This window comes from Misgurnus anguillicaudatus, chromosome 2 (genome assembly GCF_027580225.2).
Source record: "Misgurnus anguillicaudatus chromosome 2, ASM2758022v2, whole genome shotgun sequence".
Taxonomy (NCBI): domain Eukaryota; kingdom Metazoa; phylum Chordata; class Actinopteri; order Cypriniformes; family Cobitidae; genus Misgurnus; species Misgurnus anguillicaudatus.
Window position 1 is genome coordinate 9,011,452 of NC_073338.2, and position 121,605 is coordinate 9,133,056.

At 37.7% G+C, this 121,605-nt stretch overlaps 2 protein-coding genes across 4 annotated transcripts; both read right to left on the reverse strand.

Annotated features, from left to right (window-relative positions):
• Positions 1-4,231: 4,231 nt before the first annotated feature.
• On the reverse strand, positions 4,232-35,033 carry LOC129441627 (uncharacterized). Of its 3 annotated transcripts, none has more exons than XM_073872369.1 (27): positions 34,878-35,033; positions 33,042-33,178; positions 32,870-32,899; positions 27,632-29,321; positions 27,313-27,396; positions 26,941-27,108; positions 26,753-26,836; positions 26,435-26,611; positions 26,154-26,315; positions 25,353-25,433; positions 25,197-25,271; positions 24,961-25,113; positions 21,906-22,064; positions 21,691-21,753; positions 21,010-21,192; positions 20,767-20,925; positions 20,621-20,692; positions 16,811-16,861; positions 15,768-15,851; positions 15,548-15,658; positions 12,673-12,822; positions 12,408-12,566; positions 5,776-5,859; positions 5,536-5,682; positions 5,173-5,328; positions 4,899-4,997; positions 4,232-4,811 (listed from the first exon to the last, which is right to left on the reverse strand). In XM_073872369.1, exons 2-27 carry the CDS (start codon positions 33,163-33,165, stop codon positions 4,688-4,690), a joined length of 4,629 nt encoding a protein of 1,542 aa, XP_073728470.1. In that variant the 5' UTR covers positions 33,166-33,178; positions 34,878-35,033; the 3' UTR covers positions 4,232-4,687. The 3 variants fall into 3 exon arrangements, with proteins under 3 accessions (XP_073728470.1, XP_055057251.2, XP_073728468.1); XM_055201276.2 differs by having other exon boundaries at positions 5,173-5,331; XM_073872367.1 differs by having other exon boundaries at positions 5,173-5,331; positions 33,042-33,175; positions 34,878-34,988.
• A 14,631-nt stretch (positions 35,034-49,664) lies between these two features.
• On the reverse strand, positions 49,665-106,551 carry svilb (supervillin b). Its single transcript, XM_073872383.1, has 41 exons — positions 106,288-106,551; positions 102,676-102,739; positions 96,690-96,769; positions 96,524-96,593; positions 96,277-96,440; positions 95,259-95,988; positions 93,888-93,971; positions 91,154-93,319; positions 89,146-89,316; positions 88,796-88,830; positions 88,626-88,690; positions 88,201-88,337; positions 87,870-87,965; positions 86,534-86,786; positions 86,126-86,212; positions 82,555-83,164; positions 79,283-79,856; positions 76,933-77,068; positions 75,823-75,870; positions 74,880-74,960; positions 71,358-71,505; positions 69,511-69,605; positions 69,333-69,405; positions 68,328-68,508; positions 67,936-68,108; positions 67,696-67,851; positions 65,490-65,626; positions 63,912-64,059; positions 63,677-63,822; positions 63,420-63,595; positions 63,173-63,320; positions 60,635-60,932; positions 60,188-60,349; positions 60,003-60,107; positions 59,536-59,737; positions 59,205-59,338; positions 58,809-58,964; positions 58,592-58,735; positions 54,296-54,417; positions 53,720-53,875; positions 49,665-50,603 (listed from the first exon to the last, which is right to left on the reverse strand). The coding sequence occupies exons 1-41, from the start codon at positions 106,343-106,345 to the stop codon at positions 50,517-50,519; spliced, it is 8,856 nt and encodes a 2,951-aa protein (XP_073728484.1). The 5' UTR covers positions 106,346-106,551; the 3' UTR covers positions 49,665-50,516.
• Between the last annotated feature and the right edge of the window lie 15,054 nt (positions 106,552-121,605).

Below are 121,605 nucleotides of genomic sequence, written 5' to 3' on the forward strand. Positions count from 1 at the left end.
GGTGGCATCTGAGTCTTGGATCCACATGGTGTGCCTGAGGGCTTGGTCCGTGTAGGTCGGGCAAGCTTGACGAGGTTCTTGGGGGAAACAACAGAGGGCAGAGTTAGAGGGTTGAGGGGAAACAGGAAATGGGAAAGGTTAGGTTGAGTCTGAAACAGAGGGTGGTCCAAGGCTCTTTGGGACAGGAGAAGAGCAGCTGGATGGCATTGAGATAGTGACGGAGGACCAGGAGGAAGGGCAAGGTGATGAGGGTGTGGCAGACGGTGAAGACAAAACAAGAACCAAAAACAGGGGGCGCTGTTGCTGGCTTATCATTAACATTTTGAACATTTGTGCAGTTCTATCAAGCCCCTAGTCCACCTAGATTGCTGGCAGTGATCTTGAGGTAGGCAAAAAGAAGAACACTAGGGTACCGTCAGAGGTGAGGGAGATTTCCATAAATGTTTATACTCTGGTGTCTGAGGTGTGCATTGCCTCCTTGCTTGTGTGCTAGAGCAATGGATTTTCAACCATGTTGTAATATACTTTCTTGGCTCAAAAAGTCTTACAGGGGGTCCGTTAATGCTAATCATCATCAAATTACTTACATTAGACAACAACAGTGTAGTTCTTTTGTTTGTACATATAATATTCATTAGACTGAAGCCCCTTTCACACTTAGCTGTGCTGCAAGGGATGGTCTGGATGCATCGCATGAGTGGTTTTATGCTTTCGGGCTCACTGTCTCACTGGGTGCTCAAGGAAATCTCTCATACCATTAACTGCTTGCTTTTCACAAAGTTTAAACAGTCTGCACAGTCGTTTCACTTGTGCTTCACCATGCCTTCTCCAGGTGTTGATGGCCAGTTGCCTGTATCTAGAATGCTGAGATCATGAAGCATTTCACCTTCAAATGCTTTCCATTTGATTCCAGGGGAACTGATCGAAAATGTCCCAAAGATTGTGCTGTCAGTGCCTCCTCTAATTTCTCTGATGGCATGTCTTTGAATGATGTCAGCACTCTAATTGTGCATTTTCGAAGCTGGTCTGCCTTTAACAGTGTGACTGAATGTGCCTGGAGTTGCTCAGACAGGTTTGAAAGTTCAGACAGTGCATCATACATGAGTCCAAGGTCACACAGGAGTTCCTTGCTTTGCATACAACATGCCAGGCCTCTGTAGGTTTGTCTTTCTTAGCTGTTTCTTGTTTGGTATCCTGCAGCATTTTCAAAGTGTCTGTTAAGTGCTTCATATGATCTCCACACAGCCTTTACAGAACAGAAACTGCTGGCCACCCATCGTGTACTTAAAACTCTGCCAATTTTCATTTCTTGTGAGCCAACTTCTTGCGCTGCTTCCAGAAGCTCACAATACATTTTTATTGGACTTACTGTAGAGATTGTGGATCTTCTCCATGAATGCTTTGAAGTGGTTGACTGCATGAACCTCATCCACAGCATTAGATACTGCCAGTTCCAAATGGTGGCTCAAGCAGTGCCATGTAAAGGGGTACCTTGCAGTCAGCCTGGTCAACATAACACTGGCTCCATCAGAAACAAATGAGACCCAGTTTATCTGAAGCCACTCTTCACTGAAGCCTGGAGTGTCCAAACAGTTAAGTAGAGCTTGTTCTATATCCTCTGCCCTTTGGCTCTCCAGCTCAACCAGCTCCAGAAAAACAAATTCAGGTGTAGCTCCATCGAATGAGGCCTTAATGTTGACAATCATGGCAGATTTGTGGCTGAGAGATGTAGCCTCATAAATGAGAACAGACGCACAATACTGTCAACAATTTTTTTCTGCATCTTTTTTGCTATGTGTTCCACAATTTTTGTGGAATGGTACCTAGAGTGCAGACTAGTGCCCATGTTGACACCATTTTTTTTCCTGAAGCTCAGTCAAATTGTCATGGTCAGTGAAAGCTCGGTTCATATTTGCAAGACAGTATGCTGTTCTAAATACAGCATGTGTCTCAGCCAAAACAGTCTCTGACACAGTTCTCATCAAATTTCCAAATAAATCCTGTTCACCCTTTTTAGTGAGCTCTTCGGCTATTTCATGCGCCCTGGGCGTCTCATGTCATCTTATCTTGTTCCTTAAAGAGGCCAGAGATGTTGATCTGCTGGTGTTTGAGGACTGTATCTTAAAGTTTACCCACTCATTAGACATAGACACTCTTTTTTCTGTGAGGCTGCCAGTTGATTTTTTGCACTGCAAACAGCACAACCTGGAAGTAAACAAAACCATGACTAATTAGCATCATCATAAGTTTGTATCTACACTCACCTGAAGGATTATTAGGAACACCATACTAATACTGTGAATGACCCCCTTTCGCCTTCAGAACTGCATTAATTCTATGTGGCATTGATTCAACAAGGTGCTGAAAGCATTCTTTAGAAATGTTGGTCCATATTGATAGGATAGCATCTTGCAGTTGATTGAGATATGTGGGATGCACATCCAGGGCACGAAGCTCCCGTTCCCCCGGGGGCCATTTTAGTACAGTGAACTCATTGTCATGTTCAAGAAACCAATTTGAAATGATTCAAGCTTTGCGACATGTGGTCAAGGTGGTCATAAAGGGATGGACATGGTCAGAAACAATGCTCACGTAGGCCGTGGCATTTAAACAATGCCCAATTGGCACTAAGGGGCCTAAAGTGTGCCAAGAAAACATCCCCCACACCATTACACCAGCAGCCTGCACAGTGGTAACAAGGCATGATGGATCCATGTTCTCATTTTGTTTACGCCAAATTCTGACTCTACCATCTCAATGTCTCAACAGAAATCGAGACTCATCAGACCAGGCAACATTTTTCCAGTCTTCAACTGTCCACAATTTTGGTGAGCTCGTCCAAATTGTAGCCTCTTTTTCCTATTTGTAGTGGAGATGAGTGGTACCCGGTGGGGTCTTCTGCTGTTGTAGCCCATCCGCCTCAAGGTTGTGCGTGTTGTGGCTTCACAAATGCTTTGTTGCATACCTCGGTTGTAACATGTGGTTATTTCAGTCAAAGTTACTCTTCTATCAGCTTGACCACAAATATTTTATAAAGAGTGTCTGAATTTTAAATTATGCAAATCTATGAGTTTGACATCCTATATCCATTTGTTGCACATGTCATTATGCACAATTGATTAATCTTTTTGGGTAGCCTATCTTATAGAATTATTCAAGGAGGTTGATTCCTTTTACTTCATTTAAAGTTTGAATTAACAAGAAAAGGTACAACACACAGTACTGTATCATTAACATGTCTAATAAATTAGCAATAGAGATTCCCTATGCTGGTCAGCAGCTAAAACAATCGTAAGGTTTGATTTGTGTAATCAAAATACATAAATGTATTAAACTATACAATGAGTTATATCCAGTGTTGTCCAGTAAACATACTGTAATTAGATGAGTGACATACATACTTTAGTCCTTAACACGTTTCTAGTCTTCTATTAAGTTTCCTCGACGTGGGCACCATTATTACCTATCTCTCTCTCTCTCACGCTCTCTCTCGTCTCTACAATGTCAAATGATCCTGTGTGAAAGCGCGTTCTTGAAGTTCCTGAGTTTTTTTCGCTCGAGTTGCATTACTTGCGCGAAGACGCGTTTAAAAGGAAAAGCGCTTGTTTCCGCGGCAATTGCGCCGCCAAATTCGCGTCATTTGCATCGCCCCGTGCGAGGACGCGTCTGATTGCGTCTTTGCATTGACCTTGTATGTAATCTACTCGCGCAAATCGTTGAACTTGCTTTGGTGAGTCTGCCCCATAATGAATGGAAACACATAATTTCCTTCGCGTCAGTACACACGCACAAGCGCAGTGGGTCCCCTGGCACGAGCAGAGGAGACCTTCAGCCGATGTGCCGGAGCTTAGCCCCGGACGGCCCCGGCCCAATTTAAACCCTGGTTGTGCGTAAAAATCCCAGTAACTGAGCAGATTGTGAAATACTCAGACCGGCCCTTCTGGCACCAACAACCATGCCACGCTAAAAATTGCTTAAATCACCTTTCTTTCCAATCTGACATTCAGTTTGGAGTTCAGGAGATTGTCTTGATGAGGACCACACCCCTAAATGCACTGAAGCAATTGTCATGTGATTGGTTGATATATGTCATGTGATAAGATAATTGCATTGAGAAATTTAACAGGTGTTTCTAATAATCCTTTAGGTGAGTGTACATGACAGGGGGAATCTTCTCAACCACCACCAATGTGCAGCATCCAACCGGATGATAATAAAATGTAACTGGACATCAACTGTAGATTTTCTTTATTTCATTATCAAACAGAAATCAATTTGATCCACATTTTCATCATGATTTTTGCATTTCACGTCATAATTTTATCAGTAGGTTCAGGACTGGCCCTTGAAACGATAATCACATTTAATCACATGTACGTATCACTTTTTATCAATCTTTGTGTTGATGTAATTCTTTATTTGTAACACACACTCAGTAAAAACACATGACTCTGTATATATATAATACAAGAACTGTATCAGCTTAAGCTATCAATACTGAATCACTGAATCTGGGTGCATGTGCAGTTTTTTAGTGTTATGTAACTCATGGAACTGAGCTTTCTGCTGCCACCCAGTGGTGTCATCACATTAACAATTCCTGTGCTTATTTAAACCAAGTATTTGTTTCAATTTGAGATTTTTCTTCTTCCAAAATCATCCCAAATCTTTAAAATCAGTCTGTTTCTTACTCAAGGTCAAATTCATCACATTCAATGTCTCCATCAAATTCACTTTCATCTTTCAGCACATTTGTTGAGAGAGAGTTCTTACAGAAGGTGAGTTCCACTTTCTCACTGCAGGATGATTTTCTGGAGAGAAAAACAAACCAAAACTATATAACTATTGAATGACAGTATGTTAATTCTTATGTTTAAATAAGGTTTATATATACAGACCCTGTAATCATTATCATGCAGTCTGAATCCATCTGAGAGTTCTGCAGAAGTGCCACATGCTCTTCCAACACCAAACCAGCATCTTCTATACAATTACATCTGAAACAAAATTAATATACACTGTATATATACACACATATCATAGAGAAATACATAAAGTGCAATCAATTGTGCCTTGTAAAATATGTTTTACAGCCCAGCTGACGTTATTTTATTAAAGAGAATACTTCATAAACTGTGCTCTATAGCAATCAAACATCTGATCTCTGATCACCTGATCTCCTGAAGACCTGGACAACCTTCAGCAAATGACAAAATCCTTTTCACCCACATCTCTGTTAGATTGCCAATGTACACAGCCACCTTCTGGAGATCAGGAACAGAGAACAAGATGGCCATCAAATCATCCACATACTCTTCATGCTCTTCACTGCTGGATTACATGCAAAAAAAGGGACATCATTAGAGTTGTATGGTTATTTTAAATGAACACTGACAGCCAAAGCTGTTGCACATTATATTACATATGCATATTAAATACATGCAGTATTTGAACCGCATAGAGAAGAAAGCAAGCAATTGAAGAGCAAAACTTTATGTGTAGGTGTTTAATGATGAGTTATTATTCAAGCCTCACTTCGCCTTTAAACCTTTAAGTAAGTCCAGGGTTTGAAGGAGTTCATGTCCATCCAGTTTGAGAATTGTTGAACATGGTGATGTAAATGAAATGAATGATGGTATTGTTCTGATCTTTTTGTGTGCTGCCGAAATGTCAATAGTGACCCTTAAAAAGATTCACAAAGTCACAGTTTAAATAGTTTATAAGATGTGTTTTATACTGCTGTTGAAACACTGATGAGAGTCAGAACAAACTTACATGGAGTCTGTGATGTTTTTGGTGATGTTGATAGAGGAACAAACATTAAGGTCGCTCTCTCTCCTGTTATACTCAACCTGCAAACTGAAAAGAGAGACATACTAGACATACTGTACATAATATTTTGTCCAAAGCGACTTACAAATGAGGTAACAATAGAAGCAATTATAGCAACACAAGAACAGCCATATATAAATGTGCAGTATGTCTAATGTGCCGATAATATTATCATAAATTAGGGGCCAAGCCCGCAGGGCGGCAGGCCACTATTGCGTTTGATGGTTTTCTTATTATTATTATTATTATTATTATTATTATATTTCTTCTTCCCCAATGGGAGTCTATGGCAGCCCTATGAACCGTACATAGGAAAATGAAACAAATTTGGCACACTTGTAGTGGTGGTCCTAAATAGTCATGTGACCAACTATGGGGTCTCTAGCATTAACTCTATAGCGCCACCAACACTTCAAAAATTCAATATTCAAATGGTTATAACTGTAGAATCATTTGGTCAACAAAAACTCTACCTACTACATCTGAATCCTCTCCTCACGCTCATTACAATGACCACCTTACATTAAGACTCCACCCATTACAGTAGCGGCCATTTTGAAAAGTACAGTATTTCGTTTTTTCGCTACTACTTTTGCAGCGTTCATTGCATTGTTACGCAATTTGGCACAGAGAATCTTTGGACCGAGCCGCAGAGAAATGACCGAACAGAATTTTGATTTTTATCTTTGTTCAAAAGTAATAATTGCGTACATTTATTGATGTCGACCCAAAATTCGTTCTGAGTCATTATCTCGGTCATTCTTTGATCAATTGAAATGAAACTTGGTACCCTTCATTAGGACCATGAACGGTGGTACCATGCCAAATTTGAGGACAGCGCCACCTATGGGTCATGAGATATGAAAAATGGATAATTTTGCCCATAACTATTGAAATGTTTGATAGAAAATTATGATCTTAGTGTCTATGGATTCCTTGGCTCATGACCAATCTGTCGATATATATTTTGCCGGAAATGACCAAACCGCCTGTCCACTATTTTGAATTTTGCTTTAAATTGGGATAACTATTATTCTATATAATGTATCGGCACAAAAATCGGTAGGAAGCATCGGTATGATGTCCTGAAGGTACTTGGGAAATCTGAAGACAGCGCCACCTAGGGTTCATAAACTATATAAAACAGCCCATAACTTCTGAAAACTTTGTCTGATATTCATTTTCTTTGTGAATTTATATTCACTGGTTTAAGTCGATTGCAACGATGTCTCATTTGTCAGTTTTCAACATTCTGTTCATATCTTATTTCATAGCATATGTGAAGTAGTTTTTTCGCTACTACTTTTGCAAATTAAGTCTATTTTATGCCAGGCTCTGCTCACATAAACTTTGGAGCAATCCGCACAGAAATGACCAAACACATTTTTTATATTCTCTGCCATTCCCGAGAAATACCTGTCCAAAGTTGACTGTCCCTGTGACATTGTCTCTTCGTCATATTAAATTATTATGACTGCATTATAACATGTTGTGCATTCCTATACAACATGTTTTTCTTGACTTAAACTTTAACTCTTCTCACTTAAACTATCTGATTCTCATATAAATTGTAATTTTGTTATTTCTGCTCTGCAATGTCATGTCTGCACCTTCCTTCCTCCATTTGAATGCTTGCAGCTCTGAAAACCTTGGCTAGCTACACTGCCTGTGTAGCTCAGTCTATTAAATCGCATGCATCAAAACTCAGAGGTTAAGGGTTCGAATCCCGTCTGATGCATGTGTTATGTTTTTCTATTAATATTTGTTGTTTTGAGTTTATTCTCACCTATTATTCTCAACCAGTCTGTTTTCCATGTTCTGCACGGCTTGCAATTTGGTGGCCAAGCATCATCACCAGTTCAAAAATGCAGTAGCGGCCATTTTGAAAAGTACAGTAATCAGTTTTTTTAGGGGCCAAGCCCGCAGGGCGGCAGGCCACTATTGCGTTTGATGGTTTTCTTATTATTATTATTATTATTATTATTATTATATTTCTTCTTCCCCAATGGGAGTCTATGGCAGCCCTATGAACCGTACATAGGAAAATGAAACAAATTTGGCACACTTGTAGTGGTGGTCCTAAATAGTCATGTGACCAACTATGGGGTCTCTAGCATTAACTCTATAGCGCCACCAACACTTCAAAAATTCAATATTCAAATGGTTATAACTGTAGAATCATTTGATCAACAAAAACTCTACCTATTACATCTGATTCCTCTCCTCACGCTCTTTACAATGACCACCTTACATTAAGACTCCACCCATTACAGTAGCGGCCATTTTGAAAAGTACAGTATTTTGCTTTTTCGCTACTACTTTTGCAGCGTTCATTGCATTGTTACGCAATTTGGCACAGAGAATCTTTGGACCGAGCCGCAGAGAAATGACCGAACAGAATTTTGATTTTTATCTTTGTTCAAAAGTAATAACTGCATACATTTATCGATGTCGACCCAAAATTCGTTCTGAGTCATTATCTCGGTCATTCTTTGATCAATTGAAATGAAACTTGGTACCCTTCATAAGGACCATGAACTGGGGTACCATGCCAAATTTGAGGACAGCGCCACCTATGGGTCATGAGATATGAAAAATGGCTATTTTTGCCCATAACTCTTGAAATGTTTGATAGAAAATTATGATCTTAGTGTCTATGGATTCCTTGGCTCATGACTAATCTGTCGATATATATTATGCCGGAAATGACCAAACCGCCTGTCCACTATTTTGAATTTGGTTTTAAATTGGGATAACTATTATTCTATATAATGTATCGGCACAAAAATCGGTAGGAAGCATCGGTATGATGTCCTGAAGGTACCTGGAAAATCTGAAGACAGCGCCACCTAGGGTTCATAAACTATATAAAACAGCCCATAACTTCTGAAAACTTTGTCTGATATTCATTTTCTTTGTGAATTTTTATTCACTGGTTTATGTCGATTGCAACGATATCTCATTTGTCAGTTTTCAACATTCTGTTCATATCTTATTTCATAGCATATGTGCAGTCGTTTTTTCGCTACTACTTTTGCAAATTAAGTCTTTTTTATGCCAGGCTCTGCTCACATAAACTTTGAAGCAATCCACACAGAAATGACCAAACACATTTTTGATATTCTCTGCCATTCCCGAGAAATACCTGTCCAAAGTTGACTGTCCCTGTGACATTGTCTCTTCGTCATATTAAATTATTATGACTGTATTGTAACATGTTGTGCATTCCTATACAAACATGTTTTTCTTGAATTAAACTTTAACTCTTCTCACTTAAACTATCTGATTCTCATATAAATTGTAATTTTGTTATTTCTGCTCTGCAATGTCATGTCTGCACCTTCTTTCCTCCATTTGAATGCTTGCAGCTCTGAAAACCTTGGCTAGCTACACTGCCTGTGTAGCTCAGTCTATTAAATCGCATGCATCAAAACTCAGAGGTTAAGGGTTTGAATCCCATCTGATGCATGTGTTATGTTTTTCTATTAATATTTGTTTTGAGTTTATTCTCACCTATTATTCTCAACCAGTCTGTTTTCCATGTTCTGCACGGCCTGCAATTTGGTGGCCAAGCATCATCACCAGTTCAAAAATGCAGTAGCGGCCATTTTGAAAAGTAGAGTATTCAGTTTTTTTGCTACTACTTTTGCAGTGTTTGTTTAATTGTTACACAATTTGGCTCAGATTATCTTTGGACCGAGCCACATAGAAATGACCAAACAGAATTTTGATATTTATCTTTGTTCAAAAGTAATTCATTTGTCAACAGGAATAACTTTTAAACCATTTAATCAACTAAACTTCTATGGAGAATATTTGATGGGGTATTCTATGCCTTCCCAGTAGCTCAACCAAATGCGTGATGGGCATGAAATCCAGAGGTTGCGGGTTCAAATCCAGCGTAGGGCAACAATTAAAATGGTTGACAAATTTCTGTCATGTAGAGTCAAATGTTCGAACAGGTTTGACTACCTACAGGGGATTTAAAAAAATATTCTGTTCTTTGATAAAAATCTCTCCAAACTTGAACATACACATTGTCACTACAGCAATCTAGCTTAAGCAGCTAGCTGTATGTATGTGGTCTCCCCTGTAGCTCAACCAGATGAATGACACGTGTGAAACCTGGAGATCATGGGTTCAAATCCTGGCTAGGGCAGCAATTGAAGTCTCTTACTTTAGAGTCAAAAGCTTTAATTCATGATTTGTATTTTACTTTATTAGTTTTACAGGTTTTATTTCATTTGTGCTCTTTTGGTTTAAGTCTCAGGTGTAACATGTATGATGCTTTGGTGGTTCAATTGTTTTCTAGGTCAGCATTGGACTAATTTTTATTTTTTCATTATGTTCATTCTCATCTGAGTCCTGTGTGCTGATAGTTCCCATACATATCTGCTACATTGCATTCTTCAATTGCATGTCCTTTCAGCTTCGTTGCGTGTTGCAGGACCATTGTTGCTTGGCCCCGTATCGCTGTCTACAGCTATATTTCACTTTGTTTTCAGAGTGTTTTTTTTATTTAGTCCCTGAGTGTGGTATCAACCTAAACTTTAACATTCACACAAGTTAACCTTACACAGTTAATTCCTAAATGAAATGTAACTTTTTATCTCAATGTCTGGACTTTTTAGCTGAAGCATTGAAGGAGTTTATCTTACCAGATGCAGTGTTTCCTCTAGGATTTTTTTCAGCTATGGCGGCAGGGGGCGCCCATGATGATTATAAATGTACATTATTATTTTTTTTATGTAGAATATAGGCTACAGTAAAGTAACATGTTTTTTTTTATAATTTTCATGCTGTCATTTACTTTTCCTTATATTTATAGCATATTGCTTTTCTTTGTTTTGATCTAAACTGTATTTTCTTAAAAAAAACATAGTTACGTACGTATAGTTCGGATATTTCATTGTAGTTTTAATGTAGTGTGCATCGTAAATTCGTTCGTCGTCGTGTTTAGCATTACAGAGCTGTTGCAAAGTCATGCAGTCCTGTTTGATAATCCGCACCGCTGTGATTGACAGAACAACCGACCAGTTATCCGACATCAGCAGCAATTTAATTTCACACCCGTACCATTTGACATAAAGACTGTGACCGACAACGCAAATTGCGCAGTTAAATATAAACCTTTAACGGTCTTCAGACATATCTTAAACACAAATAAGCACGGGGCCATTTAAAAACGAGTCGAATTTTGGTCTTGGATGTTGGGGATGTTAGACCCGCATTTTACTCTTGTCTATTGAGTCCCGACCTGCATCTACAACGCAAATGACACCCGAATAGTCTATTATTACACCCGTTAGATCAAATATTATGGGGTTCACCCGCGGGTACCTCGACCCTGCTGTTTCGTCTGAAAACAGATAAAACAGTCTCACCGTCTGCCTCAAGTTTCTATTACCAACGTTCTTCTCTTCCACGGGAATAATAAGTTTCCTTACAAACAGATTCGACTATTAATGTCTTGCAGTCGCATATAAGTAGTATTCAGTATTTAGCCTTTTGTGTTTGGACAAATATCATATCATTCAATGTGAAACTTTGTGAGGGTCGATCTAAAGCACAGAAGATTGACTGACAGCTGAGCGGTCAGCAGCGCGCTACTGCGCTTATAGCCTATATTCTGAATAACTAATGACCAGATAAGTTGATAATATGAGTACAGTGATTCCAAATGAATGTCCAAAAAACTCGTAATCTGTTAAATCAAACGTTTAATAATGTCTTTCTTTTCTCGCAGCCCTGCGCTGTGTTGGTGTAGATATGCGCCGGTGAACATCATATGCCTGATGACCTTGCAGCTTAAATTACCCTAAATTTATAGTCATAAAGATAAAAGTAAAACAACATTCGAAACTTCAAATGATGTATTTTTATTTGTGTAAACTCACAATAAGGAGAAAACCTTGTGCTTATTTAAAATCATTAAAAACATGACGTGCTTTCTTCTGCTTTGGTTTTAGAGCGCGTCACAAAAAAAGAACAGAAACTTTTTTATTCGTTTTGTCAATTTAATAATTGAATAATTATTTAAGTGCAACATATTTCGTATAGGCTTATTTATTTTATTATTATTTCTCAAAACAGAGACGTAGCTTAATCATCCTCTGTTGATTTAAATCTATTTGTGCATGAAACTAAACCCATGGGGGAAATGATGATATTTTAGGAGATTTATTTATAAATGAGTGAACAACGCGAATCCAGAAAGGAATTTATTTCTAGACAGCCAGTCTGGCAGAGCGGACATTTCGGTAGCTTTTTGCGAGCTGCCGCTGTGGGTTTTGTCTAGAAGGTATACAGCAAATGCCGAAAAGTTAAGGATTAGATTTGGAGGTAGGATTATTAGGATGAAAACAGCAGTTCTGGCTAAATTAGATACAAATACATCCTACAATCGTGTGAAATGTTGTGTTTTAAGTTGGGTTTGGTTGAAGGATTAGGATAAAACAGTGCTCATCCAACGAGATTTCGTTTGCTGTATCCCTTCTATACACAACCGCAGGCGTGGCGGGGATGTTTTAGGAGTGGCGGGCCGCCACGGTTGAATGTATATAGCGGAAACACTGCAGATGTTTTGAAGATTTAAGTACGTGTAACACATGGAGATGATCTTTGGAGCCCAGTTTTCAGTCAGAGTGTCAGTGGATAAATTCAACTCAATCAAACCCGAAACTGAATACAGGGAGAGCAGCAGTTCATCTACACGCTCATTGAACAGTGAGCTCCTGTCAATGCATAAAAACTGATTAATATTTTCCCATCTCATTCATGTTTATTTAATATCAGTCAAATATATGACAGATATCTATTAAAAATGCTATAATGTATTACATTGTAGATATCCCTTTGCATTGGTTATACGCCCATAGGAAGTCTCTCCAGTCCGTGTTGGGTTTTCCTGAGGTTTCAAAAAGGGTGAGGGTTATGCATGTGAGAGGCGACTGTGTATCTGAACTGGAAGCAGTGCATTTCAAAATGATCCTGAAAATCAGTAAAAAAAAAATACAAATAAGTATCAACTTCTGCTGAACAGTATGCAACTGTACTAAAATAACACATTGTGTATAGTGACATATTTCAGAGATTTTTTTATACTTTTATTTTGAAAATGAGTTTAAGAAGTTTGAGTTTAAGAAGTCCAAATGTTTCCTAACAAATATAATAATTAATATAGCTGCACGCAGCAATACGGGGCCAAGCACCTTCAGCGCAATGAGCACACAAAGCAAAGCAAGCACAGCAAGCACCATACAGCGCATCAAACATGCAAGACGCAGGAATCACAGAGCAAAACCACCACAATGCAGAGCAACAACAGCAAACATGACCAAAATAGAACATATGTGAACAACAGACAGGTTGAGAAGAATTGATGAGGAAGAACAAAACTTTAATAGAAGAACTTAAAACATGCCTCATGCGGGATTCCAACTCAAGAACTCAGAATCTCAATGCATTTGATTTACCAGATGCACCACTCAGTTGACGTGGCAGCAGAAAAGAGCCTACAGAGCTGCAAGCCTTGATATGTGCCAATCACCAAAGATGTAGAAATGACACCGCAGAGCAGAAATAACAGACATTCTATTTATATGAGAATCAAAAAAGAGATTAAAGACCAGAAGATCATTCTGTATAGATATGCTGTACAATGTAATATACAGTCACATTAATTTACTATGACAAATAAACAACGTCACAGGCACGGTCAACTTTGGAGCGGTATTTCTAAGAAAGAGAGCAGAATATCAAAAATCTGTTCTGTCATTTCTGTGCGGATTGCTCCAAAAATTATACGAGCAGAACCTGCCATAAAATAAACAAAATTTGTAAAAGGAGTGGCGAAAAAATCATTTACCATATGCTGTACAATAACACATGAACAGAATGTTGGAAAATTACAAATGAAGTATCGTTGCTATCGGCATAAACCAGTGAATCCAATTTCACAAATAACCCCCAACTTCAAAATGTAAGAATATGGTCGTACGAATTAGCCACCTCGCAAAATACATACCAATTGCCATGAAATAGCGTAGTAGATGTATATCAAAGATATTTTAGATATTTTTACTGGAAAACAAGACAAAAATACTAAAGGTACATTCACATTATAAGCGACTTTGTCGTTGTGTGTTGCTCGTCTCTTTCAAAAGAAGCGTTTCTATATCTGGTTGTCAAACAAATGAGTAACGTCCACCCCAGTAACTGACGAGAGGCGGGGGGCGTAAACTCGTTTCCGAAAGTAGCTCATAATTTACATAAAGTTAAACATTTCTCAACTTTGTCGTGTGACTGGACACGCCCCATCCAGTCGCAACGGTGACTGCCGCTCGTGTCGCTGGAAGTCGCCAAGCTTCCATTGAAATCAATGAGATTGCGTCGATCTGCTACTGCTAGTCGCTGCTTATGTGAATGCAGCTTAAGACAGACATTCATTCTTTGCTGTGCATACAGTATCTCATATACATCTTGACGTAATGCAGTACATATGCATGTTAGATGCAGAATATCAAATGTACTCAAAGTGCATCAAGGTAAAATATTAAAGGGATAGTTCGGCCAAAAACGATATTAAACCCATGATTTACTCACCCCCAAGCTGTCCGAGTTGCATATGTCCATCGTTTTTCAGACAAACACATTTTCGGATATTTTAGAAAATATTTTAGATCTTTCTGTTCATTAAATGTAATGTTACGGGGTCCAGCAATAGTCCACGACCTTCAAGTCCAAAAAAGTGCGTCCATCCTTCACAAATTAAATCCAAACGGCTCCAGGATGATAAACAAAGGTCTTCTGTGGGTAATCCGTGCGGTGTTGTTGTAGAAATATCCATATTTAAAATGTTATTAACGTTATAAACTACCTTCCGGTAGCACCGCCATCTTAGACTCAGGAGAGAGTATTAGCGTAGTGTACGAACTTTTCTTAGTGACGTATGACAAATTCGGAGGGCGGGGGCACAGAGCAGCAGCAGAGAAACTCTGTACGCTGCGTAAGCTCTCATCCTGAATGCGCATCACTCCAAAATGGCGGCGCTACCGGAAGGTAGTTTATAACGTTAATAACATTTTAAATATGGATATTTCTACAACAACACCACACGGATTACCCACAGAAGACCTTAGAAAAAATATTTTCTAAAATATCCGAAAATGTGTTTGTCTGAAAAACGATGGACATATGCAACTCGGACAACTTGGGGGTGAGTAAATCATGGGTTTAATATCGTTTTTGGCCGAACTATCCCTTTAAAGAGACACAAGGCAGCATTTTTATGTTAATAAATCATCTTCGTAAGTCTGTATATGGTTAAATGACTCATTACATGACGAATGAAGACTTTCTCGCCCGCCCCTACCGTCTGTAGGAAGAATACCCAACTTGCAAGTTCGCTGTATCCGACCCGGTGTCCTTCAGTCTCGTAAAGTCTCAGATATAGAAAGCATTTACTCCCAGACACTAGGGGGAGCTAGTAGAGAAATAATACTCAGACTTGCCTTGTGTCCCTTTAACTGTTATCAATGTATAACAATTGATAAGTTCCTGGCAACTGCTACTATACTAGCAACTGTTTAAAATAAACTCACTACAACAAAACCTAAAATTATTTAACTACATTTATCAAGGCAACATTTGGGAAATGAACAACATGTCATATACAGTATAACCATAACAATAACAAATTAAATTTGTTTCCAACCTCCATTTACTTGCACTGTCACTTCCACTGCTCATTTTGTGCACCCGGATCTTTGTGCAGAGGATCTCAGATGAACAGAAATGCTTTGCATCGTCCAATTCATCACAATCGCTTCAAAGACAAATGCCATGTGTAAGTTTCATTTGCATGCGGCATTAATCCCAGTCTGGTGTTTATGGGTGTAAAGATGCTATCAGATAAATAACCAACACTGTTTCACCTGCTTTCATTGCTGCTGTCACTGAGAGATGAAGACAAGCTCACTTCATCATCACTATCCTCCAACTGTCCTGCAGTTCGAAACCTGGAGACACAAAACATTTCATAAAGAGCAGTATCATTAAATAAGCATAATCTAGTCACAAACAAAAAACATTTTTTGAAGGTATAGTTAATCCCATTTCCAAAAAAATATATATTTTATTTACACATGTTTGAACCCATATGACATTGTTTGTTTCAGTTTGTTTGTATTTTTTCTATATAATAAAAGTGAATGGGGGTTGATGCTTTCAATCAATAACATTTGTGCCTAACATCTCCAGCTTGTCTTACAAGAAAAAAAGACAACATAAGGTTCTAAGGTGAACTATGCCATAAAAGGATCTCTTGAAAGAAATGCAATATAATCTACCGTATTTTTCGGTCTATAAGCTGCGTTTTTTTTAACTTGACTGCTGCTGCGTCTTATAGTCAGGTGCGCCTTGTAAGTCAGTATGAATTAATTTTGACATTTATAAGGCAAGAGACATCATTACCGTCTACAGCCATGAGAGTCTGCTATATGCTGCTCCTGTATTTATGTAATTAAATGGATTAAGTAATGTGGAATGACAAGTGTGCGAACTTCACGCTAGTTGGCTTGTTCGGTTAATTTAGCCTATTAAATTCCGGTTTATAGCCCGGAAAGTACGGTACATAACTATATCATCAGGGGTGTATAAAGACCTTACATAATGAACTGTATTGTTTTTATTATCTTAGATTGAGCTGCTTTTATCTACATAGACCACAGGTGCCCTTACGTGAAAGTCGTCATCATGTTTCTAGCCCTAAATGTACAAATTGCTCTACAGAGCGCATTTCATCACTCTGCTGTCTCAGATGATGACGTGTTTGTCCTGTGGCGGGTACCTTAGTTTCTCTATGCGTTTTAAAAGAGAGGGGTGAATTGTGGACTGAGCCGTTGGTTGCAATTCACAATCTCACCGCTTGATGTCACTAAAATCTACCCAGTGGACCTTTAAGATCATGCCGTCTTACCCAAAACCATTGAATCTGTCCTCATCACTGTCATCTTCACTCTTACTTCTCCTATAAGAAAACGGCAAAACATTACAGAGATACAAGTAATGTGCTGCACTTTACAAACATCAAAATCACAAGTTTAATTATTAGCGTGAGGAGAGCATTTGCCGCGTGTAGCCATTGTGCTTTATAAAAATAAAAATCTCAAGTTCACATTACTTTATTTTACATGCATTTATGAGCAAAACCTCTTCAAGACACTTTTTGACGGTCAGTGTAATTTATATAACTGTGATTTGTTTAATCCACATGTTTTTGTGCTGTTCTAGTCCGCGTAATGACAGATATAGATGCAAAACACAATTATAGACATAAAAGCCTGTGGCACATTACTAAATCTATTTCTCTTAAGTTTTATGATAAAATAAATCAGTTATCTGTGCATCTACTTCTCTGAAGATTATTAACTTCTAGATAGACGAGGATTCATTTAGTGCTGGGCAGAGAGTGAATAAAAGCGCAGTCTTCTGGCAACAGTGTGTTTTTAGTGCCCATATTATGAAAAACTCACTTTTTCTGGGTTTTGGGTTGTTATTTTGTGTCTCTGGTGCTTCCACAAGCATACAAACTTGGAAAAAAAATCCATCCATGCTGTTTTGAGTGAGATACAGGTTTCTGAATGTCCTCTGCCTTGAGTCTCAGATTGCGCGAGTTCAAACTCAGCTCCGTTGTGACGTAACTAGTGACGTATGACGTAATTATACGCATTTGTGGACAAAAATGGTCATTGGATGTATTTTATTGGACTTTCATGGATTATTCACACATCTGAAACAGACTGGATTCGATTCGCGATCATTATATCAACACAAAAGGTAAGGCGGCATGTTTATATTCTGCATGTTGTCATCTGGACCTCTGTCACAAAATACTACATTTATGATGCTAGAGCATCTGTATCTCAAAACAGAGACCATACATTGATACTAAACCTGTAAGTTATACCTTTTAAATGATGTATAGTGATGTTAATACAGTTGTGTTCAAAATTATTCAACCCCCAATGCTGTTAAGGGTTTTAGGGAATTTAGTGTACATTTGTAATTGTATTCAGAATGAAATCCTACAATGACTTCTTAAAGAACCATATGCAACTAAAATGACATCAATTGGTTTTGTAATATAGTAGTAAATGTTTCTTTTGTGAATTCTTCATTGACACAATTATTCAACCCCTTAAAGAACTACCACTCTGAAGAACAGAGGTTCATTGAAGTGTTTTCAATCAGGTATTGAAAACACCTATGGATGTCAGGGAACAGCAATAAAGCCTAATAAGCACCATGTTTGTGGTTACAAACATGGTGAAGTCAAAAGAATGGTCCAGGAAGACAAGAGAAGAGGTGATTAATCTTCACAGGAAGGGCAATGGCTATAAGAAGATTGCAAAGATGTTAAACATACCAAGAGACACCATAGGAAGCATCATTCGCAAATTCAAGGCAAAGGGCACTGTTGAAACGCTTCCTGGTCGTGGCAGAAAAAAGATGCTAACTGCAACTGCTGTGCGCTATCTGAAGCGTAGAGTGGAAAAAAGTCCCCGTGTGACTGCTGAGGAACTGAGAAAAGATTTGTCAGATGTGGGTACTGAAGTTTCTGCTCAGACAATACGGCGCACCCTGCGTACTGAAGGCCTCCGTGCCAGAACTCCCAGGCGCACCCCCTTGCTGTCTCCAAAGAATAAGAAGAGTCGACTGCAGTATGCCAAAAGTCATGTGGACAAACCACAGAAGTTTTGGGATAGTGTTCTGTGGAAAATTAGAACTGTTTGGGCCCATGGATCAACGCTATGTTTGGAGGAGGAAAAACAAGGCCTATGAAGAAAAGAACACCTTGCCTACTGTGAAGCATGGTGGGGGGTCAATCATGCTTTGGGGCTGTTTTGCTTCTGCAGGTACAGGGAAACTTCAACGTGTGCAAGGTACCATGAATTCTCTTCAGTACCAGGAGATATTGGATGACAATGTGTTGCAGTCCGTCACAAACCTGAGCCTTGGGAGACGTTGGACCTTTCAACAGGACAATGATCCCAAGCATACCTCCAAATCCACTAGAGCATGGTTGCAGAAAAAAGGCTGGAACATTTTGAAGTGGCCATCGCAGTCACCAGACTTAAATCCGATTGAGAACCGCTGGTGGGACTTAAAGAAAGCAGTTGCAGTGCGCAAGCCTAAGAATGTGACTGAACTGGAGGCTTTTGCCCATGATGAATGGGCGAAGATACCCGTAGATCGCTGCAAGACACTTGTGTCAAGCTATGCTTCACGTTTAAAAGCTGTTTTAACTGTAAAAGGATGTTGTACTAAGTACTAAGATTGAATGTCACTTGGGGGTTGAATAAAACTGAAAATGATGTGAGCACAGAAAAGACATTTGTGGTTATTTCATTATAAATGTTATGTTATATTTGTCTGACCTACACATGCCTCTTTGATGTAATTGTAAGCAGGATGACTGAATGATCAAAATCAATGTCAAACCGGCCAAAACAATCAATTTCAGTTGGGGTTGAATAATTTTGAACACAACTGTACATTATTAATGTTTGTAGACAGTAGGCTATATAGATATTGTTAGCACCTTAAATCATCCCGCCAATGAATTGGTGCACGTCGAGTGGGTGAATTTGTGTGTGTATTTTAGCAGTCATTTGCCATTGAGAACGACGAGGTGGCTAACCGCTATGCTAGTTAGTTTGCAGAGTGGTTTCTCCTGCAAAGCCAGTGACCAGCTACCGTACTTTTCGAAGTTATAAGAAATATTTAACTGCTTTGTTTTACAATTCTACATGAACTTACTAAGTAATAGTGTTTTGCCAAACTAACCAAGACCGGGCCTTACTGACGCGGCTTTTCCGACAAAGCTAACGTACCCCCAAGTCTCTTATCACTTTCTCAAGATACGGCAGACCTCCCACTAGCTTCAAGCAATTAGCATGCTGTCCATAAGCAGTATACATCCCCCGCTGGGTCTTAATTTCTGTAATTTGCGAAAATAATCCCATTGTCCAGGGAAAACGAGTGTATTGTTGAGACTGCTACATCACAATTTACTCTGGAATCTTTATGTGTCATGAGTTTCTTCTCCTGGAATGTATTTATTAGTGATACTTTTTTGCTTGATTTGTCTGTTGGCAATACATAAACCGTTAATAATAATATATAATATATAAAATAATAATACAGTCTGCACTGCTCGCGATAACATTGCGCATGCGCACATGATGTTAGTAGTGGGGCGTGATCAAAGGAGCAGCAGCTCATAAATATGTAATGAACACCTCAACACGGCACAATCTGAAATGCACTATAACAGAGGCTACTAGAGATGAGTAACAATCTTTTCCTACAAGCTATTTCGAGCAAACAACTTTTGAAACATGTTTTATGGACCTCTACACCTATTTAACTTGTGGAAAAGCAGTCATAAGATGGGCACTTTAACTTTATTTTAGAATGAGACGTTTTTATCTACATACACCACGGCTCTCCTAACATGGAAGTTACGGTCATGTTTCTACAGTAGCCCAAAACGGACAAACCGCTCTACAGAATACGTTTTTATCACTACTTTGTCTCAGATGATGACCTGTTGTAGCTACCGTAGTTTCTCTATGCGTTTCCAAAGTGAGGGGTGAGCTGTGGACTGAGCTGTTGGATGCAATTCACAACCTCACGGCTATATGCCGCTAAAATCTACACAGTGGACCTTTAGGAAATATAAAATATGTCTTTTCTAGATTATTCATGATAATTCATCTCTCACCTGAAGATTGAATTACCGCATTTCTCACTGAAGTCTGTCTCAGGTGTTTCTGGAAGCCTAATAGCCAAAAAACTAGACAACAGAAAATTATGCAAGTGTAATATTTCATATATATTAATATAATATTAATTTGGCTTTATTCTCACTTTATTATGTCCACACTGGGGTTAGTGTGAATGAGATCCAGGACTCGAGATGCTCCATCTACAGTCATGAATTTAACTACAAGATCCAGAAACTTCAGACCAGACACAGAGTGCAGGGCAGAGAGGAGGTCATTAACACGTTCATCATACTCTGGACAACTATAGGAAAAAAACAACAGAAAAATAAAACCTCTCTCACAAGCATACGAATGCATACTTACCAGTGTCCAAATATTTACTTACTTTTCAGTCAAGACTTTTAGCTGGTTGTAGGCATGAAAGAATTTTTTCCAGTCTGCGTTTCTGCTCTCAGATTTATCTGGTATCATTAAGGCGATGCAGGGAAGCATTTTGTGTACTGGAGGTTCAATGAAACTGATGTCATAGTCATCTATATAATTCAAATGATTACATCCCACAGACAACCTGCAAAAAAGACACTTAATATTCAGGCAACATTGCAGGTGTTTTCCCATAGCTCAATTGGTAGAGCAATGCATTATAAAAGCAACACAAAGGTCATTGGTTCAATACCCAGAGAACACACGCAAAAGTCACTTTGTCAAATGCATAAATGTACATGCAATTGTGTCTATCATAAAGCAGAATGTGCTGTCACCTGCTTAAAGTGATATTTCATCAAAAAATTAAATTCTGTCATCATTACTCACTCTCATGGTGTTACAGACCTGTATACATTTCTTTGTTTTGATGAACACAAATTTTGAGGAATGTTTGTAACAATATTGATCATGAGCCCCATTCACTTCCATAGTAGGAATAAAGAATACAATGAAAGTGAATCGGGCTAATGAACGGTTTGATTGTGTTAAAAAATGAGAATTAAAAGATTTCTAAAACTGAGATCAGTTCCTGGTGTGGAAAAGGGGCACATGTTTAAAAACTGAAAAGTGAATGTCTTACTTTATTCCATCGTGTCTTATCATTCCCAGACTCTCCACACCAATAGTCAAACTGGTTTTCAACCTGCGGGTACAAACACAACTTTCATTGTAAACATGTACCCGGCTGTACTACTGGATTCAGATGGTACAGTATTTATATACTGAACTACTTCCACATTATTATTTTATTTTATACAGTACAGTATATATGTGTACAATAACTGATGCTCTTACTCTAAGTGAAGTAAACTGGAGCGAGACACAAAGAGGGAGAAGAGACCAGCGGCCCAGATCTCATTCATGTAGTTTAGCCACAGTTGTATTTTCTTAAGACCAGGAACCGAATCCAGAAACACCAACAGAGAATCCACACGCTCCTCCAGATCTGGGGGTCTAATAAAATATCAATATGTAATGCCAGTTAGAACATAATTAATATAAAGAAACATCTTCAACATTTATCAGTGATTATATACAACCCCAAAACAGAAAAAGTTGGGACATTGTAATAATTGTGAGTAAAAAAGTAATGGAATAATTTACAAATCTAATAAACTTATATTTTATTCACAGTAGAATATAGATAACATATCAAATGTTGAAAGTAAGATATTTTGTAATGTCATGCCAAATATTGGCTCATTTTGCATTTCATGAGAGCTACACATTCCAAAAAAAGTTGGGACAGGTAGCAATAAGAGGCCAGAACATTTTTATGTACACATAAGGAAAAGCTTAAGGACCAATTTGCAACTTATTAGGTCAGTTGGCAACATGATTGGGTATAAAAAGAGCCTCTTAGAGTGGCAGTGTCTCTCAGAAGTCAAGATGGGCAGAGAATCACCAATTCCCCCAATGCTGCGGCAAAAAATAGTTTTCTGAGTTTCTCAGAGAAAAATTGCAAAGAGTTTGAAGTTATCATCATCTACAGTTCATAATATCATACAAAGATTCAGAGAATCTGGAACAATCTCTGTGCGTAAAGGTCAAGACCGACAAACCATACTGGATGCCCGTGATCTTCGGGCTCTTAGACAGCACTGCATCACATACAGGAATGATACTGTAATGGAAATCATAACATGGGCTCTGGAATACTTCCAGAAAACATTGTCAGTGAACACAATCCACCGTGTCCTTCGCTGTTGCCAGCTAAAACTATGTAGGTCAAAAAAGAAGCCATATCTAAATATGATCCAGAAGCACAGGCGTTTTCTCTGGGCACGGCTTATTTAAAATGGACTTTGGTAAAGTGGAAAACTGTTCTGTGGTCAAACGAATCAAAATTTAAAGTTCTTTTTGGAAAACTGGGACGCCATTTCATCCGGACTAAAGAGGACAATGACAACCCAAGTTGTTATTAGCGCTCAGTTCAGAAGTCTGCATGTCTGATGGTATGGGGTTGCATGAGTACGTGTGACATGGGCAGCTTACACATCTGGAAAGGCACCATCAATGCTGAAAGGTTTATCCAAGTTCTAGACACATTTGATTCCATTTAGACGTCGTCTCTTTCAGGGAAGACCTTGCATTTTCCAACATGACAATGCCAGACCACATACTGCATCAATTACAAAGTCAAGACTGCGTAGAAGAAGGATCTGAGTACTGAAATGGCCAGCCTGCAGTCCAGATCTTTCACCCATAAAAAAGATTTGGTGCATCATAAAGAGGAAGATGCGACAAAGAAGATCTAAGACAGATAAGCAACTAGAAGTCTGTATTAGACAAGAATGGGACAACATTCCTATTCCTAAACATTGGTCCTTCTCCAGCCGTTCCCTGTATGTACCTTCCACTTTCCTGGCCTCTTATTGCTACCTGTCACAACTTTTTTTGGAATGTGTAGCTCTCATGAAATCCAAAATGAGCCAATATTTGGCATGACATTTCAAAATGTCTCACTTAAAACATTTGATATGTTATCTATATTCTATTGTGAATAAAATATACATTTATGAGATTTGTAACTTATTACATTCCCTTTTTACTCACAATTTTTACAGTGTCCCAACTTTTTCTGTGTTGGGGTTGTATTTACTTTACCTATAGTCTTACAAATAAACCTTTAAAAGGCTTATTGTCAAAAAACTTCTGTTGTAGTGCAAATCAGAAAGTGCTTCCTTTATGAACATGTGACCAAAAATGGTGCTTTATTGGCAGGGGTTTTCAAACGTTTTTGTCAGCTGAACACCCTTGACATAAATAGAAGTACCCTTAAGATTTAGTAATTTTAATAATTTAAAAGCACATTTGCATGTTTACCTTAAAAAACATTTATTGTACATTAGTTTTAAAGTTTTTATCAATAATATGTTACATAGGTATTGTTATTATTACCTGTTTTGGACCTTCATCTAGTAATTTTCTTTGTAATGATACATTGAACGTATTTGTCCATTTTGCATGAGTTCTCAGATTTCTGATACTATTGTAGTACTGTGTAATGTGTGCAATGTACAATGACCACCGGCAGAATCCGGTTAATCTCCTTATCCGTTTCAATGTATATATATCTCCCAAGGGTTTTTCCCTCCTAGGACTTTTTTTACTTCCCTGGCTAAAATCTGGGTTTTTTTCTCCTAGGGGGTTTTTCAACCCGGGGAGGCAGGCTTCTTGGGCTTAACTTCTATACGTTACATTAGTAATACGTTCGCTTATGTTGATTTATAGCCGCAGCCAATTTAGCTGCTTGTGCTATCGTGTATTATGTTATGCTATCTGTCGATTTTCTGTGCTTTTCACTGCATCTATTATGTAAAGCTGCTTTGGTACAATTACCAAATTGTAAAAAGCGCTATATAAATAAAATTGAATTGAATTAATGGTCACATGACATTCAGATTATACAAATAAAATGTACATTTTTAAAAATATATATTTTTAATAGTATGTGTTTTTATTTAATTTTTTAAAATGTTTAATACATTTATTTACATTTTATGGATTTATTGTTACTAATTAATTGTTTTTCATCAACTCTAAAACCCTCTGCGATTCCCTAGCCAACCACTAGAGGTTTGCACACCCCAGTTTGGGAAAACCTGATTTCCATTAAATATTTGCGCAAAAGACAAAAAACATTGCAAAATGTCGGCATTTCCATTAACTATATTATGTGACTAAAGTGTAATTTTGTTATTTCGTTATACATCAATCAAAAAACTTCATACATTGCAGATCTTTTGAACAGCGAAATGTTTATTTTATTTTTTTTGACGACCTAGTTAAGGCCCTACCGCCTTAACTAGGTCGTCAAAAAAAAAAAAAAAACTGAACACAAACTCACTTTTCTATCAATTGAATAAGTTGGTAGGTCTCCTGGAAAAGTTTCTCCCAAGTGAAACGAGATCCTTCCAGAGGAGGAACACTGAGGTTGAGTTTCACAAGAGCTGGTGTGTCATGAGGGTGCGACTGAACTGGCTTTCCACTGCTACAGCGTCTACAGAAATATATTCATTTTCATTAATATTCAGTAACATTGGCAACTTAGATGCAAGGAGATTTCGGTAATAAATTTCTTACACAGCATCATAAGCCCATCTGTCCAATGAGAGGATCAATGATGGATTATCTTTCTCACTGTCATGCATCTTATACCTGCAAAAGGTACAAAACAATGTTACTGTATCAGAGTTACAGGCTTAACCAAATGAGTCAGATCAAAAGAAGACGGCTTACCGCACAAATGGCTTTCTAGAGACGCAAAACGTTGAACAGACTCTTTCAACATCACTCATCAAGACAATTTTCACATTAAACCTGCAAAAGAGAAAAAAGGGAATGAATGTGATCAAATACAATATCTATTCTAGTGGTCAACAGAAATTGGTTTTTGAATGGCCAATACTGATACCGATTTTGAGAAACCAGTGTGGCAGATATGATAATTATAGTAAATGAGAGACAAAGCCATGAAAGACACAAAAACACGAACAAAATGAGAAAAAAATGGAAACTAAATAGACATTTGTTATGCATTATACTTATAAACCCCTCATATTTCAGCAAATATTTTAATATATCTTCTTACACCTTTCATCCAATCACAGACCCCCTCAAGCACAATCTGTATAAATTTAAGAGGATAAAATAATACAATTTAATGTTTCTTTTTGTGCATGTATAAGATCTGCATTATTACAAAGTTCAGTCTCAAATCTGAAGAGATCGTTGATCCAGAGACCTGCCTATTGTAAAACATTTTAATCTAAAATCCCGACGCATGTGCTGCAGGCACATATTTTGACATGACGCATGATGCACATAAGTTAACATGACGCACATATTTTGACATGACGAGCAACACACATGACATGCTTAATACATATTTTGAATTCACACCCTTCAAAAGAGTCACCGGCCGCCAGTTTTCTAGTTTTTTTTTCTGTTTGCATCTTCAGTAAAAACTAAGGAATGAAAAAGTAATGGATGATCATCAATTCATTAAAGTGAGATTTAACAAACAAATGTTTTTCTTACATTACGCAAGAAATCTTGGGATTGACATGAAGGTAAGAAAGAATCCTTGAGGTCCAAATCTCTGTCAGGTATGTGGCATGTATATCTACCTCAGTTAAACCAGGAACTGAATTCAGGAATGATAAAAGTAAATCCAGGTTTTCACCAAACTCTACATCTTTACTGGAAACAAAAATAAAAATACAATATAAAATACAATAATAACTAAAATACATTAATCCATGGATAAATGAGGTTGTTAGCAAGAGTAAGGTTTTCCACAGGAACATATGAGTACTCACACATTTGAGAAGCATCTGAGGTTATTGGATATCTTGAGGAAATCTCTCCAATCAACTGTAGATATTTCGGATGTAGTAGAGATCGCAAAGGATATTTTTGAAAAAGCCTGATAATAACCAACACCAGGTTGTTTTAAGATTTCAACCTCATCCTCTTCCGAGTGCCCGACAGTCAGCCTAAAATTTCAGAGGAAAACCTTTTAATATTTTTATTTTAACAAATGGTAAAGAGAAGATAAAAAGATGACATATGGAGTACAAGAATTGGAAGAGGAGGAAAGCTAGTTTTGCATATACAGAAGAAATTAGCTGCATTACCAGCAAGAATTTTTTTGGGTCTTAACTGTGAACTCAGAGCACAGACTCTCTTCTCTCGTCTCTGCTTGACTGGCAATGCAAATGCTGTAAAGACCAAATGTGAAAAACAAAATGAGCTCTACATAAACTTATATTGTTGCATGCATGTATTTGTTCACCTCCGTCTTTGTGTTCAATTGACAGTTCACCTGAACTCTTTTCCCATCATCTCTTTAATGAGAAAGTTCATGATTAGATTTGCATTGTCATAGCTGATGGTCCTCACGGAAAGGCGAATGTCACCTACTGACTGCTGACCAAGGATGGACTTCAAGATCTTCTGCACACTTTCATCTGATAGATCTCCATCCTGCATCCTGCAACAAACACATCACTTTACATATGATGTAATGATGTAATGATGTACAGGAAGCGTTGGTGAATGTTTACAGCTAGTCAGTGGTTATCTTAGTAATGTAGTTCCTGGATTTCACTTATGATATTATGGTGTTTTGTTACATTTACTGCATGCTTACAGGCAAGACAACATATATTACATATCTCAACATTAAGAACCTTACTTCAGATAGCCAACTTCCTTCTTCGTCCCCAGACCTGAAATCAGGACATCAACATCAGTGTCTGACATGGATTCAAATTCCAACCTTAAAAAAAAGAAAAGAACTATAAAGAACTATAACTATAATGATACTATATTAGCATCCACATCACCGAACAACAACGATTTATGCTAATTTATGAAAATAACTTCATGCTAATTCGCACATTTTAAAATTAAAACAAAGTAAACCTTACTATAGATAAATGATCAGGACGTAAACTACTACTTTTAAAATATTATTAACAGTGTAAAAAATCATGTCATTTACCAGCACTTACCACAGTGTGTAACACCTGCTGATGGCAGAATGAAGCGCTTTAAGATGTTCTGCATTGCACCTTAGCTCCAATCTGCTAATCTGTTTACTGTACTGGAGACAAAACATGATGACCTGACAGTCAATTCTCTTCAGAGTCCAGTGTATGTGAATGCCTGACTTTTCCCAGAGCCTCATAACATTCTTTAAAATGTCCTTATCGTGAAGTTCATAAAGACAATGAAGAATGAAATCACTCATATAAAAGGTGTTCATGATGTTCTTCACTAAAACTCTGCCTATCCATTTCTCCAGCTGCGCACGGATGACAGAAGATGCAGACCGCTGCTGTTCCCCCACGAACAGACGACTAACCTTTTTGTTAGAGAGACCGAAAAGGAAGCGGATTACAGGTAAGAGATGATCGTTGTGCCTCCCATTGCCTGCCAGTTCAAGCAGCTCCTTGACTTTAATTTTCACCTCCGACTTGTTCGTTAATAAATACGAGAGAGCGGTAAAGAATTCCTGGAAGCTGAGGTGCATAAAACCAACCATCTCTTTTAGAAACGTTCTCTCCTGTTGACGAAACGTGCAGAGAAAGGGAACGTTGGGAATACCTGAGATTTCCTTCGGAAGACTGCTCTTGCGAAACAGTATTTGGCGTTTTGGCGTCCCGCTCTCCGCCAGCTGGCCCAGACTCTTTAGTAGGTTGAACTGTTCCTCATGACTTAAACTACTGTGATGCTTCAACATCGTTACCGTGAAGTCAACAAAAATGGAGGTGGTGGTGGTCAGCTCACTGGCAGCAATGGCAGCTTTTCCTTTTTTCTTGAAAATTGTGCAGATGATCCAGCAGAAGACTGGAACGAAGCAAACAGTGTAGAGCATCTCGTGCACCCTGACCTGCTCGTATACTTGTTTAGAGAACTCTTCGTCCTCAAAGAACTTCTGGAAGTACTCCATCACTCCTTTCTCTGAGAAACCTAAGATCTCCATGAAGCTTTGTGGCTTTTTAAGAACGCCTTCCAGTTTATCTACAGCTGCTGACCTTGTGGTGACCAGCAGGAAGGAATCTCTCATCATTCGTCCTTTCAGAAGAGAACAGAGAATGGTTGTTGGATGGGCTTTGATGTTTGGTTTTGGTGGCAAGGACTTATTGGTTGAGGACAAAACGAGTTCATCAAAGCCATCGACAATGAACAAGGTTTTCTGTGATTTGTCCTTTAGGATCTGAGTAATCTCATTTTGAGTCAAGCTGCAGTCCAAGACTTCCACCAGACTCATCTCACCCGAAAGACCACTGAGCTCCTGACACCTCAGATAAAACACAACATCAAAGAGTTCAGCGTAAAGCTCTCCAGAAGCCCAATCCAGAAGGATCTTAAGTGCGGTGATGGATTTCCCACTTCCAGAGTCTCCTTGGAGTATTACAGCTCTCGGCACACCTTTCTTAGCCTCGCTCTCCGGACTAAAAAGTTGATTGAGGCTGATGCTTTTGTTTCTCTGGTTAGTTCTGGAGATGAAGAACTTATCTCCTCTTGAAAGCATCTCCTGCTCTTTCTCCTCCCTTTCTCTGTGTTTGTGAACAATCATCGGGTCACTGTAACGGTCATTAAGGAGCACCTGTTCACCTGCACGAGAGGTGTGTTCCGTCAAATAAGCATACTCCAACAGTATCGACGACTTGTATTCAGCGATCAATGAGACTGTATCTGCAAAAATGGAGGACATAATCAGTTTATTTGTTTGCTGACTAAACTGTACAGGTATGGTAATGATAATTAAATGGACATTTCCCTTTTTTTAAATGCTAATTTTCCAGCTCCCCTAGAATTAAACATTTGATTTTTACTGTTTTGGAATTTATTTAGCTGATCTCCGGGTATGGCGCTAGCACTTTTAGCATAGCTTAGAACAAATCATTGAATCTGATTAAACCATTAGCTTCGTGCTAAAAAATAACCAAAGAGTTTCTATATTTTTCCTATTTAAAACTTGACTCTTCTGTTGTTACATCGTGTACTAAGACAGACAGAAAATAAAAGGTTGCGATTTTCTAGGCAGATATGGTTAGGAACTATACTATAGTGGCGAATGAGAGTAACATGGCTGCAGCAGGCGTAGTGATGTTACGCACTGCCCGAAAATAGTCCCCTGCCATTGAAAATACCAAGGGGACTATTTTCAGCCAGTGCATAATATCACTACGTCTGCTGCAGCCATGTTACATCAGCAAAGTTCTTGATTATTACGCCAGTTTAAGAGTATAGTCTTCAGCCACATCAGCCAAGAAAATCACAGCTTTTAATTTTCTGTCAGTCTTAAGGGCGATTTATAGTCATGCGTAGGTTCTACGCGCACCTCACAAAAAATTTAACAGCGCGTCAGATCTACGCGGACCGCAAGCGCCGTGATTGGTCCACCAGAACCCCTCCCGTCAGGTAAAAAAAACTGCGTCATAGGTATTTCCGTTTGTGACGGTGAAAACAAAGATGAGCCAAGTTGAGGAGTGATTTAACTTAAACTGGATCAAAAGTCACTGTTTATTTACTTCCATCATTGCTGGTCTTCTCAAATTATACACAACAAGTTGCTGTTTCTTCTTTGTTTGTGGGTTAACTTGCTTAGCTTCTTCTTCTTTCACGTTTGTGCTGCTACTGTGGTTACATGCGTGGATACTGCCTACAAGCGGTCGCGCGTGTGTTTGCACGTCGACGCGGACGATGACGCAAAAGTATAAATGAAAACCGATGCGGAACCTACGCCGTCGCTGCTACGCCGTAGGACCAACGCACGACTATAACGAGCCCTTTAGTACACGATATAACTACTCAAGTTTTAAATAGGAAGAATATTAAAACTTTTTGGTTATTCTTAGCGCAATGCTAATGGTCTATTCAGATTCAATGGATTGTGCTAAGTTATGCTAAAAGTGCTAGCACCAGAGATCAGCTGACTAGATTCCAAAACGGTAAGAATCAAATGTTTAACTCTAGGGGAGCTGGAAAATAAGCATATTTTCAAAAAAAGTGAAGTGTCCCTTTAATCTTTAACTTTGATTTGAGTTAGATTTGGTTGTGTTTGAGATGCATTGAGAAATTAGCTATGATAGGATTTTTGTCAATTTATCACTAGATTGACATATTTATATATAAGGACACATAATTAATTGTTAAATAAATAAATAAATAAATAAGTAAATAGAAACTCCAAATATGAGCAAAGATTACTAGGGTTAATTTCAGGCCCGGCGCTAGAACATACAGTACAGGCCAAGGGGGCATTCATATTCTAAGTGGTATAAATATATCTGTGCAGTTAAATAACATAAAATACACTAAATATAAAGATCAAATAAGAACTTAAAAAATAATTAATTAATACAGACACATGCAGTTCGTTGTTGGAAGTTGTTGGAATAGCGCAGGTATTGTAAAGACGGTTTCATCGGACTGACAAATGTTGTGCGTAGGGCTGTCACAATGATTAAATGATTGTCTCATCGTTATTTCAGATCACCGCAATGATTGCACATCTCTTTAAAAACACAAGGGGGAGCTGTATCAGATGGTCCAGTACTAATATGATCTTAATATGATTGGCTACTATTTAAGGCCTGTTCTGGTATGGTCAGATTATTTTGATTGCATTTTTATTTTCAGTTATTTAAATGCTTTGTTGTGTTTATTTCTCAGTTAATTTTCAGTTTTTTAAAGAATTATTCATTAAATAATTGCTTATTATGTGTTATGTGTATTAATATTTACAGCCAAGTAAACATTGCAAAAGTATTTATTTAAATAGTCACAACAATGTGTAAAAATTATTTCATGAACAAAAAAAACCAAAACAGGCAAATAATCTCCATAATCGTCACGATTTATTAAGGAATTAACCGTCAGACAAATTTCATAACCGTGACAGCCCTAGTTGTGCGCCTGAACCGAACTTTCGTGGCCGGTTGCATAAAACTTTAAGACTAGTCTTAAAAGTTAGTCATGAATTTTTTTTTCAAGACTGATCATAACTGTTTTAAGTATGTTACATAGAAAGGTAGATTGGTCTAATTTAAATCCAAATAATAAGACTGATTAGGCCTAACTAATTGCTAGTTAGTCAGAATCATTCTTAAGACGCAGTCTTAACGTCACGGCTATGTTTATGCAACCGGCCACTGTGGTCTGTATTTATTTATCAGTCTGGCTAGTGGCTAAAGTGATGAAATAAATACATTGCTGAAAATAAAATGTTTTGGTTTGCTAGTCAAGGGGAGACGACGAGCATGGATCAACTGTGAGGAGAGGTTTTGCCAGGTAATAATTGAAAGACCTGAAGCTAACATTGTATGCATTCATTATATTGATTGATATGCTTTAAATATGATATATGAAGGAAGGTAATTTACTTGTTATTTGTTTCCCTTGATATAAAAAATAAACTAATGTAACAGGACTCTGTTGTTATTGATTCTATGTGGAAGTCTACCTAGTCCACAAAAGACATTTGTTTATGTTGTTGCTGCTGAAACCGTGTGTTTGTCCTCGTTGCATTACGCTGGTCCATTATACAGACAGAATATAAACAATATGGTATTATGTCCTAAACATTATACTGTTTGCGTCAGGAGATGTGTATGACGCTGTCCGGGCACTGGATCCCTGCCCCAGAGCCAACGGTGAGTCCGGGTCAGAAAACATTATCTTGTTGCTAATGGTTAGCTTATTAGGGCAAACTATCTGCTGCTGGCAAACCATTAAATGCAGTATTAAAAACGCCAGGCTGTCTTCTGAAAACGGCGACTGTCGGCGCTTGCTTGGCAGCGTTTAGCTGGGCTGAGGCGTTTTTCCTTGGAGGACATAATGCTACAGGTATGATACGGATGTCCAGTGAACTAATCTGATGATTTCGCGAATAAATAGTTATATTTCGCGGAAAAAAATAATCATATTATGTTAGTAATCTCCTGGTAGAGAAATAAACACTCGTAGAGAGAAAGAGAAAACTTTACAGACATGTTTGTACAAGTAGAATGTGGTGATTGGTTGGTGTTGTGTTTGTCCCGCCCTCCACCGTGAATGGACGAAGAGAAAGTGTCGAGTTATTCCGCTTTTTTCCCACGGTCAAACATTTCACAACTCTTTATAGGCTAACTCTCTCACAAATAACAACTACATTCTATATTCTTTATGGTAAAGATTTTGTATGTATAGGTGGGCACAGCTCTCCACCTCTAGCACGTCTGGTTAAAGAGAATACATACCTGTAGTTTCAGCTCCAGATTCAACATTATCTAGATTTTGAAACAAAATATTACAAAAACGTATGTCAGTAAATGTGAAGAATTTTTCCTGTAGGTTACGTTATTATATTTGTAAATCAATGCCACCTATTAATATGTTTTACTGTGACACTTTAACATACAAAAGACATACCTGTAAAATAGTTTGTAATGTTTATGTTTCCTTTAACCTCTAAGTTTGATAAGACTGGTGCTGAAATATTGCTGCCATCCTTTGCTGAGATACTGATGTTTGAAACATCAGCACAGTGAGCCATTTCTCCTTATCTTCTGAAAAGAAGCGAATTTGTAAATGAAGTAAATGATGAAGGGTTACATTCTGCAGTCATTGATTCTGTACCCCTAGTGACAGTGTTACACCTGCAGGACAATCGTCAAATTACAGCTTAACTTTACTTCTGTGCAATGACGATACTGGTTTAATATAAAATTAAAGAAATTAAAATAAAAATTCAATAAACCATGTGCACATTTTTCAATCAATAAATGTGTAAAAGATTATTTCATGGCACAATTATTAAAACATTTCATTGGTCACTGAAGAATATCAAACAATATTATTAACAATTTTATTACATGCACATTAGGTGAAGATCATTAGGCTAAACATTAAAAAAGGCGTCTGCTACCATTACGAATCATTCTACAGGTGACATTTCAGCAATGACAGCACAAACGTATAGCGACTCGTTGTGTATAAGACAGCCTGTGTGCGATACTTTGTGGCTATTGCCACATAGCTATATAGCCAATGTTAAGATATGTACTGTATAGAGGGTATGCACGTGACGTCACCGTCGGCGAGAGGGACTGCGGTTACGCCCACTGAGTGGCAAAAGACAGAGCGGCTTGAGGACATCGTCAAAAACACGGTGAAAACGCGTCGAAATGAGAAACATCTGTTATGCGATAGACTGTACTAACAGATTAACAAGATTTCGGAGCTATCGTTTTACAGACTGCCAAAAAAAAACACCGAAAGGAGAAATAAATAGATTGTTCATGCCAACAACGTCCACAGACCCTTGTTGCTGGGGTCAATCAAGCAGAGGTTTTACTTTCTACTTAAAATATTTTTTTCAAGTAGCCTATTTGATTTTTATCCGTGTTTTTCTTTGATAAACATACATTCCAAAGCATAATTTTGACTCTATTACATTTTATAAATAATACGTTTTTGTGTTATAAGTACATTAACGTATTTTACTCAAGTAAAATTACACAATTGAAATGTAATTAGGTATTAAATAAATTTTAATATGCAATATTAAAAATACACAGTATGATTCTATGCTTTATGTAATGAAGTACATTTTTCCCAATAAACATCCTAAACTAAGCACAGATGCTTGGAAAATGTAACTAAGTATTGTGCACTATCAAGTCCAACTAAATTTATTTTAAGCTGATAATAGTCGGTTTTACTGGCATTTTCGCCGCAGCAGCTAAACCAGCCTTTTTATTTAACGTTTGCCACTTAAAAGGGCGCGCTGGTGCGTGTTCACGTGGAAAAGTTACCTCGCATACCTAGATCTTAATCGCAAGATATGTACCGTTATAGCCTATTCTGTCAGTAGGACGGTAATTTAATTGTATCTCAACGGGACGTAAATAGGCTGTTTTTGACATTTACAGGGCAGAATGTCGGGGTTTTTCTCCGACCACCCACCCACACATCTTCGAGTTTATATATGCAAAAGTCATTCTGCTCATCAATTTAGCCAAATATAAAGCACCGCGTGGTCATGCGCTTCATATTATCTTAATAATAGCATTGACACCTTGATCATTACTGAAATTATTACAGGACAAACTTTCATCATCGCTCCACTACAGCGAGTGAGAGCTGTATAAATAAAGAGAAAATCTTTCGAAAACATTTCAAATCTATTAGTAACAACACGTAAATTTAAACTGTATTCAATACATATACATATAAATCAAGTATGCGGGTTAAAGGCATATTTACCTGAAGCTTCTACATCAGTTTATTACAGAATACGGTTCTGGTCTGAAAAACTTTCACTTTTGTTTTAGAGAAAAGCTTCACCTCTGACATCAGAAACCAAAGGTCGCACTGTGCACACAAAGCCTTTCATGTAATGTTTACCTATGAGCTGTAATGTTGAAACTGAATGTGACGTATAGGGAAAACCGTGGACTTTACAGCTGTATTTTGAACTCATTAAGGCAGTGAGTTTGCAGCACAGTAAATGCATGGTTTGTTTATATGAACAAGAAGAGTGTAATGTGTGAAAAAGGGTTACAAATAACTAGGGGGTTAGATGTTATGATATTCACCAGGGTGACATGAATATACATAACATTATGAAACTTATGGTAAAAGTTTGTGGACAAACTTTATGTTGGCATAAGACAGCCTAGTCTGAAGTTCACAACATATAAGTTATCTTAACTTGTGTGTGAACATGATAAAGATGTGAGTAATAATGCATGAGGAACATGAATACATATTTACTGTAAATGTATTTTACTCTTCTCTTTAATATTAAACAGAAGCGATAATACCAAGGATATTGGGACTTCTCTAACACTACACAATATAAATGTAGTTGAATATAAAATATAAATATAATAGTAATAAGTGCAAATTACTTGTTAAAGTTTAGAAAATATAATACAGGGTGTGTATTATACCTGATACATGCCTTATTCCGTTTATATTATGTGCTTGTCTCTACATAATGATTCATGTTGTGTGGTGAATGGTCCTTTAAGATTACTTAAGCAAAGCCTTTATCACGTTAAATAATTGTAAGAATGTGCCGTTGATAACCCTGCAAAACAACCCACTTTACCAATAAAAATAAGCCTTACAAACTTTTAATTCATTAAAATCAAGATCAGATGTAAAGTAAACTTTACTTACTGGTTTTGTGTGATCTTAAATGTCCACACAGAGGCAGCATTCCAATGTGGGCATCGGCACGTCCGAATCCAATGTTTGCTTAACTTCCTGTTTTCTAAATATATCCAGCTGCAGCCCCGCAGCACCACACATTTCAGGCCACATAATCCAGGCCACCCTTTTTGTAGCGTTCTAATTTAAATACATTTTGATGTGATTATATATGTTTAATACTTTAAAACAATTTCTGAAAATACAAAAAAATTATATATCTGTTGGTTTATTAACATTTATTTTAATAGTTAACTAATGCAACATCATTGCATGCACTCTAAAAATGACTGGGTTATTTTTGACCCATAATGGGTAAATATTTGACAGAACACTGTAACAAGTGACCCCATGCTGGGTTAAAAATGACCCAATGTTTGGTTGTTGTTGTTATTATGCAACCCTACGGTAATAATAACCCAGCAGTTGGGTTAAAACAACCCAGCACTGGGTCAATTTTAATCCAGCGGTGTGTTCTGTCCAATATTTACCCATTATGGGTCAAAATTAACCCAGCCATTTTTAGAGTGTTTCCCATTTGGCCATTTACTTTATGTTCATCATCAGTAATGTTTATTAGGTAACAAATACTTAAAGACACAGGGTATAAATGTGTAATGTAAACATTTTGGTTTTAGAATTCAGATAAGCATTTAAAAAGTAATATTTGTACTACCTCATATAAACAAACATTTCAACACAACAAATGGAACAAAATATTATTTCAGTGTATCTGTTATTACTCTAAGTCCCATTTTAGTACTCATTTTTAGAAAAAGATTTAGTTTTTTCCTGAAAAGAAAAACAAAATGTAAAGGGCTCCCGAGAACTTTCCAGCTGTTCAATGAGGTTGTTAAAGCAACACTATGTAGTTTCCATGTAAAAATGACTTACAGCTCCCCCATGTGGTTGAAAAGTGCAACAATGCCTGGTATCAGACACTCTTCTGCAGGCAGGGGGAGGGGCGGGGCTGTGTGCTCTACCCATAGATATGTATATAAAGGCTAGATGGCTCGTCCGCGCTGCTGGCCAATTGAGTGCAACGTCCGCATTTTGGCGGCCATCTTACGACAGGGCGCTCGCTCACTGGTAGCATTGAGTTTTGGTGGTGCATGTACTTTTAGATGACCATAACTTGCTTAAATTTTTACTAATTTTCAAACGGTTTGGTTTGTTATAAACGTCAAAGATGTACCTATGACACTGCATACTTGCACAAAAAAAAAAAAATTCATGAAACATGTTAAAGCATCCAGAATTGTAGCCACGTTAATAACGTTTGTAAAAACCCAAACCGTTTGAAAATCGGTAGAAAATTGAGCAAGTTATGGTCATTTAAAAGTACCTGCACCATTAAACTCAATGCTACGAGTGAGCGAGCGCCCTGTCGTAAGATGGCCGCCAGGTGATGCCGTTAGGGACTCCGCCTTGAGCCATCTAGCCTTTATATACATATCTATGGCTCTACCCTCCACCGCCACTTTCAGAGTGTGCTTGTAGCAGCTAGGAGGCTGCTCAGGTTGCAGCAACAGTACAATTTGTCCAGTTAAAAGTTGTTCTATCACTGAAATAATTTTAGAGACATTATTTAAAGGTTAAAAAAACTACATAGTGTTGCTTTAAGGCTCCTTTACTTGTCCCCTTCTTCCCATTTTAAGGTAAAGAGTCTCTTCCACGGCCCCTAAACATATTTACATTTAGCAGACGCTTTTATCCAAAGCAAGTTAAGGACGACAGCAAAGTGATTCGTCATCCGAGGGCAGCAGTAATATCACAGGCAAAATACAAATCTTTCATCTTAAATGTTTTTTGACAGTTTTAAAAGTTGTGATTTTTGGGAGCTCCTTAGACAAAGTTGTAAAACTCGGTGTTGTTTGTATTGTTAGGTGCTCTAGAATAATGTATAAAACAATAAATATTTGAAATTAGGGTTATAATGGTATGATTTTTCACGGTATGATGATCATTTTGGAAAATATCACGGTTTCACTGTATAGACGGTATAATGGATGCACATGCATTGTCTTGGTTGCGCGTCTGGATGTAACTTAAATTCCGGTCTCTGTTTGTTTAATGGTCTGGCTAGTGGCTAAACTGAACTCTGGAACAAATACCTTGTCGAAAATAACAAATGTTTTGGTTTCCTTGAGATGAGGGGAGACAGAAACTGTCCTTCCTCTTAAACAGCACAAATGGGAGAGCAAAATGTGCAGGGCCATTTTCGGATACCCAAAGTATTCCCATAATGCAGAAATAATTTTTTTTTGTCAGAGGATAGAGATAAGAATTTGTAGTTTTCAAATATTGGATTAGTTATTACAGAATCACTCTCTGTTTATATTTTAAACACAATTCCAATATGGTGCTCATGAAGGCTGTCCATACATAAATGTAACAACATTAATAAATGTGTGATGATAATTAATTCAACAACATGATATAGGCTATACATATTTGCGAAAACATTTTAAATGCTTTTAGATGTATATTTGTGTGAGCATTTGGGGAAATGTTTGTGTTTTGTGTGTTTATCATCTGTATTTTAAATGTAAGAATTTGATTTTATGAATGTGAATTGTGCTGTGCATTTATGAATTGTTTTGTACATATATTTTGTTTGAGATCAATCTGGCCTCATAATGGAAATCCCCATTTTGTATAGAAACCTGTCATGTATTTCTGTCATGTGAGAGAAAGAAAGAAAGGAGGGAGAGGCCCACGGAATGAACGTGTGCGAGTTTAGAATTGGAATTTGAAAAACAAACATTCAGCCTAAACATTAACCACGAAAACTAATTGGTTGAGTTAGGAGATCAATAAGAAAACACTCACTTTCACTTTCGTCTTGTCTTGCGACAGGCACAATTATTTGAACCTGCCCATATGGCAAAAATACATTTCTTTGGCCAAAAATATGTTTTAATATGCAATAAATACATTTTGTAGAAAGTAAAGATTGATTAAATATATTTTTGAATTTGAAAATATGTTTAGTTTTAACATTCATATATTAAAGGATTACTCTACAAAAATCCCAACAACCTACTCACCCCCCCTCATGTCACCCAAGACACACCGCAAAAATTACTTTCTTACACTCTAAAAATGGCAGGGTTATTTTTTAACCCAAAATGCTGGGTTGAGTCTGTTGGGTTGTTTTGCTGGGTTATTTTTTTACATTTTAAACACTTTTTGGGTAGTTTCAGTTTTCTAGGTGTTGGGTTAAAACTGCTGGGTTATTATGTTGGGTTGTTTGAAGAGGCTCATGTGCTTCACGCCCAGTGCTGGGCAAGCTACTTGAAAAATGTAGTGAGCTAAGCTACCAGTTACTTCACATTAAATGAAGCTTCACTACACTGAAGCTACCCCCCTGAGAAATGTAGCAAGCTAAGGTACATCAATAGCTTGCTACATCCAAGCTACTTATTTATTTTTAACCAGTTTTATTATGTAATTATTTATTCAGTTTCAATTTATCATTTTGGTAATTATAGGCAATACAAGCATAATGTAGGCCTAGGTACATCACATTTTGGGGCTGTTTGCTGGACTTATCCTACTCCCAGAATAAAATGCATGTTTGAGCTGTCTTTATTCAAAAACACCTTGCCCTGAAGGGTCTCCAACGTGGGCCCGCAGGCAGCAGGTAGCCTGCACAGAGTCTGTGAGGTGCCCGCCGAAGCACATTCTATTAATAGTTTCAATTGTAATATTTATTACATGTTTTTATATTGGCTTGGCTTGGTGACATAACCCAGTCAGAGGTAGAGCACGAGTCTTCACAGAATGTGAGTGGTAATGTTTTGTATGAATGAAGGCTGCACAACTCGAAAATACGGAACAAACGACGTCCTGTGTCGATTGAAATGACGCGCTTATTCTCAAATTCAGGACGACTTCAGAAATGTTTGGAAAATTGTAGCTTGTGTGGAAGCTACCTCACTACTTGGTCAAAAAAAGAGCTTAGCTACTGAAAAGCTATTTGATTTAGAAAGCAGCTAAGCTACAGCCAAGCTACTGAAAAATGTAGTTAAACTACTAGCTTCGCTACTTGTAGTGAAGCTACTGCCCGGCACTGTTCGCGCCCTTGATGTTTGAATGTGTCGTCGTGAAAGGACAGAGTCACTGGAAGTGGTTGTTTCAAGGTAAGTTTATATGTTTTTGTGAACATTTCATGAATATAAACAAGATTATAACATTTTGCGAGATAGCAACGTGTTAATTTATAGAGACTAAGACGACGGGTGTAATTTGGAGGAATGACGACTGTTACCTCAGATCGCCATTTACACAAATTGACTCGAATAATCGTTCTAAGATGTTTGATATGGCATATTAATAAAATTAATAAAATAGATGTTACAAAATCCCCATCACACGGTTGATTACGTTAACTCATGACAATTTCTGTAAGCCTTTAACAAAGCGAGTCAAAACCGGTACCGAGTCGACCTCCGCAACCCCCACTTCGGCTTCTTGTGTCACAAACGCGGCGCGCAGTTTTCCCTTTCCCACCTTAACAAGCGATAGCGACGCTGTTAAATTAAATTTAGCGACAAACGAGTTGCTTTCTTGTCATTCGATATGTAAAGACAGACCGCCGCGAGGCGCGAGCACATGTTAAAGGGCGATTTATAGTCGTGCGTAGGTCCTACGGCGTAGCTACGGCGTAGGCTATCCGTAGCCTGTGCGTAGCTCTGCGTAGCCTGACGCGCACCTCACAAAATTTCTAACAGCGCGTCGGCTCTACGCGGACCGTAAGCGCTGTGATTGGTCCACCAGAACCCCTCCCGTCAGGTAAAAAAACTGCGTTTGAGACGGTGAAAACAAAGATGAGCCAAGTTGAGGAGTGATTTAACTCAAACTGAAACATAAGTCGCTGTTTATTTACTTCCATCATTGCTGGTCTTCTCAAATTATACACAACAAGTTGCTATTTCTTCTTCGTTTGTGGGTTTACTTGCTTAGCTTCTTCTTCTGTGACGACTTCTGCTGCTACTGTGGTTACACGCGTGATTACTGCCAACCAGCGGTTTCGCGTGTGTTTGCACGTCGACGCGGACGGCGACGCACAAGTATAAATGAAAACCGACGCGGAACCTACGCCGTCGCTGCTACGCCGTAGGACCTACGCACGAGCCAGTGTTGTGTCGAAGTCTGTTCCCCCTATGTTCCCCCTATTTTTCCCTTCAGTGTAGTGTTTTTATGGTGTTTTTATCACGTTATAGGTTTTATTATTTATATATTTAAAGTTTTAATGGCTACTGAGATGTATATGTGTGCATTTCTGTAATGTATCTGTATTGTTCTTAATGGTAAGTCAATTATTTTTACAGTATGAATCATATTATATGTATAATATTTATTTAATTATGTATGCAAACATTACATTTTTAAAACAACCAGTAAAGGAAAAAAAAAGAAAAAGACAGGCTATATTTTAAAAGAAATACCCTAATAGAAAACTGTCAAATGTATGAAATATTTAATAAATTGTATTATAAAATACATGATATTATGCTTTTTTAGTATAACAAATTCAAATCTTTAATCTTTCTAAATGTAACGTGATGAAAACGCTATAAAAGCACTACACTAAAGGGAAACATAGGGGGAACTGAGTTCGACACAACACCGGCGTCTCTGTCACTGAGGCAGGGACATGCAGCACATTCACTTCACAGTCGGTACGGCAGGTAACGCGTCGATAAATGAAAACGAAACAGCGTTTCCAAGAACCGGTGTCTTATATGTATGCTTGTTCCTCTCTTTTAAAATGAAACAATAATTTAAGTGTTTGTACATGAACTTGAAAACATAAACGTATTTGTCACCAAGATGGAGGCTGTGTGGAAGTGACTATCGGTTAACAAACATGTATATGTGTTATATGAATTTAGATGTGTTATTGAGTCGTATTTAGTTACTATTTTATGTTCATTTCATAATAATTTTGGGTTGTCTCCTGTGTTTTCAAATTTAAATTGACCAACCCTGTAATGGCTTCCTTTTGTGTCTAGCCATTTCTGGTGGGAAAGTAAAATTGACACTACTCCATAGCTGAAATGAGGATGATTTATTTAAAAGAGTTCAAATACAAGTGATAACAAACATCCAACCCCATATTGTGTATGTAGGTCAAAAAACTGTCTCCCTTCCCACTTACCCTTGCCACCTCACTTCCTGTCTAATATGGCTACCTACAGGAAATGCCAAGGCAGGTACAACTCTTACCATTCACCACAGGGGGAGCACAAAACACCATAAAACAAGTGAACATGAACATTGAGATATTAAACACTATATTTACAATATTTAAATGTATAGTTAACTTTATGGCTCCTACATCCCGGCCCCTTAATTGGCAATCATTTATATTAAGGCAATTATAAAATACATATAAAGGAGCCAAAGAAAATGGCTTAACCCAATGTCCATTAAATTCGTCAAATATATAGTCCATGCATGAATCAGAATAAAGTCCGTCCGATAGAAAATCTTCGAAGTCATGTACAAGACAGTTCCAAATATTACATCATTCTGTCCATTAGGATGATAGTACTGGAGATGATATGAAGTTACTCCTGAAGAAGACACAACTTGGTAATAGGTCGTTCCAGGGTACTGGATTTTGTTTTAACAAGTACACGACGAACATATCCTTTTGCATCAGGAAACGTTTTTGTAATTCTTCCTATAGGCCAAGAGTTCCTGGGTGACGTTTCATCTACGATAAGAACAATGTCTCCTGGTTTCAGGTTTTTTCTCACTTCATTCCATTTTTGTCTCTCCTGCAATAATGGCAAGTACTCTTTTGTCCATCTCTTCCAAAAGATGTCACAAATATACTGGACTTGTCTCCATCTCCGTCTTGAATACGAGTCATTCTTGTTGAAGAGTCCAGGTGGAAGAGTTGGTTTTCCTTTTAACAGTAAGAGATGGTTTGGTGTGAGGGGCTCAGGATCATTCACGTCATCAGATATGGAAGAAATAGGACGATCATTTAATATGGCCTCTACCTCACACAAAGCTGTCTGTAGTCCCTCTTCATCCAAAGCTTGTTGCTTTAGAACAGAATACAGAGTTTTCTTAATTGAACGGACAAGCCTTTCCCATGCTCCTCCGTGATGGGCTCCTGAGGGAGGATTAAAACTCCATTTAATTCCTACATTCAGCATTGCATGTTTAATCTTACTGTGATTTAGTTGGGTCAGAGATTCCCTTAATTCCCGTTCTGTTCCTACGTAGTTAGTTCCGTTATCAGATACAATTTCCTGAACTTGGCCTCTCCTACATATGAACCTTCTCAAGGCCAGAATACAGGAATCCGTATCCAGTGAATAGGCCATCTCGAGATGAATTGCTCTGCTCACCAGACAAGTAAACAGTACACCATATCTCTTTACCAAACTCCGGCCCCTCTTCACCTCAATCGGACCAAAATAATCAGTACCTACACATGTAAATGGAGGTGAATCACAGGACAGACGACTTAAGGGTAGGTCGGCCATTTTTTGATTCATCATTGGGGCATTCCAACATCTACAGAGCAAGCAGTTCCTTACTAGTTTCCGGGCAGCAGAATTAGCATGAACTATCCAGTATCTCTGACGAAGCTTTGAGAGGATTTGATTTTTTCCACAGTGACCTGCTGTTTGATGAATATGATTCAAGAGTAGTGTAGAAAAGTGACTATTCTTGGGTAGGATTACTTGGTGTTTCAAATCCTCAGGCATTGATATTTTCTGTAACCTTCCACCAACTCTCAAAACATCATCCATTAAAAAAGGATCAAGTTTGTAGATATTGCTAGTTTTCCTAACAGTTTGTCCTTTCTTCAGAGACATAATTTCAGAATTGAAAGACTGTTGCTGGACAAAACATACTAGGGCCTTTTCTGCATGCTTAAGATCCTCTAGGGATAAATCTTCACTTCCATGCAGAGTCTTAACCTTGATTTTTCTGTCTTCAGAATTACCTATCTCTTGAGGATTAGGGTCTGATGAATGAAGGCTTGAATGAACATCCCTTTTTCTTTGACACAACAACCGAAGTACATTTTTTAACTTCAGGATCCATGCAGTTGCCCTTTTCAGGCTATTCCATGAAGAAAAATGTTCAATGAATGTCCGAATTGAATCGAAACCTTCTGACAAGACTGTAGTAAAGGACATAACTTCTTTCCTTATCTCCAAGTCATCACATGCTATACTCATTTGGTCCTCAGGAAAGCAGGGCCATTTGGATTCAGGTGATGAAAGATATTCTGGACCATTAAACCATCTATTTGAAGCAAGAAAGAAGTCGATTGAAAGGCCCCGTGATGCATCATCTGCAGGATTAAGTGAGCCGTTCACATAGTGCCACTGTGATTTCTCAGACAAGTCACGTATCCTGCGGACCCTATTTGCAACATAGGTTTTGAATCGCGTAGTGTCATTACAGATGTATTTTAAAACAGATGTACTGTCAGTCCAGAAAACAGAATCTGAAAGTGGAATCTCAAGTTCTTTCTTGAGCAGTCTATCAATACGTGCTGCAAGGACTGCAGCTGCCAACTCAAGCCTGGGAATGGTTACAGGTTTTAATGGAGCAACTCTGGACTTGCCCATTACAAAGGCAATGTGAACAGCACCATTGATATTAGTAAATCTCAGGTAACTAGCAACACCATTACCCGTTTCGCTAGCATCACTAAAATGATGCAGTTGGGCCTCTTGTACCTTGCCATAATCTAGTGGTTTGAAACATCTAGAGATGTTCAGATCGTTCAGTTTGTTCAAGCCTTTAGACCATTCCTCCCAAGATTGCATCAACCTGTCTGGGATCTTATCATCCCATCCACAGTTAACTCTGCAGAGTTCCTGATGAATTCTCCTTGCAGGAAGAATTAATGGGGCAAGAAATCCGATGGGATCATAAATGGAGCTAACAGTAGATAGTATGGTCCTTCTAGTAGGTTCTTCGTCCTTCAAGCTTATCTTGAAAGAAAAGGAGTCTACTTCAGTACTCCACTGAATACCGAGAGCTCTTTCGACAGGGAGCTTATCTCTATCAAGATCTAACTCCTTAACATCTTTGGCTCTCTCCTCTTCTGGAACTGAAGCTAGAACGGACCGACTATTACTAGTCCACTTTGTCAGTCTAAATCCACCTGTAGCACAGATCATTCTTAATTCTCGAATCCTGGCAATGGCTACATCCTCATTGGGTAAGGAAACCAGGCAGTCATCAACGTAAAAGTTGTTTCGAATGGTGCTGAGAACTTCTTCACAAACTTTGCCTTCATTATCCTCTGCTATCTTCTTGAGTGCATAGTTTGCACAGCTGGGCGAAGAGACAGCACCAAACAGATGGACCAACATGTGATACTCTGCCAATGGCTGACTAGTGTAACCACTAGGCCACCACAAGAACCGCAGAAAGTCAACATCATCAGGTGGAACTTTAACCTGATGAAACATTACTTCGATATCCGCCATGATTGCTACAGGTTCTTGACTGAATCTAAGGAGAACTCCAATAAGGCTGATTGAGAGATCAGGACCCTGAAGAAGCTCTTGGTTTAGAGATGTACCTTGGAACGTGGATGCACAATCAAACACAACCCTAATCTTCTTTTTTCTCTTATGGTACACACCATGATGAGGTATGTACCACACTCTACCAGGGATTCCAGGTACATTATCTTGTGGCACCTTTTCAGCATGCCCTTTATCCAAAAGATCACTCATGAATTTCTTGTAGTCAGCAAAGAACACATGATCCCTTTGAAATTTCTTCATAAGATTAATTGCTCTCTGTTCTGCAATCCTTCGATTATTAGGCAAATAGATGTTATCTTGACGAAATGGAAGGCGCAATTGATAGTGACCATCTTGTTTGATTACAGAATCTGCTGCAATTTTGAGGAACATCTTATCCTCAACTGAATCTTCAGATTTCTCGTCACATGCCTTTTCGGGAAAATCATAATTAAACTGACTCACAAGAAGCTCTTCTAAATTAGTGAGTGAAATCCTATTACAGAACACCTTTCGTCTGTCATTTCTAGTAACAGGAAGGCCTTTGCCTAATGGGCCATTAATAAGCCATCCTAGTTGAGTTAAGACTGCATAAGGTCCATCTCCTTGGCTATTAATGACTCGCCATGGTTCCATAAGCTTTGTAGCATTAACTCCAATTAACAGGTTAATTTCTGCATCAATGGTATTCAAACAAACATCATTAAGGTACGACCAACATTTGATGTCATCCTCGGTAGGAATGTTTTCTTTACCAACGGGTATAGAAGCTTGAGTGAAAACCTCTGGCAGTGGCATGAATTTGTTACTATTGAGGCTGCTTACTTCCAACCCATCCAATTTGAATGTAGAAATTGGCCTCTCTTGTCCCATAGTCCTAAGAAGAACTTCTGTTCTTCTTCCTCTTACCTGAAGATCTTCCATTAGTTTTTCCGTACAGAAAGTAGCAGAACTTCCCGGGTAGAGAAAAGCATAGGTCTCAATGATTTTACTGCCATTACAGGCTTTGATTTTCACAGGCAAAATGGCCAGTTTATAGTCAATGGAACCAGCCTGTTCTGTTGACACCACAGCAATAGTAACAGGAATACCTTCATCATTTGTAGTTGCCTCACTGCTGCCTTTGTCTTTGTAAGCTTGATGCTCTCTAGGGTTCATGTTCTCAGCATGTAGGATTGTTGGATGTCTTTTATGACAAGTCTTACATTCTAAACGTTTTCTACACATTTTACTCATGTGCCCCTTCAAAAGACAGGCAAAACATAATCCTTTTCCTTTCAGAAAATCAACCTTCTCTTCATGAGCCTTTAAAGTTATCTGATGACATGATTCCAGAGCATGATTACCAGAGCAAAACATACAAGGGGTCTGTAGTGCTGCACATCCTTAATGTCTCTTGTACTTGAAGTCAATGGTGATATAGCAGTTGCAAAACTTTTCTTGCTCCCAAACTTTGTGGGACGAAACTCAGTCCTAGCTTTGGGTCCCTTTGTCATGGTTGTGAGGTCTTGAATATTGCCAAAAAGAGGATCTTGAAGGATCTTGGCTTGTTTTTCAATAAAGGCAACAACATCCTTAAATTTGGCTCTATTGTGTGTTCGTTCAAAAAGATCACAGGCTGTGTTCCTCCACTTTTCCCTTAATTTATATGGAAGTTTTGAAATAATCTGTCTAAGATTGGATGGCAAATCAAGGTCAAACATATTAGGAAGATCTTCTGCAGCATTACAACAGCCTCTTAGGTAAAGTGCATAAGCATTAAGAGCATTTCCATCATCACCCTTGATATTGCACCAACTTAGGGCCTTCTCTATATAAGCACTGGTAATTTTCACTTCATCACCAAAATTAAGTTTCAAGAGCCTTTTAGCTTCTGCATAACCCCTTCTGGCATCCATATGTAAACAACTTTGGACCAATTCCTTTGATTGGCCAGAAGTAAATTGTTCCAGATAGTAAAGTCTATCCCTGCAATTATCCGTCTTGTCTTCTATGCCATATTCAAAGGCTTGCATGAAGGAATAAAAATTTAGCGGGTCTCCATCAAACACCGGAATCTCTCTGGAGGGGAGTAAAGTGTGCTTTTGCTGAAGGATCAAAAGTTCTGCTATATTATCCTGCCTCTGGATCACATTTGAAAGATTCATATTGGTAAGTCCCACATCATTATTACAGCCTGATTGATTTGGCACATTCATTATAGAGTCATCAGATGTTGTTGCCTTATTATCATAATTTCTTTGTGAAACCATAGGTTTTGGGGCTTGAAGAATTCTTTGCAATGGAGTTTTTGGAATAGCTCCAAGTTGGACAAATTCAGAGGACGGTGATGTTCCAGGTGACATTTGATCCTGAGTTAGTAGCTGCTTAGAATGATCGATACAGTGCTTTCCAAAATACTCATTCATTCCATCCTTTGGTTCAGATGATTGTGATTTAACATCAGATCTGATTTGTTGACTTGGACTTGCAGAAATGTCAAAGTTCTCCAGAACCTTTAGTTTAGCATCATTTGCAGCTAGATCGCATTCCAAGTTCATTGTCTCCAGTTTCATATTCAAAGCAGCCTTTTCCATTTCAAGAGCATGCTTCTGCTCCAATACAGCTTTACGGGCAAGAAGGGCTGCTTTATCAGCAGCTACCTTAATCCTCAATGAAGACACTGATGATGGCACATTTGAACAATGGGATCTATGAGATTTATGTGACCTTTTGGACACATTCGAAGCACTGTCATCGGGCCCTATGGATGCTTGTGAATCCTTTTGAACATCTTCACACTTCCACGTCTCCAATTCCTTCGTAAAAATCTCGAACGTAGCCATTTTGGGCTCAAACCAATCAATGCGTTCATTCTCTCTAATGTCATCAGGCAGGTTCTCTTGCACAAGCCTATGAGCATTCTTAAAGTCTTCAAGTGCACTATAAAATGCTTCCACAGTGCTTCTCATCAATTCAGCATCGTAACAATGAACAAACAATGCTTTCAGTTCATTCATCCTTCGAGTACAAACACTAAGCCTCCCTCTTCGCATAGCACTAAGAGATGCAACATTTTGGATAGGAACCTCGCCTTGAGACCCTTCATGATCCATACTTGACACAGACAATTCAATCAAACATGACATCCATTGAAACAGCAGGCCACCATTCACATAAGCATCAGCTTCTTATATCATATGCATTTCCTTGATCAAAGCCAACATTCTCAACAGTGACCGCATTCTGATAGAGAAAAATATCCCAGTGGTTACTCACAAACTTGATGAATTCCTTGTCCAGGAACTTTCACAGATGGCTTAGTCATTTCGAATCCAGGCCTTGGTTGGGCCTACCTCATGCATGCTTGCATGTCCTTCTTGGGAGTTTTTTGACTAATGTAATGGCTTCCTTTTGTGTCTAGCCATTTCTGGTGGGAAAGTAAAATTGACACTACTCCATAGCTGAAATGAGGATGATTTATTTAAAAGAGTTCAAATACAAGTGATAACAAACATCCAACCCCATATTGTGTATGTAGGTCAAAAAACTGTCTCCCTTCCCACTTACCCTTGCCACATCACTTCCTGTCTAATATGGCTACCTACAGGAAGTGCCAAGGCAGGTACAACTCTTACCATTCACCACAGGGGGAGCACAAAACACCATAAAACAAGTGAACATGAACATTGAGATATTAAACACTATATTTACAATATTTAAATGTATAGTTAACTTTATGGCTCCTACAAACCCTCTGATCTGTGGCTGATACTGTAACAGACATGTTATGTTTTTAGCAGAGATCAGATGTGATGTTGTTTCCCAATTCTTTTTTTAGAGTGTGCAGAGTTTTAACGTCCATCCATTGATGAGGCTAGCAAGACCTTCATACAACTTCATCCAGTAAGTATAACATTTAATAATTCCTATTTAAAATATATTGGGAATGTTTTAATTATCTGCTACATTTTAGTTTCAGCACATATTTTATGCAATTTTTTAAAATATATTTAAAATTATATTTGAAAATATATTTTTGCTGTATGGGTGATTTCTCTAACACGTCCTATGATTTCTGGGATATTTTATATCACTTTCGGGTATCAAGGAGCTGCTATCAATATGCGAGAGATACCCAAAATGTCCGGGAGAGGTGGGATGTCTGCAGATGTCAAGTAAATGAGGTAATTTGTTTTCTGACTGGAAATGTACTGTATTTTTGACGGGAGCCATGTTACAACCATCCCTGTACTCCCCAAACCTGCTATTGATTGATATGGTTTTCCATCATACAAAGAAGAGTTTTTAATACAAAGCAATTAGACCAAAGGATTTTTCATGATGCTTTATTCGCTATTTCTTTTATCACAAAGAAAGTCTTTGAAATGCAGACTAGTGTGTGTTTGGTATAGAAACTGTACACAAAAGCAAGGCACTATACTGTACATTTAAATTAATTCATTTTCTTCCTTCGCTCATACAAAACGTCATCCTGTCTGAATGCAAACAAACAAACATGACGCTCCCCACAGCTCATAAAGAGATCAGCAGCCATTCACACAAAAACACTGAAAAAAAAACACACACACACAGACGTACAGTGGCATGTAAACTCCTCTTAAATCAAATCAACAAGACTCTAAGACATCAGACGACATTAAGAGAAACCACGCAGGATTTTCTGCCATTTCTTGATTTCCTACATAATTCTTTATACAATTTTCAAATGATTAAGCAGATTTTTCAAACATAAATAAAAGTTACAACAAAACCCCATCGCAGTTCGAACCAAAGCATGCCCAGACGGGCGCCGGCTTTGAACATGAATGAGAAAGTGTTTGATTTCCATATTTCAAAAGACGAACCAAAACGGATAAACAAAAGACTTGTTTTGGATGTCGTACTGCACACACTGACTGCACGTGACCGTCAAATCGTAGCACACGGACACGTCGAGGAGTCGGACACATACACATCACCTCCACAGACAGATAATACATCAAAAGCGGACGCCACAGCGGGTGCATCTGTAGATCCTAAAGTGACCTTTGACCTGACCGTTTACCCTGTTCTCAATACGCGCAATCACCTCCGTTGACCGAACGAGGTCAAATAACCGAAGTGACGGCAGAACCGGTGGTCATAGAGGAAATAAACAGTGATGATTTCTTATATCAGGTTTCTAAAAGAGTCCTTTGGCTTTTTTTAGGTTCACTTGCTTCCATCCTGGCAGAGCATCAAACTCTTCTCTCTTCATCTCCAACACGCTCTGAGAAAACAGACAAAACGCAATGACAGAAAAGCGATATACCAACTTATACACAAAGTAAAACAAAACTTGATATGTGCACAAACAGATTGAAGAAAGTGAGGGAGGAGAGGCTTACAGAGACTTGCAACCTAACTAGGCGGGATGCACTGCTAGCTTCCAAAGATATTTGTCTTCATACTTAACTTGACATGCAACAAAAGGTTATAAAATATGTCTTGCTATTATATATATATAAAGCATTTTATTATGCAGTAATATACATGATATTAATAGGATGCACAATATTGAAGAAATTTTGAAGAATATTTGAATATTAAAAAAATCTTGCTGAATGATGCGATAATCAATATTTGATAATACTTTAAGTTCGTAAAATCAATTTGAACTTGTTAAAATATTTCAACCGTTTAAAAACTCTATATTATATCAAACGTAGACGTTTTACATTCTTTCTGATCATTGGTCATATTTCACACGTCACAACATACGCAAGCACTCTTGAGCCAGTCTCTTTGCTAAAACTCTTATACATAATCTTTGAAAGCATTAAAATCATTCAGTTACATTGCAAAAAATCACTTTCTTACTTAGTATTGTTATTGTATTATTATATAGCTTATGGCTGGACAATATATCGAAATACCGCAGTTGCGCATATGGCACTAGTCTGCAATGCACTGGAAAAAATTGTTTTTAAAAATAAAAATATAATTTAAGTGAATTTGTGCTTAAAACAAATCTGCCAGTGGGGTAAAATTTTTCTTGAATTTTTTTTTGATAAAGTGTTTAAGAAAAAAGGTTAAGCTTTTTTCTTAGCCCCTTGCCAGATTTTTTTAAAACATATAATCAAGTAAATGTTATGTTTTTTGTTTTTATTTTTGTCTTGTTTTCAGTAAATATCTAAAAAGTCTTAAATCAAGATGTTTGTTCTTGATGAGCAAAATTACACTGCAAAAAATGATTTTCAAGAAAAAAATTCTTAGTACTTTTGTCTTGTTTTCAGTAAAAATATCTAAAAATTCTTAAATTAAATTAAGATGCTTTTTCTTGATGAGCAAAACGACCCCAGAAAACAAGTCTAGTTTTTAGACCAAAAATATCACATTTAAGTGATTTTGTGCATAAAACAAGCAAAAAAAAATCTGCCAATGGGGTAAGCAAAAAAATCTTGAACGTTTTTCTTAAACACTAAATTCAAGAAAAATTTGCTTACCCCATTGGGAGATTTTTTTGCTTGTTTTACAATCGCACTGTGTATGGTAAGTTAAAGTGGCTAAATTCGCTTGTTTTATCACTTAAATTTGATATTTTTGGGGTCGTTTTGCTCATCAAGAAAAAGTATAATAATTTAAGAATTTTTAGATATTTCTACTGAAAACAAGACAAAAATACTAAACATTTTTTCTTGAAAATCTGTTTTTGCAGTGTTCCTAAAAAAAAGAAAGTCATTTTTTTTTACAGTGCATTGCAAACAATTGCCACATGCACATCTGCGGTATTTCGATATATTGTGCCACCCTAAGCTGTACATTGTGGGACTTTCCACCAAACAGATTTAGTTTATGAGCGGGCATATGTAACACAGTGTGATAAAAATACAACTTTACTAAAGAGAAAAATACACCCTTCCTGTCTACACTGCAAAAAATTATTTTCAAGAAAAAATTCTTAGTATTTTGTCTTGTTTTCAGTAAAAATATCTAAAAATTCTTAAATTAAGACACTTTTTCTTGATGAGCAAAACGTCCCAAGAAAATAAGTCTAGTTTTTAGACCAAAAATATCAAATTTAAGTGATTTTGTGCATAAAACAAGCAAAAAAAAATATCTGCCAATGGGGTAAGCAAATTTTTTTTTTCTTAAACACTAAATTCAAGAAAAATTTGCTTACCCCATTGGGAGATTTTTTTGCTTGTTTTACAATCGCAGTGTGTATGGTATGTTAAAGTGGCCATTTTCTTTGCAAAGCCAATGCAAGTCACTTTAAATAAATGTATTTAAAATAAAAGACGTCCAGTCTATTTTTTATTCTAGACGGCTATAGGTGCGCTTTTTGTTTGATTTTGATTCCTAACGTGTGCGAATGCGTCATGTGCAAAATATTTTCTGCATTCGAAAGTTATGTGAACTGTAAATTGCAAATGCACAGCCGGTAGAAATTCGGTACGTCACGGCTTTCTCTACAGGAAAAGCCAAGACGAAAGAAGCGCTCCCCACCCATATTCACAGAAGCATCTGAAAATTATTTGCATGTTCAAGTTTAGTGAGACCACACCTTGTTAAAGTCACGATAAAACGGAAGTAGCGATTGTCTTATTTTCCCCTTGGTGACGTATGTCCAAGTGAAACGGCTTATGAAATAAACTAATGTAGGATCGTTTGAACTTGGGTCATGTTGCTAATCGCCGCAATCTTTTCCCGGACTCCGCCAACCTGCCATACCATATGACCGGAAGTAAAGAGAGATCGTTTCGAAGAGGGGAGGAGATTTTGGTTTTTAGATTAAAATTATGAGGACACATGACTTATCTGTGAGCTTCATTATTTCCTTAAAATTCTTTTGTAAAAAATTCCACAATATTCCAAAACAAATTACAGTTTTTCAAATTCATTGCAACTTTAAATGCGAATGCACCTTCACTGGAAAGAGATTTAAAGCTTTAGCACGACCCGCCTGGTTAAGATACATGTGAAAAATCTCAGAAGTATTGCTTGAAAAGAAAAAAAATGCTTTAAGAATCAGATCAATGCGATGATTCACCAGCGTGCATTTCTGTGTGTAAGCATTGTGTTTGTGGTTGTGTTCTGATGTGAATTTCAAAGAGCTTGAAGTTTTTTGGAGTGAGCTGGATGCAGGAAGATAAAGCATAAGTAAGACTTTAGTGGAAAGTGCAGGAGAGGTTGCCATAGAAACAATCTAACCCTGTGACATCAATGTCAAACACTTACCTACCCAGAATTCACTACAACCCAGCCTAGAGTCAGAAAAGTACATCATCAAATTCTTAGCATCTAGTGGTCTGACATGAAGAAATGGTTTTCAAATATTTAGGGTGTGTGTGTTTCTGCATTCTACACAATTCATCCACAACAGTGTGTTTTTTCTATGCTCACTTCAAAGTCCTCATCTGTCAGGTACATCTCGATTCGCAGAGGGTCGACGCCGTGGGGAAGGGGACGGGTTTGCAGCGTCGCGAGCGGATAGATGCTCTGACAGAGTCTGGCCAAAACATCCTCGACGAGAATAATCTGATTACACACTTCTGCCTCCTATACACAACACAAACACACATGAGAAACAGACATGTATAAGTGACTGATTTGAAAATGTATATATGATCTAAAAATGTCATTCAGTTGGAGCAGCAATGTTCACTAAAATAGAAAGTGTGCAAGCGATGCCTAAAAATGCTGACTATGTAGGAAGCAGATGTATTCATTTAGCAGATGCATCCCACCGTGCATTCAAGCTATACATATTCATGTGTTTGCACTCCCTGGACACGAACCATTAAACTTGGCATTGCTGGCGCTCTGCCAGTTAAGCTCAGAGAACACAGCATAAATGTCTTGCATTTACATTACATTAACACCCATAAGAGGCAGACACTCTTATCCAAAGCAACTTACGGTGCATTACAAGATGCACATACTGTACTGATAAAAATGTTTGTGAAGGAGATGTCTAACCTTCTCTGTGATCTCAGCAATATCTTCTCTGTGCTCCCAGCTGGGAAACATGTTTGTGAAGGTCAGTGGCTCCAGTCCAGCATGGATCAGGTAAGACTTCTGAGGCTTCTTCTCATTCTTCTCTGTTAGACCAAGAAAACAAATCAGTAGGAAGCTCATCTAAGTTTCTGAGATACATTTACATTCATTTAGCGGACGCTTTTATCCAAAGCGACTTACAATTGCTATATATGTCAGAGGTTGCACGCCTCTGGAGCAACTAGGGGTTAAGTGTCTTGCTCAGGGACACAATGGTTTGTCACAGTGGATTCGAACCCGTGTCTCTCACACCAAAGGCGTGCGTCTTATCCAATTTAAAAACCCATATAGGTCAGAAACACTGTGGCTTATTAAATGTATTTTCACCTTACAATAATGTGATTCATCTTAAAGGGATAGTTCAGCCAAATATAAAAATTAGTCCATGATTTATTCACCCTTAAGCCATCCTTGATATAAATGATTATCTTTTTCAGATGAACACAATCTGAGTTATATTAGAAAATGTCATGGCTGTTCAGAGCTTTATACAGTAATGGTAATGGATGGTGCTTCTGATTTGAGGCCCGGGGGAGTCCGTCCATCCTTCACAGACATAATCCGCATGGCTCCAAGGGGTTAATAAAGGCCTTCTGAGGCCAATCGATGTGGTGTTGTTTTCGTCAACAATGACGATAACGAAATGATTTTGTTGACGCACCTTTTTTTATGATGCTAACGTGACGATGACTAGCTAAAAATGGCTCTATGGTGACGCAAACATGACGAGACGCTTTCGAGTTTTCGTTGACGACACGAGATGTAACAAAAATGATTATAAGTCTGACATTCACAATGCATGTAATTTCTGCCTATTTTGCGTGAAATCTGTCTGTTTTTACCTAAAAAGTACTAGCAATGCTTCTGCTTCCCATCCTTGTTTTGGGTACACACACCACCCAGCTGCCGCCATGCCGCGCACGCTTACCAGATTTCACACAACAACAACAACAACACACCTCCGGTTGTGGCGATTTCGAAGGACCAAGCTTGACTTGTTAGTTTTAAAGGTAACTAACAAGTCAAGCTGTTAACATATCATATTCAATTTTACTCGACAAATGGCTTGTGACACATTTCATGGTAAGCTTAAAGTTTTACATGTATCTACTTGTCAAACCTAAGCCAATTTCGAGTACTTTTTGTGGTGTATTTAAATAATAAAGCGGGGCACGTGTTTCTCAACTTTATAAGCGAAGTCTCAGCTTAACGCACAAACTCAACATGAGGGTTTATCAGGCTCAACTTTTTTATGACGACATGTGCAGAAGGCATGACGACTAAAACAACGGCAAGCCCTCCGGGACAACCTTAATGCACATTTTAATAGTATTAAATATACCACACTACCTTTTTTACTAAAATTGACTTAAACTTGATTAAAACCTTTTTGCGTTTTCATCGACTAAAACTTGACTAAAACCTTTTTGCGTTTTCATCGACTAAAACTTGACTAAAACCTTTTTGGGTTTTCATTGACTAAAACTTGACTAAAACCTTTTTGCGTTTTCATCGACTAAAACTTGACTAAACCTTTTTGCGTTTCAATCGACTAAAACTTGACTAAAACCTTTTTGGGTTTTCATTGACTAAAACTTGACTAAAACCTTTTTGCGTTTTCATCGACTAAAACTTGACTAAAACCTTTTTGCGTTTTCATCGACTAAAACTTGACTAAAACTATCAAGTTTATAAGTGACTAAAACTAAAAAGCATTTTCCTCCAAAATACTAAGAATAAAACTAAAAGGGCTGCCAAAATCAACACGTTTGTAAGAAAAATATCCATATTAAAAACTTTATAAACTAAAGTAACTAGCTTTCGGTAACAACCGACGCGCAATCACAAGAGAGTGCTTTTCCAGCATATGACATAGGACGTAGTGTGCGAGAAGTAGTGGTTTAGTAGTCCAAAAAAAGAAAATCTAAAACGGGGGTTTAAAAGAAAATCTCTGAAGATTTTGATTAGGGCCGTGTAAAAAAAAAAATCGCCTGCGATTCTCATGCGCGTGTGTTCAGTTAAGCCGGTTCCGTGATTACAAGTGGGTCGCCATCAGCTGATTTCAGATGGAGCGTCATTTGCTTCACAGAGCTGTAGTTCACCGAGAAGCTAGGCAAAATTGCATAGATTATTGGAGTCGATTTTCCTTGATTTAGGGATGGGCATTTTCCAGTAATTTACTATTCGAATATTTAAGCTCATAAAGAACGAATATTCGAATATTCGTTTATTTAAATTATGTTAATTAAGACATGCGTCTTTTGTATTTTTCATTTTGTCATAATTTCACAGAAGGCTTATAATTAGGAAATATCCACAACAAGCTAAACTTATATTATGTATGTATATTTATGTACGTATTTTTAAGTTGAAAACATTGTAAATTGTATATATATATTTTAAATTCTTCTTAAAAAATATCCTACAGAAAAAAAGGCGTTAAAACCCCATGCGGAGTGAAGTCTGAGTCAGTCAAACCCTTAGTTTCAAGTCGGTCGTTAGTATGAATTCATTACTGTTGGATCTTACATACATTATATTATACCAAATATTATACAATAACCCCAAATCTAAGCGAAGATTGAGGACTTGCGAAGTTTAAAGTTTGAGGACTTGACAAAGTAGGCTATCATCATTTAAACCCTTAAACAGACTCCAAATAAGAGCCCGGAGCAAACGAAAAAACGCATCTACATAACCGACTGCTCAGTCAACATATAAATATCTTCTCAGTTTAGTTTGACATGTATTTGTGAATAAAGAAACCATCTTTACCCTACCTGCTTCGGTGAAAGCCCGTTCTTCTGACTAGATACAATGCCGGTGCTGCGGAGAAAACTCTTCCTCGTGTTGCACGTGATGATGGTTATCGGATAAAAACAACAGACGGACTGAACAAGATTGAATATCTGTATAAGTTACTAACGTTAGCTTAATTTAACAAGATTTCACAAAGACGGAGCTTTGCTTTGCTTTTAAACAGCCATGTGCAGTTATCCGATTCATTTTTGAAAGAGCACCGCCGCATATTATAAATGTTCTCCGTTTCATTTCGTTCTCCGTGTCTGTCTTGTTATTAACAAAATAAGGTAGACTTTATAACAGAAAGCTTACAAATCTCTCATGATGTGTTGATGCGGGCGGCGGTGAAGCACGTTTAATAACACGTGAGCCCTCACTTGCCAAATATGGCGCGGCGCGGCCAAACCCGGAGATAAAAGAAAAAAAACTTAAATTCGTCTGCAATCTGCATTGTCAAACAATCAGAAATATATACGAATTAATGTTCATGTATATCTTACATTTAAGTCTGTAAAAGAGTATAGATGAAGTGAAAAAGCATTAAATAAGGTGGCACATTAAAAACAAACAAACATTCGAAGAGCATTTTTTAAATTCGAATTATTATTGCCGATCGAATATTCGAATATTCGAATATCCGTGCCCATCCCTACCTTGATTATGAACACGATTTTGCCTAGCTTTTCTGTGAACTACGGCTCTGTGTAGTAAATGCCGCTCCATCTGAAAGCAGCTGATTGCGATTTATTATTAATCACGGAACCAGCTTTACTGATGAAACACGCATGACAATCGCAGACGATTTTAGACAATTAGACAAGAGGATTTTACATTTTTTCCCAGTCCTATCTGTTTAAACCAGAGTTCACCGCTAGGTCAAATGCTGGAAACACATGCTCTCGTGAACGTGCGTCGGCCATTACCTGAAGCTAGTTATTTTAGTTGGTAAAGTTTTAAATATTAATATTTTTCTTACAAAATCACATCAATTGCCCTCAGAAGGCTAGCAGAAGCCATGTGGATTATTTCTTTGAAGGATGAACGCACTTTTTTGAGCTTCAAATCAAAAGCACAATTTACTGGCATTATAAAGCTTGAAACAGCCAGTACATTTTCTAAAGATAACTTCGATGTGTTCGTCTGAAAAAAATTATTAATTATATACAGCACATGGAGGATGGCTTGGGGGGGGTTAATCATTGGGTAATTTTCATTTTTGGGTGAACTTTCCCTTTAAGGAGGCAATAGAGAATGTTTGTAACATGTATAAGCAAAGTAATGTATTATAGTTGTAATCTTTGAATAAACTCATGTTTGATTCAACTTGGTTTCTGCTGAACAACACAGGCAGGGCACAGATAAGCTTTCCGGTTTTGCTGTTGAATCCAACACGAAAGATAAATAGCTGTCAATCACCTCTGCAGTACTGCAGCACTGTTTCCATGGCACACTTCCTATCCGAGTCCCAGCGGATTCGGGCAGAGCCGGGGCTCTCCGTGTCCTGTGGCCACCAGCCCTGCCACAGGTAAACTTCATGATAGTTATCCACTAGGAAAAGAGCTAAAGAGAAAGAAAGACATGGTCAGCATGTATCATCATGGTTTCTACTGTCTAATAGTTTAAGCCTGTTTACCTGGTTGTGGGGTGGAGTACAGGTCCTCCTGCAGGAACGGCAAGGAGCAAACCAGGTCTGCAGCTCTGGATGGGTTAAAAAACTCCTGCGCTACAAACTCGCCCGAAGAACTGCTGAGCTGGAAGAGTCGTGGTGTGAAGTTAAACTTGCCGGGGTCTACAAAAGAGACAAACATGTTTATTTCCTACATTTACATAAGAAGCAAAATTGCATAAGGTTATATATCTACACTATATACAGTATATTTTATTTTTTAAAATATATATAAATTAAATACACCGTAATTTGCTTTTATAAGTGTTTGCTAAATGTATAAATGTAAACTCAATTATGAACAGGTCCATTAAGATGTTTAGTGCCCATGTTTACGTTAAAAATAAGGTCTCAATGTTATACCTTGCAGCATGCAGTCATAAGCCTTGCGGTCTTTTCTTCCCAAAGCTTCCCAAAATTCCATCGGCTCACAACCTTCCTCACATTCGTGAATGGTCACATTGCTGCTGCTGTGAAGTCCCGCCTCCAGTGGTCGCCTTGGCAACACAATGATTGAATGAATTATATTTGAATGAATTTATATTTGAAAAACAATTTTGCTTAATGGCACTATAAAATCAGTCTTTAGTTTACAATCTGACAACTTTTTATTAGTACTGCTAATACAGTATAAAAAACAAAAAAGTATACACAGGCTTATTTATAGCACTATCAATATAACAGCTGGACTCACAGCTCTTTAATCTTGTCGGCAGCGGTTCGAGCCACGTGTCGAGTGTGGGTTTGAGTCTTGCAGCCGTGCCACAGGTAGATGAGGGCATTGTTGATGTTCAGCAGGATCATTGATGTGCGTGATCTCAGACTGCTGCAGTGACACGCAACCTCCAACAGATGGCCCTCTACTGGCACTTCACCCCGTACACAGTACAGACGCCACTCATCTAAAACACACAGACAGTAAAAGACACTCAAACCAGAATAATAAAGATAGATCAGAAACTGAAATCAAATCAAATCATATATATGACTTATATTTACATAAATATATTTTTCTACATAGTGTGCTGTTGTAGTGTACTACACATTTTAGTTAACGTAGTTGGTCATTACAGATTTTGTATGCATTCTCTAATAGTATTATTTATATTACATTTTAAACACTCAAAGGAACAGATAGAAATGGAGTAAGAAAAGTGAGCGACTCATTCTGAATGTTATCTTCCTCCTCCCCTCTCTTCCCAGAATGCACGATCATCCCTCCATTAAAACACTGCACAAAACAGGGCGGCTCCTTCCCCTGCTGGACTTGCATCTGAACATAGAAAGAGAATGAGTCAAATGAGCAGAAGCGCAAGCATTGACCACCAGGCTTAATCCTGCATCTCCTTGCATCTGAGCTCCCCTCTCCTCATCCAGTTCAACCGTCATGAGCGCAGACGTTCCCTTCTCACTGACCGTACAGTTTCTGCCCTGCCAGAAGAAATAACAGCACTTCTCTCTGCCTGGACCGGCACTGCGTACCTGATCCGGTTTCTGTCTGCTGCCCACTACACACACACACACATACACATACAAACAGAGATGACTTATAGCAGCATACACATTTAAAGAGGCTATTATCCCATATATTTGGGACATGAACATTTTCAACCCTTTCTTTGATCTTTAAAAATAAATTGACCATTGTTTCATGAGATATCTACCATCATTAACAGTTTTTCTTTTCATTGTTTTAAGATAAAAATGTTATACTCTATAAACCAAGATAATTCAATACAATTGGTTATTCAATCTATCAAAGTCACACAATGAAAACGTCCGGCATTACTGACCTGCCGCGCTCACCATGTACTTCCATTTCACCACATAGGCGTCTCCCTCGTGAAACTGACCGATGCTCTGCTTGGGCAGCCGGCTGTAGTCAAACTCAAGAATGTGCCAAACGTCAACAGCTACCGTACTGATCTCCAGAGACCGCAGGTTATCCTCAGAGGCGCTCTCAACTGGACCGTGCCCTCGACCCACATCCTGACCGTCAAGAATGGTGCTGATGGGTGACTGCAGAACCGGTAACATCAGAGAGGCGCTGTACGCCCGACACTCAGAGCGAGAGTCTGACACCGGAGACTCCTGAGAGAGAAAGTTATTGTTCGAAGTTAACAATATTATTCATATTTTATCCAATTGTGATATTGTATATTTTTATGTTACTGCTTGTTTAATGTATAATGCTAAGGCAATATTGTAACAGCCATACAAAGAAAATACTTTACATTTAAACAAACAGAAAGAAGAAAAAAGAAAGAAGGGAGAAATGAAAAAAGAAAGAAACAGAAAGAAAAAAGAAAGACAGAATAAAAAAAGAAAGAAAGAGAATAAATGAGGGAAGGAATAAAGGAAAGAAGAAAAAGAAAGAATGAAAAACAGACAGAAGCAGGAAAGAAAGGAAAGAAAGTAGGAAAGAAAAAAGAAAAACAAAGTAGAAATGAACAAAGAAAAGAAAAAGGGGGAAGGCGCAAGCCAACAAGGAAAAAAGAAGATGGAGGAATGAAAAAACAGACAGAAGCAAGAAAGAAAGGAAAGAAAGTAGGAATGAAAAAGCAAAGAAAGAAAAATGGTGAAGGAGGAAGGTAAGAAAGAAGGAAGGAAGGAACGAATGAAAAAAGAAAAAGGAGGAATGAAAAAGAGACCGTAGCAAGAAAGAAAGAAAGAAGTGAGGAAGGAATAAAAAGAATAAAAAAGGAAGGAATGAAAAAAGAACAAAGGAATTAAAAAAGAAAAAATAAATTAAAAAAGAAATAAACAAAAAAGGAGGAAGGAAAGAAAGTAGTAAGAAAGGAAGGAACAAACGAAAAAAGAAAAAGGAGGAATAAAAAGAGACAGTAGCAAGAAAGAAAGAAGGAAAGAAAGAAGCGTGGAAGGAATGAAAAATAATAAAAAAGTGCGAACAAATGAAAAAAGAAAAAATACGAAAGAATTAAAAAAGAAAGAAAGGAAATATGAAGAATGAGGGAATGAATGAAAAATGAAAAAGAAAGAAAAAAGGAAGGAACGAAAAAAGAAAAAGGAGGAATGAAAAGGAGACAGTAGCAAGAAAGAAAGAAAGAAAGAAAGAAGTGAGGAAGGAATGAAAAAGAATAAAAAAGGAAGGAATGAAAAAAGAAAAAGAACGAAGGAATTAAAAAAGAAAGAAAGGAAAAAAGAAGACAGAGAAAAGGAATGAAAAAGGAAAAAGAAAGAAGGAATGAATGAAGGAATGAATGAATGAATGAATGAAAGAAAGAATGAAGGAAGGAAGAAAATAGAGACAGAAGCAAGAAATAAAAAGAAAGAAAGAATTAAAAAAATAGAAAAAAGAAGAAAGAGTGAAGGAATAAAAAACAGAAAAAGAAAGAAGGAAGAAAGGAATGAAAGAAAGAAAGAAAGAAAGAAAGAAAGAAAGAAAGAAAGAAAGAAAGAAGTGAGGAAGTAATGAAAAATAATAAAAAAGGAAGGAATGAAAAAAGAAAAAGAACGAAGGAATTAAAAAAGAAGAAAGAGGAAAGGAATGAAAAAGGAAAAAGAAAGAAAGAAGGAAAGAAGGAATGAAGGAAGGAAGAAAGAAAGAAAATAGAGACAGAAGCAAGAAAGGAAAAAGAAAGAAAGAAAAAGAAAGCAAGAATTAAAAAAGAAAGAAAGGAAAAAAAGAAGACAGAGTGAAGGAATAAAAAACTGAAAAAGAAAGAAAGAAAGAAGGAAGGAAGGAATGAAAGAAGAAAGAAAGAAAGAAAGAAAGATGTGAGGAAGTAATGAAAAAGAATAAAAAAGAAGGAATGAAAGAAAGAAAGAAAGAAAGAAATAAAGAAAGATTGAAAGAAAGAAAGAAAGAAAAAGAAGGAATAAAAAGAGACAAAAGGAAGGAAAGACAAAAGGGAGGAAAGAAGAAAGGAAAAAAGAAGGAAGGAAAGAAATTAAGTGTTAATTTGTCACAAACCTTCACAGTTATATAAATTTACAATTACAAATTTGGGCAACTCTATATGTGCAAACTCTGAGATAAAACATAAATATAAGATAAAGATAAAGTATAAAATCTACAACTAAATATAGAACCAAAATATCATTTAAACTACAGAAAATATGTACAACTCTAGAAATAAACATGTAGAATGTGTGAGGAAATGAAAAATGTCAGAAGGGAGTAACAGTAAAGTTCTGTGTGTTATGTGTTACAGTACATATGTAGTGTTGTGTTTTAAAGAAAAATGACAATATGAACAGGAGAATATCCAACAAAGAAAAAACTAAAAGAGAAAGAAATAAAAAGAAAGAATCTAATGTGAATAGCAAACGTTTGTTTGAAAACAACACACAGACGTTTATCTGCTCACCTTCTGCTGGACGGGCTGCTCCTGAACTGTTTTAGGTGAGAGTCGAGAGACATCTTTCCAGTCCAGAAACTTCTCTTTAAACAGACACGTTTCATTATGTTCAGTCAGTCTACCAAATATAGCCCAGTCTGGACGTCCTTGACCTTTCCTACAAAACACACACACACACAAACTAATGTAGTTACTCAACACAAACAATAAATATTTTTTACTATGATCATATACAACTAATGTGTGTATGACGCACCTCGGTATCAAAGTGTTATGTCCTCCAGGGTCTAAAGGATTGATGTCACAGTTTGTGTAATCAAAGGTGCCGTTCCAAAGATGTTTGGCGAGCTGAAACGCCACCTTCCTCTGTGTCAGTGTGACCTCTTTACCGTGCCAGACGTAAACTTCACTACCAAAGTCAAACACAATCACCTACACAGAAAATCAGGGTCAGGAAAAACTAATACAAACATGAACATGATAAATATACTGAACACAACATCTCATATGCACCTCTTTAGAGCCCAGCAGGGAATTTCGAGGCACTTTTCCCCAGAAATCATCATCGGGAAGCAGTTTATCATCCACCAGGCGAAAGATGCAGTTTGTCTCCACGACTGCACTTTCGAACATCTCGTCCTCCTCTGGAGACCCAGCCGCTGTAGAAGTAAAACATTCAGAAGTCAACTTTAACGTTAACACGATAAATCTGGGTGTCATATCCACGTGTGGATTTGGATGTACTCACACTGATAGCTGGCTGGTCCTCCCAGAATCTTCCAGAACTCTGCAGCTGTGGGACTTTGGGAGTTCACCCCTTCCTCAATGGTATCCACATGTGTTGCTCGACACCCAAGATCGTGGTTTAGTTGGATAAAGGTGGCCAGTTCTGATGCCTGGAGGTTAATAATTATGCAAATCTATATGTAGTGGTCAACCTATATGTTGTTTTAATGGTTGATACAGATATTAAGAGAGCAATGTACACGATTGGCTGATATAACACATATACAATTACGTAAATGAGCAACAAGCAAAAAATTGGTGAAACTGCATAATATTTATGAATATGACCATTTAATTACTTCAAAAATATTAACAAGACATATGTACTGCAGATCTGACACCTCACGGCCATATCCTAGTATGCTTGTGTGTTCTTTTGTATAACAACTCGCGTAAAAAAGTGAATAACGATTGGTCATTTTATGGTCTGTCAAATGTTGGCTTTACATTGAGGTGTTTTTTCATTTGGAACAACTAATTTAAGGAACAGAACGATTTTGTTGGCCGATGCAATAATAAAATTGAAAAAGATAAATAAATCAGCCAATATTACGGACACTGCAATATATTGGTCCATCTATAGGTCTGATCTACATGCGTAGGTGGAGTTTGGGGAGCCAGGGTGGGTACTGCCCCCCTCAAACCAGAAACAATTATGATTTTGTCTATGCTATTAATAAAACAGAAATATAAAAATAATATTTTATTTGTCTAATCTTAATATTTTAATGGGTAGACTGAGTAACTTAAAGGAACAGTATATAGGATTGTGGCCAAAACTGGTATTGCAATAACAAAGCTTGTGGCTAAAACTGGTACTGCAATTACACAACTGGTGGCCAATACACTACATGACAACATAAACATCAGTTGAGGGCTGCAACTCGTAGTGACATATCAGGGCCATTTTGTGATTCATTGATATACATTTCTTACATACTGTTCCTTTAAAGGCACACAAGGCAAGTCTGAGTATTATTTCTCTACTAGCTCCCCCTAGTGTCTGGGAGTAAATGCTTTCTATATCTGAGACTTTATGAGACTAAAAGACACCGGTTCAGATACAGCGAACTTGCAAGTGGGGTATTCTTCCTACAGACGGTAGGGGCGGGCGAGAGAGTCTTCATTCGTCATGTAATGAGCCATTTAACCATATACAGACTTACGAAGATGATTTATTAACATAAAAATGCTGCCCTGTGTCTCTTTAAGGCTAAAATAGTTTTAATTCATTTAAACCATATTTAAAAACAACGAAGCCATACTCTCTCACTAATCTCAAAGTATTGGAGTACCCTTGTTTGCTCGTAGCTGCCCCCAAGCACAAAGGCGAAACCCTGCTTATGTCTACATCAGGGATGGGCAACTTCGGTCCTGGAGGGCCGGTGTCCTGCAGAGTTTAGCTCCAATCATAATTCAACACACCTGAAGCAGCCAGTTAAGGTCTTTTAGGCCCTCAAGGACCGAAGTTGCCTATCCTTGGTCCACTTGATCAATAGTTGAAAGTTTTACTATCCTTGTCATGAATAACAAACAGTACCTTGGCTCTTTCTATGACATTTGCAAACTCCCCGATCCAAACGAAACAATATTCAGGTGTCACAAGTAGAAAACAGTCGCCACTGTTAAGAGAGGAGACTCTGGGCTCCACTAGTCTGGTCTGCACATGCCGTCGACCTGGGGAACATTCATACAAATACATATATAACACACAAAACAAACAAAATGGCTACACTAAACACAAAATATAACTGAAGAGTTTCGTTGCAAAACGAGATAAATCCATTTTTTTACATTTTTGTCAAAACATGTTTATTATTATGTTATCATGTTATTATTTAGTTTTATGATGCTACTTAGCTGTATTTTTTAAGTTATGAAGGTTTAAATTAAAACAAACCAACTGCAAATGCATTGAAATTAACTGGAATACACAACCAAAAAACAAGATTTCTGAACAATTAAAAAAACGGTGGTTATCTCGTTTTGCAACGAAACTCTGTTCATTGAAACGAATCAATAGTTTACGTTCTGAGCAGGCACAACACAAGTTTTCATGTTTTAATGATGTAACAAAAATCATAGCCAATCAGAACATCCAGTAATGTTAACACCAAAATTTACCCTTGTAAATATAAGCAAAATATATATTTCTTTTTCATGTTAATTTTGTTTAAAGTGGTCATATGATGCAAAATTATGTTTTTCTTTCTCTTTGGAGTGTTAAAAACTGTTGATGTATATAGAAGATCTGTAAACTCGCAAAGATGAAATCTCAAACCTAAAGAGATATTCTTTCAAAAGTCAAGGCTCATCCACACCTTCCTAAAACGGATCATTCAAACACGCCCCTACATATCTTTGTTACTGTGTAGGAATATTTGCATAACACCACCCAAATGTATATGCAAAGGAAACATTTATTCTCGCTGTAGTATTGTTGCCGCCGCTGCCATGCTTTGGGAATTAATATTCCAGTGTAGTAGCTTCCTTGTGAGTTTAGCCATTTCTGATGGGAAAGTAAAACTGACACTACTCCATAGCTGAAATGAGGATGATTTATTTAAAAGAGTTCAATTCCAAGTGAAAAGATACATCCAACTCCATATTGTGTATGTAGGTCAAGAAACTGTCTGGCTACCTACAGGAATTGCCAAGGCAGGTGCAACTCTTCCCATTCACCACAGGAGGAGCACAAAACACCATAAAACAAGTGAACATGAACATTGAGATAGAAAACATTATATTTACAATATTAAACTTTATGGCTCCTACATATGGTAAGAGCGTAACATTTCCTTGAGGTATGCAACCAATCACAACGCACTGGATAGCACAATTCAGAATGATGAGCTTTGTAAAAATCAATGCGTTTTAGAAAGGTGGGGCATAGAGGAGCACAAATTATGTATGGTGTTTGTGAAATAATGTTTTTTTAACCTTAAAATGGGTAAAGACATTGCATTGCACCAAATACACAAAATAACGTTCTTTTTGTCAACGCCTTATGACCCCTTTATGTTTTAGTAACTTTGACATGAGGTCTTGCCACTTATAAGATGTTTTTATTTTTCACACTAATATTGCCATTTAGGTAAAAAAAAATTTTTTTTTTTCTAAATATAATTTGCGAAGTTCTTCAACTAATATTTTGGCCTATATTTAATTGCAATTAACAGATATATTTGTAATAGTTTTACTTAAAAGGGGACAAATCATGAAATCTGACTTTTTTCATGTTTAAATGCTAAATTTGGGTCCCCAGTGCTATTATCAACCAAGAAAATGTTAAACTAATCAACACAGTAACTTAGTTTTGGTAAACCATTCTCTGCAAGAATGTGAAAAAGAAGGCCATTGAAATTTGGCTCCCCTGGTCATGTCAGAAGGGGACAATACCGCCCCTTAATCTGCACTATCCAACCACGGCACTGTCATTTAGTGCAGAGATCATCACATTTGCATTTCAAAGGACACACTCAAAATGGCACATTTTTGCTCACACCTACAAAGTGGCATCTATAATAAAATATCTATAGGATATTTTGAGCCAAAACTTTACATACGTACTCTGGGACACCAAAGACTTATTTGACATGTTAAAAAAGTCTTGTGAAATGTCCCCATTAATAACTCAGCAATGTGGTGTGGAATTTTAGGCCAATGAGATTCCACTAAGGGTGGAGGTTGTGTTACAAAGTGATAAAAAGCAAGAAATCTTTTTGAAGTGATCGTTCAAGACTGACCTTTGACCTGCATGAGCATGAGTTTTTTGTAAGGAGTTGCGCTGTTATTGGTCATCTGCTCGGAGATGCTCACACTGCGCAGACTCACGCTGCTGTAGTTCTCTTTACTGGCCAAACCAGCCAAAGCTGCATCCGACAAACTGGGGCTCCTACTCACTGCAACACAAACCATCAGCACATTATACATCCATAAACACTGCTGAAGCCCATCTACTCACTGCCTATAACTCATCTACTTACTCTTCTCCTGTTTGATTCTCTTGCTCTCCAGCTGACCAACGTTCAGTCTCTGCTCTGTGTATTCGTGACGGATGTCGTCTCGGGCCGCCAGGATTTTTAAGGGGTTCTTTGAGGCCTGGACGTTACGAGAGGGACGAACTGCCAGCTTGTGCTGCACCACCGCTGATGTCAACCTGGGGTCCCCAAAGAGAGTTCAAAACTCATGAAATTCATCCTGCTGGTTCTTGGTTAATACAGCACTGTTTGTAACATGATGTGTTATATCAAAACCGAATCAAACTAATTTGACAGGATGTGTTTTTATGTCTGTTGCCGTGTGCTTTCTGAGATGTCGGTTTAAACTTCTAGTAATTTAGAAATGTAAAATTTTTAAAAAACAACTAAATGCTTACATTGGTGTTTGTTTTCCAAAGATGGCATCAAAGTCTTCCTCCAAATGCATTCGGCTGCTCAGACTACGAGGAATATCAGTCACGCGGCGGTAAAATTTTGAGAAGATCTCATCATCCAATCGCATGACTTCCTTCACTGCCTTTTCAGTCACAGTCAGAGTTGTCTCCTGCAAATCTGATACTGAGAAAAAAATAATACAATATTATGAAACAAAACTCACTAATAATAGCATTAAGAACTAGTTTAATATTTTTAATACCACAACCAAATAGTTGAATAATTTTTTGGTCAATTCAATGAGTGGAAAACATGATTTTGTAAAATTCAAACATTGTTGAAGACATTAGTTATAATGCAAGTACACTAGCACAGTGTTATATATTTTGATGTAAAAATTGAGCATATGGTGCATTTAAAGGAAGACACAAAAATGCGAATTTTTCAGCTCCCCTAGAGTTAAACATTTGATTTTTATCGTTTAAAAATCCATTTAGCGCATCTCCGGTTCTGGTTGTACCACTTTTAGCATAGCTTAGCATAATCCGTTGAATCTGATTAGACCATTAGCATCAAGCTAAACTAACCAAATAGTTTCAATATGTTGCCTATTTAAAACTTGACTCTTCTGTAGTTACATCGTGTACTAAGACCGACAGAAAATTAAAAGTTGTGATTTTCTAGACAGAAATATATCGTGTAGTGTAATATCACTATGCCTGCTATAGCCATGTTACAGCAGCAAAGTCACTGATTTTTTTATGATTAGCGCGATGCTAATGGTCTAATCAGATTCAATGGATTGTGCTAAGCTATGCTAAAAGTGGTACCACCAGACCCGGAGATCAGCTGAATGGCTTTCAAAACGGTAAGAATCGCATGTTTAACTCTAGGGGAGCTGGAAAATGAGACTATTTTCAAAAAAGTGTACTGTCCCTTTAAATCCCTAATGATTTTTATTTATACTCTCGCTGCTATAATTGCAGATCCTGAATCAATCAACTCACCTTTACTGTTCAAACGGCCCAAAAATGTTTCAAGCTTTTCCAGCTTCTTATCAGACTCCATTTCTCCTCTGGCCTCAATTTCTGCAACACATCAGTTTTTGCCCCAGTTATAATGCTTTAAATCCAACTTTAAAACTTTTTGGCATTCTAAGCAGTAATATTCATCTCCACTGTGAGTCTCAATTTCTTCTTGTGGTTTGGAGACGCTGCTCTTTACTTTAGTAGATACTGGAGAAATAATCGGACTGATAACTGCAGACGAAGCAGTCAGACCTGACACACAGAGACACACAGATAGGTGGAGAAACAGAGAGACAGACAAGTAAATAGAGAGGTATTAATACAGACAAGTTTCATTCAACAATGACAATTAAGTTCATATACCAATTAGGGGTGACCCCGAATAGTCGAAGATTCGATGCATCGATAGGAGAAGCCTGATTCGACTACCAATCTCACAGTCGAATCGTCGCAGATGTGTTATGAAATGAGGATCATTCAATTTTGGCCGTATATGGGTGCACACATTATCTGATTTCACATATAATAGCTTTCTCACAATATATTAATATACAGCATATCATTATAATTCTGCAAATAATATGTGAAGTAACAGCTTTCAATAAATATTTTTAAAATGCGTTAATAAATACAACATCCCCTGTGACCGGGCTACACGGAGGTTTCTTTGTTAATAAACCATTGACTCTTTGTTTCTACATTTAAAAAATACAAAGCTGGCAATTATATTATGGCTATACTTTTCTATTCTTTTAATAATTTATTTTATTTTATTTATAAATCACTCTGGGTTATCTGATTTAACTATTTGGCTTGTGTTTTGTTTCTGTGCATATTTGTTCTGCACTTTGTTACTTCTGACCTTATTTTATTTAAAAAATGTATCTATTATAAACGTAAATTCTGATCTAATTTAAGTCTGTAAATTTTGGATAGCTTTTCGTTGTATTAATGTTGCGCTATTGCGTGCTGGCCATGCTTGCGCATGTAATTTAGCCGAACGGCTAGGTGCTCTGCGTCTCATATTTAGGAGTTCATCAAACTAAACATTAAAAAACGGATGTTTTTCGACGGGTATAAGTTTTTAAAATGTATTTATCATACATTTTGATTATCTTGTCAAAAGTTAAACTACAAAACAGGTAAGCCGTTTTTTAAAATTTCGGTGAAGAAACGGAAACTATCTGCACCGAACCTATTTCTGCCTGACACGAATGTCTTTCTTGTGATTTAATATTATGGTTGGTGTTCACTTTTAAATGATAGCAAAGAGATTCCTGAAATAAATAATATCATCAGTTGTTTCTGTATCTAAAGTGAATGGAGATGATCAAAGTGAAAGCATGCATGCAGGTATTTCTGTGCTAAAATAACGCGTAGTGTCTATAAAATCATTAATGTCAGTGTATTTCAAGTTATAAATTAACGTCTAATGAATTGTCAAGAAAGATTAGTTTTTATCATTTACAGTCACAATCACCAATTATTTGTCATTTTCTCATTTGTCGGGGGGTTTTTTTTGGTCATGACTGCTTTGACGCGCTATATCTCCAAATTAAATAAAAACACTGAATTAGACGAGGTTTCCAAGGCAGAATCACCTTTGTTATTTTTTTAGGTTTAGTTATAAAAATGTATTTTTGTGTGATGTTCTGTAGATCGTGGCTTTAAAATGTTATGAGGAATAAATAAACGAATGTTGCCTTATATATTTTACCTTAAAAAAATAAATATATAAATGCATCGTCAGTTTTGTCTTCGTTCATCACTTGAAAGACAGTTTTGGTCACTTTAACAGAAAGTTGTTTATGTGTGCTGCTTGTGAAAGAAAATAAAAGTTACCAATTTGTACCTGGTCTGGCCCCCTCCCAACCCATGCACATAAACATAGATATGATTCGACCATCGGTCGACTATGGAAATTTTCGACAATTCTGATTCGAATATGTAAATCCTTAGTCGAGGACACCCCTAATACCAATATGTCACACAACACTTCCCAACCTTTTTTCACCATCTTGGCAGCCACAGTGTACTGGGCCGAGTCATTGGCCGTGCCCTTTCCTGTGCTTTGCCACGCCTCCTCTCGAACGGAGATCATCTGTTTCCTCTCTTCAATTGACATCTGCCCCTCCCTCTCTTCTCCAAGCTTCTGATTGAAAAAAACAACAAGAATAAAAATAACAATTACAACGCATGAATTTTAACCATTTCTCAATACATTTTTTAAGTCTCATCATCTAACTTTAAGATTAGGACCATCAACGTTTGATTTCACATTGATTGTAATTTGAGACTGATTGTAATAGTTATGACCTTAATCAATAATAAAGATATCAATGTTCCTGGGTTAATCTAACCCAACGATAACCTAGTATTTTTAAGAGTGTAGGTATTGTTTATGATACACAGTAAACTGAAACCTATAGACGGTTTTATCGGACACAAGCATGTTGTCGCGGTTACCGCCTGAAATTTACTTGCGATCTGTCCTATTATTTGTTGCTGTGTCCCAAATTTAAGGCTGTGTCCTCCGATGGCTGCATTCTAAAACCGTTGCATCATAGCAACGCGACTGAAGGTCAGTAAAAGGCCGTCCCAATTCGAAGCCTGCTTAAAATGTGACCTCAAAATGTGTCCTCCTTTCTTTTAAGGATAGACCAAATGGATCCTTCACAGCTGAGGCTATCCCGAGATTCATTGCGTGTCTGTATCGGCTGAACATATCGGATAAAGCTTGAAATTTTAAAATAAACATTTAAAACTTTGTTAAATAAAAGTGTGTATTTAGCAGAAAAGTGTCTAGTCACTGTTTTGGTATTATAAGTTGTATTTTGTATTAATCAGGGTTCCCACACCTTAGTTAACTTCAAATTCAAGGACCTTTCAATAACTTTCCAGGTGCAATACTCTCAAATTCAATGACTAAATGTGGGAACACATTTCAAGTAAGAGCAAGGTTACATTGTGTTACCTTTTAAGATACATTGTTACAGTTCCCTTTTGGGGAAACTCGCGCTGCGTCACTGCGGTGACACTTTGGGAACGCCTCCAGGGGTAAGTGCATCTGAATGTGTATATCGAATTCAACCAATGGTGAAGCTAACGACAAAGACAGGGTGACGTAGGAGCCAGGAAGTATATCGCTATCTGAAATATTGCCAAAGACGGCGTTACAGGGACGAAGGAAGTATGTTGGGGAGAAGCAGCGTCTCGTTCCCTTCTCAGGGAACAACAGTTACATACGTAATCCGAGACGTTGTGTCAAACACAACTATGCAAAAAAGCATTTTGGAATGAAGTCTAGAATTTTTATGATATTATCCTACACTAAACAGGGAATAATATGGATTTTTTTCCAGAAAACTTCTTGCATAAAAAATATTCAAGCACTTTCAATGACCTGTATCCATGTATGTTTATTTTCAAAAACTTCCCAGGGCCTTGAATTTTTTTCCTCAGATTCACAAACTGTTAAGGTTTTTAAGGACCCGTGAGAACCCTGATTAATATTATTCGGTTTATGTTGTATTCCTAAGATTGATTAATTTGATATACCGTTGGTTAGTTTAATCTACACCAAAGTGTCATTTGGGTGCGTACAGCAGGTGACGCAAATAATGGATTCTCCAAAGGTCAGACCGTCTCATTTTTGTTCTCCTCGTGGACTTCTGAGGCTGCGACCTTCAAAGACCAGGTGCTTGCCTTCTGTGATCGCGTCAAATTGGGACACAGCTTGTATCTCCTCTGGTGGGACTCTGTTGTTATTGATTCTTTGTGGAAGGCTACCGGATGTTACGTTTGGGCCATACAGGCAGTTTGTTTATGCTGCTGCCACTATAACTATAGATATGTATAAAGGCTAGATGTCTTACGGCGGAGTCTCTAACGTCCTCACCTGGCGGCCATCTTAACACAGACAGTTCGCTCACTCTAAGCATCGAGTTTAATGATGCAGGTACTTTTAAATGACCATAACTTGCTAAATTTTCTACCAATTTTCAAACGGTTTGGTTTCTTACAAACGTTATTAACGTGGCTATAATTCTGGATGCTTTAACATTTTTCATGAATTTTTTTCTATTCTTTTAGTATAAGCATGCAGTGTCATAGGTACATTTTTGACGTTTATAACAAACCAAACCGTTTGAAAATCGGTAAAAAATGAAGCAAGTTATGGTCATTTAAAAGTACCTTTACCATTAAAACTCAATGCCACGAGTGAGCGAGCGTCATGTGGTAAGATGGCCGCCAAAATGTGGATGTTCCACTCAATTGGCCAGCAGCGCGGGCGAGACATCTAGCCTTTATACATATCTATGGCTATAACGGTCTATTAAGCACAGAAAAGACAACATATTTATTTTTTTCTACTACATAAATGCAACACTCTCAGTGCTAGTGTGATTGACCTGGTTTACTTTACATAGCCTATAAATAACCATACATTGACACAAGATTTATTATTTTATTTGCTGTGAAATCACAACGAAGTTAGCATATAAAATAACTGTAAAAATTCCTCTAAGAGTTTATTGTTTTAGATCAAAGACACACAGAAACAACTAAATCTATTGAAAGAACAGATTGATGGACACACTGACAATCCTTATTTATCATTTTAAAAACAACTAGGGATGCACTGAATGTTCAGCAACCGAAACTTCGGTCAAAAATAGGACACTTTAAAATGCTACCACACTGCTGATAAACCTGCTTCTTTTGTGCACCTCTTACTGTGCTTTCACATCGCCACCGGCGAGAGCGTAAATAAAAGCTCTGGCTGCCCTGCCAACGACATTATAGATGGTTTCAGGAGTAACAACATAAACAAACGGCTTTCGTGGTCCACACGTAACTTCCGGTAAACTCCCCTAAGAATAAATACCAACAAACTACTTTAAACGTAGTTTATTTATATAACAAGAAAAATAACTGACACAAGGAAACCAAAACATTTGTTATCTTCGATGAGGCATTTGTTCAAGAGTTCAGTTTAGCAACTACTCAGACCATTAAAAAACTGAAACCGGAAGTAAAGTTTCCGTATTTTTAACGAAACCATATCGCGTCACTGCACTTGCGTCCAATGAATCCGTCTATAGAAAAGGTTTAGTGGATGCTCTGTCGCTCGAATGCATTCTCTGAACTCCTCTCAAGTGGATGTTTCCGCCTTCCGATTGGTTCCCGCCGAACGTTATCGCTTTCATTACCACAAACTTGAACTGATTTCCACTCTCATCGAAGCTCACACTGTACATGGCCCGTCGCTGCTCGCCACCGACTCCCATTGAAAATGAATGACTTACGGCCACTTTGACGCTCTCGCCGGTGGCGGTGTAAAAGCAGTTACTCTATGCTAGTTGCTATTTGATGGTATAATAAAAAGCGTTATTAAAAGTGTATATGTTGTACCGCTGAATGGTTTTGCTTGCTGGACATTTGGTGCAAAACCACCCCCCGTGAAAAAACATTTGGACAATTATGAGAACAGAAATGCTCCAAAATGCCCATGGTCTTTCTTACCTGCCCCTGATGATCTACATATTGGCATTTTGGGGAAGATGGAAGAGGTGGAGGAGAGTAGGTAGAAGAAAAGACAGGGCCCTACACACGGAGATGAACGATGACACATGAAGTAGAAAACAAGAGTAAATGAAGAAGTGTGAGATAAAAGTCATAGGAGTAAAGTGAGATGAAGAATGCAGAAGAAAAAATTTACAAGTTCTAAACATGAAGGTGTTTTATCCAAAACATGAAGAAAATTACTAAATATATTGTTTAATCAGGTGACATCTTATTAATCCTCAGACACACAAGAAAAGCAAAGTGTCCTTCAAAATTAAATAATAACTTTAAAAGCAAATTTAAAGCAAAAATGTTCATCCAATAAATATGCAGAGGCAAATGAGGCACCTATTACTATCTAAAAAATCTAAAAGCATTTAAAATGAGCTAAATTCAGAGTTAAAATTGTAAAGGTTACTTCAAAGATACAGTAAAGGGAAAGCAGAAGTCAAAGCACCAGCAGCTTGAGAAACGGGTCAGCCAGTCATCTAACAGCTAAACACCAAAGCATTAACGATACATTCACACAAGGCGTAAGCGTTAACGCTTCCCATTGACTTGGTGATGTCATGCGTTGCCAAACTGAATTGTGGATCCGTCGGCGCCGAGTCGCTGCCGTTGCTCGGGGCAGAAGTTGAACATTTCTCAACTTTTAAAGCGGCAACGTGTGCGTCAGCCAGTCAGATCGCCTTATGCAAATAACCTAGGCAGAGCAAGCCAATTACGTTTATGGAAGACCGGGGCATGTGTGGCGGCCACTGTGATTGGCTGTTGACCACGCTTCACACAAGCCTGCCATCAAGCGTCAACGCTTAAGCCCCGTGTGAATGTACCGTAAGCCAATTGAAAACCAGTGCTCAGTAGAAAGCAGGACACAGCCACTGAGATGTTTATATCTTACCCAGAGCTGTTCAGATGATGTGAACTCACTCATAACAGTCTGCTCTTCCTAAAACACACAGGTGATGTACAGTATGTGTGCGTGAGAAATGGGCTGAAAGTAAAAAACGGTACTTGAAAGCTAATCTGTCCTTTTTTCCCTTAATTTTCGAATGCAATTGAAAACACTTTACTCTTTATATTTGAATTAAGAGAAGGAGATTTTAGAATCATGACAATACAGTACTCCATGCATGTTACAATTTGCTCTTTTAACAGCACAGATTTCTCAGAATATTCAATAAAGTGGTGAAGCCTTCATTTCTTTATATAACACTTGATGCACTACACACTAAAAAATATTTTATTTTCAATGCAGCACTGGGCCAAAAAATAATAAACCTAACCCAAAGGGTTGTACATTTGTTCTCATCTTCATGTTGTTTTAAACCTGCATGAATTTCATTTTACTTAAGATATTTTGATAAATGATGGTAAGCACACAGCAGCTGTAACCATTGACTTCCATCAGCATATGCTTACCATCATTTATCAAAATATCTTCTTTTGTGTTCATCAGAAAAAAGAAATGAATAGAGACTTATGACAACATGAGGATGAGAAAATATTGACAGAATTTTCATATTGGGTGAACCTTTAACCTATGCTGGGTTGTTTTAATCCATTGTTGGTTCAAATATAAAGATTTTCTGGGTTAATTTAACCCAATGGCTGGGTTTGTCCCTTTTTTTGACCCAACACTGGGTTGAAAATAACCCAGCATTTTTTACAGTGTCGTCTTTAACTTTTGTAAAAGTGTGTCATGATATTATAAGGATTGAAGTCTAGGCTGACAATTCACAGCTTTGACTACAAGAGTGAATGTATGATGTTTTACTACTGGCAAATAAAGTCACACTTCATTGAAGAAAAAGATAATAAAAAACCTAAAACAAAAAACACCTAACACTGTCTTTATCACTTCATTTAGTTGCACTAATTTTAAACCTTTGAGACTTTATGGGAAGATTTTTAAAATATATTATTGCCATTACATGATTTGCAACAAGACAAGCTGCAAAATAACAAATAAGTGGAAATTTTGATATTTCTAGATTTGACAGATTCTTACCTTTTTCTTAAAGCCTTGCTCCTCCAATATTTGTCCCGTCTTGTCGCTTGCTGACGCCACTTCTTGTACAACTTCTTGTTTCTTGTTGATTCTGTTTTTCCAATCTTCCTCTCCACTCTTCTTCAACAGAGCCAACCTGAGAAACATTAATAAAATGCCTCACTTGATCTTCAACAAAAACCTTTCACAGCGTTAAAGTAGTCTGTTTAAAAAAATGTTAAATTACGTGTGCCTTTTTGGAATAAAACATTCAGAACAAAATGGAGATGATTGACATAATAACCCTCTTTCTCATCACTACCCAGCTTTCAGCTTTGACTCTTTTGTCAATCTCTCCCTCTCTCTCTCTCTCTCTCTCATTTCTTTGTGCCCTGCAGAGGAACACTTGGAGTTTTAAAATAGTGTCGTCCGTGTTTGGAGTGTTCGCTGAGTGCAGTAATGACCCACATTCATTTATCAGAGCAGACAGAAGGAGAACAGCTTCAGTCATCCTGCAACATCTCCAGCCATCAGCCTGCTGTTTCTTACGATGCAGTACACCCATATGCCTTAAATATGCCATTCCTATGTTATGAAATTCAATGCACAGTAAATTACTGTATAGTAGACAACATTTTAGTTTACATTTACATCCTTGTTTACAAAGTGCCTAAATAAATCAATTTGAATGGGTCAAATTAGGAGGAAAGCCATTACCAATGGTTTAAAACGATCATAATTCATGTGTTTCAGCGGTCTAGGTTACAAAAGTATTCACATAGTCCCAATTCTTTATTACGCTTACACCGCGGTTACCACAAACATTGCTTTGGTGGTTATTTTAAAATGGTTAATTTAACAGGTCATGTGTGCATTTATTGAAAAATAATGCATACCCATCAAACATTTCTCAACCAATCAGAATAAAGCATTCAGCAGGCCCGTGGTATAAGCTAAAAATAAAAATAAAATTACAAATACATAATTTCAGAAAATATTTATTAACCCACTGGAGTCATTTGTACTGTACTGCTTTAATGATGAATGTAATTAGAGCTCCAAATAAGATAACAAAATCATTTCAATATAAAATTATTCATTTGTGTTTACCTGAAAAAGGAAATGATATACATCTGAGATGTAAATTATGAACTATTACCTGAATATTGTTTATACACTTTTACACAATACACTATATAAATCAATGTTTTTTTCGTGCTGAAAACCGGTGCTCGGCTATTTTTCCACGCTCTGCGCTGAGCGTCAAGAGTTGAAAGAGATTCAACTTTGGGTGAAAAGTTCCGCTCGTCAATGTCAGTTCTTAAACGGGTGTCCAATCACAGTGGAGGAGGGGCGGGACACGTATCACAACAACCAACCGGCTCACAGCTCAAATGTCACAGCTACCAAAATGCTCGGCTTAAGAAAGCTGGCACTCAGCTGAAAAAACAGCTGGCAATCGTTGTCCTTCAGGTGCTTTTAGCCGCGTTTAAAAGATTTGGTGCACACAACCCCTTAAAGTTCTGCATAATTAAGGGCGTGGCCACTTTAGTGACGGGTGAACTGCCACTGCTGTCACTAGAATCGAGCTAGGCGGGCGTGGTTTCAGCAACCGCCTTTACCTATTTTCGGTTATCTGCGAGTGATGCGCGGTGACACATGGCCAAGATGGCGACCGCAGGCACCGCCTATTTTAAGCTTCAAAAAAGCTCTTCACGAACCTATGGGTGACGTCATGGACACTATGTCCATACTTTTTTACAGTCTATGAGAAAAACATATACAGAAAATTATTTTTTCATACTAAAAAATCTTACAACATTGTATTTGATTGTGGAAAGTGTTGGGAGTAGAATAAAAAAGCAAACATTATATTGAGCAACTGTACAGATCTAACCGAAAGTCCATCAGAAAACCCCAAATTCTCTCAATTTACTCACCATCACAGATACAGTTTGAGTTAAATTTAATCATTTTCTTGCTCTTTCACACTTTGTAATGATATTAAATTGTGGTTTTGAAGCTCCAAGAAGTGCATCTATTCATGCTTAAACTAATCCATATGACTCCAGGGAGATAATATACATCTTCTGAAGTAAAAAAAAAACATTTGTGAGAGAAAATGATTTATATTTTGAGCTCATTTAACAATCAAAATGTTGTTGACCACCATTTAATTGCAATACAATGCTAGAAACTGCAAAGTATGGGACAATTTTCATTCTTGGTGAACTTAAGCCAATATGCGAGTTCTTTTGTTTCTTTCTAGCTTGGACCCGTTTGGTGTTGTATAGAGAGTTATTGTGTGTTCGACTACAAGCGGGATATTCAAACGACAACATACACCAAAAAGCAAGTCACAAACACGCACCTTTCTTTGATCGACATGGATGTCATGGCTTCAGGTTCTTCTTGGATCTCTGGCCTTTGGTCTTTGAAGACAACAGGTCCAGGTGGGCCGTATTTTCCCGGGATCTCCTCCTGGGGCGGACTTTGAGGTGGGATGAAGCCCTGGGGTTTTGGCTGAGTTTGAGGGGGTATCTTGGGTTGAGGGAGACTGTGGGCATGCAACTGGGGTGGAGAGAAGGACTGTGGTTTCGGCTGCGTCTGCGGAGGTATTCTGGGTTGTGTCTGATCTTGTCGTAAAGGAGCCTGAGAGTCTATGTAAGTGTGAGGGACAGAAACCAGGTGAGTTTGGGGTTTGGGCTGTGTGGGTGGTGTTGCAGCCGGACTGTAGGCTTGTGGCTGAGGTCTTGCTTGCGTCTGGATGTGGACCTGAGTGTGTTGCGTGGGTTTTCGTTGAGGTTGCGGAGGTGTGTACAGCTGTGGTTGTGGAGGTGTATACAGCTGTGTTTGCTGGAGATAAGGAAGTGCGTGTGAGGAACTTCTCGAGGAGACCACGGCACTGCTCACAGACCTTGCCGTGACACTGACATCAGGGACATCTGGCAAATGTAAACACACAGGAATCCCGCATAAGCGCATTAATACACCATGTTAAATTTAAAGGAATATTGCACTTTTATAAAAAATCCTGATCATCTACTCATCCCCATGTCATCAAAGATGTTTATGTCTTTCTTTGTTCAGTCAAGAAGAAATTAACTTTGAAGAAAACATTCCAAGATTTATCTACATATAGTGGACATCAATAGTTTACAGGTTTTCAGTGCAGCTTTAAAGGGCTCTAAACGATCCCAACCAAAGCATAAGGTCATTGAAACGATCAACATTTTTGCCAAAAATAGTACTTTTTAACCACATCTTCTAGACTTGCACTAGCCGTGTGATGCGCCAGTTAGGCTTGCCGCGATAGTCGGTGAAACGGTGATAACCGGTGCTTCAGCCTCTCACCGGTTAGATCACTTGCCCACCGCGACACCGTCTTTCACTGTCGTTTTGATATTTTCGAGTAATTTAATCATTTAGTTTCGTTAGAGAGAGCAAACTGAATGTGTTCTTTGAGAATTACCTGCGCACATTGACTCAAGCACTTAACTTAACCAGCTGTTGCACTCGCATTGCATGCAAATTCATACGCAATTTAACGCAGCGTACGCAAGCACTGCATTTAAACAGTTGCGTAATTCAAAAGTGAAAGTAAAATGTGAACGTCTGCATGCACATTTACAAGCCCCTCCCACACGGTGACACCGGTATCACCGGGTTTGTGACGCGCTGTTTAACCGGTGGGAAAATTACGTCACCGTGGCAACCCTAGCGCCAGTGCGCACTTTATGCAATCATGTGGAAAGATCACGTGTTACATATGTGAAACGCACACTTGCGGACCATTTTAAACCATAAACTGACTCAAAGACATGAATTAGTATCATCCCACATACAACAATGTCAGAACGGTCCTCATTATCCACACTTGTAAACACTGGAGTGGCAGTTTCGCATACGTCCTGTGTGACCTTTCGATGTGATTACGTAATACGCAAGGTTGTGCTGGCGCATCACACGGCTAGTGCAAGACAAGAAGTTGTAGTTAAAAATAACTTTATTTTTTTGTAAAAATTATGACTTTTTCGCTAGATAAGACCCTTATGCCTTGGTTGGGATCTTTTAGAGTTGCGTTAAAACTGCATTGAAACTAAACTGTTGAGGTCCATTTAAGTCCGCTACAAAAAAATCCTGGAATGTTTTTCTCAAAAAACTTTATTTTTATCTGAGCAAAGAAAGACAAAAACATCTCAGCATTAGGAGACATATACCTTTTCTTGTATCGAATTTGTGACCCTGTGTACGAATGTTTCATAATCGGCTTAAAATCGATTATGTTACTTATTGATAACAATCTTTGACATGACCTTACTTGGTCAATATTGAAGATATTACGGTTATATTTCACAGAAGGTTCTTTACCTCATGTACCATTGCAGAATTGAGCAAACTTTAGCATTATTTTCTAAATGTCTATAAAAGACTATTGCGAAATGACAGTGTTTTCATTAACCGATGATATGCGACTGAAACGTAGTTTTTAGTTTCGCGACAAGTCATTCCAAACATTACGTCGACTGATGTTGGTACTGTAAGTTTACTTATAACACATCCACCGCACTACACATTATTTTAACCAAATGAGACGTAAGAGTATTACCTAAACATTGATGCCAAGGAAAGCCCCTTATACTATAGAAGGCAACCTAAAAATGCAAATAAACAGCAATGTTTCCATTTGTAAAATACCCCTTTTTTCTGAATTGCCTGAAAAACCACCTCATGCGAGTGTAAAAACTTTTTGCAATATACTATATGGGAGTTTTTGTGAAATAGATGTTTCCATTGGCCATATTTTTAATTCGCAAAGTCAATTTGCGCAATTTAAAGGCTACTGACAAATGACTTTAGCTGGGTTTTAAAGGCCGAGACACATGTATAAAACACATTAAATATTCCCATCTGTCACATTAATACTACACAATTTGTGTGTAGCCGCAACAATCTAACATAGCGGACGTACACATCCATGCATCAAACCCCAGAAATGGCATAACACACCAGCTCACACACCAGCTCAAGAGAAAAGCAGACACATTTATCACAGAACTCAATCAATATCTGACACACATATCCAGTCCTATAAAACACAACTTGCAATGTGAAAAAGCTAAAAAAAATCATTTATCCTAAAAAAAGTCACTGTCGCATTCAGCCGTCATTGCATGAGACGTGTATTAACCCCAATAACTGATTTTCCCATTTTGTCTTGTATCGGAGCATGCACATTTCTCCCCACTCTTACAATTCCTGTCTTTCATTCATTTTCTCCTTTACTACAAAATAATGAATGCAATCACGCTCCGAGTCTCACACATACACAGGCGCCTCTCGGCTGCAGATAGTAACAGCTTTGAAGCCTGCAAACAAAAGCCACAGAGGAGAGCATCACTCAACTTTGCCTTCTGCCCAATTCAGTTCTGCATCATTAGTTTTGCACGGCTCAGACAAAGACGACAGGGCGTCTGATGTATGATAAATTATGCTAATCACATTCGACTCCAGCAGCGTGTAGGCTGGAACCCGATCTCCGGTTAACCCTGTTAACCCAATCAGAGGCAGACATGCAGCCAAGTGTAACACATGTGACCGAATCAATAGCTTGTAACTCTCTTTTCATCATTCATTGCTTACCTGAGCCGATGGGTCTCGTATTGCTTCCTCTCGCCGTCTGATGAGCGTCTGGTGACAAGTAGCTTCCTTGTGAGACGGGTGTACTTTGTTTCTCCCTCTCCTGCGGGTCTCTCAGCTCTGTCTTTCCCCCGTCGTGAGGGGGTGTGCGTCTGAGCACATGTGTGTGTTGCGGTGGGGTCGCATTAGGAACGTGAGGCGGCTCCGACTCTCTCTCTTCTCTTCCCAAGTAACCGAGTCTTCCCCTCCGCCCACTCTCCTCTTGTTTTCTCCCACTGGGTGAAATCTGCGGGGCCCCACCCTTGGTGCATGACGATTGGCTGAGGGGTTCTGCCGGAGGCGGGGACTGAATATCAGGTGTGGGCTTCTCCCCACTCTCTGTGAGGCTGAAGTATCGAACCCCTCTCTCATAGGCTGGGAGCTGAGCGGTGCGCGTCTGACTGGGCGAGCCCGGAGCGTAGACGGGTGCCGTGGACATCCCCGAGCGAACATCTGCGGTCATTGATGGGGAAGCGCTTGTCACCGTGGCAACAGAAGCCTGGGTGGTGGCCGCAGCAGCGGAGTGGACCAGTGATGCGGCGAGAGGCTCCAATTTCATACTTCCATTTTGTAGCTACAGAGAAAAAGAGACCCTATTATTTTCAGATGGCTTTGTAAATGGCGCTTACATTTATAGAGGTCAGAGGTCACATACAGAACACAGTGACAGCTGGCAGGGGTGGACGCGCTTAGCATACAGAACGACATTATCAATAAACCTTTCAGACACGCAGACATGCAAGACTCCAGCATATTTCGGGTCAAAATTCGCATAGCTCACTTGGTAGATCACTGCAGCCCTGGACATTACATATTTTCATTGTATGGAGACACTCATTTGTGTTCCATGTAAGAAAATCATCCAGGTCTGAAGCAATTTTATTTTTGGCTGAATCATTTCTTTCATAAATTTAAAGTCCGCCTGTGGTTGATAAAAATCATCTTTGAGCATCAAAACAGCATATGTAAAAGTTTTTCATTTGATAATAACGTCTTTATGCCTTGAATGATATCCGAATATACGTTTATGCAAATTAGTCCCGCTTCTACTCAAATCAAACTAGCTTGGACTATACAGGGTTTTCCGCAGAAAATTTGTTAGTTAACGTGGTAAGGTTGGGCGGGTGGTTGTGGCCGGGGCATGGCAATCAAAGGGGCGGGGCGTACACATCATGATGAAAATGAAAATATTTTTATTTAAAACACTCAAATAAAACTTAATTTTGAAGAAACTATGAACACATAATAGAATATTAATGAATTAAATGTTTTCAACAGATACCTCTAACGAAAATAGCTGCATGATAAAGTGAAACTAAAGGGTTGATAAACACAAACTAATGCAGATGTTGTAGAACGTCAGGCGAACAATGATAGATAGCGCTAAGATTGTAAAAACTGATTATTTTCCACTATTAATAACATTATCTTAAATGGGTGTAACTACTGTAGCATGTAAATTATGCACATAAATAACGTGAGCAAGAGCGCTCAACAATTATATCAAATCAACAGGCACGTAAAACCTAGCTAGCAGGTTGCTCAAACAACAAAAATCACCAGATAACTTACTTTAAATTTGCAAGAACTATAGACTAATACAATAACAGGCTTAAATAAACCCAAAACATAAGTCCACTTACAGTTCTCACGGACACGCGTTTTATCAACTGGCTATCCTCTAGACAGTTGACGGACCATTTCGGCCATGTGGCGCGCGTGCACGCTCGCGGTGTGAAGCTTATCTGCTCTATTCTCCGAGATGTTTTATCAACTGGCTACTAGTTATCCTCCAGACAGTGACGAAAAACGTCTTTCTCTCAATTGGCCATGTGTCGCGCGTGTGCCTGCTCGCAGTGTGAAGAGCGTCCGCGCTATTCTCCGAGATGCACTTGATGGATTTAGTACAGCAATTTTTTTTTTTTGGACGACCTTGTTAAGGCGGTAGGGTTTCACAGCTTAGGCGGGCCGCCCGAACTGCAAAGTGCTGCGGGAAACCCTGCGATAGTTATGAATATGTGAATCCACTCAAAATCGCACCAGCTCAGACCATAGATTCATATGTACATAGATGCTGCATTCGGGAGTTCCAGACACATTTCACAATGCATTCATGAGTTACATACATAGACTGTAAAAAAAAAAAAAACGACGCAACGTCGCTTCCTTCCATTGTAATGAACTGAACGTAAAATATCCCACGGTGGACGCTGGCATGTTACGCAAAAACGTCAGTTATGAGCCAGGACATGCGCAGAAGGAATCGTCCGCGGAGCCCTGAGAATGACCTGCCCAAACGCTTGTGCCCCCAATTCAATCACGGCCCCTGAACGTCTCTGGTCACTGGTTTGCTTAAATAAGAGAAGTTAAATACAACACATTTTGTCAGACGCATGGGCGGGTTTCAAGTTTCAAGGTATACTGAGGTTTAAACAGTCAAGGTTTCAAAACCACTAAAATGTTCTGTGATACCGTATACAAGATATGAGCTGTGTTTATACAAAATTCATTAAATCATTAAGTCATGTGATTGATTTAATTTTTACATTTAATATACATTACGAAAATATTATATATTTTTTGAAAGCATATTATAATTTAGAGGCTTTATTTTCAAAAAATAACACATTTTAGTGTTGCAATGCCAATAACGCAACACTGTGAAACCGTGGTATTTTTGCTAAAGGTTATCATACCCCCAGAATCTTATACCTATTTGTCAGTGTGAAATAACAGAAAGCGAAAATGAAGTAGTTAGTTATATCTTTAATCTTCCCCCGAAGTTTCGAGAGTCCACTCAGAGAAGCTGTCAATCACAACTGTCAATAACCTCTTGTACCGTTTCTATAGCATTAAAGTACTAGCTAAATGAAAGTTACTGAACTAAACATATGGTATATCAACTACAATAAAGGACCAAAACCATATTTCAGAAACTTTTATTGGAAGTGTAATATATATTTTATTTTGACCCGAGTCCTGTTCGTTTACATGGAGAGGGCGGGGTTTATCATTTGTACTGCAGCCATCAAAGATCCAGTGGCTTCACTTTTTAAGATGTATGAGGAACAATTGGTTACGTCTTTGCAGCACACAATTTTTTTCGCCACTGAAGACTGCGATCGTTCCAGCGCATACATATCTATGGCTCAGACTGTCTGGTCTATTTGCTTAACTGTGTTGATGTGACTGGTTGCATGTTTGTGACATAAGAAACAGAGGCGATTTCAAACCGTGGTTTTGTGAGGGTCTTTACAAAACTGCAATTTTATGGAGAAAATACTCAGCAGTTGTGTTGAATAATTGATTTGCACATTGTTTGTTTTAAAGCATATTAAAAACACAATATAAACACCAATTAAAACTTGATATCCACCACAGGGGGAGTTTAGGCATCTCCTCATGAATCAGCCAAGTCTTCAAACAGCAACAAAAGCAAAATTATAAAGCAGCAAATTTTTGTCCGAAAATGCATAAAGGCTATAAAGGCAAGACTCGTACTAATCAGCCAATCAAAAACCTCAGATCGTCTTACTTGCTCGCTTTGAGGAGGACCAACACTGTTACTAGTCACAGTGGGTCCATCAGTATGACTGGATGGATCTACGTCATTTTTCAATTCCTGCGAATGGCACAACATCTCTTTACGTTCAGGACTGGGATTTATCGACAACTTCTAAACTATTTAGACCAAAATGCCAGTCCGAGTTTTCTTGAATGTGTAAGTGTGTAATTTCTGTGCCAATTGGAAATGCAAAACAATATATTCTAAATAAACAGAAAAAGTAATAAAACAATTAATAACTCTTACACTTAAAAAAAGTAAAGCAATGACTTTCTTCAGAAAAGTGTAAGAGTTAACATTAAAATGATACACTTTTAAACTTTTCAGAAATGATCGTAAGATACACAAGTAGAAATCAAACAAAGATGGAGTCCGCACCTGGCCAACTTCGCCCTGTGTGATTGGTTGGGTCTGGAAGCGAGCGTTGGCCCTTCTCTGGCGTGTGTCAGGTCGTGGTCCATTTGATGACTGGCCGGGAACTTGTGACAAGCGATTGAACAATGCCATTTTCTCAGCCAGAGTTAATGATGATATGTCTGGTTCCTCAACACCCTCCTCCTCTTCTTCTGGCACCGCCTCTTTTAGAGCACCATCTTTTTCTTGCTCCTGGTGGCTCGAAGATGCCTGCAGGCTAGATGATGAATATCAGGTTGTTTATGCCATTTAAAAAAATATTATACACATATTAAAGTCTTGTTACAAGCGTGGGTGCAGAAATGTGTAAATCTCATACAGTTGCTCAGTTGGTAAAGCATTGTGCTAACCAGCAATGCAAAAGTCTGCAACATGCAATGCAAGCCAGTGAAATAAAACATGTAATGTCTTCTATCAGCATTGGGTTTCCCATGAGATTCATTTCTTTTACCAAAAGTAAACAAAAAGTTAAATTCACTGCCTAAAAAGATCTGGTATATATTTCAGATCAGTTTTATAAACTCATCTATGTATCTTTGCCATAATTTTCTCTTTTTTTATATTCTCTTAACCTCTCGCAAAGCTGTTGACCACTGGGTGACACCTTTGACATTTGGTTGTGCGTTCATAACAGAGAATGTGTTTTGCTGTTTAACATGTGACTATCTGCAGCTAATCTGGGTGATCACGCGCTAATACCCCTTACATATTAATGTCTCATATTCAAACTCTTATTTTTATATGAGTAGCTGAAATGGTGTTAAAAAATAATGTTACACTTGATGAATATTACCCATATACAACCTTACATATAACCCAACACTAGCATATACTTTTTAAACTTATATACCATACCTATATGATAAGAGGTATTGCAACCAATCTTTTGAAAACAAGGTGTAACCTAAGCATCCACCAGCAGAGGGCGTAATGCATCAAATTTTGAGAGATGGGTAAACCCAATCCACCAACTGGTCTTTTCTTCAATTATGGCAAATCAGATTGAAAGCAATTATTGTGTGATGTTACTACACACCCTGTAAATAAACTAAAAATAAATTGTACCTGTAGCTCAGTGGTAAGGCATTGCATAAGCAGCGCAAAAGGTCACAGGTTCATGATAAAAATGTATATCGTAATTCACTTTGGATAAAAGCGTCTGCCAAATGAATACATGCATCAATGTAAAAGTTTAAAATATAAATGTTCACTTGCTATAAAACGCTCAGGTTATGAATCAAGCATGCAAGTTGGTACGGTACGGAAAGCCAAAGTCACACAAAACGCTTTAAGGTGATACCTGAAGCTAGTCATAGAGGTGCTGACTACGGCAGGGCTGGGGATTCTGGGAGCAGTGGTTTGAACAGTGATGACATGGGTGGGGGGAGTGGGGGAACTTTAGAGGACACAACAAAAGGAGGAATGAAGTAAAGGACACAAAACAATTAGAAGTGTGAACAAAAACAATAGGGGAATCAGAGTGAAAATGAATCAAAGCAATGAAAGATGATTAAAGCTTAACCAAATGAAGGATTATGTGCGATCAGTAATGCAAGGTAAGAAAATAGAAAAGATACGTGTGCGTGTGTGTTGATGTAAACACTAAACCCCTCAAACAGGAAATGACTTACGTAGCAGCTATCACTACTTCCTCTGATGTGACAGGTTGTGTCCGAGAGCGATCCTGTCCTCGTCTGAGTCTTCTCTCAACAGCAGCATTGCGTGACCGAGGTTTCAGGGCGCCTCCATCTGAGGTTTTCTCCAGCTCCTTTAAGACAACATGAGCACAGAAGACATAAGAGGAGACGTTTGGCTATGCATACACAAGCATAAACTTAATCAACTTAAAATTGAAATCTCCCTTTCATATTCAAGGTGTTTATGTTTAAAATTCAAGCATCATAAATTCATTTTACAGTATAAGGAATATTTCTTTTGTTGCCTGTTCTCAAATTAATTTTCCTGATATATATAGGCAGCATTTATGTTCTTGCTGAAATGTGCCATGCATGTCCTATACATTCATTAATAGATGAAAACTCTGAAATGTCGATACCCTGAAGAGAGATCGTTTGGCAGCCACACTCATTTTAGCTCGCTCGTCCATTTTTTCTTCATCCACTGGAGAATAAAAACAAATGGGGTTAAAACCTTTTTTACTTGATGCAAAAAAGTCAAACAGAGACTCAGAAATGTATAATAAACCATATATTAAGTGAGACTCACGCTCTGCATGTTGCAAGTCTGGACTAAGTCGGGCCCTATAGATAAAAGTAAAACAAAAATTATAAACAAATAATTAGTCCCGAAAACGTAACCGCTAGAATATTAACCACTATCACGTTTACATTTGAATTCACTTTTACTAATAAAACGCTGATATATTATCCCAAGGTTGTGGTTTACTAGAAAACTATGTTAAAAAATTTACCTCAGCTGTTAATAGGGTGGTACCCTTTCAAAGGCACCTCAAAGTTCAAAGTTACCTCAAAGGCAACATTTGATACCAAATGTATACATATCTGTACTGAGGTTCATATTTTGTCAATTTTTCTAACAGTGTGGTTACATTGTACCTATCAGACTCCAGTCTTTCAGCTGATGTGATTGGCTGAGTTCTAAACCTCTCAGAGGACTTCCTGTCATCACCAGCGGAGATGTAACGCCTCGGCCGACGGGCTCCTTGTTCACGGTCACCACTCACAGTTGGATCAATCTCCACGTGAACCACGTCTCCTTTAGTTTCCCTTTGTTAAAACAGGAAAGATTGACTAAACAACAAATTAACACAAAACTAATGCAACCTGAGACGCCACATTTAAATAAATGAAACCATGCACAAATCAACATCACCAAATCAAAATCATGCAGAGGTTTAGGCAAAATAAAGATTAAGAACAATTTTATTAAGAATTAGGTAACTGACACTAGAGCTGTCAAATAATTCAAATTTCACTATTGAATAGTATTTATAACATTCGAATTACATTCAAACATTAAAGACGTCTTAAAGGGGACATTTCACAAGACAAATATAAATCTTTTGGTTTATATGTGAAGTTTTAGCTCATAATACCATATAGATAAATTATTATAATTGCCACTTTCTAGGTGTGTGCAAAAATTTGCCGTTTTGGGTGTGTCCTTTTAAATGCAAATGAGCTGATGAAATGCAAACACTGATCGCCATAATGGTTTAAAAGTATGTTGAAATTGAAACTCAATTGTGCCGTCATAATTATAATAAGATCCCCTTCTGACATCACGAGGGAGCCAAATTTCAATTAGCTATTTTTTTTTACATGCGTTCAGAGATTTTGTTTTTCCAAAACGAAGTTCCTGGGTTAATCTTTATCACATTTTCTATGTTAATAGAAGCACTGAACACCCAATTATAGTACTTAAACATGGAAAGAAATTTTAATGTTAAGTAATGTAAAAAGTGTCTGGAGGTCTCGCGGCAAAAATGAGGCGTTTAGCACGGTGCGGTAGACGCGATTTCATCTAGTTTGTGCGAATGGCGCGAATTTAGGTTTGCTGCGGGAAACGTACGAGTTGAAAAATTTTAACTTTGGCGGAAAAATGTGCCGTGTGAGTCGCAGAAGCGTGAATGTGAATGTCTCAAATTACTAGATTTTCACGTGCAAATGAAGCGAGTAAACTCAAAATGTTCAAGCGTCCAACTACAGGTAAATAGTGCGTTTTTGCCACCTCTACTGCGTCTGGTGTGAACCCACCAGAAGGCCGTGTGAATTACTTTAGTGAAGGCTGGATGCACTTTTTTGGGCTTGAAAGTCATGGAACCCATTTTTAAAGGAGCATTTCACCCGTAAAACCATTAATCTCTATTGAAAGTGCGTCATATTTGTAGTCATTTGTAGTCATACATTTCGAATTTGGTGCCTATTTGACCGAGAAAAGGGGTGTTTGTAGTCTCACCCCCTCAACAAAGATATTGGACTTCCTGCTTTCAATAATGCAAAACGATGAAATCTGTATTTCTCCTGGCTCAGCGGCAACTGAGGAAATGATGCACAACCATTCAAAAACATGATTGGGGTTCTAACTATACAAAGCTTAATGCAAAGGGGTGAAGTGTCCCTTTAACCATTATAAAGCTTGGAAGAGCCAGGACATTTTATTTAATAACTCAAATTGGGCAGCTGCACTACATGTAAGTATACCGTAGTACACAATCTCTGACACAACCCAAGAGGGTTTTTGTTAAATTCAACGAATGTTAAAAAATCTAATTTTATTTTGACAGCCCTAATTGACACCAGACATAAATGCTTGTAGTCATGCACAGAGGTTAGTTACCCTTCCAATACAGATATCAAAGCTCATACATGTTTATAAAAAAAACTATTATTACATTGTGAAAGTACCCAAAGTTCAAAAATATCATTGAAAACATTATTGGTATTCCAGTGTTCCTCAAGACTTGGATTGTAAAATGGTTAAAATTTCACGAACTACTGATTACACCAGCACTAACGTAAGGGTTACTGCTGTAAAGTTAGTAGTTTTAATTAACACCATTGACAAGCTTGACTAAGCATGCTGTCTTGTAAGCTCACATACAGTTCAGTCCTGCGTCCAGACACAGTCTCCAAGTAGGAATGTCTCAGCTTTGCCACAGAAACTCGTGTGTCCAAAGCTCCCATTTCACCATTGGCCACAGCACCTGTATCCCTAGCATTAAGCCCAGCCCCCATCACAATGGCAGGCTCTCTTCCAGGAGTGCGCTCCAGGCTTTGCAATGAAGCAGACCGCTGAATCACCCCAATGTCTGACATGGATCGGATCCTTACTCTTGGCCTAAGGTCACTTGCATCCTGGGTACTGCGATGCTGAGCTTGAGGAAGGGAGGAGCCTCTCTGCAAGTACCCTCCTACTTCTGCCAGCCTATGGTGTGGAGAATGCTGCTCATTGGTTAGCTGTACCTTCGGTGGCGTGGTGTCCATTTTTTCAGACAGGTTTGGACGATGTCCTTTATCACCTCCTTCAGGACAATTTGATTGGCTGATTCTATGAACTCCTTGAACTTCCTTTTCATCCAAATGGCCAATTTTACGTACCCTGCGACCATCCCAACCATCCTCTGACTGGCTTATCCTTCTTCGTCTGACATGCAAGTCCTCACTTTCTGATAGATTTACCTGTTGCCTCCTACCATGTCCTTCTGCCAAAGGGTTATGACCTTCTCGCTCCTCTACCTCCTGGCTGCCTTTAGTATTACTTCGAAACTCTGGTTCAACTGACTTTGCAGTTTGGATTTTTCTTTCATCATCTTCCATCTGTTCTCTTTTTTTGACTTCAGAAATCTTTTCACTTCGCAAATCTACGCCCACTAATTGGTTCAAGCTCTTATTACCTTGATTCCCTTCAATTTTATTACCACTTCTCTGCTTTCTTTGTTCTGTTTCCCCAATCTTTCTTACGGCACGTCCTACATCTTCACATGTCCAGCTGCTCTTTAAACCATTTTCTACATCTCTTTCCTCAGACCGACTGTGAGGTACACTGTGATCTTCTCTGTCTTTTTGTAGATCAATTACTTTATCGCCTGATATTGCTCCATCTTCCATGAGAGTAGCTCCTCTTCCATTAAGCCCTTCTCTAACTTCCTCTAACTGGTGCAACTTTTTTCCACTTCTTGTTTCGGAGACCTCAGACTCACTAATCTTTCGAATTCTATGACTTTCCAAGTCTTCCTCAGCAGGTCCTTGGATGGGATCATCCGCACTCTTTTCCCTGCGACGAATCTCCGAAGGTAACACAGCCTTTCTGCTCTTAAGTAGCCCTCCTAAAGGTGGATTCACATTGGCTGCTGAAAGTTCTTGTCTGTTTAAGGGCTGAATCTGATCAGCGCAGTTCTTTCGTTTAGCATCTGGTGAAGCCAAGTGGTCTTTGGCATCCAGCATGTCAGATGTGCCAAGTGGAGTTCCGGGTACAACTGAAGGTTGGGATGGACGACTTGACCCGTGAGTGGGAGCCGATTGGACAGTTTGTCCATAGGCTGGTGGTAGTGTTTGAACTAGACCATGCTGCAAAGGTTGGCCATGGCCAAGCACAGGACCATGTTGTTGTATATGTTCACGTGTCGGACGTGTATGCAAGGTATGTTCATGCTGAGGCTTTTTAGTAGTTGTAGGTGCTTGAGTTGTTTGGTGACTGTCCCGGTCCAAAGACATTGGCTGTAGGATGGCCCGAAATTTTTGCACAGGTGGATGGGCATCTTTGAAACCATGCAGTGACTGCTGGGGGTCTTTGTTTACTGGGTGTGGTTGCTGGGAAGGCATGTGTTTTTCTGAATGTTGTTTAACATCTTGACTACCTCGTCGTGGTAAAGATTGCTTGATTTGCCCGAAACCTGGCTGATGGCCCATGGAGCTGGGGTGTACACCAGGGTCCTGCTCATAGCGTGAGGGACCTACATTTTGGGAACGTTGATTGCTTGATACTTCACTTGCAGGTCTCTGCTGGAAAGCAGGCGAATCAATACTGTGAGTGTGCTGGAATCTTTCTGCACTATGCGCTCTTTGTTGACGGGTTTCTGCACCCTGGCTCAGGGGCTGTATTAAGTGTTCTGTGCTCCGTGTCCGTGGCTGGTTTGCAGATTGAGGCCGTGGAGCCAAAAATGGTGGGGTAACGTTTGGATGAGTTCTCAATGAAAGTGCATCTGACCCTGAATCAGAGTCCCTTCCCAAGATGTCCTCTCTTGCCTGTCTCTCTCTTACTCGTATTCTTCATAAAGGGAGAAATTAAGAGTGAAAAAACTAATTTTTTAATAACAATTAAATCCCTGCCCCACAAACTAGTTCTTCATCTTGCCATAGCACGTCAAATAATTCCACACCTGTTGTCTGAAACTTTTGAGCCCAAGTCCATCACACTCATAACTTCATTTTCAGCAAATAGACACTCATTAAAGCCAACAGTGCACTCTTAGGCAATTCTTAAGAATTTATTTTACACAACAGTAATTTTGAACACTCTCTGGTTAACTTCCTAACCATTAGTGACTGACACAGACAGCTCCAGTTGTTATATTTTCAGTAATGGGATACACTGAAAGGGATTGTAAGGCTAGGTTGACTGTTAGGAAGTGGTCAGTGAGTGGGTGGGGTTCAGGAGGAAACTGCTTGCCATCATCTATAGTGACTCTACAGTACAAGACATTAGTTTTCTATCCCATTTCATATACAGTAATGATGTTTATCTATATTGTGAGCATAAGAGTTGGTTGTCACAATAAATGCTGGAAAAGGAAGTTAGTGGTCTACAAGGGAAGGGGTTACACTGACTCCGATACCTGGATGGCCAGTTGATTTGTGAGACCGTATCACTGTCCACAGCACTCCTGAGGGACCACTCGCTCTGAGAAAGAGCTGCCAGGCTAAAGAACACAGAGGCTCAGACCCTGGGTTACCACAGCGACATTACTATGACATTTGCTACTATAACAAAAAGACACTCATGGCTTCACCAATCCTCATTTACTTTACAGAAAGAGATCAGCGTGAGGTCACAAATAAAACACCTAGGATATACAACTTCTGTTTCTTGCTTCTGTTTCTCACCAAGGCAATTTGAATCCAAAGGCTTCTCAATTTCCTACTGACATCATTATGGTCTCAGGGGCCTTAATTTAGGTGTAATGATCTCATCAGTTTGGATCTCTTTTTTCCTCAAGAGTCGTTTAGAGAATCAGTTATATAACACTTTTTGAACAGCATGTCCTATACTTACCTACAACTATAACTCTTATATGTAATGCTATATTACTAGCATCTTCTAAGTTGACGAATGGGGCTCCCAATTTTGTAGTCAATACCCCTGACACTCTGTAGAAATTGTTGCTCTTTTAGTAAATGGTGAGAAAAATTTGATAATCTTTAGAAAAAAAGCAAGTACTCTAATACCCTTTACGGGGTGGACACATTTTTTTAAGTTTCAGTACAATGTTATTCAACAGCCCCTCACCAAAAGGATAATGTGAAAATTTTGCTGATGCCCATCAAATGGTTCTACATATTTTACATCAGCGGCGTACTAGCTCTCTGGCATCACTTTAAACCTGACTAGACACAAAAGCTTGTTAATTCAGCATTATTACCAGAAAATTGCATGTCTTAAAGCTTCAGCATTATCGGACTGAGGCCAAAACCTGAAGCATTAGCCTAAAAGGGCCACCAATCTTACAGGAATAGACGGATACATAGATAGATGATGGCAATTGTTAACCCTGTTGCATTAACTATATATGATAGGAATGTTTTTTAAACAAATGCAAGTACAAAATGGTCCCGGTACAAAAAATTGTCCGTAGTTGTCAGAGCAAAGGGCAAGTCCATTTAAAAAGGTCCTAATATGCACCTAATTTACACATATGCATACATTTGGTACCAATATATGTACCTTTGAGGTACTAATATGAACCCTTAGGTGCAAAGATGTACTTTTTGAAGGGGTACCCCGCTCCAGTGACAGCTTAGGACCATTTTTGACCATGTTTTTCTGACAATATAGAATTTTTGAGACTTTTAGTCCACGTGTTTAGGGTTTAGCTTTGGGCCATGAACACTGAAAAAGTAAATTAAGAATTTTAAATATGCATATTTTTAAAAACAGGATTTAAAAAAATAAAAGAACACCCCAAACTCTGCATGAATACGGTACATACCCCTGTCTGCTGAGGATGTTTTGAGCTTGTTGCTCAATAAACAGGTCTCCAGGAGAAATACCACCATGCCGCCCCAAAGGTAAAGAGGCTCTGCGTGCTGTCCTAGGAGAACTTGGCACTGTGACATGAGTGGCACCTCTCGTTGACTGGCCCGGTGTTGTTTCCACGGGAACCGACGCATCCTGCGAACGGGATTTGGGACTTCGGTCAGGTGTTCGTCTATAATTTTCCAAGTTCATTGCCCTCTCTCTCTCTCGCTCTGCATTAGTGCCTGACGTAGGAAGTGGAGGAGAAGCCGGATCAGGGGCGGAGTCAGAGGACATAAAGACCCGCCCCATCCCTGAACTGCTGTACTTAGACTTGCTGCCGTTTCGTTCCTGCCCTTCATCTTGTAAAGCCCCACCCCTTGTCCTGCTCTCACCACGCCCCCTATCAGGGGGACAAGCTTTGTCCGACAGGTCAGAGACTCTGCGTGCACGCGTGTAGCGTGGGGCGTAATCCACATCCGCTTCCTGATCGAGCAGGATTCCGTAACGCTCTGACAATTGGCGTCGACGTTCGGCTTTGTAGCGTGCAATGCGTTCGGCTTTTGAGCTGAGGCTGGATATATCGGACTCTGCTGGGACTGGGACGACTGGATCAACATGAGTGGTTTGCTGTGGATCTGCGCGCGTTCGAGTTTGGAATTGTCGATCTGGAGCTTCAATCTCATCACGACTGTAGCGTCGCACTGTGGAATAACAAACAAATAGAAAAAAATTAATTCTAATTTTAAATATAAATCTTTGTTGCTCAATTTAATTTTTTAAGGTTTTAGAGACATTACATACAGACATTTTGTATCAAATTTTTATCAACAAATTTTTATATTTAATTATTCTAGACAATTCACATTTATACTCATTAAAAGAAAGAGAGCCAATCGTGAATATTTAAATGGCTGATGGTAATTTGGTTGTCCTTGCATTTTAAGACAACAGGATATGCTTGATTCAAGAGCACAACAAACCGTTCTTACCCACAATTCCTGCATCACTGGGATCTGAAGCGCGCGTGTAGCGTGGTGTGTCCTCCTCTAGCAGCCGATTGGTTACCAGGCCGGCTGTGTGCTGCATGCTTGTAGCAAGAGCGCTGGGAACGTCGGTCTCAATTCCCTCCAGCCTCCGTGCTATCCTCTCTTTCCTAGGGGATCAAACATCAGCATATACACTCCTGCATGTTCAAAGCAGCCAATAATTTTGATACACTGTACACAGAAAACCTACCGGTTCATTTCTGGATCACTTTTTGGATGCCTTCCGATTGTGGTTTCAAATTGCTTCCTTAGCTCTGAAACTAAAAAATAAAAACATTTCAGTAAATAAAGCTAAAGTTGATATCAATTCACCATCCGTCCCTTTGTGAGGTAGAAATGGTGTATTGTTACCTCACCTTTGGGAAGCACTGCAAGGATGTTAGCATCTATATCGGTGGGGCTTTTAACCAGCGAAGTCCTGTCATCAACGCCAAAGCTGCAAGTATGAAAAACAATACTGACATTTCAGATTAAGTTTTGGTGAAAATGACAAATACTGTGTTACAGGTATATTCTCATTGTGGACAAAACTGATATCAGACCCAGACATTTACAGGATGAAAAGGAATGAAATGATCAGGATCAAGATTATATCATGTACTGTAACACAACATATTACAGTCTTTCCAATATCATATAGTTTCATAAGAATACACTTCAAGCCCGACCTCAGCCCTCAAAATCTGACACCTTCCAGATTCAGAAAAATGAAAGGTTTATCTCGAGTACATCCAAGTGCTGCAAACGGTCAGGCCGTGTGCATGCGAGACATTTTTAGATGAATTAGTTTGGGGTGTAGAGGATCCTGAACCGTCTCGTCAATCTGACCACAGGAATAGATTAGCTGCTGAGGTATTTATACATCTAGAGTTCCCCTTCACCATGGTACCAGTCTTACCAGGCCACACAAGCACACTCCAATTACTTCTGTTTACAGGAGACCCAGCGTTACACACGCAGCAATGCACAGCGCTCTCATGCAAGCAGTGCCGCAGTATCAGAGCTTCAACAGGTCGTGTGTGAACATTTTTAATAAATGAAGGTTATCAGAATAGTTTAGCTGAAAATGAAAATACTCTGATAAATTACTCACCCTCAAGCCATCCCAGATATTTAGCTTCATTTTTTTTTGTTGAACACAAACAAATAATTTTATATTGACATGTAATAAAAATCAGACTTTTTCCATGTTTAAGTGTTATCATTGGGTCCCCAGTGCTTCTATCAACGTAGAAAATGTGAAAAAGATCAACCCAGTAACTTAGTTTTGGAAAACAAAACCATTCTCTGCAAGAATGTGGAAAAATAGGTAATTGAAATTTGGCTCCCCTTGTGATGTCAGAAGGGGATAATACCGCCCCTTAATCTGCACTATCCAACCACGAGACTGCCATTTAGTGCAGAGATCAGCTCATTTGCATTTTAAAGGACACACAAATACAGCACATTTTGCTCACACCTACAAAGGGGCAATTTTAACATGTTATAATAAATTATCTATATGGTACTTTAAGATACAATTTCACATATGTGCTCTGGGGACAGCAAAGATTTATTTGACTTGTGAAATGTCCCCTTTAAAATGTAACCGTGGTATTTGATATGGGAGGCAACATGGCACCCCCTTAAATGCACATATATACCTTGCACATACCCTGTCAGTACAAATCAGGCTAAAGTCTCATAATCTAATGATAAGATTAGGAGCATCAAAGTTTAATTTCAATTAATTATTTAAATTTTTGCCATGCCCTTACACAGTCAATATCAAAAATATCAAGATTATATGTTCTTTACATAAAGTAGGATGATTTTTGGGAGGGTTTAGCTGGATTCGTACAGACAGGGTCTCAAATGTTCATCATTGACTCCAAATGTCTTCTGATACATTTGTGAGAAAGTGGTTAGTGCAAATATGACAGCATGTCAATAAGCAGGGGTGCACATATCTGGTACGCAATTAAAATCAAAAATGTGCACCAGACACTGCTCTTAAATGCGCTTTGGCGTACCAACCAACGTTGCTGGAATTGTATTTCATAGTTACCCAATTAACTGCAACATAAGGAATTTCTCTGCATCATTGGTAAGATAATTATTACAAGCGTGTTATTGTTTTTAACCCATGTTACCTTCATAAATAACCTTCAGTAATTAAAAATAATGAAATTATGAGCAATTGCAATCAATACAATAAAACGAACATACAAATGAAATAAACAGTGCTGTTCATGTTTGCTGCTTGGTTTATGGTTTTCAAGTACAGTACAGAAACTGAATACAGTAATCAGATAAAGTCTTTACTGTGTAAATTGGATTCATTCTTATTAAAGTTATGATAGTTATTTAGTCAAGACAAGAAAATTATGATTTTTTTGTTTGTGGTTTGATTAAGATTAAAAGCAGCATCAGGTTTATGCTCTAAAAATATGGACGTAGTGTCCGTGACGTTACCCATTGGTTTGTAAAGATCGCTTTTGAAGCTTACAGTAGGCGTTGCCTGCCGTCACCATCTTGGCCGCGCGTCCCCGCGAATTACTCGCGGAAAACCGAAAATGGGTAAAGAGGCGGGACATGGGTGAAGCTGAGGTGAAACCACGCCAGCCTAGCGCGAGTCTAGTGACAGCAGTGGCTGTTCAACCGACACTCAAGCGGCCACGCCATTAATTATGCAGAATTTTAAGGCTTAATATAATCTAAACGGATGAGTTACAAAAAAATTCACCCCCCTCACAGTTGTCATGAAGGGCAAAATTAGCTATATAGGTCAAAAACACTTTTTGTACCAGGCTGTAAACATATTATTTTCTACTGTAAAGTTGGCCATTTTTAACATGGAGGTCTATGGGAATTGACTCCCTTTTGAAGCCAGCCTCAAGCGGCCAGTCGATGAATTGCAGTTTAAGTCACTTCCGTGTTGGCTTCATTAGAGAGATCGGAAGGTTGCCCCTCGGTTTTAACCCATTGCTGGGTCAGTATTGGACAGAAGACTCGTTTAGGTAACAACAACCCAGCATTTTTTACAGTGTAACATGCACTGATCTAATATTTTAAAAACACATTTTATATTCATTTAATGTGAATCACAGAATTTTCTGTTCAAATGTCTGCTCAAGTGCAAGAAAATATGAAATCAGTTGGCTGTCTTTACTATTTGCTTGTACTACCAACGTCGCTGGAATTGTATAACACAGTTACCCAATTTACTGCAACATAAGGGATTTCTTTGCATCATTGGTAAGATAATTATTACAAGCGTGTTAATGTGCGATGCAACAGTAACTGACCTGATTGGCCAATTTAAATATTCAAGCACAAAAGAAGAATCTAAATACTTTATTCACCGGTTGTTTAAGTTTTTTTTGCTCGCACCTCTCCAGTGAGAGGACAATCCCTCCGTATCTTAAGGGTTTAGACATCATGCCAGACAGTACGAGCAAATAGTAAAGACAGCCAACTGATTTCATATTTTCTTGCACTTGAGCAGACATTTGAACACAAAATTCTGTGATTCACATTAAATGAATATAAGCAGTTGAGAAATAAAATGTGTGTGTGTAAAATATGAGATCCATACACAGTACATTGTAAAAAAATGCTGTGTTGTTGTTACCTAAACGAGTGTTCTTCCAATACTTACCCAGCAATGCGTTAAAACAACCCAGCATTAAAACAACCCAGCATTTTTAGAGTATAAACCTGATGCTGTTTTTAATCTTAATCAAACTACAAACAAAGAAAACCATAATTTCCTTGTCTTGACTAAATAACTGTCATAACTTTAAAGGGACAATAAGTAGGATTTACACCCCATCTAGTGGTGAAATTGTATTTTGCATCCAAACGAATATACTCTCTAGCGCCTTGCTTTTCCAAATGCTTGTTGCAATCACTGATCTCCTTGTCTGTTTCAACTAGTTCACGTGTTTTGAATGAAAAGGCGTTGTGGAAATGTGTTTGGTAGGCTAGTACTTTTCGTCCCTTTTTGATATTAAAGTTTATCAATATAGCGAAATGACATAGAAGCCTCCTTGGACTTACCCGTTCAATGTAAGTAAAGAGAAGAAATTCTAAGCTTACAAAGAAAAGTCAGATCATCGGCAGAGGTCATTTGACACCAATTAGGACATATTTATGAATAAAGACATTGATTTTGATAAATAAACACTTAAAATCCTACTTACTGTCCCTTTAATAAAAAATAATCCAATTTACACAGTCAAGACTATGCATTATTATCTGATTACTTTATTTATTTTTGTTCTCTACCTGAAAGCTACAGACCAACCTACAAACATGAACAGCACTGCTTATTTCATTTGTATGTTTGTTCTATTGTATTGATTGCTATTGCTCATAATTTGATTATTTTTAAATACTGGCCATTTACTTTACCATTTACTTGAGTTAGGCTAGTAGTAATTATGAAGGTTATAACCAAGCATATTTTATTTTATGCAAATCAGCGCCTATGTTTAAACCAAAGAGATATGGCGATGAGAGTATTCAGGAGGTTAGTGATGATGACAGCATGTGGGATGTCTGCGCTATGAATAGTCTGAGTACCCAACATCTCCAGGTGCAGCTATGAGAACCAGGAAAAAAAAGTTATGTGCATCCCAGTCAATAACACTGAATATCATTGGTGCTTGCGTATCTTGTGACAACTGTCATGACTAGATTTCCAAAAACCAATCAGATTTCACATTATTGACATGCAATCATATTTGAACTTAACTAACACATGGATACATGATGTATTAATCGGTAAATAAACTAAATATTAAGTATGTTCTCTCACAAACATGATATTTTTTAAAGACAAATATTAAACCACTGAAGTCATTTGGATTACTTTAATAATGGATGCTCATGCTTTTGGAAGCTTTACGATGATGGCCTACCATGTAAGAGCTAACATAGCGTTCAACTCAAGAAAGGAAGTCATACACATTGGGGATGGCATGATGGTGAATAAATGAAAATAAAGGTATTAAAAAAATCCCATTTACACTTTGGGTGTGTGATTTGTAGGGTTCCTGTGTTCCTCAACCGGTTAAATGCTCTGTAACAGATAAATGAGTGGACTAAACAAAAGATAAAACCGAGCGACTCACCCACGTACACTCTGGTTCTGTAGTGATAACAGCACAGCACATTTACACTATTGTAATGCTCCTTTCTATGATCTCAGCCCAATGACTTTCTTTTGATTGGTCAGAACACTGCACAATACACTGACTCATCATCATCACAATGCCTTTTATTTAACCTAAAATTTATCGAAACCATCACGGCCATGTGCAACATTTTTATCTCCAAACTGTTTTTTCTTATGTATGCTTCTCAGAAGAATAGATAGCCATCAGCTCATGCAAAACCAGAAGCTTGTTTCAACCTATGGTTGGGTCAAATATGGGCAAATTCTAAGTTCATTTAACTCAATGGTTGGGTTTGTATATATTTATCCAATTAAGGGACTGATGCAACCGAGCACTTTTTCACTAAAGCTTGTGCGCACACAAAGTACAAACAAACACCACCAAACTTTTTGGAAGATAATTTGCACAAAGGTAAATTCAATAGCTGTGATTATATTAAATATTTGCGCAAAACTTTGTAGACCAAAAACTATTGCAAAATGATGACTTTTCATTAACTGATTTGACGCAACAAAAACATACATTTTGTTATTTAAAAAAAAAACATGGCTATAGGTGTATTCGACTTCACGCGGTACCGCGCAGACCGACATGCGGATGACATCAAAATACAGCGAGATCGAGCATACAGAGCAGTCGACTTTTCAATGTCATGCGCTTGATGGTTCTTTTTAACCCGACATAAAGTCAACCACAACTCTTCTGTCTTATCCTCTAAACAAACATACAGCGCCATATTTAAAGAATGATCATGGGATTTCTACGCTCTTTAGGTGACCTGTCAATACGAGAAAAAAATTCAGTTTTGAGATATATTCTGTTATTGAATTGCCTTAAAAACCACCTAACCCGAGCATAAAAACTTTTTTGCCATATATGAGAGTTTATGCAAAATTTCTTTGTTTTCATTGGGTGCATTTTCAACTCACGATTTCTATTTGCGCAATTTGAAGGGTAATGGGAACTCCTCTTAAAATAGCCTAAAATGCTGTCTACTGTGGGTAAGCATCTGGGCTTAAAACAGGGCTAATGATTTAAATCTCTATCATCTATTTAGAGTTAAGTGTTAAAGAGGATAAAGAGATTTCATTCAGATACAGATTTATATAGAGGTTGAATACAGAAAAGAAAGGTACATACTGAACAAAGTAATAGTATTTAAAATACAGTAAATTCTAACCTTAGTGCTTGTTTTTTCAGTAGTGCAGGGCTGCAAAACTTCGCAGATGTTTCACCAACAAAGTCTGCAATAAGAAACAAGACAACAGCTTAACAGTGCACATTTTTTTGCAAAATTCATTTAGAAATATTTATTTCTGGATTGCATTTGTAACAGGTACAATTAAAAAAAGAATAATGATTAATTAACTCTTTCCACACCAGTGTTTTTAATAGAAAAGTTACCAGCCAGCACCAGCATTTATGATGATTTTTCAAAAGCTTAATGCCTTCCAGATTATATATATATACAATTTTCAAACAGAAAACCTTTTTATTACCTCTCAAATATGAGTAGGTGTCTTCAAAAATACCACATATTTAACATATTTAAGCAAAAAGCTAAATTACAGTGGCAAGAAAAAGTATGTGAACCTTTTGGAACTTCATGGTTTTCTGAATAAATTTGTCATCGATGAAGAACAGATCACATTTTAAGTCAATGGTATTGACTAACATAATGTGTCCAAAACTAATTACACAAAAACCCTCTGACAAAAAGCTGGATGATGTTTTTCTGAAGCCATTCTGTTGTGGACTTGCTCTGATGTTTTGGGTCATTGTCCTGTTACATCACCCACCTTCTACACAATTTCAGCTGACGTACAAACATGCTCACATTATCCTAAAGAATTGTCATTAAATCAAGGGGATTGTCATTGAATCAATACTCTTGACTTAGATAAAAATCACATTACCTTTTTTTAATGGAAATTTATTTAGAAAACTATGAAATTCCAAAAAGGTTTTTCATGCCACTGTAATTGCATTTTTGTAAAGAACTTATAAGGTTCAGAATGATGATCAAAACACAGTTTTTACTGTTTTTGGATCAGTGAATGCTTTAGTGGTTTTTACAAGTTGGATAAGAGCGTCACCTAGTGGATAATAGCGGAAAAATGGATTGCCGTAAAAACTCGCCATTGCCAGGGAAGCATTTTCTCTTAATTGAGGAGATCACTCGTCAATGGTGGGGAAAGAATTAAGCATAAAATTTTATACAAATCAAGCAATTCAGACACTTTTTGCTTTTGACTTAGTCAGCTGATTTTTTTTTCTAAAACAAAGGTCATTCCTTTCAGACTGTCATTTTAGCTCTTGTAAACAACCTTAATTTCTGACATCACATTTAAATAAGTTGAACATTAAATATTATTATAACAACAACTGTTGTTTTACATCCCATGGGTCGTTTAATCGTCCACTATGTGGTACGACTAGGCTCAACAGTTTAGTGCTGCTTTAAAGTGGGTGGGATTGTAGTCTCATCATCATCGTAAACGGGATAAACAAACACACTACACAGGAGCAACGAAGCCTATCAATGGAATGGTGTTCTTGATTCGCTGGAAAAGCACCATATAAACGTAGACCCCCAAATAGTGCAACAGAACTAGTAAAGATTCACTCAAAGAGCAACAAGCTGGCAAAACCAAATGAAAGGTGTATGCGCCTACAGTATGTGTGTGTTAATGAACTTAAGAGAAGTCTGGCGGAAGAGCTTCGGATACAAGGCTGCCAGAGAATTACTTTAAGACGCCGACAGCCACAAATTAACGGAGAGGAGATGAGGAATAAAGAACGAAGAATTTTCTAAAAATACTGGATGGAGAGATCAAGGCAAAAAATAGATCCTGCTCAAAGATCCACCCTCCCTCTTAAACACACACACTGTAGTTTGCAGAAGAGAAAGCCAGTAAACCACTTAACTATATGAACAAGGTTTGTGCTACCGATTAAATGATATAATGTGAAGACAGCACAACAACAATTATCACATCATGTTATTTTATAAGCACGTGGACACCGGGACCGTCTATATATTCAGCCTATAAACAGACTGACAGCTGCATACACTATGAAGACTCAACAATGAATCCGTTCCCACCTGTTAAATAGAAAATTGTACCAGCTGTAATATAAAAAAAACTTTAAGGGCCCATATTATGCAAAATCCACATTTACAAGGTGTTTGGACATAAATGTGTGTTGGCAGTGTATGAATAAATAAAACCCTACAATGAAAAAATCCACCCTCTCCTTTTTTAATCCCCATTAAACCAAAGCAGTCTCATTAGACATGCTGTTTTGTTAATGTGATGTCACACTGATAAAGCCCTGCCCACACCCACTGACTGACTGGTTAATTTTACGCAAAAGCTTTTCTAAAATGTGTTTGTTAGCCCTAATGCTACTAAAGATACCATTGTCTCAGACTGTATTTACAGGATTCAGATCTATTTTTAACAAAAAGTGCTCACTGTCTGTTATTAAGAGAGTGAGGAGCTCATTTGCATTTAAAGGTACAGACACGAAAACAGCGCTTTTTGCTCCAAACCAGACACATTCTAGGCATACCTAAGACTTATATTACATCTTGTAAATTGGGCATAATATGTACCCAAAATATAAAGCACGCACATTTCAGATGGACTGAGACAGTAATTGGATTTTTATTTTCCACTTCATCAAAACCTGATTTGAAGTGTAAGGTTTCAATGGCCGATCTTGAGATTCATGTCTAGAAATGTGTCTGATATACTGACCAAATAAGAAAAGTGTTTTTTTACTTGTCAAATATGTTTTATATAATATATATATACACTGCTTTCACAATACATATTTCAAAACAGCTTTAGTGATATTCATGCTTAAATATTTGTGTAACGCTCCAAAAGCTACTGACAATGTTACTGTAACACAAAATAAGTATTTATTTATGTTCAAATTTTTCTGAGTTACGATGGAGTCGTTTAATATCTTTTTATCCAGGCTATGCGATTACAATAAAATAAGGATTTATTTACATTAAATTTGTTTATATTTAATTTGCTACAATTAAGTTTTTGTAAATATTGACATGTGCCCCCTCGTGTAAAATCCAGGCTAAAGTCTCAATCTAAAAATGAGATAATGAGCATTATAGTTTAATTTCAATCATTGACATGACCGTAGTCGATATTAAAGATATCAATGTTATATTTTCACACGATCTTTACATGTAGTTGTAGTAAATCACACAAAAAACTTTAGCTGGGTTTATTCACAGGCAGGGTCACATATCTGCTCTATAGATATTATATTATTAACAGCCATTGAAAAGCGTACCATTAGTCGATGCGTCTCAGATAGAATGAGAATTCGACAAAATTAACTATATCAAATTTATTTTTTAAAGTATATGAACACACAAAATTTTCAAAAAGTTCACTTATCAGCCGTTTATTATTAGACAATGTTAAAATGACCAAAAACATCAGGCTAGCCAATAAACAGCCGTTCAATCTGCATCTCATCAATGAATCAATCATCTTCAAACTGTACGCAAGAGAAATATTAAAGGCATAACACTGGTTATATAAATATTTAACTGTTTAAAACAATATCTCATCAGAATCTCACAATACTGTTCCTGCCTTAACTCAAACAACTATCTAGTCTCTATCAGATCAATCATACAATTTCTCTAGATAACATTTTTCACTTTGCGCACCATTACAGACTTGAGAACTTCCCCCAATCAATCAAGCTCACTGCCTGGTAACAGTAACCGGGCGCAGAGTTTCACCCTTACCTTGACTACACTGTGTGACATGGTTGAGGTAGTTAGTAATCCACGGGTTACTGAACATGATGGAATGAAAAAAGAAGAAAGACAGGAGAAAAAGAGAAGGATGGAGAGACCTTAGAAATAAAGTTTGAGGAAGAACGAGCGAGCGAGCAAGCGAGAGAGAGAGAGAGAAAGCGAGAGACAGGCACGAACAGACTCAACGTGACGGAAATGCACAGAAGCAAAACTGGAGGGCTAAAGCAAACACGAAAGAAAGAAGGGTGGTGGGGAGAATGAGAGAGCAAGTGAGAGAGAGAGGGTGAATCAAGGAAGAGAGCGAGAGAGCAAGAGAATACAAGGAGAGAGAGAGGAAGAGAGGGAGAGCGAGAGAGGTGTTAAAACAGTTCACAGGCTGTAATCTGATTACATGCAGAAATTAGCCTGGATGATAAAAGTGGATTCCTGGATTTATGACACACACACGCGCGCGCGCGCGCGCAAAGCAAGAGTCACAAATACACCATGATGCAAAGATGGCTTTTAATATCTTTCAACCAGGTTATGAATGTTAATCTGTGTACAAATGACCTGTGTTTGTTTCTCACTATGCACATATACTAGTGTTTGAAGAGGACAGCTGTATTAAATGTCAAAACATATATAGTTTGTTTATAGGCAGCGTGTTTTAAGGAGATCACGTACAGATGCTAAATAAAGGGGTTAGCACCTCTCCTGTCTTGAATTTATGACCCTGTTCTGTATGCATCCAAAAGAAATACTGTCATCTACAAATAAATAACTAGATAGACACATTGCTAGAAGAAAAAAATCACGTCTCAGCTCCAAGACAGTTTTCCCCATAATCCTGCAATGTAACCAGGGGCGTCATGCACCAATTTTTTAAAGGGGAACAGTATGCACATATCATACAGTAATCATAATTAACGTACATTAATAGAGTACATTAAAACCTTTTCATAGGCCATATTCTCATGGACTACACAGATAAAAATGTAAGAAGATTGGGGTTAATTAAATACATATTTTTTCTGCAGCACTTTGCAGTTCAGGTAGCCCGCCTTAACTAGGTTGTCCACAAAAAAAATTGCTGCACAAAAGGCCGTCAAGTGCATCTCGGAGAATAGTGCGGACGCGCTTCACACCGCGAGCGGGCACGAGTGCGACACATGGCCAAATGAGAGAAAGACGTGGTCCGTCAATGTCTGGAGGATAACTAGTAGCCAGTTTATAATACATTTCGGGGAATAGCGCGGACGCGCTTCACACCGCGAGCGGGCACACGCATGCCAAACGGCCGAAATGGTCCATCACTGTCTAGGGGATAGCCAGTTGATAAAACGCGTGTCCGTGAGAACTGTTAGTGGACTTATGTTTTGGGTTTATTTAAGCCTGTTATTGTATTAGTCTATAGTTCTTGCAAATTTAAAGTAAGCTGGCTGGTGATTTTTGTTGTTTGACTTTGAGCACCTGCTAGCTAGGTTTCACGTGCCTGTTAATTAGATTTAATTGTTAAGCGCTCTTGCTCCTGTTATTTATATGCATTATTTACATGCTACTGTAGTTACACTCCTTTAAAATAATTTATAATAGTTTTTACAATCTTCGCGCTATCTATCATGTGTTTATTAACCCTTTAGTTTTACTTCATCATGCAGCTATTTTCATTAGATGTATCTGTTTAAAACATTTTAATTAATTAATTATCTAGTATGTGTTTATTTTCTGTCATAGTTTCTTCAAAGTTAAGTTTTATTTGTTTTAAATAAAAATATTTTCATTTTCATCATGACGCGTACGCCCGCCCCTTTGATTGCCAAAATTCTTATTTCTAATTTTAAAGAAATTAGTCTTTTTACTGCATTATGCTCAAAAACGCTCAAGACGTGTTTAGTGGCAAGAGAGGTCACACTAAACACAGACGATGCCTAAAGACATTTAGTCCTGAACATTAAATTTTTTTCTACATATTTCCTGTATTTTGTCTTTGTATCTTAATAAAATGGATTAAAAAATAAATATGGATGACATTAAAACTTCAAAAACAACAAGTCTGGTGATGATGGCCTAAGACGTTTGCACAGTACTGTATATAAAACGAGTAGAGGAACTGATCATATTTGACCTCAGAGTCAAAGCACGTCCACGTTCCATCTAGGGGTGAATCTAGATTTAAACATTAAGAAATGGACTTTGAACCATCATCTTTGTACAGAACAAGTAGTGTAAACTGAACATTGTTGCAGCTGCTGCGTTTTGAAAGTGTTTTAATGTTATTATAACAAAATGCAGCACCTACAGGAACGTGTCCGGCACAAGCGATGTTCTGTTGCATCTGGATTTGTATATTTCATTAATAACTCATTGTGTCCAGAATGAAGCAAGGGAATAAAACAGCGAAAATCTCAGTGTGATGAAAAGAACTGCTCATATAGACGGTTTCATTGAACGCACGTGCAGTGACGCGATTACGCGTCTGGTCCGAACTTTTACTTCTGGTTTCTGTTTGTTTAATGGTCTGACTAGTTGATAAACTGAACTCTTGAACAAATACCTCGTCGAAAATATAATCTACGTGTTGTTTATTTTGCTTGTTATACAAGTACGTTGATATTATATATTCTTAGCCGAGTTTACCGGAAGTTACGTGTAGACCACAAAAGCCGCTTGTTTATGTTGTTACTGCTAAATCCATCTACAAAACAAGATGAAAAGATTGCATGCAAAATCCACTTGGCTCAAAAATCTGATGGGGAAACGTGCCCACCTCTGGATGTACCCTTAACTAAATAATCACTGTTGAAAGATTGTATTTGTAGCACCCTATTATTCACTCAAAAAATGAACTTTAACATTTGCCAATTTTACTTAATCCTTTCATGTTACGATAACTTAAAAAAAATCTATTTAACAATGTGAACTTAATTTAATCTAGTTCATTCAACAAAAAAGTGCTTTACTTAAAATGATTTGTTCAGCCAACATAACATTTTTGCATAAAAGTAACAGATTAATAAAACCCACACAGACTTGCAGCTCGTTGGCTGAAGATTTTGCAGTATATTGTGGGTAATTGTTGTTCTGGCACCATCTTGCAGAAGTGTAGCACCATTAGATAGGTACACGAGTAATAAGTGGCCTAATATGAGATGTATGTTAGAACAAAACAAACAAACCATCAAACAAACAAACAGTTTGGAATGTTACGTTGCATTTCAAATTTGTTTGTGATATGTTTGATAAACTGTAATAAAATAAGATGATAATAATTTTTGTAAAATGAACTAAATTATTGTTTGTTGAGATGACTTAAACAAATTGTGTGGAACCTGTTGACATAATATTTTAATTTAACCCAACATTTCATTTTTTTTGAGCTTCCAAGATGAATCGCTTCACAGTTTTCCTACCTTTTCTCCAGTATATCGCTCAGTGGTAGAACATTGTGTTGACAGCAAAAGGTCCGAAACCAGTGAACACACATACTGATAAAAATATATTCTGTACATTTTAGTGCACTGCAAGTCACTTTGCATAAAAGTGTCTGCTAAATGCCTAAATGTTAAACACAGTACATCCACCAACAACAGTTTAGTACAACAGCATAAATAACTTTTAGGCCCTTTGTCCCAACAGACTGACTGCAATCTACCAGGTACCACTACAAATGAAATCACCTTTAATACAAAATAAGAGAACAAACACAGTGAACAAAAATTCAACAGGCCTGTTTATATAAAACCACATCTAGTATCACAACGTTTTGTGTCACAGTGTACACTAGAGGGTGCAATGAGAGCCAAGGCATCATGAAAGTGCACTAATGCAAATATGAGATGAGTGAATATGAATATAAGAATGGGTCAAATATCAGCTTCAATGAAGTATTATATGAAGACACACAAAGGTGAGCTGTCCTTTAATCATTCAATCATTCAGAATGCAACAACTTTAATTCATTTTATTTACACGTGAGAAATAACTTATTTTGATTAGTTGACTTCTCAGCCGAGACTGTTTTAAGGGTTTATAAAACACTATAGAAGAATGTTTTTAGGTTCATAAACAAAATCCAAACTTTGAGTCACTGTGAAGGTTATAATACTGCCCCAGCGCAATGAGAGATGCATGTTTACACGTGCCTGTCTTGCTGGACCACGGCTTCCCTTAATAAGGCAATGTGTGATGTGATTGGCTGAGACCATCAAGGGGGAGTGGCTATCTTATGTTTATCCGGCTCTGCCGTGCATGTGCTTTTCTCTCTTATCACACTCACTCAATCCTTTCATCATACACACGCTTTCAGACGGTTTATATGTTTCCCCTTTCTCACTTTCCTCATTGCACAACACAACCCAAAACTTTACAATGAATAAAATACACACATGCTTATTATATAGACAAACAAAACATAAAGACACAGAATATGGCTGCTTTTGATAAATTGAAGTGATTTAAATAAGACTTGAGTGCCTAATTTTTCTTAAGAGAAATGGAGAAATTGAGATGGACACAACAGAAATAACTAGACTCGACGTTTCCAGCAAGCCAAGGAGTTATGACTCTAGTCTATTCTGGTTACAAGCTGGTTAGATGCGCGTGTGTGTCCAAAGCAGGTTATATTAGGTCATACAAACACACAAGATTTCTGCTTTTTTAGGAGATTTACATAAAATGTTTCAAAGTTCACAAGTTGAATTTACTTAAAAAACATTGAGGAAAGTTGTTAAGTGATGTGAATTAAAACAAGAGTACATTTAACTTAAAATTTCTAGTAATTCCTATATAATTCAGTAAGTTGTTTACACTTAATTTTAAGTTGATTAAGCTCAGAATAATTTGTAATATCAATTGCTCTGTCCAACATCTCCACTTAGTTAACTGAGTTGAAAGACTTTGTTTTTTATTTTCTATGTTTAATGAAATTTATATTACTAAAGGTTATGGTATTGACTATAAGTCAGTCAGTAATAAACTTGATTCTCCACATAAACGTACACAAAACTGTGTTTTTGACATGCATTGTCAGTACTGTGGAGAAAACTACAATAAAATGTGCTGAACAAGGTTCAATTAAGTAATGATAATTTTGTGAAGTCACCATTCAGGTGATCATTTACAACAAAACAACATTAGAAATATAATAGCCAGTCCCTCCAGAAAAACGCAATTGTGCGATCGCGCGATATATTGCATAATCAGCCAAAGTCCGCATATTTATGCGGGGCTGCATTTTTTCCAAATATGACGCACTTTCGCCGCATTAATTACATATTTCTGCGCTCAAAATATGCGGGGCTTGCATGATTTCATAATCTCCATATTTTCGTAGCAAAAAGTCACATATATATTAGCAGAAAGTTGAAAAATGTTGCATTTACTTCCCAAAAGCGCAGCCGTGTCCTCTAATGCCATGGGAACGTTATGAAGTGATGTGATTATGTGACGTGAACATCATTGCAGCTTTTGCAAGTTCCGCAATTTTCGCAAATTCCCGCAATTCCATCGCATAAATTGCATAAATATCCTGCATATTCCATCGCATTTTTTAAGAAACCGTGCTGCAAAATCGAGGATGTTTGCCCACAACAATCACGAAAAAACTCAGAGTTTTTCTGGAAGGACTGAATAGCTTAAACCTCTATGATATTTTATTAACAAATATTTAAGTAGTTCAAGTTCTTATCAGTTCTTATATTGCGTAAAAAGCATAAAAAAATCTAAATATTCAAGCACAAATAATTTTAAGTTCATTTCACTTGAATGTTTTAGTTTAATTCATTTTATACCTTTGGTGTGTAGGTGTGTATTAGTACATGTTAACGATATGCAAAAGGTACAACCGATGACGCAAGTTATCGTCTGCAATGTAAATCTCTTTTCTTGGACTACAACAAACACATAGATTGTAGGCAACAGTTGACTTCCTGGGATTGGTGATGTAAAGAAGACCGACATTATCATAATTCCTATCATAAGTCGTCTATGTTTTCATATTTAATTAATTTACTACTGACAAAACCTTGATTAGAAACAGGAGTTTTGTGCATCATTTCCTCAGTTGCTGCTGAGACAGGAGAAATACAGATTTCAGTGTTGCACTTCATTCTTTCAATGAAGTTGTGGCTTAAAAGTACATATTTTTATTGTCAAAAATGACAATCGTTTTGCTAGATAAGACCCTTATGCCTCATTTGGGATCGTTTATAGTCCTTTGAAACTCCGTTGAAAAAACTGTTAAGTGTTGAGTTAAGTATTAATTGTTGGTGTCTATTAAAGTCCATTAAAATGAGAAAAATCGTGCAATGTTTTCCTCAAAAAACATAATTTCTTCTAAACTGAACAAAAAAAGACATCAACATTTTGGATGACATGGTGGTGAGTAAATTATCTGGATTTTTCTTTTAAGAAAATGGACTAATCCTTTAATTTGCCATTAGTTTTATCCTGAACTCTGTCAACACAACTCATTGTCATTAATCCAGAAACGAGACAGCAGCTTATTAAACAGTTACAGGCATTGTCATAACATTTGTCTTCATCTCGGCACGGAATAACAAAATGCATCCATTGGAATGCGTTTGTCATTTCAAGTAAATGCAGTTCATCATTTGTGCTGTGCATTGGCTGTGTGTGAATAACAACCACAATTATTCGCAGATAATCAGAAAATAAAAACTGGTTTGCTGATTGAAAATTCAGTCATCATTGACTCACCCTCAAGTTGTTATAATAAATATATTCTGAAGAATGTTTGTAACCAAACAGATCTGGGGCACCAATGACTTCCATAGAAGGAAATATAATACTATAGAACTGAATGGTGCCCCAGATCTGCTTTTTTTACAAACATTCTTCACAATATATCTATTTATTTTCGGTATTAAAATAAAGCAATAAACCCCAAGAAGCAGTGGGTTACCAGTGCATTTTATAACAGCTAAGGGGCGTTGTTAGGCACGACATGAAGCGGAGTGCCTAAACCCCCTTAGCTGTTAAAATGCACTGGTAACCCAACGCTTTGCGGGGTTTATGACGTTTATAAAACGGTTACATCATATGCATAGCAGGGTTTCACAAAATAAAACACAAATAAGTTGTAATTATATTAGTACAAATATTACTCTTCCGCCAAACAAAGTAGTTCCTCAGAATCAAGTGTGACTGCAACAGAGCGCAGTTCACAAACAACACAGACACAGCAAAGACACAATGAAAATATGATTAAAGACTGTGGTGTTTATTTTTATAAATCAGTACGTAGCAACAGTGGCGCAGTGATACTTGTGATCTGGTCTGAACCGTGGGTTTACCGGGGTAATTTATCACGGCTTAGAACGCGTTTCAACCAATCAGAATGAAGAACCAGAACGAGACGTTTTATAATGTACGTTTTTGAAAATAACCGCATTATTGTCCACATCTAAACAGTGATGTCATGCACATGCATAATAAATGTTCAGACAATGTGTGCATAATACAGTGTTTTTGGTCGGGGATGTAAATCTATGTGAATGAGGATCATTTTTTTCAACGTTGTCATCTGTCTGCAAACTTTTCAACAGTCGTGTAAATGTACACATAGGGTGACAGGAAGAATTCTTAATTTCTGGGAAATCTCATTTTTGTTACATTTATCTGACAACTAGTTGTAGAGCACATGAAGGAGGGTTTGGTCAGAAAACATTCCCAAATTATTCTCCTGCTCTCTGCCTTTATTAGGAATCAAAGAGCTCAGTGCCTGAAAGTGGTTTGTTTAAATTACTGCAGACTACACAAGAGTCAGGTACGGTTAACACTTATACCTCTAACATTAAAGGTATGCTTTACTAGATTATTATTTGGTTACACGAGATGATTTACGATTTGTCTCGGGGTCTCAGGTGGGACATACACCAGACAATTATGATTTTTGGCATAATTGGGCAGCCCTAGTGCATGTTATGCACATTTATTTGACACATGGGATGTTTAAAATTTTACAACAAAAACATTTTTTCATGGCAGATGAGCACCGTATAAAAATGCCCTAGTTATCACGGTGTCCAGTTTTACACGTGCTAGCATGCGTTCATATCTTAAAGTAGGGCTTGACATTAACTTTTTGAGGAACTTGTCCTTCAGACAAGTAAATTTGTGTTTCACTTGTCCATGCACAAAAGTCACTTGTCCGGGTAAAGATGAATAATATAATGTATTTTTTGTGTTTTGCTAATCAGTGGCAGAGCAAGGGATTTTTCATAGGGGTGGCCAGGCAGGGGCCAGCAGTTACTCTGGGGTGGCACATAAAATCTATCATCCAACCTTAAAATACTTTAAGTATTATAGGCGTGTTAATCAGAATAATGTATAACATACATTTGCTACAACACTTTAATTTTAATTAAAATGAATTGAGATTAACATACAATTTATAGTCATAATTCAACCTCATGTTTTTTAAACTATTTAATCAAATAAAACTTTTGAAATTTACTTTGAAACCAGGATTTATATCTCCCATTGCTGAAAAAACTATAGAGACCAGAAAATCATGTGAATTTAGGCCACTGAAATGTATTTTACTAAGATTCATTTGGCTGCTTCTTGTTACTCTTTCTGAAGAATGATGCTATATCTGCTGCCTTTCTCTTCATTTTTCCCACATTTCAATAATTGTCTGACATTAAAACACTAAAGCAAAACATTAAAACATTACCATGTTTTAAAAAACTTATTAGGATAAATGTATCTAGATTATCTGTTATATATAAAATCAATCTTAATCCCAGCATTTACACTGTAATGTTTGTGTATAAACAGTGACGAACTCTGTCAGATTTAAATCAGCTGTCGCGCATCACACACACACATAGGCGCGCTGGAAGAGAGATTCTCATTCTAAAACAGATTCTTAAACAAGATTTTAAGCCCATTATGTGTTTTTACCGAACTTTAGAAGACAAAGAATACGGATTTAAATGGTCTTTTTTGACACAGTGATGAAAACGCGGTTGAAGTGCCTGTCAGTTATATTCACGCCGGAGCCTGAAGAAACATCACTCTCCACTCCATGCCGTCCCGCGACTCCCACCCCTCCGTGTTCGGCGATCAGGTTTAATGCGCGCAAGTTTAAAGCAACACTAAAGAGTTTTTGCTCTTTGCTCCCCCTACAGGTTGGAAGCGGAATTGTCCATTACCACTGTCGTAAATAATTTAACCTACTGCAGCAAAGCTGGCTCTGATTGGATTGTAGGTCTGTGTTAATCACAAACGTGTGTGTGTGTCGGCGCACTGCGCTCTCTGTTCAATATTCCGCTCTGTGTTTGCGCTGCATGTTCTGCTCTGTCGTTAACGGCACATAACGTTAAGTAACATTGTTTGAAATTTTAAAGCTGCGGTCGGCAACTTATTTGATCATATTTTTTGATCATATTCACTGAAACCAACACTATTCTCCGATAGAACAACATAAATTAGACTGTTTAAGAAAAAACCCCGTGCTTCTAGCTCCACCTGGAGCCTGTTATTTGTTTTACAAAAATCCACCGCTCCCGGTTCATTTGGTCCAATCAGTGCAGGCCGGTTCATTTGGTCCAATCAGCGCAGGGCTGTTTAAAATCTGCCTGTCAATCACAGTACCTGCACGCGCCACAGATGCCATCCCCCTCGCGCGCGTTACAATATCACATGCATCCACCTGAAGTTCATAGGTGTTTTGGTTTGAATGCAGCGTGATGGTGGAGAGAACATTCACTAACAAACTTCCGATTCCTCGGTTAACAACCAGAGCTAGGAAAACAACAAATGAAAAGAAGAAAACAAAGATAGAAAGCGACCGTGCCCGTAATAAAACTAGGATCAATATCAGACCAGCATTTGAAAGGTGAAGGAATCTACGAGATTTTCAAGGGTTCAAGCTAGATGCAGAGCTTGCCACATTTCTTCTCAACAGGTAATTGTGCTTTATCAACCATTGATTGTATTTTGGAGTGTTATGCAAGTAATCTAAATGTTCTTGCTAAGTATGCGTTCACAATAATACTGGTGCACACGCGCTGACGAGAATGAGCTCGTGGGAGGTTGCTCGGAGGTAGTGGGGGAGGGACATGAAATTGTAAACATTTGGAAATTGCGCAATCCTCCAGAGTTACCGACGGCAGCTTTAACTTGTCCAGTCGGACAACTAATTTGCTCTTACACTTGTCCTACAAAAAATCCACTTGTCCCGGACAAGCGGAGAGCCTTAATGTCGAGCCCTGCTTAAAGAAACAAATATCTTAATAATACAACAAAAAACTACTACATGCAGAAAAAACATGGATTAGGCAGCATGTACGTGTATACTATGGAGCATGCAGTAAGCACCACAGTGAACATATAATCACCCTCCGAGCACTACAAGACCTCACATTCTCTGCTCTTATAAGGCTGTGAGTGAATAACTACAATCATCCACAGACCTGAACTCTTTTCAAAATGGTTCACCTGGTTCAGTTTTGCTTTAGCTAAATGGGTAAGAAATGCGACCCTGTCTGTGAAAACCCAGCTAAACTCATTTTCTTTAAGTAATTTACTGTTTTCTTAATAAACACATTATCATCTTCATAATGTAAAGAACCTTCTGTGAAAACACAACATGATCTCATGAGAATATGTGTGAATTTTTACATATTAACAGCTTAATATTTACATATTAACAGCTTATAGACGTAAAAATTTGTATGTCGTATTCCTATTCATAAATATTAAAGCAACACCAAGAGTTTTTTTTACCTTAAAATAACGTTTCCAAAAAAGTTTCAGTCGTTCATCCATTCGCTTTCCAGCCCTCTATCGGCCAAAACCGCACTAAAGAAGTTTCCGTCGGGTCGCGGTCGGGTCCTGTAGTTTGAGTGAAATCTACAAAAACTTGCTTTACGGCAGCCCTACAATCCAATCTGAGCCAGCTATGCTGCAGTAGGTTAAATTATTTATGACAGTGGTAATGAACAATTCCACTTCCAACCTGTAGGGGGAGCAAAGAGCAAAAACTCTTTAGTGTTGCTTTAAACTTGCGCGCATTGCCGTTTCTTACTCATATTAATAACATTTTCACTCGTATTTTCTGACTTATTTAAGACAGTTTACTAATTGATCTAATGAAATGTTCATGATTTTTAGAGTATTACACAAGATTATACTTTTAAACCTTAAAATGAATAAAATTTCTGAAATCATTTAACCATTTTGTAATATTTAATTTGTTTCTCATGACACACAAAAGACGTTTTCTCCTATGCAACAATAACCAAAACCAAAACACAACATAAATTCACAAAATATGTTCATTTATTAATTGCTGTTATCAACATCTTTAAAATCCATATAATCAAATAATTCATCCCTTTATCCAGTGATTTTGATCTCAATTCTTCTCAGGGACCAAAAAAGTCAAATCTAACATTCGTTATGAATTTGAATTCAAATATTGCGGCTCAAGAAGCTTTACGAAACATTGCTTTACGGCAGTGATATAAAATGCTCATTGACTTTTGCGTGCTACGTCACAGATTTGCGACATTGCCGTCTTTCAGTCTATTTACTTTTGAAATTTGATATGCGCACCTTGGCAGAGAGAAGCCGGATTAATGTTCTCATGAATTAATCATTGTAATACTTCTCTGTACTTTATAAACACCAGAAAGGACCGCAGCTGCAGCACATCAGCATTTCACAATAAATATATTATTGTGAATACACTTGTCTGTCTGTTATGCTTTTATTTCTAACAGTACATGGTTTTAATAAGCTGTTTAGGGATAGGACTGTATTAGCGGCTTAAAACATCTTTCAATTGCATATCTTAAAAAACTTTGTATAAAAAAGTTTTGGGTTTATTGTAAGGTTTGGGGTAGGGTTAGGGTGATAACAGTATTAATAAAATGGTTAAAGGAATATTATACAGCAATCTTTATGTTATGAAAGATTTGTAAATCTTTTACGTTTTGTAACTGTGAAATAATGTTACGATTAAATGTTGCAAATATATCTATTGTATGCTCCAGCATCTATTTAAATGCACAAAAAGTTTGTTTTGTTATGTATTAATACTACGTTTTAACAGTGAACTATAACTTTGATATCTTTAATATTGACTGAGTAAGATCATGTCAAAGATTGAAATCAATTATTAAAAATCAAACTTTAATGCTCCAACTCTCATCACTAGCCTCGATTTCACAGACACAAAACTGGTCTCCAATCAGAACAACTACCAAACAGGTAGTGAAGCAGTGAACCACAAACAAAAAACCATCATGAACTTCTATAGGTTCACGCATTTATGATGCTACACGGCACCTGTGCACAAAGGTCTTTATGTTACGGAGGTCAGCTAGTGAGTGAAAGCTGTGCAGCAAGTAAACTCACTTCCTAAGAGGTGCCCTAGTGACAGACACTCAAAGTCATGGCCTTTAGCCTCCATGTTGGCCTTTAGCCCGACACCCAAGCAGGACCTATCGCCGGTTTCAGTCCCATTCAGGGCAGGTGCGAGCAGGATGAGTAACATTTAGCATTTTTCTTTCTTGCTTATTGTCTAAAAACAAAGATGAATGTGTTTCCACAAACTAGTTTAGTCAAGTTGTTCTACAACTAACGGACATGGTACGACTTCCGCTGCATTTGTTACTAGAGCCCGACCGATTTATCGTTTTGCCGATTTTATCGGCCGATATGAGCATGTCGCAGATATATCTGTATCGGCGTATAAGCCGCAGATATGCGCCGATATGAACGTTTGTTACAGAACACATTAAATGCATTTGAAAGATGTAAGTACTTGTTTGTCCAGCAGAGTGCGCCATACTGGTTGCTAATGGTGACCCAGATCGCTCACTGTAGTGACACCAGCCAATCCCCCACCCCCTTCACTTCACTTCAGTCAGTCAGTCTCTCAGTTCAGGTGGCATGGAAGCAGTCACGCAGTACACCTGGTATTAAGACGCGCTTTGGTCGATTGGATTATAAATGGACAAGAGAGACGCATTCCCGCTTACATTTGGTGTTTTTAATCCGTCTCTTTGTCGACTTGCGAGTTAAAACTCAAGCGGGAGAAGTGACGCGAGACGGAGAAATGACACGTTTAAACTACGTGCAGCCGTGCACTTATATATCACTATATGAGATTACTGCTGCTTGTGTTGTTAGGTAACATGCTCATTTCAGAGCAATTGATTCAATAAGCTCGCGCAACTCTACACCCTTGCTAAATAAAAGAGGCGGAGCGAAGACGCTTTATTTTTATAAAAGTCTAAAGTTTGCACGGAACCCTGGGTTTGTGTTATAAAAACGTTGTGCACAACATTAAACATAGCGTACATTAGTATGTGCTCCGTCAAGCATTGTCTTCGTAACTGTGAGTGGCTAACTAATTTGTGAAGTACACAACTTACTGTAAAGCCAAAATTAATCAATGACTTCATAAGTTTCTCTTTATAACGTTATTCTCGTCAAAACTGCAAATGATGCAAGTTTTATGTATTTTGTTCTCTTTGTGTTTTAAAGTTATTTATAATAAGTCAAGTTTACTGTTTAGTGCACTGATATCAGACTAATTTTGGATAATAAAGTTTATTGTTAACTTCTTGCCTATAGTACATATCTTTGTCACATCAATATAAGTGTTGGATCACCACATTTGTGAGTGATCACCACATATGTGAGTGATCATTGCATTGCATTGTTTTTTTTCATATACAGTATATTATGTTAAAGTATATAGTGTTTTCTATGTACAGTACTGTAGTATAATATACTGTAGTACATACTGAACTATAATATACACATAAAGAATATCGGCCGATATATCGTTATCGGTCTTTTTTTACTCCCTAATATCTGTATCGGCATCGGCCCGAAAAAACGCATATCGGTCGGGCTCTATTTGTTACATTTAAAGACAACAACACAGATGTATTGATGTCCACACATGATATAACAATTGTTTTCTCTGATATGGCTTGTGAGCATTTCCATTAAACTTTAGAGCTATTTTCAAAACTTTTGCGAAATTATACAACTGAATTTTGTTGTCTCGCAATAAGTCATTCCAAAAACCATTGCGATGGGTGTATGAGACTTCATATGGTACCACACAGACATGGGGATGACATCAGAATCAAGCGAGCGTGACTCAAAAGCATACACATGTCATGCACTTGACGGATCTAAAATACATAATCTGTCTTGACCTCCAATCAATCATACCATGCCATATTTAAAGAATGATTATGTGACTTTTACACATGATGTCAGGTTTCCATTGGGCACATTTTTAAATCGCTATTTCAATTAGCGCAATCTGAATGATAATTTAAGGACAGCTAGTGGCAAAGCTTCTTCAATGGCAAATCTGGGAACTACACTGAAAAAAATGATTCATTGCATTTAATCAATTTTTTTAAGGTAAGTGGTTGCAATCAGTGTTGGGTGTAACTAGTTACTAAGTAATTAGTTACTGTAATTAAATTACTTTTCCTTTGAAAAAGTAAAGTAAGGGATTACTTTTATTTTTCTTGTAATCTAATTACAGTTACTTCTGATGTAACTAAATACTGTGTATGGACTCTAAACAATTATATATACTATAATACAATAGTGGATTAAACATGGTTTAAGTTTACAATTCTCACTATTAACTGGTTGATTATTAGCATTAATATTAATGAGATGCTGGCTGTTTATTAAAACTTAATAGCACATATTAATGCCTGATTCTGCAAAACCTTATTCTACATCCTTAACCCTCCCCATTTCTACCAATACTTAAAATTTATAACTTCTTTAGTATTAGTTGTTGGAGTATATTTAGGCAAAAGTAGTTAATAGTTAGTTAATAGAGAGAATTGGACCCTAAAGTGGGACCATAATAATTGATGTACTTTTATATATTATTTATTCAAGCCATTTCAAGCCTATCCTTGTATCATGTACTAAACAGGATTTAGAAAGTAATTAGTAATAAGTAATTAAATACTTTTTGGAGAGAGTAATTTGTAAAGTAATCTAATTACATGATTGAAGATGTAATTAGTAACTAGTAATTAATTACTTTTTTTGAGTAACTTACCCAACACTGGTTGCAATAAATTTATTTAAGCTACATTTAAACAAAAAAAATTAGTAACGTAAAGTAAAATATAAAACTTTTGTTTAAATGTAGCTTAAATAAATTGATTGCAACCACTTACCTTAAAAAAATTGATTAAATTCAGTGAATCATTTTTTTCAGTGTATAAAAGGTAGATGTTATTAATCAATCTTACTTCACCTGTGACTGACTACATCTCTGATTCATACATAGAC

Excerpts from the sequence above, each read along its gene's own strand:
- svilb (XM_073872383.1), bottom strand. The coding sequence starts at position 106,345 with ATGTTCAGTAACCCGTGGATTACTAACTACCTCAACCATGTCACACAG. Across the intron at positions 63,321-63,419 it reads CATAACACTTTGATACCGAG|GAAAGGTCAAGGACGTCCAG; the intron begins GTGCGTCATACA and ends TGTGTTTTGTAG. Across the intron at positions 59,339-59,535 it reads GCCGACAAGATTAAAGAGCT|GCGACCACTGGAGGCGGGAC; the intron begins GTGAGTCCAGCT and ends TGTGTTGCCAAG.
- LOC129441627 (XM_055201276.2), bottom strand. The coding sequence starts at position 33,165 with ATGGCTCACTGTGCTGATGTTTCAAACATCAGTATCTCAGCAAAGGAT. Across the intron at positions 32,900-33,041 it reads CATTACAAACTATTTTACAG|ATAATGTTGAATCTGGAGCT; the intron begins GTATGTCTTTTG and ends TTCAAAATCTAG. Across the intron at positions 12,823-15,547 it reads GACAGTGCAAGTAAATGGAG|GATCATTTTGAAATGCACTG; the intron begins GTTGGAAACAAA and ends ACTGATTTTCAG.